The sequence below is a fragment of the Nomascus leucogenys genome, chromosome 4 (genome assembly GCF_006542625.1).
Source record: "Nomascus leucogenys isolate Asia chromosome 4, Asia_NLE_v1, whole genome shotgun sequence".
Classification (NCBI taxonomy): Eukaryota; Metazoa; Chordata; class Mammalia; order Primates; family Hylobatidae; genus Nomascus; species Nomascus leucogenys.
The window spans coordinates 112,964,362-113,107,949 of record NC_044384.1 but is presented as its reverse complement, the minus strand read 5'-3'; the positions used below and the strand labels follow the sequence as shown (position 1 = coordinate 113,107,949).

The following is a 143,588-nucleotide window of genomic DNA, read 5'->3' as shown; positions in this document are numbered from 1 at the left end:
CATATCTGATGAGGGCCTGCTTGCTAGTAGGGCTCTCTGCAGAGTCCTGAGGAGGTAGAGGGCATCACATGGTGAGGGAGCTGAATATGCTGGCTCAGTTCTCCCATCCTCTTCTCAGAAAGCCACCAGTCCTGTTCCCACGATAACCCGTTAATCCATTAACCTGTTAATCTGTTAACCAATGAATGGATTAATCCACTCATAAAGCCCTCATGACCCAATCTCCTTAAAGGTCCCATCTTTCAATATGTCATGTTGGAGATAAAGCTTCAACATGAGTTTTGGAGGGGACACGTATTCAAACCATAGCAATTGGCATGGAGAGGGCAGACCCAGGGCTGGGGGGAGGCAAAAGGAGGAGAAAGGGATTTCTGAGAACTTGAGTTGTAGAATAATCAGCTTTAGGGTGTCAGTGAGTTCCCCTTACAGGTGGCGTTTGAATGGTCTAAGGGTCTGTAAGGAGGTTGGACTGGCTGCCTATAGAGTCCAGGTTTCTAAGATTTATTTGTCCCTCTGGGCTATAGCTGTTGTCACTAGAGAAGATAGTGAAGCTGCTTTGCTTGAGGGCCTTCCTATGATACTTTATGGACAATCCAAGTTCTATGTAATATATATTTTATATCTTTGAATCAACAGAGTAAAAGGATTCTGTAAAAATACCCATTAGGGAAACCTCTTGGAAAACCTGTTAGACAGCATCTGCTAAAGCTGAATATACGCCTACCCAGCAATCTCATTTCTAAGTAAAGGCACAACAGGAATTTGTGCATGTGTTTACTAAAGATGTACGGGAGAACATTCATTGCAGCACTATGCTGAATAGCTCCACAGTGGAAGTGGCCCAGTGCCCATTAATAGTAGACAGGAAAAATGCATTGTGATGCATTTGTACAACAGGATACTACACACAAATGAAAATGAACCAGCCTCAGTGATACACAATGAAATGGGTGAATCTCACCAAATGTAACACTGAGCAAAAGATGCCAAACATGGACATACATATGGCAGGGTTCTCTGTACATCAAATTCAAAAGCAGATGGCACTACAGGCCAGGCACAGTGGCTCACACCTGTAATCTCAGCATTTTGGGAGGCCGAGGCAGGTGGTTGCTTGAGTCCAGGAGTTCGAGACCAGACTGGACAACATGGTGTGTTGCGGGAAGTCAGGGACCCCAAACGGAGGGACCGGCTGAAGCCATGGCAGAAGAATGTGGATTGTGAAGATTTCATGGACATTTATTAGTTCCCCAAATTAATACTTTTATAATTTCTTATGCCTGTCTTTAATGCAATCTCTAAACATAAATTGTAAAGATTTCATGGACACATCACTTCCCCAGTCAATACCCTTGTGATTTCTTATGCCTGTCTTTACTTTAATCTCTTGATCCTGTCAGCTGAGGAGGATGTATATCGCCTCAGGACCCTGTAATAATTGCATTAACTGCACAAATTGTACAGCATGTGTGTTTGAGCAATATGAAGTGTGGGCACCTTGAAAAAAGAACAGGATAACAGCAATTGTTCAGGGAATAAGAGAGATAACCTTAAACTCTGACTACTGGTGAGCCGGGCAGAATACAGCCATATTTCTCTTCTTTCAAAAGCAAGTGGGAGAAATATCGCTGAATTCTTTTTCTCAACATGGAACATCCCTGAGAAAGAAAATGTGCACTTGCGGGTAGGTCTCTGAACTGGCCCCCCTGGGGCATAGCCTGTCTCTTATGGTCGAGGCTGCAGAGATGAAATAAACTCGTCTCCCATAGCACTCCCAGGCTTATTAGGAAGAGGAAATTCCCGCCTAATAAATTTTGGTCAGACCAGTTGATCTCAAAACCCTGTCTCCTGATAAGATGTTATCAATGACAATGGTGCCCAAAACTTCATTAGCAATTTTAACTTCGCCTCGGTCCTGTGGTCCTGTGATCTCGTCCTGCCTCCACTTGCCTTGTGATATTCTATTACCCTGTTAAGTACTTGATGTCTGTCACCCACACCTATTCGCACACTCCCTCCCCTTTTGAAAATCCCTAATAAAAACTTGCTGGTTTTTGTGGCTTGTGGGGCATCATGGATACTACCAACGTGTGATGTCTCCCCCGGACTCCCAGCTTTAAAATTTCTCTCTTTTGTACTCTGTCCCTTTATTTCTCAAGCCGGCCGATGCTTAGGAAAAATGGAAAAGAACCTACGTGATTATCGGGGCAGGTTCCCCGATAATGGTGAAACCCCATCTCTACAAAAAATATGAAAATTAGCCAGGCGTGGTGGCACATGCCTGTAGTCCCAGCTACTCAGGAGACTGAGGTGGGAGGATCGCTTAAGTCTAGGAGGTTGAGGCTGCAGTGAGCCATGAGACCCTGTCTCAAAAAAAATAAAAAAAGCAGACGAAACTATTTACTATTGTTGGAAGTCGGGATAATTAGTAGTTACCTTTCAGAAGGGGCCTGTGGGGTGCTGTCAATGTTCTGTTTCATGTTCCATGGGTGTGTTTAGTTTGTAAAAATTTATGAAGATTGTAGGCTTATGATGTGTGCATTTTTCAGGATGTGTGTTCTAGGTCAATACAAGATTTTAAAATATGTAAAATGACTACCATGAGCATTCCAATTGCCCTCATCCCACCACCCTAAGTGTAAAAAGACGTTTCCCAAAGGTCTGCAAAGACTTCCAAGTTCCCTGAAAATGAGACTGGGTGAGCAGGGCAGGGATGGTGCTGGAGTTGGTGGAATGCCTGGCAGGGGTCCTTCCGCTATCAGAAGGGAACCCCAGGGAACGGAACAGCCCAGCATACAGGGAGAAGCAGTTAGGGCAGAAGGCCCCCATGGGCTCAGGATTAGCTGATGGGATTGTGGCATTATTCCCAGCCTCTAAGGCATTTCTTGTGCAAAACAGCATAGAGTTACTTATCCTCTTAGCAAGCTTGAATGCAGAATCAGACCTGTCTTGCCTCTCTGCTGAGTGATCACTTAAATAGACATACTTGGAACCAACAGAGGCTGCACGCACGTAAGGACTCCTTCTCCAGGCTGCTGTGTGGACTGGCCAGCTCTAGTTTTCGTTCTTGCCCAGTCATCCTCTCATTTGGCTTTAATAGTGTCTAAGAGGGAATAAAGAGGCACTTTGAATAAAAATGATTATTGTGATACTAACAGCTGCCAGCATTTTTTGGGCACTGAGTGTGTGCCCGGCCCATTTCCTTAGCAATTAATCTTTATTAACAACAGTACCTCTGAAGTAGGTACTGATATGATTCCCACTTCACAACCGAGGAAACCAAATTTGCAGTGGTTAAATAACTTGGTCAGGGCTGGCAGAGCTGGGATCTGAACCAAACCAGTCTGGCTCCAGACGCTGGATTCTCAACCACTGGCTGAACCTGCTTTTTTTAAGGAACAATCGCCCTCTTGATGTTTATAGACACCATCAGACATGATAGACACCAGCTGGGCAGGGCTAAGAAGCCATAGTTTTCAGCTTATATTTCATTGTGTTTCATGTTATTTAGGTTGATTGTAAAAACAGTCAAACCTTGTAATAGCAAGTTTGAAAAATAAAGAAAATGGGCCTGGTGCTCACACCTGTAATCCCAGCACTTTGGGAGGTGGAGGCGGGAGGATCACTTGAGCCCAGGAGTTAGAGACCAGCAATAGAGAGACCCTATCTTTACAAATAATAATAATTATAAATATCCCGGTGTAGTGGCATGTGCTTGTGGTCCCAGCTACTGGGGGTGGGGTGGCAGGGGGTGGCAGGAGGCCGGGGGGATCGCTGGAGCCTGGGAGGTCAAGGCTGCAATGAGCTGTGATTGCACCACTTCACTCTAGCCTGGGCGACAGAGCGAGACCATGTCTCAAAAAAATAAAGGAAAATGACTCATAATCCCATCCCCTCTCTCCAAACACTGGTACCATTTGGGGACATTTTCTCCCAGTCTCCTTTATGAGCTTATTTCCATATAGCCATAGTTTTGTCCCTTTGTACCTTATATGCAAAGGGTGTATACAAGAACCAAAGTTTGTCAGAAGTCATCTTTGTGGTGCTGCATATGATGGCCAGGTTACTTTTCCTGCATTTGGGCACTGAGGGTGTTCTCGTTTTTTTTGTTTGTTTGTTTTGTTTGTTTTGTTTTGTTTTGTTTTTTTGGAGACAGGGTTTCACTCCTGTTGCCCAGACTGGAGTGCAGTGGCGCAATCTCGGCTCACTACAACCTCTGCCTCCCGGGTTCAAGTGATCCTCCTGCCTCAGTCTCCCGAGTAACTGGGACTACAGGTGCACACCACCATGCCTAGCTAGTTTTGTATTTTTAGTAGAGATGGGGTTTCACCATGTTGGCCAGGCTGGTCTCAAACTCCTGAGCTCAAATGATCCACCTGCCTCGGCCTCCCAAAGTGCTGGGATTACAAGTGTGAGCCACCGTGCCTGGCCATTGTTCTTGGTTTTCCAACATGGAATCACACTAGAACATCTTCGATAGCTTGAATTATTTCCCCAGGAGGATGGCAGTCCTTCTCTCTTCCCAGACACTGTCTTCATGGCCAGCAATGAAGATGGGAGAAGCTGAGAGGTGGGGCTGAATGTCTTCTCCTGGACAGAGCCAAGGGGCTGGATGGAAAGCAGCAGGTCTTAAAAACAACTATTTGTTTTAAAATACATAACGAATGGATGTCTTTTTATCATAAAAGATTCATGCAAAACAGAAATATGGAATAAGAAGCAAATGCCCCCTTCATATGCCTCCCAGACTCCTTTCCTTCCTTCCAGACTGTGACTTCCTTCCTGTGAGTTTCTGTGTTAGATTGAATCATACAGAATTGCCAATATTGAAGAAGTTTTGATTTACAAAAATGGCAATTTCATATGGTTCAACCTGATACGTGTGTGTGTGTGTGTATATATTTAACAGAAATGCTATTTTATTCTATGTGTTACTCTGAGACTTGCTTTCTATAACAGTATGTACAGGTCTACCTTTTTGTTTTCTAATGACTGGCATGAGGTCTGCTAAATTATTTTATAGCCCTAGTTGAAGGACATTAAAATTATTTCTTGTTTTGTTTTGTTTTTGTTCTTGTTTTGAGACAGAGTCTCACTCTGTCGCCCAGGCTGGAGTGCAGTGGCACAATCTCAGCTCACTGCAACCTTCGCCTCCCGGGTTCAAGTGATTCTTGCGCCTCAGCCACCTGAGTAGCTGGGATTACAGGTGCGCGCCATACCACCTGGCTAATTTTTGTATTTTTGTAGAGATGGGGTTTCTCCATGTTGCCCAGGCTGGTCTCAAACTCTTGACCTCAAGTGATCCACTCATCTTGGGCTCCAAAGTGCTGGGATTGTAATCTCCACTTTCACATCTCATTCTATGCCCTATACTCTTGTCCCTAGTTCATTCTTGTTTGTGTATTTTTTTTCCCTTGAGCATGTTAGCTAAAGGTTTGTATATTTTATTAAGCAATGTTAAGATTTTGTTTTGTGCTCCCTTTTATTAATTTCTAATTTTATCTTTTTAAATGCCTTCCTTTTACTTTATGAATTTTTTTTTTTTTCTGTATTTTTAAGTTGAAATTTTAGCTCATTTATTCCATTCTATATTAACTTCTAATTTATGCATTTCAGAATGCTACATGTTAACTTTATTTACATAACGTATCTTTCATTTCTAAAAAGATAGTAATTTTCATCTTTTTCTGCATCAATGAGTGGTCCTTCAAACTGGCCCCTCGTCCTTTTGGCATATATTCCATCCTTCCTTGAGCGTTTCCATAGCTTCTAGTATAAAAAAAGTTTCAGGCTCATCTTGTTTTTTCCTTGGATCAGCCCTGTAATCTTCCATTTATCCAAGGGGCCCTGACTCCTTTGAGTGGGAAGAGATGTTTGGATGCTGTCTCTGGATGCTCATTGCTACTGGGATGATGCTGTTCCCAGCCCCTTTCAGTGGGCTGAGCTGGGAAATCTTAGGAGATATATATATGTATAAGTCTGTATCAATACACACATTACCTTTCTATTTGTCTGTCTGTCTACTTCTCCATGTGTTGAAAAACATGAGTTCAACCCTATACACTCCACTTCCAGTCCAACACCATGGGGTTCATTCTGGCTTTCTTCCTTCCCATATTTGTATCTTATCCTAACAGTGACAAAGTTGATTCTTCTGACCCCTCCAGATTGCTGCCTCCTTGACATGCAGGCCCCATTTTGGCTTCTCTGCTTACCCTTACCTGTGTTGTCTCTGTGTCCTCTTTCCAGCAGCCTCTTGGATCTGCCCCACTCTGGTTATGTACTTACATGTGGCCCTTGAGCCACTTCTGTTTGCCTATTTAATGGCTTTTTAGAGAAGGAAGAAGAAAAAAGAAAGGTAGGAAGGTAGGCAGGCAATAAATATTTTTAAAGGGAAGGGTCCATTTACATTTAATGTAATTATTGAAATGATTGGATTTAATCGAATCTATCCATTTATTTTTTATTTTTTTCAATCCATCCATTTACAAAATGGATTACGTATTGATTTTGCTTTTTCTTTTCTTTTGTTCTATATGTTCTTTTTTCTTTCTTATTCTTTTCCTATCTTATTTTTGGATTAACTGAGCAATGTCTAGTATTCCATTTTATCTCCTCTGTTGGCTTTTTAAGGTATACACTTTTTAATTGATTTTTAAATTGAAATCCTTAACTTGGAAAGTCTGGTTTGCGCTAATATTATACACTTGAATTTTTTACCAACATGCTTGCACTACAAGAACGACTAAAGAATGTCTTCTGGGCTAAAGAGAAAATCATACCAGATGGAAAGTCAGAGCTTCAGGAAGGAATGTAGAACATCTATAAGAAGTGGATTCTCTTAAGTTTTACTTTGTCTGAAAATGTATTTATTTTACTTATTAAAATAATGTTTTCTGTTGTGGAATTCTAGGTTGGCACTTTTTACTTTCAGCACTTTGAAAATGTCATTTCATTGTTTTCTTGACTTCTAATGTTTCAGATGAGAAATTAACTGTCATTCTTAGTGTTATTCTCCTGAATGTAATGGGGTTTTCTTCTCTGGCTGATTTAAAATTTTTCTATTAATCTTTGATTTTCAGCAGTTTGATTATGATATACCTAAGTAAGGGTTTTTTTTTTTTTTTTTTGAGACGGAGTCTTGCTCTGTTGCCCAGGCTGGAGTGCAGTGGTGCAATCTCGGCTCACTGCAAGCTCCGCCTCCCGGGTTCACGCCATTCTCCTGCCTCAGCCTCTCCTAGTAGCTGGGACTACAGGCGCCCGCCACCACGCCCGGCTAATTTTTTGTATTTTTTTTAGTAGAGACGGGGTTTCACCGTGGTCTCGATCTCCTGACCTCATGATCCACCCGCCTCGGCCTCCCAAAGTGCTGGGATTACAAGCGTGAGCCACCGCGCCTGGCAAGGGTTTTTTATTATTATTTTGTATGTATCCCCTTTGTGATTCACTGAGCTTCTTGGATCTGTGGGTTAATGTCTTCCATCAGTTTTGGAAAATTCTTAGCCATTATTTCTTCAAGTATTTATTTTTCCCTATTCTCTCTTTCCTTTCCTCTGGACTTCAGTTACACATCTGCTGTTGTCCCATAGGACTTGATTTTCTATTCTTTTTTTTTTTTTAATTTTTTCTCTCTCCCTGCTTCAGTTGGACAATTTCATTTTTTGTTTTGTTATGTTTTGTTTTTTTGAGACAGAATCTTGCTCTGTTGCCCAGGCTGGAGTGCAGTGGCATGATCTCGGCTCACTCCAACCTCCACCTGCCGGGCTCAAGAGCTTCTGCCTCAGCCTCCTGAGTTGCTGGGACTACAGGCGAGCGCCACCACATCTGGCTAATTTTTTGTATTTTTAGTAGAGATGGGGTTTCACCATGTTAGGCAGGCTGGTCTTGAACTCCTGACCTCAGGTGATCCACCTGCCTCGGCCTCCTAAAGTGCTGGGATTATAGGCATGAGCCACTGCACCTGGACTTCAGATGGACAATTTCTATCACACCTCTTTTTATTCATGTTTCTGCTGTATACAGTCTGCTATTAAGTCCATCTAACAAATTCATTTTGGATATTATATTTTTTTATTTCTAGAGTTTCCATTTCATTCTCTTATACTTTCTTATTTCTCTGCTGAAATTTTTCATATTTTAACCATTTTGTCCATCTTTTCCTCTGATAGAGGAAAGATGATAATTATATCATCTTTATAATTATTATAAAGCTCCTATCTGCTAATTCATCTCAGAGTCTGCTTTTATTTACTATTTTACTCCCATTTCCTGCTTCTTAAAATGCTATTTAATTTTGTTTGAATGCTGTACGTTGTGTTTAAAAGTACAGTGTTGACTAAAGTGGCTAACTTTTAAACCTTTTACTTTTGAGATAATTGTAGATTCACATGCAGTTGTTAAATAAATAGCTAATGTTTACCTGCAGAAAAGGCTTGCCCTTCTATCAGGAAGTGAGGGTGAGGTGGTGGTCTTTTTTATTTAATCAGGGGTTGGATCAGTACTAGTTAGTTTTAGTTCACCAGTAGTTGCAGTGTCTTGGGATCAGGATCAGCAGGATCAGCAGGATCAGGCCCCTCCCTCCATCAAGTCTTTGGGACCTAACCACTGAGATTACAGAGCTCTTTCTCTGTTTTCCAGCTCTTCCCCCACTTCCACATCACTGCTTCCATAGTAGTTCATTGGAGACAATTGGTGGGTAGGGAGGACTAGCTCTATATTGGAGACTCTTCCAGATTTCAGTCCTCCATACCAGCCTGGATGTAGTTGCTTTTCTTTTCTAGCAAAGTTTATCTGCCTGTAGAGTCTTACTTCTTCATGTCTCCCATGCTGCAGGTATGAATCAGTACTTAAGGGCTCATCTCATTCTGGAATTTATTTTATTTAGACTTCTTGAATTTATAATTTTTTGATAGCTTCAAATAAAAATATGATGCTCTGGTTGTTGTTGTTTATTCCATTCTGTCATTGTTACAGCACAAGTGTGTTCTTTCTTGACCATCATCATCTTAACTGGAAGTGGAACTATATGTCTTTTATTAGATTAAGGTTTATTATTATTTTACTATTTATTTTTATTTATTTATTTTAAAATGGAGTTTTGCTTGCTCTGTGGCCGAGGCTGCAGTGCAATGGTGCATTCTCGGCTCACTGCAACCCCTGCCTCCTGGGTTTAAGCGATTCTCCTGCCTCAGCCTCCTGAGTAGCTGGGATTACAGGCGCCCACCACCACATGTGGCTAATTTTTGTATTTTTAGTAGAGACAGGGTTTCACCATATTGGGCAGGCTGGTCTCGAACTCCTGACCTCAGGTGGTCTTCCTGCCTCGGCCTCCCAAAGTGCTGAGATTATAGGTATGAACCACTGTGCCCAGCCTATTATATTTTTTTAGAGACAAAGTCTGGCTTTGTCAGGCAGGAATACACCCAGGCTGGAGTACAGTGGTGTGATCACGGCTGAATTCCTGAGCTCAAGCAATCCTCCCACTTCAACCTCCCTAGTAGCTGGGACCACAGGCGTGCATCACCGTACCCAGCTAATTTTTGTATTTTTTGTAGGGACAGGGTCTTAGTTTGTTGCCCAGGTGGGTCTCAAATTCCTGAGCTCAAGCAATCCTCCTCCTGCCTTGGCCTACTGAAGTGCTAGGATTATAGGCATGAGCCACTACGCTCAGTCAGTATATTGTGAAAAATATCATGTATACAGTAGAGTATATGTATCTTACAGCAAGTTATAAAACATATTAATCAAACATCTGATGATCAGCACTCGGGTTAAGAAACAGAACATCAGCCAGGCACAGTCATTCACACCTGAAATCCCAGCACTTTGGGAGGCCGATGCAGGCGGATTGCTTGAGGTCAGGAGTTCAAGACCAGCTTGGCCAACATGGTGAAACCCCGTTTCTGCTGAAAACACAAAATTAGCCGGGCATGGTGGCAGACGCTTATAGCCTACTTGGGAGGCTGAGGCGGGAGAATCACTTGAACCCAGGAGGCGGAGGTTGCAGTGAGCCAAGATCACCCCATTGCACTCCAGCTTGGGTGACAGAGCAAGACTCAGTCTCAAAAAAAAAAAAAAAAATTGAACATCACTAGAACCTTAGAATCTTGCTATGCTCCTCTTCCACTGTATCCTCATCTTCCCCTCATCCCTGCAGAGATCGTTTCTATCCAGATTTTTGCATTATCATTTCCCTGGAATTCTTCATGGTTTTGCCAGTTGTGTATGCATTCCTTTAAATACACTGTGGTTTTTTGCCCTCTAAACTTCATAATACATGGAATTATACAACGTCATGTTTATGAATTCATCCATGTTAATGTGCATAGATAGCTATTAGCTGTTAATTTTCATTGTTCTGTGATATTCCATCACATGATTATACAACCATTTATCCATTTGCTATGGCCTGACTGTGTCTCCCCAAATTCACATGTTAAAAAACTTAATCCCCAATGTGACAGTGTTGGGAGATGGGCCTGATGGCAGGTGTTTATGTCATGAGGGCTCTTGTGTATTAATGCCACTATAAAAGTGCTTTCAGGAGTGAGTTCACCATTTTCTGCTTTTCAGCCATGTGAGGACATAGCATTCTGGGGATTCTGCTAAACATTCTACAATATACGGGATGATCCCTCACAAAAAGAATCATCCAACCCAAAATAAGCAGTGTTTTATTCTGGTTGGAAGAGGAATCAAGCTTTTTTCTGTGATGAGTGGAGCTACTTTCCATGTTTGTCTCCATGCCTGCTGTGGGAGCTCAGTGTCATTCCAAGTTACTCTTCACTCAGTCCCCCCATGCACCCTCCCTAGCTAGTAGCCCACTTTCACTAATGAGCAATTCTTTACTTTAGCTTGGGGACAAACGCTGCTGCTGCTTCTGCTGCTGAGTGTAAGGGAGTGGAGGGAAGGGGCTTGAGACCCCTGCTGTCATGAAGTCAGTCGTGTACTCTCAGCAGCAGTTTATGTGGTTCTTATTTTCCCATATCCCCACCAACACTTAACAGCAACAACCTTTAAATCTGTTGCTAGTCTGATGGGTGCAAACTGGTATCTCAGTGTCAGTTTAATTTGTGTTTTCTTAATTAATGATGATTTTGTTTTGTTTTGTTTTGAGATGGAGTTTTGCTCTTTTTGCCCAGGCTGGTGTGCAATGGCGTGATCTTGGCTCACTTTAATCTCCACCTCCCAGTTCAAGTGATTCTCCTGTCTCAGCCCCCCGAATAATTGGGATTACAGGCACAAGCCACCATGCCCAGCTAATTTTGTATTTTTAGTAGAGATGGGATTTCACCATGTTGGCCAGGCTGATCTCGAACTCCTGACCTCAGGTGATACACCCGCCTCGGCCTCCCAAAGTGCTGAGATTACAGGCAAGAGCCACTGTGCCTGGCCAATTAATAATGATTTTGAACAGCTCTTCGTAACTCTGGTTTCTTTCTCTGAATTGGCTATGTACATTCTTTCCCGTTTTTCTATTTGATTTCCTAGCCTTCTCTTATTGATTTGCAGGATTTTATTATATACTTTGAATATTAGGTTTTTGACAGTTTTTTGTGTTGCAGATATCTCATTTGTCTGTTGCTTATTTATAGTGTCAGCAATTTAACAGAATTTTGATGAAATTCATCAATTTTCCATCTTACATTTTATGCTTTTGAGGTATTGTTTAAGAGATTTTCCCCCTACTCCAGTATCACAGAAGTACTGTTTTATGTTTCTCCTGTTGATATTACAATTTTACCTTCCACATTTAGGACTTTGATCCATCTGGAGTCTTTGTGAATGGTGTAACTTGGGATCCAATTTATTTTTTTCCACATGTTGATCCAGTTTTCCAAACACTGTTTACTAAGTGGTCTGTTTTACCCCATTACTTGTAGTGCCCCCTTTATCATTTATCCAGTTCCTGTATATACATGGGTCTTTCTCTGTACTCCCTTTCATTTTTTTTTTTCTTTTCTTGGAGACAAGGTCTCACTTTGCTATGCAGGCTGGAGTGCAGTGGCGCGATCTCAGCTCACTGCAACCTCCACCTCCTGGGTTCCTCCCACCTCAGCATCCCGAGTAGCTAGGACTACAGACACGTGCTACCACGCCTGGCTAATTTTTAAATATTTTTTATAGAGACAGGGTCTTGCCGTGTTGCCCAGGCTGGTCTCAAAGTCCTGGGCTCAAGCGATCTGCCTGCCTTGGCCTCTCAAAGTGCTGGGATTACAGGCATGAGCCACAGCACCTGACCTGCACTCCTCTTTCTACTTCATGGGTTTATTGATCTTGTTCTTGGGGCAGAAAAACTGTTGTATTATTGTGGCTTTGTAGTATGTCTGTATTAGTTGGCTAGGGCTGCCATAATAATGTGCCACAGAATGGGTGGCTTAAGCAACAGAAATTTATTTTCTCACAGTTCTGGAGGCTAAAAGTCTGTGATCAAGGTGTCGGCAGGGTTAATTTCTTCTTAGGCCTCTTTCCTTAGCTTGTACGTGGTCCCCTTCTTCCTGTGTCTCCACATGGTCTCCTCCTCTGTGTCCCTGTGTCTTCATTTTCTCTTCTCATAAGGACATCAGTCATACTGGATTAGGGCCCACCCCTAATGACTTCATTTTTAACTTAATTACCTCTTTAAAGAGGTGATATCTGTCTTTATCTTTATCTTCAAATACACTCGCATTCTGAGATACTGGGGTTTAGGACTTCTACATATAAATTTAGGGTAGACACACTTCAGCCCATAATAATGTTTTAATATGTAGTATAGCAATTATCCCCTCCTTGCTTTTCTTTTTAAAATATTGTCTGAGCTGTTTATAGGTCTTCATTTTTCCATAGATATTTTATAAGAAATTGGTCTAGTTCCTTAAAAGAGTCCAGTTGGAATTTTTATTTAGGTTGAATAGGATGTATATATTAATTGGAAAAGATTGACATATTTATAATGTTAATTCATATTCATTCAAGACCATGGAATATCTTTTAATTTATTTAGATATTCTTTTTTGTCCTTTAACAACAATTTCAACTTTTTCTTAGTAGAGACTTTTGAATTCTTTGTTAAGGTATTCCCTTACATGTAAGTCTACCTTACATTTCTGGTTGCTGTTGTGAATGTTAATTTGTTTATTTTCTATCGTATTTGATAGTTGATTATTATTAGAAATGGCATTGATTATTATAAGTTGATTTTGTATCTAACTCTTATTTAACTGTTATTAAACTCTTGTTAGTTTTATTAGTTTGTTTATGCTTTATTTTTTCTAAGTAGATGGACTATTGTCTGCAAATGACAGTTTTCCTTTCTTTCAATACTTAAACATTTTAGTTGTTTTTGTTATCTTATGGCATTGACTGGTAGATCTAATACTGTGTTAAACAGTGGACTGGACACTGTGAATCTTTGTTTTGTTTGTAGTTGTATTAGTTATCTATTGCCATGTAACAAATTATCTCAGAATTTAGCAGCTTAAAACAGTAATAAATGTTTATTCTCTTACACAATTTCTTTGGGTCAAGAATTTGGTTTCAGCATAGTTGGGTGATTCTGATTGAGGATATCTCCTGAGGTTGCAGTCACAATGTCATCTGGGGCTGCAGTCATCTGAAGGCTTGACTGCGACTGGAGGATCTGCCTCCAGGCTGGCTCACTCATGTGGCTGTTGGCAAGAGGCCTCAGTCCCCTGCCATGTAGACCTCTCCCTAGGGCTGCTTGAGTGTCTTCAGGATGTGGCACTTAGCTTTCCCCAAAGTGAGTGATCCAAGAGAGCGTGATCTGTGTCAGAGCGAGATGGAAGCCTCAATGTCTTTTATCATCTAGTCTTGGACTTCATACTCCATCATTTACACAAGGTTCTGTTGGGTATACAAGTCGGCCCTATTGAATGTGAGAGGGGACTACTTGAAGGTGTGAATATCAGGAGGGAGGGATTATGTGGAGGCCATTTTGGAATCTGGCTGGCACACCAGTCTGCAAGAAAGTGCTTCTAAATCTCTGTTAAGAATGACATTTGTTATAAGTCGTAGATATATGACTTTTATCATTTAAGGAAGTTCCTTTCTCCTGTTTTGTTGAGATATTTAAAACAAAAAAAGTATTAAAGACAGTTAAGGTGGGTGGGGCAGCAACCTTACAAGCAAATGAATGTAACAGGCCTGTACGCACAGAGCCAGCTTTGGATCTCTCCTGTAGTCCTGTGTGATAAGTGGGAGGCGTTGGCCCATCATGAGCCCTCTGTAGCTGAAGAACTCTGCAAAAACAGCCCTTTCTGCCTTGGGAGAACTGGCATAGCTATTTCACTTTTTTCTTTTCCCTTGCAGTGTCCAAGACAAAGATTTTGGCCACAGGAGGAGCATCTCACAATAGAGACATCTTACAAGTAAGCGTTAGTAGTGGGCCCTACACCATGGCCTCTCCCATATCTGTTATGTCTAAGAGCCAGAGACTCGATAGGAAGGACAGCCTCCATTCCCACTCCTGCAGGAATGGGGAGCTCTTAGCTCACACTCCAGGAAGCAGCTCTGTTGCCTTACAGCTCACACTGTGAGTGGGATCTGTCTCACATGCAGGTGAATTCTACGGCTGTGTACAATCCACTCTCTGATCCCAGCACTGTCCTCTGGAGTCACATGGAAAGTGCCTGTTCTTCCACGTGGCAAACCTTCTCACATCTAATGCCAGTGTTCTTGTCTTCCTCAAGGCCTCTGCCTTCCAATTTAACCATCGCTGATTCTCCAACCAGTCCTCTTATAACACAGTTGCCAGACTGTTACTGTCCTTTTGGTCCTTCATTATGCCAGAAACATATGACCAAAAGTAGAATCAACCTGCAGATGTCTGACACTCAGACTGTCACCTGTGGGGCTGCCAGAGCCTGTTATGGGGACATTGTGCATTTTTGGGTGTAGCCTGGGGCTGCCTTAACTGTTAGAGTAACTGTATTAGCTGTTTGCTTGTGACTACCTATCTTAGGTAAGATTTTTCTAGAAACAGAGCCTGAAATGGGAATTCTTCTATAAGCAGTTTGTTGAGAGAGTACTCCCAGGAAGAAGGAAGTGAGGGACTCAGGGCAGTGCAGAGGAAGAAGGATAAGTGAGGATATGGTCTTGTCTGGAGTCTACTTCAGCTCCATCCTGGTGGGGAGGTGGGGCTCTGGAACATGAATTATACCACAGAGCTGATTTTACCTTGGGACAAGGGGGCCAACGGGCCACCCTGGGGAGGTTAAATTTCCTGTGAGCGGTGGCCTATGCTCAGCCAAGGTCAGCTTTCTTGAGGAAGTAGTGCTGCAAGCCATTAGTAGCCAGTACTCACAGCAGCTGGGGCGGGATGCACAATGGTCCAGTGAGGGGGATCTGGGTGGCATCAGGTGGCATCTACTACAATATCTCTGGTCAACTAAGACCTCCCCCAAGTTCTTCCCATGTGAACTCCTCTTAGTACAGGTCCTTCATTTGAAATGTATGCAATTTATTTTTGAACCTAAATGGGAAACTTCACCATTATCCCCATGAAACACGCCCTTGTTAGCTTGGGTTTGTCTGGGCTTGTTAATGTTAGTCTAATACCCAGCTGTCTCCAGCCCTAGGTCAGTGCCATTTGCTAAACATACTTCCTAAATCTTCTGCCTTGTCTTTGGTTAAATGGCTAAAAAGTACAGGGACAGTCTGGGGAGCTGTGGCCCTCCACTACGGACTTCCCCCAGCTCATCCTGACTCTATTATCACCAGGGTAGCATAATCAAGCATACTCCTCTTAAGGCAGTCAAGGTGGAATGGAAGGGGTCAGAAGACATATGAGGGAGAGAGCCTGGAAAGTGCATCCCACAATGTCTGTGTTCCCTCTGAGGAATGGCTCACCACAGTAGAACCTCTGTGTCCTTTTCAGGTGCTTGCAGATGTGTTTGGTGCCCCGGTGTATGTTATGGACACTGCCAACTCAGCCTGTGTGGGTTCTGCATACCGAGCTTTTCATGGTAGGTCGATGGAGGGAGACAGCTATCTCTGGAAGTGGCCAGGACATGGGGCGGGCTGAGGAGGGTGGAAAGGGGAGAGTGAGGTGTACCCAGTCTTTGGGGACATTGGAGTCTTGGGGACTTCAGCTTCATTTTTCTAGCTCCCAGCAGGTGAGAACCAACCCATACTCTCTGTTCCTTTATTCTTTGCTTAAAGTGGAGAAAAAGAGGCTGGGTCCTAACTGAATGAGGTCTGGTCAGAGTTAAGGTCAGCACAGGGACACGAGAAAAGAACACAGGGCATGGTTGAGAGCACGTGGTCATGGGTCTGGACAGCTAGAGGGCAGGAGAGGTGGACAAAGTCCAGAGCTGTCTTTTCAGCAAGAACAGAAGTTGAAACAAAGGGGAAGGCCTCAGGCCCAAGCAGTCCAGGACCCTGGACAGCGCCACGGAGCCCTGTTGCCCTGATGGAGGCCTCGCTGAAACTCTGGGTATTAAGGGAAGCTCCCCGATCTAGGCGAGTTCTGGCGGGAGCAGCACCTACCTACAAGGGCAGTGCTTCAAGTTGGATCAATTTGCTCTGTCTCCTGCCTGCTAAGAGAGCTCCTGTAGCAGCCCAGGTGGTTCTATTCTTTTCATATTCTTAACTTTTTGACACCTATTTCAGCTTATATTTTTCTTTTCTTTTTTTTTTTTTTTTTTTTGAGACAGAGTCTTGCTCTGTCACCCAGGCTGGAGTGCAATGGTGCAATCTTGGTTCACTGCAAGCTCCGCCTCCCGGGTTCACACCATTCTCCTGCCTCAGCCTTCCGAGTAGGTGGGACTACAGGTGCCCGCCACCATGCCCAGCTAATTTTTTGTATTTTTAGTAGAGGCGGGGTTTCACTGTGTTAGCCAGGATGGTCTCGATCTCCTGACTTTGTGATCTGCCCACCTCGGCCTCCCAAAGTACTGGGATTACAGGTGTGAGCCACCGCACCCGGCCTAAGCTTATGTTTTTCTATCAACGTTGAGAATTAATCAGGCAACATATCCTTCTCTTAATAATTAATCTTAGCCGGGTGTGGTGGCTCATGCCTGTAATCCCAGCATTTTGGGAGACCAAGGTGGGTGGATCACAAGGTCAGGAGTTCGAGACCAGCCTGGCCAATATGGTGAAACCCTGTCTCTACTAAAAATACAAAAATTAGCTGGGCATAGTGGCACACACCTGTAGTCCCAGCTACTCAGGAGGCTGAGGCAGGAGAATTGCTTGAACCCGGGAGGCAGAGGTTGCAGTGAGCCGAGATTGCGCCATTGCGCTCCAGCCTGGGTGACAAAGTAAGACTCCATCTCAAAAAATAATAATAATAATAATTAACCTCTTACTCTTTTATTCTCTCCCCACTCCATCCACCTCACCCCGCCTCATGCCATATCCTATATCAAGATCACTTGGGAATTTATTTCCAGATTCTTATATTAAGTACATTTAATATCATATTGGCTTTTATTCACACTTACCTATGAGTCTGCCTGCCTGCCTGCCTGCCTGCCTGCCTGCCTTCCTTCCTTCCTTCCTTCCTTCCTTCCTTCCTTCTTTCCTTCCTTCCTTCCTTCTTTCCTTCCTTCCTTTCTCCGTTTGTTACTTTGTCTTTTTTTTTAAACTTCCTGACATTTTGGCCAGGTGCGGTGGCTCATGCCTGTAATCCCAGCACTTTGGGAGGCCAAGGCAGGCAGATTATGAGATCAAGAGATCGAGATCATCCTGGCCAAGAGGGTGAAACCCTGTCTCTACTAAAATACAAAAAAAAATAATAATAATAGCTGGGCATGGTGGCGCGTGCCTGTAGTCCCAGCTACTTGGGAGGCTGAGGCAGGAGAATAGCTTGAACTTGGGAGGCGGAGGTTGCAGTGAGCTGTTGCAATGAGCCGAGATTGCACCACTGCACTCCAGCCTGGCAACAGAGCAAGACTCCATCTCAAAAAAAAAAAAAAAAAAAAAAAAATTTCTTCTTCTTCCTCCTTTATTTCTATGCTGAGGTTTTGTTTTGTTTTGTTTGAGACAAGGTCTCTGTTGTCCAGCCTGGAGTGCAGTGGCGTAGTCATGGCTCACTGCAGCCTCAACCTCCTAGGCTCAGGTGATCTTCCCACCCCCACCTCAGCCTCCTGGATAGCTGGGACTACAGGCACACACCACCACACCTGGCTAATTTTTGTAGATATAGGGTTTCGCCATGTTGCCCAGGCTGAACTCGAACTCCTGGGCTCAAGTGATCCACCCACTTCACCCTCCCAAAGTGCTAGGATTACAGGCACGAATCCTAGTGCTAGGATTACCGCACCCAGGCTGTATGGTAGTTTTGTTGGAATATACAACCTAAATAAATATTTTAAGAGAGAATTCAATAGGTGATGGTTTTGAGGCCTGACATGTCCAAGAAGGCCTTTGTTTCATCCTCCCAAATACTGGCTGGGTAAAAGACTCTATGTTCAAAATACTTTTCCTGAGAACTGTGAAGATACTCTTCCATAATCTTCTGGCCTTCAGGGTTGCTGATGAGAAGTATGGGGTCTGCTTCATAATTCTTTGGTAGAAGTGGGAAAGGAGTTACCCTTTAGGGACTTCACTGCTATCCTGTACTGTGTTTTGTTTTATTCTTTTTCCCTTTCTGTGCTTGCCAAAGGGTACCTGGGGCACTGTCCTGCTCTGCCCTCCAAAACCAAAGCCTGAGCCAAATCTTAGCTCACCAGTCCCTACCCAGAGGGATACTAACCACTTCATTTGGAGATCTCTTCTCCCCGTCTGGGTCTGGGGATGACTGTCTTGTGTAGCCAGTCTGTGAGTATGAGTAGAGATGGAACCAGAGTCTTTTGATTAGTTTCTCTGCTGTCCACCCCACCACCATCCCAGTCCCTCATCCATTCTGCTCTGAGCTGGGATTTTCTAGCATTTGGTTAGGAAAACTGGTCCTCACATCTTCAGAGGGTCCTTCTTCACTCCTGGTGGTGGTGTGTTTTTCTGTATATCTGACGCTACTACTTACCTTGCCTAGAAATTGCTCATTGTTTCTTGCCCACCAATGGCAACCTTCCCCCTGCTACTCATTTGCTTGGTGAGTAACTACTGAGTGCCTCCTGTATGCCAGATGGTGTGCTAGGCACCGTGGTTATAGTGGTGACCCAGAGAGACACAGTGTCTGGCCTCGTGGACTTTACAGCTCAGCAAAAGAGGGATCTTAAATCAATAATCACTGAAATATATGGGCACAAGTTGGGAAAAGTGCTCTGAGGAAATGCAGATGGTGCTGAGTGCTAAGGAGGGCCTCCTGAACAAGTGATGGTCCTAGGTGCTGCATCTTAGCTGAGGAGAAGGGAACGGGTGGAATGAAGGTATGAAGAGTGGAAAGAACATTCCATACAGTGAAAAGGCTCTGAGGCAGAATGAGTGGAGAGAAGACCAGGCTGTCCAGAATGTGGTGAACGAGGGGAGAGAGGAGGGTCAGGCAGACCCTTCCTCATCGTATGTCGAGGTTACCCGGCCCATTCCATGAAAGGCACAACCACAAAGAGCAAGACAAGCTGGGCCCTGCTGGAGACAAGCCTGCGCTTGGCATTTTTTTGTTTTGTTTTGTTTTGTAATTTTATTGAGGTACAATCTATATGACATAAAAATCATCCATTTTAAGTGTCCAATTCATTGGTTTTTCATAAATGTACTGAATTGTGCAGCCATCACCATAATCCAGTTTTAGAACAGTTTGCCACCCCAGTGAGATCCTTCGTGGTGTTTATGGTTAACGTCTTCATTTGCAACATGCACTAATGTGACCTTTCCCTTCTAGGTCTTGCAGGTGGAACAGATGTGCCCTTTTCAGAGGTTGTGAAGTTATCTCCAAATCCCAGACTAGCTGCTACCCCAAGCCTGGGAGCTTCTCAGGTGAGAGACCATCAGAATTTGTTTGTAGCATTTGCATTATGAAAGTCTGCTAGGGTTTTTTCCCCCACCAAAAGGTCACCTACATTGAACTTGATGTGCCCAACTAAAGGAGAAATTCTGCTTTATTGAAATTATCAAGAAAATGGAGCAAAAGAGCCAGGTTGTCAGCTGCAAGTCACAGATACTGCTGATTTTACAGCCAGGGTCAGATGGATTGCTGGGCATATTTGTATTGCTTCGTATGCCTCACAGTGGGCCCTTCCATGTCACTGTGCTATAAAAGCTACTGAAAGGATCCGTCACTGAAACTCAAGACATGCTGGGTTTCTGGCACTCATATCTCAAGTCTAGACCCAAGATAGCTGTGCAGTCACCCAGGCCAGGAAATCCTTGTGAAGGCAGACCTCACTTGTTGCAGGTTAGGTCCCTCAGAAAGCAGAGTCTGAGATGTCAACTAAGATATATGAGGTTTATGGAAGTGGGGGGGAGTTGCTCTTGGAATCCACAACTGCAGAAAGGAAAGGGAGTAGACAGGATTGGACAGAGGGAGAAGGTGAGCAGCAATACAATTTCTGGAGCCTAAGCTGTTCCTACAGAAAGCTCCGAAGCTGAGATGACCTTTAGAGTTTTACCCAGTTGGGCTAAGGGACTGGGCCTTTATACCCCATGTCAATCAGTCATCGCATGTGGGCCACCCCAGGATGGGGTGAGGCAGCTCTTTATAGCTAAAGCAATCTCCAAAACCGGCTGTCAGCTGAGGGCTATCTGCCAACAGCACTCCCATCAGTTGGGAGCATAAGCTCTTCATTCCCGAGGTGAATCTGGATGGCGCACCACAGCATCCGCCACACCACTGTACCTATTTGCAGAAGGGTCTGGCAGCCCAGCAGCAGGGGTGGGTGCATGTTGTAAGGAACTGTGATGGGTCTGAGATTTACCTGACTTGCAAGCTAACAAGTGAGCCTGCCACCGTTTTGTAGCGGCAGGCAGAAGACACGGGACTCCTGGATCAGAGACAAAGGGCTTTATTATGATGAACCGTGCTGAACTCATGGTTCATCAGGAAGCATGAGCTTCATGCTTGCATCAGTTTCCCTTGGCCCCCAAATTCCACAGGGTGATGCAAAGTGGGCCCAAGTGGATACTGTGCACATAACAGTCTGTGATACAACCAAATGATCCCGAGCATAGAAAACTCCCAACCTTGTAAAGGAACTGTGAGCAAACCTGCCTAAACTTTGCCACCAAAGGAGACATTATCCTTATTATTCTTGTCAGCAAACAGACAAACACTCTCTCCAGTGTCTCTGCCCTGGAGAGAGACACTATCTATATGTCTCTATACTTTACAGACATCCTTGAAAACATAGTCTGAAGCGAAAGCTGTCACAAGACATGTAGAAACACTGTGGAGAATTGTCTCCCAGCATATCTTGGAAGCAGGAGCTCATGCTGTCTAGGAGACCAGACAAACCACATACATAGGTGTGCCCAAGCATCTGCAATTTTTCTGTTGTGTGCGAGGCCATTTTTCTCTTATGTTTGAGAGGCCACTTGATACACTGGAAAGATTCAATGTCAAGATAAAGGGCATTTAAGTTCTGATTCTTATTCTGCTTCTCCTTCACCATGACACCTTAAGCAGCACTCCTTGTCTCCAGACCTCTGTTTGTTTATCTGTGAAGTGGGTACACCATCTGTCCTGCCTCCCTTTAACCTGCTACTTGTGAGGCTTAAAAAGAATCCTTGACCAAAATGGCTTTATAATCTAATAGGAAATCTGGAGGTAGAATTGGTTCAGTGGTTCAGCATGAGAACTCTGGTCATGTTCCCTGCAATTCCTCAGGTCAGCAGTGGACAATGGGAACATAATGTGAGCCACATAATGTCATTTGAAATATTCGGTTGCCTCATTTTTTAAAGTAAAAATAAAAATAAGTGATTAAAATTAATTTTAATACACTTTATTTAATCCACTATATCTGAAATATTGTCATGTCAACATGTAATAAATTTAAAAAGTTACTAATGTGGGGCTGGATGCAGTGGCTCACACCTGTAATCCCAGCACTTTGGGAGGCCAAAGTGGGCAGATTGCTTGAGCCCAGGAGTTCGAGACCAGCCTGGGCAGCATGGCAAAAACCCTGTCTCTACAAAAAATTAAAAAATGAGCTGGGTGTGGTGATGTGTGCCTGTAATCCCAGCTACTTGGGAGACTGAGGTGGGAGGATCACTTGAGCCCAGGAGGTGGAGGTTGCAGTAAGCCAAGATCACACCACTGCACTCCAGTCTGGGCAACAGAGACCCTGTCTCAAAAAAAAGAAAAAAAAAGTTACTAATATGATATTTTACATTTCCTTTTTTGCATGAAGCTTTTGAAATTTGGTGTGCATTTAATACTTATAGTTCTGGGCATGCTTCAAGTATGCAAAGGTATACATGGCTTGCAGCTACTGTATTGGATAGTGCAGCTCTGGATGTGCTCCACACAGTGACAGGACAGCTGTAGCTGCCCCAAACATCATGTCTTCACAGCTGTATTCAAAGGCAGGGATCAGAGGGTGACATTGGGCAGAGAGTCTCTCCTCACACACCTCTTGCTCATCAGGGAGAAAAATACTGGCCTATCCCTCCCCTACCCCACACATTCCCAACAGGCTACCACTTGGTCATATGGTCAATTCTGGTTGTAGGAAAGGCTAGGGTAGGGTCTGGCTCTTTCATTCTATCTAGAAGGAGGCCAGCAAGGAGGAAGGTAATTGGGGAAAGTTTTAGGGCAGCACAGCAGTGTCTGCCTCATGTAGAGTATGGAGTGGCCAATCCTCTGAGCTGTATGTGCCTCATCACTCTCCCTGGCCTGCCCATGGCCTAAATCACTGACAACTCATGGAACCCTTTACCATTGGATCCAAATGTAACCTCAAAAGCCCGCCCAACTGCAGGTTGCAAGCAGTGACAGTCTATATGATTGTCAGCATCTGTGACTTATATGCAGACTGAATTTGTGGACTAGAGTTAAACTTCTTGAGAGCAGGGCCACATTCTTCATTCTCTCTGTGGCACCTACAGCACTGCTTTTGCTCAAGGGGAAACTCAAAGCAGTAAGAATGTTTTCTCCCTTAGCTCAACTGAACGTTGCAGTTTCTCCATGGGGAGAAATCAAAGCCCCTTACCTTTGTTCTCTGACTCCTTAATGTCCAGTACAGGCTAGGACAACCTTAGGCCCCTTGCCTGTGGGACTCTTTATAAAGGGTCACCTGTTATCTTTTGTTTTATTTTACTCATGGAGTCTATTCCCAAGTACTTCACAAACACATAATTCACAGGGTAGAACCAGAACATCAGCTGTGTCACCCTCATTTGGAAGAGCAGAGGAATTTATCCCTCTAAGCCCTTCTAGGCAGCACAGACTCATCATGGACTCAGAAGCCAGCAGGCTCCTTTTCTCTGGCTCTGACACCCCGTGTAACTGTCCCTGAGCCTTCTCAGACAGAGCTGCTCCAGCTACACCAAGAGTAGGCCCCAGTTGCATAACCAGTTATTAAAATACTTGGCTTCCAGCCGGGCGTGGTGACTCACACCTGTAATCCCAGCATTTTCGGAGGCCGAGGTGGATGGATCACATGAGGTCAGAAGTTAGAGACCAGCCTGGCCAACATGGTGAAACCCCATCTCTACTAAAAAAGAAAAAAACACAAAAATTAGCTGGGTGTGGTGGTGCACACCTGTAGTCCCAGCTACTCGAGAGGTTGAGGCATGAGAATCACTTGAAACCAGGAGGTAGAAGCTTCAGTGAATCAAGATTGCACCACTGCACCTCCAGCCTGGGTAACAGAGTGAGACCCTGTCACAAAAAATTAAAAAACAAAACTTAACTTTGGAGCAAATTAAACCAAATTAAGAAGGAATGGGGTTGGCATGAGCTCCTACTTGTGTTTACTTGCGAGTCCCAGGAAAATCTGGGTCCTTGATCTTGTTGTTTGTAAGACAGCGTGTGCTTGCCTGAAGTGCACTGCATTTCTCAGGTAAGATGGACAGCCACAGGGAAAACTGCTTAGGGGGATAAAAGAAGAGTAAGAATGTGGGGTTGTGTTTCTTTTTGGTCTTTTTTCTCTGTTGGGCTTTTTGTTTATTTATTTTGGCTTATAATACAGCACATTGTATATATAATTTTGTAGCTTCTTTAAAATTTCTACATTATAACATAAATATTTCATTCTTAAAAATGTATGTGCATACCATTTTTAATGACTGTATAATATTCTATCTGGGTAGACCAGGCACAGTGGCTCATACCTATAATCCCAGCACTTTGGGAGGCTGAGGTGGGAGGATCACTTGAGGCCAGGACTTGGAGACCAGCCTGGGCAAACATGAGACCTCATCTCTACAAAAAAAAAAAAAAAAATCTGGCAAATTTTTTGCCAGAACCACAATTTACTCGAGCATTTTCCATGCCTTAGCACAGTTGCTTTTAGTTTTTCAATTATAATTAACTCTTCTTAGATAAGGATTTAAAAAAAAAAAACCCTTTCCTATTCTACATGAGAATTTGAACTTTGGTTAACTTTCTAGCTCTGTTTTCCTTGAGATCTCATAAAAGTGGACTATCAACAGTTTTACTAGGCAACGTTGCTTATATAAAAATGGCCTTTGCTTGGGAAACTGCATCTGAACTGAGAAAACCGTAACTACCCAATGAGAAGTCTTCCTCAGGGCCTCCTTGAGTGCAGTGACTCCTCCTGGACATGCTCCTACCTACTAAGTTGTTGCAGGAGATACTTTTGTAGGGCATATGAGGTTTTGAAGCCAGGGTCATTCTTTTGTCTGTATGATGTGGATCTCAGCTCTTTTTTTTTTTTTTTTGAGACAGAGTCTTACTCTGTCGCCCAGGCTGGAGTGCAGTGCGATCTTGGCTCACTGCAACCCCCGCCTCCCGGGTTTAAGTGATTCTCCTGCCTTAGCCTCTCGAGTAGTTGGGATTACAGGCACCCGCCACCACACCCGGCTGATTTTTGTATTTTTAGTAGAGACCAGGTTGGTCAGGCTGGTCTCGAATTCCTGGCTTCAGGTGATCCACCTGCCTTGGCCTCCCAAAGTGCTGGGATTACAGGCATGAGCCACCACACCCGGCCAGATCTCAACTCTTTGTGCCTGGGCTGTAACCTGGTTGGGAGGTAAAGAGACCCTCTCCTGGACAGCTGTGTGAACTGCTGTATGGACTGCTACAAGGTCTTCCGTTGAGAGGAGCACCTCCCGCCACTGTCTTCCCTTGGCTCATGGTGGTCTTATAAGTCTGAATGTTTAGTGGTATCAAAGAAGACCCTTGGTGGACTTGGCATCCTACATTTAGGATTATTTCCTTAGGAGAGCTTCACCAAAGTAGAATAACTGGGGCCCATACTATGGGCTCCTTAATACAGATATGAAGTCAAGTCTATTTCCCAAAGAGTTGTATCACCAGCTTTCACCAGCTGTGCAATGAGGCAGCCATTTCTAGGTACTCTCACCAGAAGTTTTCTAAAATTTTGTAGATTTGATCATAAAAATTGGTTTCTTGTCATAATTTACAGTTTTAAAAAATCTTAAACTATAGGTTTGAGAACTACTAGCATTTCCTCTTTTGTGAATTGATGCTTTCTTTTGCCCAGCAAAAAAGTTAAATTGCAAGTAAACGGGATTTAAAAATTTTAAATTGCAAAGTGCAACCAGATGTAAGAGGCATTTCCCCCACTCCCTGTTCTAAACTGCTTTTTCTGCTCTTCTAGGTCTACGAGGCCCTTCTCCCCCAGTACGCCAAACTCGAGCAGAGAATCTTGTCTCAGACCCAGGGGTCTCCGGAGTGAACAGGCATCCCTGTTGCCCCTGCCTACCCAGATTTACTGACCCCACTTGGAGACATGGCCCCAGATCCACTTCTCCGTTCTGAAGAGCTCTTCCTGCCCCTACTGAGTCCTTGGAGTGTCCAGGACCATCTTAAAGCCCCCCTCAGCACATCTGCCTGAAGATAGGCCTCGTGTCCTTGTGCCCGTGTGCCCCAGGGCAGGAAAGCATCCCTCTTTTCCTGTCTTTTATCCCAGGAGGCAGGACAACACTGAGACTGGGATACGTCCAATAAAAACTATGACTTCCCCTTGCAGAGGCAGAATTACAGCTAATCTAGGGACTCAAATCAGCAGAATGGGGGAAACAAAGCCCTGTCTCACCCCCTAACCTCATCCTATCTCTTTCTCCAACCCTGACTGTCTGCCCACTCCTCCCCAAACCATGACCCACAGCTGCCCCCACCCCATACCTTGATCTACCATCCATCCTCTCCCCCAATCCAAACCCCACAATCTCTTCTCTCCCACACCCTGCCCTCCTTGTTTCAGCTGTCTGAGGTGCCTCCCAGGGCCTCTCTTACTTGCTCCATGCTCACCCTCTCCATGCTGTCCCCATTCTCTCCTTTCACCATCTCTTCTCTCCCCCTCCTTCATCTCTCCTCTCTCCCCAGACTCACTTGGCATAATTCACAACCTCCCACCCAAACAATGGGCCTGGTGGACCTGCTTCCTGTGCCCTCCTTTTAGCTATGCCCACAGATCACTGAGAGGGACCATCTCCCAAGTGGCGCAGTTTAGAACTTCTCTCCCTTTTTCTCCCTCATTCCCTATCTCTTCTTGCAGTCTACTTGTTGAAGTTGTGTCATTTCTCTGGAAGAATTTCCAAAATTCTGGATTTCTTTTTTATTTTGGAGTATTTCATCAGCTGAAAAGTTGTGATTCTCACTTTGAGTTTTCTTCCTATATTTGTATAGTGAGTTCCTTTTTCCTTCCTCTTTATCCCTCCTGTTTTTCTTTATTCCTTGCTCAAATTATTGCAAAAGCCTCTGTAGAAAGTCCTCTGTGATCTGACTCCTGCAGACTCTTCCAGATTTTTCTTCTGCCCCAGGCCTTTACTGAGCTCAGGACTCCAGCTAAATCAAAATATTCATGTTCTCACCCAGAGTGACAAAATCCTGCAGATAGGTTTGAGACCTGGTGGATCAGAGCAGTAGCTAGTGGGAAGTTAAAAGGAAGGGGCTTAGAAAATGAATGGGACCAAAGGCATCACTTCTGATGGAGATGAAGCCATCTTGAAAGGGAGTGGTGTCCTTTGGAGGCATGGTGGATGAAAGGGAGCAAAGGAAGCAAGAGGTTAAAGATAACGGCCCATTAGATACAACAGCAAGCCCAAGATTCCAAAGAAGACAGACAACTCCCCCTAGTACCACCTAGACGTTACTTTTTAAAGACATTTTACATTATTGACCAGCAGAAAAAGGCTGTCTTCGACCATGAAACAGTAAACTGTAACAAAACACTTCAACATGAATTTGAAAATAAATAATTATGGATATAAAAGAACACCAGAGATCAGAAATTCAAAAACTCAGAATGAAAATGAAAAAGCTACAAGCATATATGAGAAGGGAACTGACTGAACTTGGGAAATAATTTGAACAAAAAGATAAATCTTCACAGATATGAATACTAAATTATATCTTAATGAAAACAGATATGGTCACAAGTACATTAAGGCATGTAGAAGGTAGGAGTAAGAAAAGCTAAGAGAAGCAAAACAAAGCAATATTAAAGGAAGAGCCAAAAAGACCCAGAAATAAAATGACAGATAAAGAAGACTGGCAAAGAAAAGATGATACAGGTAAAATTGGAACTCATGAAGACAAAAGATAAGACTGTGGAATAGAGTTAATATTTAAAATTCAAATATTGAAACTCAAATAAACCCCAAAGAACTTTTGGAAAACAAAAGAAAACCTGAAACTTTATCTTGAAAGGGTCTATCTTGTTACTTAGAATATTGACCCAGAATGATTAGCTCTGAGACATAGCCTACCAACTATACTTTGAAGCCAAAGAAAAAGAACTATGTAAGCCTCTAGGCCAAAAGACCTAGTCTCTTACAAAGGAAAGATGTGGTTGGCCTCAGACTTCTCAACAAAGCAAGATAGCAATGGGGCAACCTTTTCAAGAAACTCAAAGTATGAACTGAGGATTTCATATTTCACCAAGCTGTCCTTTAAGTATCAAGGATATAGGAAGAAGTTTTAATTACACAAGAGCCCAGGGACTATTATACTCACAACTTCTTCCTTAGAGTTCTACTAAAAGACAAGCTTTATCCAACTAGATGATTGGGAAAACTTGAGCAAAAGGACTGGACATGACCATTGAATATCTTTGATTGTAGACCTGAGGCCAAATGGAAGTGGGGAAAAGGGTGGAAGAACAGTATTAGTCCATTCTCACACTGCTGTAAAGATAGTACCCAACTGGGAATGGTGGCTCATGTCTGCAATCCCAGCACTTTGGGAGGCTGAGGCAGGAAGATCACCTGAGATCAGGAGCTCGAGACCGGACTGGCCAACATGGTGAAACCCTGTCTTTACTAAAAATACAAAAATTAGCTGGGTATGGTGGTGAACGCCTGTAATCCCAGCTACTTGGGAGGGTGAGGCACGAGAATTGCTTGAACCCAGGGGCAGAGATTGCAGTGAGCCGAGATTGTGCCACTTCACTCCAGCCTGGGCGACAGTGAGACTCCGTCTCAGAAAAATAATAAAGATAGTACCCAAGACTGGGTAATTTATAAAGAAAAGAGGTTTAATTGACTCACAGTTCCACATGGCTGGGGAGGCCTCAGGAAACCTACAATCATGGCAGAAGGTGAAGGCGAAGCAAAGACCTTCACATGGTGGCAAGAAAGAGAGCATGAACGCACAAGAGAGCAAGGAGGGAAAACTGTCTTATAAAACCATCAGATCTTGTGAGAACTCTCTATCATGAGAACAGCTTGGGGGAAACCACCCCAATGATCCAGTCACCTCCCACCAGGTCTCGCCCTCAACACCTGGGGATTACAGTTCAAGATGAGATTTGGGAGGGGACAGAAAGCCTAATCACATGAAGTAGTATCAAATTGTATATGCTTTGACAAGACAGAAGTAACAAAACAAAAAAGAAGGGAGAGAGGAAGAGGAAAATACAAAGAACTCTTTGTTGTTTAGGCAATATGTAGAAGTCAAAGAGTATTATTTAAAGTTGACAAACCAAGTATATGAAGTGTAAGTAAGGAAAAAGGGAGATTTAGAGCATTAAAGGTGTACTATACTATTAATAGTGTAGAATACATAGTATAATTACTAGAATAAAAATGTAAATCATCAATGCTCAAAGAAACAATAAAGGCAGTAGATTACAGTGAAAAACATGCAGTAAATGTACCATCATACAGTAAATATATTAAATCCAAGCATATAAGTTAAATCAGTACATGTGAAAGGACTTACCTATTAAAAGGAATATCAGATTGGCTTACAAACCAATGTCTTCTTATTGTCTGTTATTTATAAGAGACATCTAAAATAAGTGATTCAGGAGAGGCTAAAAGAAAAGAGGTGGGGAAAAATAGACCAGAGAAGTAGGACCACAAAAGGCAAAGATTACAGTATCCATATCTGAAAAGGTAGAATTCAGGAAAAAATAGACAAGACAATGAAGGATACATTAAAATGCTAAAAGCCACAATTCACAATGAGGATATACTACTTATGAGTGTTAGAGCTTCAGTTATCTGGTTTGTCAACTTTAAGTGATATTCTTTGGCTCCTACCTATTCCCTGTACAACAAAGAGCTCTGTACTTTCCTCTTTCTCCCTCCTTTTTCATTGTTTCCATTGTGTTACTTCTGCCTTGTCAAAGCACATAACATTTGCATAACAAATTATGCCAGGAAAAATGAATAGAAACCTAGAAATAACAGAAATTTAAAACACCTTTGTCTCATCCAAGACTGAAGTTAAGGAGACAAAAAATAAATATAACGATGTAAGTGATCTAAATAACACTATCTATAAAGTAGATCTAATGAATGTATGTTGAACTTTCTACCTTGATAATAGAGAATATTACTCTAGGGCAAGCGTGATGGCCCACACCTGTAATCCCAGCACTTCGGGAGGCTGAGGCAGGTGAATCGCTTGAGCTCAGGAGTTCGAGACCAGCTTGGGCAACATGGTGAAACCCCATCTCTACAAAAAAAAAAATACAAAAATTAGCCAGGCATGGTGGCAGGAGCCTGTAGTCCCTAGGAACTTATGACCCGTCTAGGAATCAAGATTGTTGTCCCACAGCAGCCTCACACACCTGGCATATCAGTGATTAAACCCATTGGGAGCTATCTCAAAAATAATTGTGAGTGAGGCTTTTGGTACATAGAGTAGATTCCAATCAGACACATAAAACCCACAGTACATTTTAGGAAGCTATACTAATGGCATTAACCTGGATTAAAAGGGACTAAATGTTAAAAGACCCTGGACCCCCAACTTTCTATGGGCAACAAAGAGGCATAGTTGCTCAAAAGACATTTTCTAGGCCAGGCATGGTAGAGCAGCACTTTGAGAGGCCAAGGCAGGTGGATCATGAGGTCAGGAGTTCAAGACCAGCCTGGCCAAAATAGTGAAACCCCATCTCTACTAAAAATACAAAAATTAGCTGGGCATGGTGGTGTGTGCCTGTAGTCCCAGCCACTTGGGAGGTTGAGGCAGGAGAATCGCTTGAACCTGGGAGGTGGAGGTTGCAGCAAGCCGAGATCTCGCCACTGCACTCCAGCTTGGGTGACAAAGTGAGACTTCATCTCAAAAAAAAAAAAAAAAAAAGTATATGTATCAGGCCGGGCGTGGTGTCTCATCCTGTAATCCTAGAACTTTGGGAGGCCTAGGCGGGTGGATCACCTGAGGTCAGGAGTTCAAGATCAGCCTGGCCAGCATGGTGAAACCCCATCTCTACTAATAATACAAAACAAATTAGGCGCGCGTGGTAGCAGACGCCTGTAATCCCAGCTCCTCAGGAGGCTGAGACAGGAGAATCACTTGAACCTGGGAGGTGGAAGTTGCAGTGAGCTGAGATGGCAGCACTGTACTCCAGCCTGGGTGACAGAGCAAGACTATGTCTCAAAAAAAAAAAAAAAAAAAAAAAATTATATATATATATATGTATGTATGTATGTATGTATGTATGTATGTATCAGAAAAAACGCAAATACACTTTAAGCATATTTTAAAATGCTTACTGACAAAAATCAAAGAGTTTGATAAAATTCTGTGTTACCATGGCTGTGGAGCAATAGGCGTTCATATACATTTCTGGTAGGAGTGCAACTTCATGAAACTCCTAAGGAGGGAAATTGGGCAACATCAACAAAACTAAATATGAGTATGACTTAACCATTCCAATAGGCATCTGCACAAAGACACAATTCCAACATACAAGACAACATATGTATAAGGTTATTGTGAAATTATTGATAACAGCAAAGTACTTGGGAAAAGGCACATATACATTAATATAGGACAGATTGAATAGATTATAATGCATCCACACAATAAAAAAGAATGAGGAAGATCTCTGTGTACCAATGATGGGTAATTTCCATAAACAAAGGACAGTTCTCTACTTAGTTCTTTTTATTCCCCTTAACAAAGTTTTATAGTTTTTAGTGTATGTCTTACACATATTTTGTTAAATTATTTGATATTTCAAAAATGTTTTGTGATAAAATGTATGACATCATTTTAACCATGTTTTGTGATAAAATGTATGACATCATTTTAACCATGGAAAAGTGTTCATTTTTTCAATTGTTTTTACTAGCATTTAGTAATATTCCATGGCATGTTGAATTACTCATTGCGAACATATAAAGACCAAATTCAGTAGCATTAGGTGTATTCACAATATTATGGTACCATCACCACCACACATTTCCAAAACCTTTTTATCATTCTAGACTGAAACTCTACCACTAAACAATAACTCCTATTTTTCTCTCCCCAGTAATTGATAATCTGTATCTTTTCTGTCTCTATGGATTTGCCTATTCTAGGTTTTTCATATAAGTGGTATCATACATGTGTCCTCTTGTTTTTGGCTTATTCCACTTCGTGTAAGATTTTATTAAATATTACATCTGTAAAATAGTTAATGTTTTAATGTTTTAAATTTAAAGGTTCATTCACATTGTAGCAAGGCTGAATAATATTCCACTGTGTTTATATACCACATCCTGTTTATCCATTCATCCATCAGTGGACATTTGAGTTGTTTTCACCTTTTGGTGATTGTAAATAATGCTGCTATGAACATTAATGTACAAATATCTGAGTCCATGCTTTCAATTTTTTGGGTATATACCTAGAAGTGGAATTGTTGAATCATATAGTAATTCCGTTTAACTTTTTGAGGACCCACCACAGTTTTCCACAGTAGCTGCACCATTTTACATTCCCAGCAGTAATGCACAGGGATCTAGTTTCTCTACATCCTTGTCAACACTTGTTATTTTTCTTTATATATATATAAAATAGCCATCCTTATGGATGTGAAGTGAAATTTCATTGTGGTTTTGATTTGTGTTTTCCTAATGACTAGTGATGTTAAGCACTTTTCATGTTCTTATTGGCCGTTTGTACACATTTAATTGTTTTGATGCTGTTGGAAAAGTGTTTCATTTTTTCAACTGTTTTTGCTAGCATATAGAGATAGTCTATGGTATATGGAATTATTTGTTGCTAACATATAAAAATCATTTTTTTTTGAGATGGAGTCTCACTCTGTCGCCAGGCTGGAATGCAGTGGCACAATCTTGGCTCACTGCAATCTCTGCCTCCTGAGTTCAAGCAATTCTCCTGCCTTAGCCTCCTGAGTAACTGGAATTACAGGCACCCCCCACCATGCCCAGTTAATTTTTGTATTTTTAGTAGAGACGGGATTTCACCATGTTGGCCAGGATGGTCTCAATCCCCCAACCTCGTGATCCACCCACCTTAGCCTCCCAAAGTGCTGGAATTACAGGCATGAGCCACCACGCCCAGCCATAAGAATCAATTTTTGTTTGATTTTGTGTCTTGCAACTTTATTAAATTCACTTACTAGTTATGGTAGTATTTTGTATTAGTAGGATATGTAGGGTTTCTATCCATCATGTTATGTCATCTATAAAAACAAAGACAGTTTTCTTCTTTTCAATCTGTAAGCATTTTATTTCATTTTCTTGCCTTACTGCAATGGCTAGAATGTCTAGTATAGTGTTGAATAGAAGCAGGGAGAGCAATAATCCTTGCCTTGTTCCTGATCTTAGGGGACAGCATTTTATCACTAAGAGTGTGTGTATGAATATGCCCTCCATCGGGCTAAGAAATTTCCCTTTCATTTCTTGCTGGAGGTGGGGAGGAATATTTAAAAAGAATGTGTAGGTTTGTCTTGAATTTTGGTAAATGTTTTACATGTATGTGTTATGGTTTTGGTATTATGTGTTCCTTAAATAGTTGATTGAATTCACCAGTGAAACCATCTTAGTTAGATGTTTTCTTTGTGGAACTTTTAAGTTAAAATTCAATTTACATACGGCCCTTCAGATTTTGTACTTCGTTTTGTGTCAATGTTAATAATATGTATCTTTCAAAGAATCTCCATTTTTTTTTTTTTTTTTGGTAGAGATAGGGTTTTGCCATGTTGTGGGTAGCAAGCCCTAACCCTGTCATAAACAGACCTTAAAGAAACTGGCCATAAACAGGATTTCTGCAGCAATGGGACATGCTCATGATGGCTGTCATGCACACTGCTAAAAGTTGTTGGTTTACTGGAGCAGGGCAAGGAACACCTGGCCCCACCTGGAGCAAAAAACTGCTCAAACCACAAACGATAGCAGGAGAGGCCTGTGCCTTGACAGCATGTTTTTGCTGCAGATAATCAGCCAGAGCCTGTTTCTCTGCTCCTCGCTGAGATTGCTTTGTTTCCCATGAGGAATGCTTTTAGCTGATCTACAATCTATCGAAGCCATGCTTATATCACTGGCTTTCTGTCAATAAATGTATGGGTCAAGCTCTGTTGGTGGCTCTCAGCTCTGAAGGCTGTCAGCCCCCTAATCCCCACTTTATACTGTATTCCTGTGTCTTTGTCTTAATTCCTCTAGCACCGCTGGGTTGGAGTCTCCAGGACCAAGCTGGTCTCGGCAAGTGGTGCCCAACACGGGGGCTCGAACCTGGGTCGAAGGGTCGCTGGAGCGATGGTTAGAAAACGTGCAACTACACTGGAGGACACCCGAGTACTGTTAAAGCAATCCTCATGGTGAGTAAGAAGGGGAGCTCAGAAGCATCAGGGTAACAATGGGACAAGGGTCGAGCAGGCATGAGGCTTATTTGAGTCGGCTTCGACATCTCCTCAGAAAAGGAGGAGTGAACGTTAGCACTAGCTGACTTATGCAGCTTTTTAGTGCAGTAGAGAAATATTGCCCCTGGTTTCCGGACCGAGGAACTATGAATGTAGAGGTCTGGGAAAAGGTAGGCAGCACACTGAAAAAGGCATATAAGGATGGTGCTGGGGATATTCCTATAACTGGTCAGTGTGGGCTCTGGTTCATTCCACCTTGGAGCCTTTCCACACAGATGATGAGGAGGAGGAATCAGAGGAAGAAGGAGAGTCTAACGAAGTAACAGAAGAGGTGACAGAGCAGGTTTGCTTGCCAGCTAAAGCAGCAAAGTAGGGTGAGGTTTGTCCCTACCCCTCTACACCCCCTCATTATTTTGAAGAAAAAGAGTGGCCTGACCTTCCGCATCTTTCTTTTCCAGAGGACACTGGGTGAAAAGTAGTTGCCCCAGTGACTGTTTGAGCAGCGCCTCAAGCAACTGCTCTCAGTTCTGATCAGGCAGGAATCCAGCAAGCTAGACAAGAGGGTGATATGGATGCTTGGCAGTTTCCTGTTAGAAGGCACCCACCTGATCAACAGGGAAATATTATATCTACATTTGAGTCTTTTCCTTTTAAAATACTTAAAGAATTTAAACAAGCTATTAATCAACATGGACCAGGTTTTCCTTTTGTAATGGGACTGTTAAAGAATGTTGCTGTCTCCAGTCAGATGATGCCAGTGGGACGGCAGGATCACTTCTAGGTAGGTCTGATTTACATTTAAAAGGAGTACAAGTACAAACAGGAGTCATTGATTCAGATTACAATGGGGAAATTCAAATTGTTATATCTACTTCTGTTCCCTGGAAAGCAGAGCCAGGAGAGTGTATAGCACAACGCCTGATTGTGCCATATGTGGAAATGGGGAGAAGTGAAACTAAACAGGAGGATCTGGAAGTACAAATAAGCAAGGGAAAGCAGCTTACTGGGTAAATCAAATTACTGATAAATGTCCTACCTGTGAAATAACTATTCAGGGAAAGAAATTCAAAGGGTTGGGAGATACAGGAGCGGACGTTTCAGTCGTTTCTCTACAGCACTGGCCATCTGTGTGGCCAATTCAATCCACTCAATTTAACATAGTTGGAGTTGGTAAAGCCCCTGAAGTATATCAAAGTATTTATATTTTGCATTGTGAAGGACCCAATGAACAATCTGGGACTATTCAGCCAATTATAACTTCTGTACCTATAAATTTATGGGGGAGAGATTTATTACAGCAATGGGGAGCACAAGTTCCTCATTACATAGAACAATTATATAGCCTTCAAAGTCAGCATATGATACAAGAGATGGGGTATGTGCCTGGCATGGGATTAGGAAAAAATTTACAAGGGTTAAAGAAACCACTTCAAGCGGAAGGAAAAAAATCTTGTCAGGGTTTAGGATATCATTTTTGATGGCGGCCATTGTTAAGCCTCTGGAACCTATACCTTTAAAATGGTTAACAAGTAAGCCAATTTGGATAGAACAATGGTTGCTGAGTAAAGAAAAATTGGAGACTTTAGAGGTCTTAGTTACTGAACAATTAGAAAAAGGACATATAGCTCTAACGTTTTCCCCCTGGAATTCTCTAGTCTTTGTTATTTATTTATTATTATTTTTAAGATGGAGTCTCACTCTGTTGCCCACACTGGAGTGCAGTGGTGCATTCTTGGCTCACTGCAAGCTCCATCTCCCGGGTTCATGCCATTCTCCTGCCTCAGCCTCCTGAGTAGCTGGGACTACAGGCGCCCACCACCACGCCTGGCTAATTTTTTGTATTTTTAGTAGAGACGGGGTTTCACCGCATTAGCCAGGATGGTCTCGATCTCCTGACCTTGTGATCTGCCCACCTTGGCCTCCCAAAGTGCTGGGATTACAGGCATGAGCCACCGCGCCGGCCCTCCAGTCTTTGTTATTAAGAAAAAATGTGATAAATGGAGAATGTTGACAGATCTTAGAGCCATTAATTCAGTTATACAACCTATAGGAGCATTGCAGCCTGGACTGCCTTCTGCTGCTATGATTCCAAAAAATTGGCCTTTAATAGTCATAGATTTAAAAGACTGTTTCTTTATTATCCCCTTAGCTGAGCAAGACTGTGAATGGTTTGCATTTACAATTCCTGCGGTAAACAACCTGCAGCCTGCTAAGCGTTTTCATTGGAAAGTGTTGCCACAAGGCATGTTAAACAGTCCAACAATTTGTCAGACTTACGTAAGACAAGCAATTGAACCTACTTGTAAAAAATTTTCACAGTGTTACATTATTCATTATATGGATGATATACTTTGTTCTGCCCCCACTCAGGAAATATTACTCCAATGTTATAATCACTTGCAAAACTTGATTTCTCGTACTGGTTTAATTATAGCTCCTGACAAAATTCAGACTACTACTCCTTACTCCTACTTGGGGACCTTATTAAATGACACTACCATTGTGCCACAGAAAGTAACCATACATAGGGATCAATTGAAAACATTGAATGACTTTCAAAAATTACTGGGAAACATTAATTGGATATGATCTGCTCTAGGCATTCCTACCTATGCCATGAGTAATCTCTTTTCTATCCTTAGAGGAGATCCCAGTCTCACAAGCCCTTGGCAATTAACAAAGGAGGCTGAGGCAGAGTTACAGCTGATTGAAAAGCAAGTGCATAAAGTTCAAATAAATAGAATAGATCCAGAAAAGATCCAGAAAAGATTGATTTTTCCAACTCAGCATTCACCTACTGGTGTTATTGTTCAAGAGCAAGATCTTGTAGAATGGCTTTTTCTTCCACATACTAATTCATGGACTCTAACTCCTTATTTGGATCAAATTGCTACTCTGATAGGAAATGGGAGAACTCAAATTGTTAAATTACAAGGATATGATCCTGGAAAAATTTTTATTCCCCTTGCAAAGGCACAAATACAAAAAGCCTTTATAAATAGTCTTAATTGCAAACCCATTTAGCTGATTTCATAGGTTTTCTTGATAATCACTTTCCAAAGACAAAATTATTTCAATTTTTGAAATTAACTAATTGGATTCTCCCTAGAATAACTAAATTTAAACGAATCAAAGGTGCTGAAAATGTTTTTACAGATGGGTCTAGTAATGGTAAAGATTCTAATCCTGGATCAAAAAGTAAAGTTTTCCAGATGCCCTATACTTCAGCTCAAAAAGCAGAGCTTGTAGTTGTAATTGAGGTGCTGACTGCTTTTGAAATGCCTGTCAATGTAATTTCTGATTCTTCATACGTGGTTCATTCCACACAATTAATTGAAAATGTTCAGTTACAATTTCATGCAGATAAACAACTGATGACTTTATTTACCCAATTGCAAACAGCAGTTAAGAGTAGAATGCACTCTTTTTACATTACTCATATTAGAGCTCATACACCTCTTCCAGGACCTTTGACTGCAGGAAATCAAATGGCTGATCGCCTAGTTGCTATGGCATTATCTAATGCTAGACACTTTCACAATTTAACCCATGTTAATGCCGCTGGTCTCAAACGCAGATACAGCATTACCTGGAAAGAAGCTAAAGCTATTATCCAGCAATGCCCAACTTGCCAAATGGTGCATTCTGCATCTTTTACAGGAGTAGTTAATACTTGAGGATTGGAACTTAATTCTGTTTGGCAAATGGATGTCACACATGTTCCCTCGTTTGGGAGACTAGCTTATGTACTTATATGTGTAGATACATTTTCTCACTTTGTTTGGGCTACATGCCAAACAGGGGAATCTTCTGCCTGTATTAAATGGCATCTTCTGCAATGCTTTGCAGTCATGGGCATTCCAGCTTCAGTTAAAATGGACAATGCTCCAGGCTATACTAGCCAAGCTCTAGCTATACTTTTCTCTATATGGAATATTAAACACATTACTGGCATCCCATATAATTCACAAGGACAAGCCATTGTGGAAAAACTGAATCACTCCCTAAAACAACAATTACAAAAGCAGAAGAGGGGGAACAATGATTATAGGAACAGTGATTATAGGACTCCACACATACAACTAAATCTAGCATTATTAAATTTAAATTTTTGAGCCTGCCTAAAGGCCGGATGCTACCAGCAGCTGCACAGCATCTACAGAAACCAGCTTCAAAGATAGAAGCAGAACAACTGGTTTGGTGGAGAGATCCGATAACAAAAAGTTGGGAAATAGGTAAAATAATAACATGGGGTAGAGGTTATGCTTGTGTTTCTCCAGGCCAAAACCAGCAGCCGAGTTGGATATCATCAAGACACCTGAAACCTTATCATGAGCCAGATGCTGAGGAAGAGATTTTGGGAGGAACCCAAGGACCCCCCACTTGCAGCCATGTTGAGACTGACAGTAAGTCCGCCTTTCCTGCTTGTAGTGGGTGATTTAAACTTGATCTCGGCCAGGCGCGGTGGCTCACGCCTGTAATCCCAGCACTTTGGGAGGCCGAGGCGGGTGGATCATGAGGTCAGCAGATTGAGACCATCCTGGCTAACACAGTGAAACCCCATCTCTACTAAAAATACAAAAAATTAGCCGGGCGAGGTGTCGGGCGCCTATAGTCCCAGCTACTCAGGAGGCTGATGCAGGAGAATGGCGTGAACCCCGGGGGGCAGAGCCTGCAGTGAGCCGAGATCGTGCCACTGCACTCCAGCCTGGGCGACAGTGAGACTCTGTCTCAAAAAAAAAACAAAAAAACTTGATCTCCCAAATCATCATGGGACTTGTCAAGAATGTAGATTGTTTTCTTGTGTGAATTCTTCCTTGTATAATACTGATCATTCTATTTTGGTGGTAAGAGCCCAAGAAGGAGTATGGATACCTGTAAAGCTTTCCGGTCCTTGGGAAGCCTCTCCTTCTGTGCATATTATTACTGAAATTCTTCAAAAGATTCTGAGATGCTCTCAGTGTTTCATTGCTACTTTAATTTTAGTCATTATGGGATTGATTGCTGTCACAGCTACTGCTGCGGCAGCTGGAGTTGCTTTGCATTCCACAGTACAAACAGCAGACTATGTAAATAATTGGCAGAAAAATTCTACTTTGCTGTGGAATTCCCAAACTAATATAGACCAGAAACTAGCTAATCAAATCAATTATCTCCAACAAACTGTAAGGTGGCTAGGAGATTGAGTAGTTAGTCTAGAATATAGAATGCAGTTACAATGTGATTGGAATACTTCTGATTTTTGCATTACTCTTCATCTGTATAATGAAAGAGAGCATGAGTGGGAAAGAGTTAAGAAACATTTGAAAGGTCATACTGGAAATTTACTTTAGATATTACAAAACTGAAGGAACAAATATTTCAAGCTTCTCAGGCACATCTGACACTAATGCCAGGAACTGAAGTGCTTGAAGGTGCTTCAGATGGATTAGCAGCTATTAACCCGTTAAAATGGATCAAGACACTTGGAGGCTCTGTGATTTCAATGATGACTGTTCTTTTAATTGGTGTTGTTTCTTTGTATATCAAATTGAAATACAAATGAAATTGGTCATTTGTACATCTGCAGATGTGGATCCCAAATCCTGTGAGAAGTAGCCTACTGTGACAAAGCTGCCTATGCCTTTATCACTTTGCAAAAACAGAAAGGGGGGACATGTTGGTAGCAATCCCTAACACTGTCATAAACAGATCTTAAAGAAACTGGCCATAAACAGGATTTCTGCAGCAATGGGACATGCTCATGATGGCTGTCATGCACACTGCTAAAAGTTGTTGGTTTACTGGAGCAGGGCAAGGAACACCTGGCCCCACCTGGAGCAAAAAACTGCTCAAACCACAAATGATAGCAGGAAAGGCCTGTGCCTTGACAGCGTGTTTTTGCTGCAGATAATCAGCCAGAGCCTGTTTCTCTGCTCCTCGCTGAGATTGCTTTGTTTCCCATAAAGAATGCTTTTAGCTATTCTACAATCTATAGAAGCAATGCTCATCACTGGCTTTCTGTCAATAAATGTGTGGGTCAAGCTCTGTTTGTGGCTCTCAGCTCTGAAGGCTGTCAGCCCCCGAATCCCCACTTTATACTGTATTCCTGTGTCTTTGTCTTAATTCCTCTAGTGCTGCTTCGTTAGGTCTCCATGATCGAAATGGTCTTGGCACCGTATTGCTCGGGCTAGTCTTGAACTCCTGCAATCCTCCCACAAAGTGCTGGGATTACAGGCGTGAGCCACCACACCTGGCCAGAATCTTCCATTTTAACTTGTCAAATTTATTAGCATAAACTTGTTTAAATATTCCTTTATTATCCTTGGTATGTCTGTAGTACTTGTAGTGAAAGAATTCCCTTTCATTTTTGAAATTGGTCATTTGTCTCTTTTCTGAATCAGACTAGCTAGAAGTTTATCAATTTTATTGATCATACTTTTTTCTATTTTATTGATTTCCATTCTTTGTTATTTACTTCAGGTTTAATTTGCTCTGCTTTTCCTAGCTTTTCTTTTCTTTTCTTTTTTTGAGACAGAATCTCGCTCTGTAGCCCAGGTTGGAGGGCAGTGGCATGATCTTGGCTTACTGCAACCTCTGCCTCCCAGTTCAAGCAATTCTCCTGCCTCAGCCTCTTGAGTAGCTGGGACTACAGGCACCAGCCACCACACCTGGCTAATTTTTGTATTTTTAGTAGAGACAGGTTTCATCATGTTGGGCAGGCTGGTCTAGAACTCCTGACTTCAAGTGATTCGTCCACCTTGGCCTCCCAAAGTTCTGGGATTACAGGTGTGAGCCACCATGCCTGGTCAATGTTTTTTAGCTTTTCAAGGTGGAAATCTACATAACTGATTTAAGACATTTCCTCTTTCCTAACATAAGCACTTAACATTATCGGTTTCATTGTATGCACTGCTTTAACTGCATCCCATACATTTTCATATGTTGTTTCCATTGTCATTCTGCTCAAAATGTTTTCTGATTTCCTTTGCTATTATTCGTTAATTCTTAGGTTAATTCCCAAATATTAGGGGATTTTCCAGATACCTTTTGGCTAGAATTTGGTTTTGTTATTTAATGTCATCTGTGTGGTCTAAGAATATGCTCTGTATAAATTCAAGATTTTAAAACTTACTGACATTTATTTTTTGGCCCAGCATATAGTTTAATTTTGGGGGATGTTATATGTGTATTTGAAAAAAAAATGTGTCTTCTCTCTTGTTGAGTGTTCTGTAAATGACAATAAGGTTGAATTAGATTGATGGTGTTGTTCAAGTCTTTTATGTCTTAACTGATTTTCTATATACTTGTTATACCAATTACTGAGAAAGCAGTAGTAAAATCTCCAACCATGATTGTGTATTTCTTCATTTTTCCTTTTAGTTTTTTCCATTTTTCTTCATATACTTTGAGGTTCTGTTACTTGGACATACATATTTGGGACTGTTATATCTTCATGATGATTTGACCCACTTATCATGAAATGTTCCTCTTTTTCCCTGTTAATATTCACTGTTCTGAATACTATTTCCTGAAATTACTATAGCCACTCCATCATTTGTTAGATCAGTATTTGCATGTTATATGTTTCTTTAAATCATTTAAATTTTAACCTTCTTGAACTGTAAACACTGTCTTTTGGTTGGAGTGTTTAGAGTCCATTTACATAATATAATTATTGATGTGGTTTCTTTAAATCCCACATCTTACTATTTGTTTTCTATTTGTTCCAGCTGTTCATTGTCCCCTCCCCTTTTACTGCCTTCTTTTGAGTTATTTGAGTATTTTTTGTTATCTCATTTTATCTCCACTCCATATATTGGTTAGATCTCTGTGATGGATAATGTTAAATGCTGCTCACATTCCTCTTCAAATCAAGAAATACTTCAAGAAGTCATTATTGTTTCCCCTGCTGGGAGACCTGTTGATAGATAGCTTTCTGCTGACAGACCCTTCAGGGATTGCCACGATTGCAGAGAGCTACCTTGCTCAAGGTCATTCGCCTTCCCAAGGTGGCTAACATCCAGTGCTGAATGCAAGAATATTAAAGTCTGACCATCTCAATCCAACTCAGCACAATTCTGAAGAGTCATTCTAGCTCTGTAGCTTCATGTGGGCTTGGCCAAGGCTATTATTGGACTAGCATAACAACCTGGCTTCTCATTCTGCCCACCCCTGCTTGTGTCGCCTTCCTTCTACAGGTATTTGTCCCAAGAGCACTCCTTAATAAACATACTTCACACTGAACTCCATCTCTGCTCAGGGGAACTCAACCTGCGACAGCTTCTTTGTTTTAGTTTTTAGTGGTTGCTGTAGGCATTGCCAATATGCATATTTTAACCTATTACAGTTGTGTTAGTTTGCTAGGGCTGCCATAACAAAATACTACAGACTGAGTGGCTTAAACAACAGACATTTATTTCCTCTTAATTCTGGAGGCCAGAAGTCCAAGATCGAGGTGTTCACAGATTTGGCTTCTCCAGAGGCCTCTCTCTTTTTTGAATTTTTTATTATTATACTTTAAGTTCTAGGGTACATGTGCACAATGTGCAGGTTTGTTACGTAAGTATACATGTATTTGGTTTGCTGCACCCATTAACTCGTCATTTACATTGGGTATTTCTCCTAATGCTATCCCTCCCCCAGCCCCCCACCCCATGACAGGCCCTTGTGTGTGATGTTCCCCTCCCTGTGTCCAAGTGTTCTCATTGTTCAATTCCCACCTATGAGTGAGAACATGCGGTGTTTGGTTTTCCTCCTTGCGATAGCTCGGAATGATGGTTTCCAGCTTCATCCATGTCCCTGCAAAGGACATGAACTCATCCTTTTATATGGCTGCATAGTATTCCATGGTGTATATGTGCCACATTTTCTTAATCCAGTCTATCATTGATGGACATGTGGGTTGGTTCCAAGTCTTTGCTATTGTGAATAGTGCTGCAGTAAACATATGTGTTCATGTGTCTTTATAGTAGCATGATTTATAATCCTTTGGGTATATACCCAGTAATGGGATTGCTGGGTCAAACAGTATTCCTAGCTCCAGATCTTTGAGGAATCACCACACTGTCTTCCACAATGGCTGAACTAATTTACACTCCCACCAACAGTGTAAAAGCATTCCTATTTCTCCAGATCCTCTCCAGCACCTGTTGTTTCCTGACTTTTTAATGATTGCCATTCTAACTGGTGTGAGACAGTATCTCATTGTGGTTTTGATTTGCATTTATCTGATGACCAGTGATGATGAGCATTTTTTCATGGGTCTGTTGGCTGCACAAATGTCTTCTTTTGAGAAGTGTCTGTTCATATCCTTTGCCCACTTTTTGATGGGGTCGTTTGATTTTTTCTTGTAAATTTGTTTAAGTTCTTTGTAGATTCTGGATATTAGCCCTTTGTCAGATGAGTAGATTGCAAGCATTTTCTTCCATTCTGTAGGTTGCCTGTTCACTCTGATGGTAATTTCTTTTGCTGTGCAGAAGCTCTTTAGTTTAATTAGATCCCAAATGTCTATTTTGGCTTTTGTTGCGATTGCTTTTGGTGTTTTAGACATGAAGTCCTTGCCCGTGCCTATGTCCTGAATGGTATTGCCTAGGTTTTATTCTAGGGTTTTTATGGTTTTAGGTCTAACATTTAAGTCTTTAATCCATCTTGAATTAATTTTTGTATAAGGTGTAAGGAAGGAATCCAGTTTCAGCTTTCTACACATGGCTAGCCAGTTTTCCCAGCACCATTTATTAAATAGGGAATCCTTTCCCCATTTCTTGTTTTTGTCAGGTTTGTCAAATATCAGATGGTTGTAGATATGTGGTGCTATTTCTGAGGTCTCTGTTCTGTTCCATTGGTGTATATCTCTGTTTTGGTACCAATACCATCCTGTTTTGGCTACTGTAGCCTTGTAGTATAGTTTGAAGTCAGGTAACGTGATGCCTCCAGCCTTGTTCTTTTTGCTTAGGATTGTCTTGGCAATGCGGGCTCTTTTTTTGGTTCCATATGAACTTTAAAGTAGTTTTTTCCAATTCTGTGAAGAAAGTCATTGGTAGCTTGATGGGGATGGCATTGAATCTATAAATTACCTTGGGCAGTATGGCCATTTTCTGATATTGATTCTTTCTACCCATGAGCATGGAATGTTCTTCCATTTGTTTTGTATCCTCTTTTATTTCATTGAGCAGTGGTTTGTAGTTCTCCTTAAAGAGGTCCTTCACATCCCTTGTAGGTTGGATTCCTAGGTATTTCTCTTCGTAGCAGTTGTGAATAGGAGTTCACTCATGATTTGGCTCTCTGTTTGTCTGTTCTTGGTGTATAGGAATGCTTGTGATTTTTGCACATTGACTTTGTATCCCGAGACTTTGCTGAAGTTGCTTATCAGCTTAAGGAGATTTGGGGCTGAGACGATGGGGTTTTCTAAATATATAATCATGTCACCTGCAAAGAGGGACAATTTGACTTCCTCTTTTCCTAGCTGAATATGCTTTATTTCTTTCTCTTGCCTGATTGTCCTGGCCAGAACTGGCAACATTATGTTGAATAGGAGTGGTGAGAGAGGGCATGCCTGTCTTGTGCCAGTTTTCAAAGGGTATGCTTCCAGTTTTTGCCCATTCAGTATGATATTGGCTGTGGGTTTGTCATAAAGAAAAGAGGTTTAATTGACTCACGTTTCCCCTAAGGCCAGGGAGGCCTTAGGAAACTTACAATCATGACAGAAGGCACCTCTTCACTGGGCAGCAGGAGAGAGAATCAGCACTGAGTGAAGGGGAAGCCTCCTATAATACCATCAGACCTCATGAGAACTCACTGTCATTAGAACAGCATGGGGAAACTGCCCCCATGATTTAATTATCTCCACCTGGTCTTGCCCTTGACACATGGGGATTGTTATAATTCAAGATTGAAAAAAAAGATAGTTACTTCCTAGATACAATGGAGGTACAGGCATTGGGTAAATATAACTGTTCCAAAGGGAAGACATTGGCCAAAACAAAGGGGCCACAGCCCCCATGCAAGATTTGGGTGGCAACCCAGCCAAGCCACATCATTCCACCCCTGGCACCTCCCAAATCTCTTGTCCTCACATTTCAAAACACAATCATTCTCTTCCAGCAGTCCCCCAAAGTCTGAACTTAATTTCAGCATTAACTCAGAAGTCCAGGTCCAAAGTCTCATCTGAGACAAGGCAAGTCCCTTCCACCTAGCCCGTGAAATAAAAAGCAAGATAGTTACTTCTGGCCAGATGCAGTGGCTCACGGCTGCAATCCCAAGACTTTTGGAGGCCAAGGTGGGTGGATCTCGAGGTCAGGAGATTGAGACCCTCCTGGTCAACATGGTGAAACCCCATCTCTACTAAAAATACAAAAATTAGCTGGGACTAGCGGTGTGTGCCTGTAATCCCAGCTACTCGGGAGGCTGAGGCAGGAGAATCGCTTGAACCCAGGAGACAGAGGTTGCAGTGAGCTGAGATCGTGACACTGCACTCCAGCCTGGCGACAGAGCTAGACTCCACCAAAAAAAAAAGTTACTTCCTAGATACAATAGAGGTACAGGCATTGGGTAAATATACCTGTTCTAAAGGGGAGAGATTGGCCAAAACAAAGGGGCTACAGGCCCCGTGCAAGTCCCAAATCCAACAAGGCAGTAATTAAATCCTAAAGCTCTGAAATAATCTCCTTTGACTCTATTTCTCACATCCAGGTCATGCTGCTGCAAGAGGTGGGCCCCCATGGCTTTGGCCAGCTCCACCTCTGTGGCTTTGCAGGGTACAGCCCCCCTCTTGGCTTTCACGGGCTGGCGTTGAGTGTCTGCGTTTTTTCCAGGCACATGGTGCAAGCTGTCAGTGAATCTACAACTCTGGGGTCTGGAGGATGATGGCCCTTTTCTCACAGCTCCAGTAGGCAGTGCCCCAGTGGGAACTCTCTGTGGGGGCTCCAACCCCATATTTCCCTTCTGTGCTGCCCTAGCAGAGGTTCATCCATGAGGGCTCCATCCCCCAGCAAGCTTCTGCCTGGACATCCATGCATTTCATCTGAAATCTAGGTGGAGGTTCCCAAACTTCAATTCTTGACTTCTCTGCACCTGCAGGCTCAACACCATGTGGAAGCTGCCAAGGCTCAGGGCTTGCACCCTCTGAAGCCACAGCCCAAGCTGTACCATGGCTGAAGCAGCTGGGATGTAAGGCACCAAGTGTCTAGGCTGCACACAACAGAGAGGGCCTGGGCCTGGCCCACAGAACCATTTTTTCCTCCTAGGCCTCCAGGCCTGTGATGGGGAGGGCTGCCCTGAAGTTCTCTGACATGCCCTGGAAACATTTTCCCCATTGTCTTGGTGATTAACATTTGGATCCTCATTACTTATGTAAATTTCTGCAGCAGGCTTGAATTTCTCCTCAGAAAATGGGTTTTTCTTTTCTATTGCATCATCAGGCTGCAAATTTTCCAAACTTTTATGCTCTGCTTCCTTTGAACGCTTTGTCAATTAGAAATTTCTTCCACCAGATACCTTAAATTATCTCTCTCAAGTTCAAAGTTCCACAGATCTCTAGGGCAGGGGCAAAATGCTGCCAGTCTCTTTGCTAAAGCATAGCAAGAATCAAGTTTATTCCAGTTCCCCAAAATTTCCTCATCTCCATCTGAAACCACCTCAGCCTGGACTCCATTGTCCATATCACTATCAGCATTTTGGTCAAAGCCATTCAACAAGTCTCTAGGAAGTTCCACACTTTCCCACATTTTTGTGTCTCCAAACCATTCCGACCTCTGCCTCTTACCCAGTTCCAAAGTCGCTTCCACATTTTTAAGTATCCTTATAGCAGCACTCCCTTCCTGGTACCAATTTACTGTATTAGTCTGTTCTCAAGCTCCTATGAATAAATACCCAAGACTAGGTAATTTATAAAGAAAAGAAGTTTCATTGACTCACAGTTCCACATGGCTGGAGAGGCCTCAGGAAACTTACAATCATGATAGAAGACACCTCTTTACAGGGCAGCAGGAGAGAGCCTGAGCACTGAGTGAAGGTGGGGAAGCCCCTCATAAAACCATCAGATCTTGTGAGAACTCACTTACTATCATGAGAACGGCATAGGGAAAACCACCTCCATGTTTCAATAATCTCCACCTAGTCCTGCCTTTGACATGTGGGGATTATTACAATTCAAGATGAGATTTGGGTGGGGACACAGCCAAACCATATCAGGTCTCTTTCACAGTACATTATAGTAAGGTTATCTAAAGTCCAAGATAATGAGTGATTCCTAAAAACAGCAGGAGAAAAGCATCTATTACCTATAAAGGAAAGCCTATGAGACTAACAGTGGATTTCTCAGCAGAAACCTTACAGGCCAGAAGAGAATTGGATGATATATTCAAAGTGCTGAAAGAAAAATATCAGCAGCCAAAAATATTTTATTCAACAAAGTTACCCTTCATAAATGAAGGAGAAATGTCTTTCCCAAATAAGCAAATGCTGAGGGAATTTGTTACCACTACACTGGTCCTGCAAGAAGTGCTCAAGGGAGCCCTAAACTTAGAAACAAAAGGACAACATTTACCATCATGAAAACACATGAAACAAAATTCACTGGTAAAGCAATCACACAAAGGAAGAAGAGAAAGAACTCAAATAGTACCACTACAGAAATCCACCAAGCCACAATGACAATAAGAGAAAAAGAAACATAGAATATTCATAACAACCAGGAAACAACAATAAGATAGGAACAAAGCCTCATATATCAATAATAACCTTGAATGAAAATGGTTTAAATTCTTCACTAAAAAGATACAGACTGATTGGAGCTAGGTGTGGTGGCTCATGCCTATAATCCCAACACTTTGGGAGGCAGAGGCAGGTGGATTGCTTGAGGCCAGGAGTTCAAGACCAGCCTGGCTAACTTAGCAAAACCCCATCGCCATATCATAGCGAAACAAAAATTAGCTAGGTGTGGTGGTATGTGCCTGTAATCCCAGCTACTCGGGTGGCTGAGGCTGAGAATCACTTGAACCCAGGAGGCAGAGATTGCAGTGAGCTGAGATCACACCACTTCACTCCAGCCTGGGCGACAGAGTGAGACTCCGTCTCAAAAAAAAAAAAAAAAAAGATGATCAAACTGTATGTTGCTTACAGGAAATTCACCTTATCAGTAAAGGTACATATAGACTGAAAGTAAAGAAATGGAAAAAGATATTCCCTACAAACAGAAACCAAAAGTGAGCAGGAGTATCTATGCTTATTATATTACATAAAACAGGCTTTAAGTCAAGACCAGTAACACACACACACACACACACACACACACACACACACACACACACACACACAGTCATTTTATAATGATAAAGGAATCAATCTAGCAAGAGGATATAACAGTTGGAAACATATATGCACCCAACACTGGAGCACCCATATTCATAAAGCAAATATTATTAGATCTAAATAGAGAGAGAGCCTGCAATACAATCATATGGGGGACTTCAACACTCCACTTTCAGCACTAGACAGATCATCTAGACAGAAAATCAACAAATAAACATTGGACTTAAGCTGGACTTCAGACCAAATGAATCTTACAGGGATTTACAGAACTTTCTATCCAACAATTGCAGAATATAGATTCTTTTCATCAGCATACAACACATTCTCCAGGATAGACCATATGTTAGGCCACAAAACAAGCCCCAACAATTTTTTAGAAATCAAATTCATATCAAGTATCTCCTCTGACCACAATGGAATAAAACTAGAGATCAATACCAAGAGGAACTTTGGAAACTATACAAATATATGGAAATTAAAAAACATGCTCCTGAACGAAAATTGAGTAAATGAAGAAATTGAGATGGAAATAAAAAAAATTCTTCAAGGAAATGAAATATACCAAAGTCTGTGGGATACAGAAAAAGTAGTGCAAAAAGGGAAGTTATAGCAGTAACTGCCTACATCAAAAAATAGAAAGATCACAAGTTAACAATCTAACAATGTACCTCAAAGGACTAAAAAAGCAAGAACAAACCAAACCCCAAATTAGCAGAAAAAAGGAATAAAGATCAGAGCAGAAGTAAATGAAAAACAGACTAAGAAAATACAAAGGATAAACAAAACAAAAAGTTTGCTCTTCAAACAGATAAACAACATTGATAAATCACTAGCCAGACTAACCAAGAAAAAAAGAGAGAAGACCCAAATAAACAAAATCAGAAATGAAAAAGTAGACATTACAACTGGTAACATGAAAATACAAGAGATCATCAGGGACTATTATGAACAATTATACATAGACAAACTGGTAAAACCAGAAGAAATGGAAAAATTTCTGGACACATACAACCTACCAAGTTTGAACCAAGAAGAAATAGAAAATGCAAACAGACCAATAACAAGTAATGAGATTGAAACAGTAATAAAAAGCTTCTTAACAAAGAAAAACCCTTTACTGGATAGAGTTACAGCTGAATTCTACCAAATGTAAAAGAACTAATACCAATCCTCCTAAAAACTATTCTGAAAAATCAAAGAAGAGAGAATTCTCCCTAACTCATTCTATGAGGCCAGCATCACCCTGATACCAAAACCAGAAAAGGCCACAGCAAAAAAGAAAACTACCGGGCAGTATATCTGGTGAACATTAATACAACATTCCTCAACAAAATACTAGCAAACCAAATCCAACAGCACATCAAAAAGATAACACACCTGGCCTGGGTGTGGTGGCTCACATCTGTAATCCCAGCACTTTGGGAGGCCAAGGTGGGCAGATCACCTGAGGTCAGGAGTTCAAGACCAGCGTGGCCAACATGGTGAAAACCCATCTCTACTAAAAATACAAAAATCAGCCAGGTGTGATGGTGGGTACCTGTAATCCCAGCTACTCGGGAGGCTGAGGCAGAAGAATTGCATGAAATCAGGAGATGGAGGTTGCAGTGAGCCGAGATCACACCACTGCACTCCAGCCTGGGTGACAGAGTGAGATTGCTTCTAAAAATAATAATAATAATAACAAAAACCAAAAAAACCTCACCATAATCAAGTGGGATTTATAAAAAGGGTGCAAGGATGGCTCAATATATGTAAATCAGTAAACATGATACACCATATCAACAGAATGAAGGACAAAAACTATATGATGAACTCAATAGAAGTAGAAAAAGCATTTGATAAAATTCAACATCCCTTCATGATACTCAAGAAATTAGGCAATAAAGGAACATGCCTCAAATTAACAAAGGGCATATACAACAAATCCACAGCTAACATCATACTGCATGGAGAAAAGTGGAAAGCCTTTACTCTAAGAACTGGAACAAGACAAGTCACTTTTACCACTCCTATTCAACATAGTACTGGAAGTCCTAGCCAGAGCAATCAGGCAAGAGAAAGAAAGAAAAGGCATCCATATTGAAAAAGAGAAACTCAAATTATTGCTGTTTGTTGATGATATGATATATGATCCTATATCCAGAGAAACCTAAAGACTCTACCAAAAAACTCTTAGATTTGATGAATGAATTCACTATAGTTACAGGATATAAAAAATCGATGTACAAAAACCAGTCGTGTTGCTATACACCAATAATGATCCAGCTGAGAAATCAAGAAGGCAATCCCAGCCAGGTGTAGTGGCTAATGCCTGTAATCCCAGCACTTTAGGAGGCTTTGGCAGTAGGATCACTTAAGGCCAGGAGTTCAAGACCAGCCTGGGCAACATAGTGAGACCCTGTATAAAAATTAAAATAGGTCAGGCGCAGTGGCTCATGCCTATAATCCCAGCACTTCGGGAGGCTGAGGTGGGTGGATCACGAGGTCAGGAGAGCGAGACCAGCCTGCCAACATGGTGAAACCCCATCTCTACTAAAAATACAAAAATTAGCTGGGTGTGGTGGTGTGTGCCTGTAGTCCCAGCTACTGAGGAGGCTGAGGCAGGGGAATCGCTTGAACCCAGGAGGCAGAGGTTGCAGTGAGCCAAGATCCAGCCTGGTGACAGAGCAAGATTCTGTCTCAAAAAAATAAAAAATAAAATAAAACATTAGCCAAGTGTGGTGGCATGCACCTGTAGTCCCAGCTACTCAGAGGCTGAGGCAGGAGGATTGCTTGAACACAGGAATTCAAGGCTATAGTGAGTTGATTGCACCACTGCACTTTGGCCTAGGTGACAGAGCAAGACCCTGTCTCCATTTTTTTTTTTAAAGGCAATCCCATTCACAAAAGCTACAAAAAATAAAATAAAATACCTAGGAACCCATTTAACCAAGGAAGTGAAAGACCTGTACATGGAAAATTAAAAGAAACCAATGAAAGAAATTGGAGAAGACACAAACAAAGGAAAAACATCCCATGCTCTTGGAACAGAAGAATTAATATTACTGAAATTACCATATTGCCCAAAGCAATCTACAGGTTCAACATAATATCTATCAAAATACTAACATCATTGTTCACAGAATTAGAAAAAACAATCTTAAAATTCATAAGGAACCAAAAAGAGCCTGAATAGCTGTAGTGTGTCTGGAGTTGGTTCCTTCTGGTGGGTTCTTGGTCTTGCTGACTTCAAGAAGGGAGCTGCGGACCTTCATGGTGAGTGTTACAGCTCATAAAGCTGGCATGGACCCAAAGAGTGAGCAGCAGCAAGATTTATTGTGAAGAGCAAAAGAACAAAGCTTCCACAGCATGGAAGGAGACCCAAGTGGGTTGCTGCTGCTGTCTGGGGTGGCCAGCTTTTATTCCTTTATTTGTCCCTGCCCATGTCCTGCTGATTGGTCCATTTTACAGAGCACCGATTGGTCCATTTTACAGTGTGCTGATTGGTCCAATTTACAGAGCACTGATTGGTCCATTTTACAAACCTCTACCTAGCCACAGAGAGCTGATTGGTGCGTTTTTACAGAGTGCTGGTTGGTGCATTTTACAAACTTCTAGGTAGCCACAGAGCACTGATTGGTGCGTTTTACAATCTACAGAGCACTGCTTGGTACATTTTACAATCCTCTTGTAAGACAGAAAAGTTCTTCAAGTCACCACCCAACCCAGAAGTCCAACTGGCTTCACTTCTCAATCCCCCCTCTAAACAGGACACCCCAGCTGCTGTTGGGAATTGGGCGATGACCACTCTAGCTAGTTCCTGCTGGATAGGGGCGAAGAAGGGCCCTGCAGTGGTAGTGTCCTCCAGAGCAGAACTCTAGGCCAGCCAAAGGGTCAGTCGGTCGGTCCAGGGGCCCTCAGTAAAAGTTGTTAACTGAGCTCATTTGGGGTTCCATTTGTAAGACCATCTGTAGCTTGACAGCCTCAATCCTACAGGAAACAAATTTGACAAGGAGGTTAAAAATACAGGGCCCGATGGCTGTCACAGGACCTAGAAAGGGGAGAAGCCATGTCACCCAACTCCAGAGGTTGGTATAAGAGTTTGAAAGGCGGCCGGGCGCGGTGGCTCATGCCTGTAATCCCAGCACTTTGGGAGGCTGAGGCAGGCAGATCACAAGGTCAGGAGATCAAGACCAACCTGGCTAACGTGGTGAAACCCTGTCTCTACTAAAAATACAAAAAATTAGCCAGGCGCGGTGGCGGGTGCCTGTAGTCCCAGCTACTTGGGAGGCTGAGGCAGGAGAATGGCATGAACCCAGGAGGCGGAGCTTGCAGTGAGCCGAGATAGCACCACTGCACTCTGGCCTGGGTGAAAGAGCAAGACTCCGTCTCAAAAAAAAAAAAAAGAGTTTGAAAGGCATTGTCTGATTTCAGAAACCTTTTCCTGTAAACGCTGGGCGGCATCTCGTACTATCGCTGACTGGTTAGTGTAAAAGCAATACTCTTCCCCTAAGAAGGTGCAGAGTCCTCCTTTCTCAGCAGTGAGGAGGTCTAGGCCCTGGAGGTTTTTGGAGAGTCACTGCTGCCAAAGAGTCTATTTGGGATTGTAGAGTAAGGATAGATTTTGTTATTTCTTGTAAACTGTCTGAGAAATCCTTTGAGAGTGTGTGGTAGTAAGATAGTGAAGTAGATAAACTGGCAATTCTGGTTCCTGTAGCAGTGGCCATTCCTAACCCTATAAGTAGGGTTATTAGTTGTATGGCCCTGCACTGACAGACTTCAGCTTTGAGGGGCACTAATAGGGTCTGATTTCCTCAAGATTAGAAGTTAGGATAATACATGTTACACTGTTAACTTTTAGCAAACTTTACTTTTGTCAAAAACCTGGTAAGTTTGGGATTTCAATTATTCTTTGCTATTAATAAGACTGCGTTCAGTCCATATTAACTTAGAATTGGTATAGATGGCTCCCTTCTGATTCTGTAAGTACTTTAAGGTTTGGCTGAGTGCAAACAGCTCGCATGTTTGAGCAGACCAATTATTAAGCAACTTTCCTAACTCTGCTTCTACAATAGTTTCCTTATCACTTACTGAATACCCATTGTGTATTTTTCCCTTAATCACCTGGGAGGCACCATCTATCATCCTGTCCCAAAGGGATTTCCTCCTAGGTCTGTTCGGATCTTTGTGTGGTAATTAAGATTTAGATCTCCTGTCATGAAACCTGCTGGGTTAAGGATTTTTAATAGGAAGACTATAGATTATCAGTGGCCTCAGTGCTTTTGGGCTACGCTCTTGGTTACACTGACAACAAGGTTGTATTGGAGTGTTACAGGGTTATGGAGAAGACCTTCAATTATCAATTATAGGTTTTTAATTTACCCTGGTTTTTAAGGGAACAGGGTACACACTTTTTTCTTTACTACTTCTATCTCTCTCTTTCTCTCTTTCCTTTTCTGACTCTCTTTCTCTTTGACTTTCTGTCTCTGTCTCTTCCTCTCTCTCTCTCTGACTCCCTTTTTGTCTCTCTGTCTCTTCCTCTCCCTCTTTCCTTCTCTCTTTGACTTTGTCTTTCCCATCTCTGTTTCCTTCTCTGACTTTCCGTCTTTCCCCCTCTCTCTTTTTCTTTCTCTCTTTGACTTTCTGCTGGTCTTTCCCTGCCTTTGCCAGCCGCTTATGCTGCTATTCTCCCCTATCCTTCCCCATGGCTTTGGCAGTGTAAGACTGCCACCTCCTTGGGTTTTTGCACTGCAATAATTCCATGATTTCCTTGTGATATTTAATGGGGGTTCCCCCAGAGGTTAGGAACTCCCTTTCTTTCCATATTGCAGCATGGCCATATAGGATTAGATAAGCATACTTGCTATCTGTATACACATTTATTCTTTTTCCCTTTCCCAGTTCTAAGGCTCGGGTAAGTTCCACTAGTTCTGCTAACTGATTGCTGGTCCCTGGGGGAAGAGGCTTACTTTCAAGTACTGTTACATGACTAACTATGGCATAACCTGCCCTTTGTATCCTATTATCCACAAATGAGCTTCCAGCAGTATATAAGTTAAGGTCAGGATTAGCTAAGGGGACTTCTAAGAGATCCTCTCAGGCAACATAAATCTGGACTATAATTTGTTGGCAGTCATGCTTGATTGGTTCTCCATCCTCTGGGAGAAAAGTAGCAGGGTTGAGGGCTGCACACGTGCATATTTGAAGCACCAGTCCCTCAAGGAGTAGCTCCAGATATCTAAGCCAGTGGTTGTCTGATGGCCATAACTTCCTTTGGAACCTAGTATGCCATTTACACCATGAGTAGTCCAGACAGTGAGATTCTTTCCTTGTATTATTTTGATAGCCTCTGATACTAAGATGGCCACTGCCGCAACTACCCATAAACAGTGAGGCCAGCTTTTTGCTACTACATCAATTTCCTTACTTAGGTATTCCACTGGTTGTAGGGTTGTCCCACGAGTCTGAGTAAGGACTCCAAGGGCTAATCCTGCTCTCTCTGTGATGTATAAAGAGAAGTTTTGTCCTGTGGGAAGGCTTAAGGCTGGAGCTTGTACTAGGGCCTGCTTTAAGGTTTTGAAGGCTGTTTCTGCCTCTGGTTCCCATTCTACTAGATGAGTATTTGCCCTCTGGGTCTCCTTGATTAGAGTATAGAGTGGTCTGGCCATCTCGCTGTATCTGGGGATCCATAGTCAGCAAAAGCCAGTGATTCCAAGGAACCCCTGCAATTGTTTTAATGTCTTAGGGCAAGGATAAGCCAGTATAGGCTGTATTTATTCCTTGCTGAGGGCCCTGGTTCCTCTGGCTAAGACTAGGCCTAGCTATTTGACTTATTGTAGGCAGAGTTGGGCCTTCGATTTAGATGCTTTGTACCCTAGGTTAGTTAGAAAGTTTAAGAGACCTAGAGTAGCCTGCTGGCATGAGGCTTCTGAACTGGTAGCCAAAAGTAAATCATCCACATGCTAAAGGACCAGAGTGCCTGGACTTGAGAAGTGGCCTAGATCTTGGGCCAGTGCTTGACCAAACAGATGAGGGCTATTCCTAAACCCTTGGGGCAAGACCGTCCACATAAGTTGGGACGTGTGGTCTGTGGCATCCTCAAAGGCAAAGAGAAACTGGGAGTCAGAGTGCAGGGGAATACAGAAGAAGGCATCCTTGAGGTCCAGAACCATGAACCATTCTGCTTCCTCTGCTATTTGAGAGAGCAGGATATAGGGGTTGGGTACAACTGGATATAGAGGAATTACTCCTCATTAATGCATCTAAGATCTTGCACTAGTCTCCACTGACCATTCTGTTTTTGTACTCCTAGAATTGGGGTGTTGCAGGGACTGCTGCATTTTTTTTTTTTTTTTTTTTTTTTTTTTTACTAAGACTTGAGCTTTTAAATGTCTAACAATATCCTGTAATCCTTTATGAGCTTCAGGCCTTAAGGGATATTGCTTTTGGTAGGGAAAAGTGGTGGGGTCTTTTAGCCTGATTTGGACTGGGTGGGTATTTTTGCCTTTCTGAATTGTCCTTCCAATGCCCAGACTTCAGTGTTGATTCCCTCCTCAAGCAGGGGACAACAAAAGGGTAACTTGTTCCCCATATTCAGGTAGATAATAGCTCCAGCTTTGGCTAATATGTCCCTCCTTAATAAGGATATGGGACTTTCAGGCATAACAAGAAAGGCATGTGAAAAGAGCAAAGTCTCCCAATTACAATTGAGGAGGTGGGAGAAATACCTGGTTACAGGCTGTCCCAGGATTCCTCGGGTGGTAATGGGCTTCGAGGACAGCCAACCAGGGCAGGAGATTAACACTGAGAAGGCCGCGTCAGTGTCCAGGAGGAAGTCAATTTCCTGTCCCTTAATGGTTAAATGTACCTGGGGCTCAGTGACGGTGATGACATAAGCTGGTGCTTGTTCCAGGCACCCTCAGTCCTGTTGTTGGATCGTCTGGTTGGGAGATTCTGGCCTAGAGAACACTTGTCCTCTGGGGCAGTGTGCCTTCCAGTGATTGCCTCGGCATAGTGGACATGGGCGAGGGGGAAGCTTGTTTCTCACTGGACAATCTTTTTAAAAGTGTCCTTGCAAACCACACTGATAACAAGCCCTACCAGCTGTTTGGCCTGCTCCATTTTCTGTCCTCTCTGAACCACCAAGGTTTGTTTGTCTGAGGGCCATGACTAAGGCTGTGGCCTTTCTCTGATTTCACTTTTCCTTCTCGGCCTGTTCCTCTTGGTCCCTATTATAGAACACTGAGGTTGCCATGTTTAATAATGCCTCCAGATTTTGTTCAGGGCCTAGGGCTTGCTGGAGCTTTCTCCTAATATCTGTGACTGTTTGGGAAATAAACTTATCTTTTAGGATCAATTGACCCTCGAGGGAGTCGGGTGACAGGGGAGTATGTTTTCTTAAGGCCTCCTGTAGATGCTTAAGGAAGACAGAAGGATTTTCTTCCTTTCCCTGAGTTATGGTGGACATCATTGAATAATTCATGGGCTTTTTCCTAATTCTCCTTAGTCCTTCTAGAACACAGGTCAACAGATGTTTGCAACACCAGTCCCCATGATCTGAGTCTAGGTCCCAGTGGGGATCTATACTGGGGATGGCTTGCTGACCAGTAGGGAATTTGTCCCTTTCTTCAGCTGTCATTCTATCATTTACTTGACTAAAATACCAGGTATCTCCAAACTCTCAGGCTGCAGCTAAAGCCACATTCTTTTCATTAAAGGCCAGGGTTTGATCTCATAGCATGACATCTCTCCAAGTGGGGGTCAAAGGTTTGCCCTAGACCCTGTAGGACATCTATATACCTATCAAGATCATCTGAAAACTTCCCCAGGTCTACCTTAATCTGCTTTAAATCAGAGAGGGAGAAGGGCACATGTACCCAGATTGGGCCAAATTCCTCGCCCTACAGTTTGAAGGGGACATAACTGATAGCCTGGGTTTTTTTTGGTCCTTTGGAGATTTCTTTGCTTGTTTCCTTCTGGGCAGGGGAGATTACAGGAGGCTTATCATAAATAGGAAGGGGAGCTATAGGGAGGCTAGGATAATGGGTGTAAGCTGAGAGGTCCTCCTGTGGAATGTAAATTGCAAGCTTTGCATAGTTGTGGATTCTCCTTCAATGAAAAGAAAGCTTGGACATAAGGTATTTCACTCCATTTGCCTTCCCTCTTACAGAAAAGGTCAAGCTGCAGGATAGTATTGTAATTTACACTCCCCTCAGGTGGCCATTTTTCCCCATCAGAGAGAGAATATTGGGGCCAGGCCATAGTATAGAAAAAAATGAGTCACCTTTTTATCAGGGTTTGTGGGTCAAATTGGTCCCAATGGCTTAGGATGCATTTCAAGGATGAGCCTGTTGATGCCTGAGTGTTTCCCATCTGGAAGAAAAAACCACCCACAGTTTTGGTTTGTTTCTGCCCACGCCCCCCGACCCCCGGCCTGCCCAAGAATCTGCAATGGTCCCTGGACCCTGCTGATCAGAATAGTTGTACTCACCGATGCAGCAGCAGAAACACCAGTTTTCCTCCTAAACCACAAGGAGGACTGAGGAAGGTCGGATTTAGTGGCCCTTACCAACACATTCTTGAAAACCTGCACCCTTGCCTTCCCTCTTAGACCACAAAGAGGACCAAGAAAAATCGAATTTAGTGGCCCTTACTAACACATTCTTGAAAACCTGTTAGAGTCCTAAGCATTTTCTCCTGTTAGTATTGGGACCTTACCCCTTTCCTATAAAGATGATGTTCCCCAAAAATGGAGTGGAGGGCCATACCCTGAGGGAGGGAAGGGATCTCCAGGGTTGGAAGAGTAACGCCTTTTGTCCTCACTTCTCATCGTATGGATAGGAAGGATATCATTTTTGAAGCTCCCATATAGCCTTTGTTAGGCCTGCTTGTCTGAGGAGGGATCCTAAAAGGATAGTTGATCTTCCCCCTGCGACGGGGCTTTGGGCAAAAATTATGTCTAATTGGTGAGCCTGGGTGCCTAACGAAGGGAACAGAGTCATGACATTTATACTAGAAATCATTCTTATAGGAGAAACTAGAAAAGCACCAGAAACAGGGAGTGCTTTCTAAAAGCGGGACTAGTCTTGGAGAAGAGAGGCAGGAGGAAGTTTGTCTGACAGGTATTAGGACCCAGGAGGCAAGGGTCAGGACAGATAGGATAGATGGGCAAGTCTTGCTTGGGCGATGTAACTTTGAGAGTTCCGCTCATGGCTACATGGTCAACCAACATTTTCTTGGGACCTTGGAGCTGAATGGCTTTCCTCTCTGTCAACCCTTGGGTCAGCCCAGAAGTACAGGAAAAGTGGAAGCTGGTTCCAGGCAAACCAATGCTCCCAACTCAGAAGAGTCAGAGTTTGTTAGAGAGCCCTTCCCCAGAAAGCCTGACACCCATGTCTTTAGTCCGGCGGCCACTCTAGTCACTTTTAACTGGCCAACAGGTGCCTGGTGTTTAGTCCCCAAATCCTAAGGAAAAATAGGACAGAATAGCTAGTGAAAGGGGTCCAGTGGTATTCACTGCTTGGCGATAATCCCTTCTTGGTCACCAAGAAGTGTCTGGAATTGGTTCCTTCTGGTGGATTCTTGGTCTTGCTGACTTCAAGAATGAAGTCGCAGACCTTCATGGTGAGTGTTACAGCTCATAAAGCTGGCACAGACCCAAAGAGTGAGCAGCAGCAAGATTTCTTGTGAAGAGCGAAAGAACAAAGCTTCCACAGCATGGAAGGAGACCCAAGTGGGTTGCTGCTGCTGGCTGGGGTGGCCAGCTTTTATTCCCTTATTGGTCCCCACCCATGTCCTGCTGATTGGTCCATTTTACAGAGCACTGATTGGTCCATTTTACAGTGTGCTGATTGCCAGATTAGAGTGCTGATTGGTCCATTTTACAAACTTCTAGCTAGCCACAGAGAGCTGACTGGTGCATTTTTACAGAGTGCTGATTGGCACACTTTACAAACTTCTAGGTAACCACAGAATGCTGATTGGTGCATTTTAAAATCCTAGCTGTAGAGCGCTGATTGTTGCATTTTACAATCCTCTTGTAAGACAGAAAAGTTCTCCAAGTCCCCACCCCATCCAGAAGTCCAGCTCTGGATGCACTAGCAACCCTGAGTGAAAAGAACAAAGCTGGAGGCATCACATTACCTTACTTCAAAATATATTACAAGGGTGTATGAACAAAAATAGCATGGTACTGGTATAAAAATAGACACATAGACCAATGGAACAGAATAGAGAACCCAGAAATAAAGCCACATATTTATAGCCAACGAATCTTTAACAAAGCTGACAAGAACTTATATTGGGGAATGGAAACCCTCTTCAATAAATAGTGCTGGGAAAATTGGGTAGTCACATGCAGAAGAATGAAACCAGACCCCTATCTCTCACCATATACAAAAACCAACTCAATATGGATTAAAGACTTAAATTCAAGATTTGAGACTATGAAAATACTAGAAGAAAACCTAGGGAAAACTCTCCTGGACATTGGTCTAGGCAAAGAATTTATGACTAAGACCTCAAAAGCACAGGCCATAAACACAAAAATAGACAAATGGGACTCTATTAAACTAAAAGGCTTCTGCGAAGCAAAAGAAACAATCAACAGAATAAAGAAACAACCTGTTGAATGGGAGAAAATATTTGCTAAGTATTAGTCCAACAGGGGACTAATATACAGAATATACAAGGAACTCAAACAACTGAACAGGAACAAAATCCCAAATAATCCCATTAAAAAGTAGACAAAGGACATGCATAGACATTTTTGAAAAGAAGACATATAAATGGATAACAGCATATGAAAAAATGCTCAATGTCACTTATCATCAGAGAAATACAAATCAAAGCCACAATGATATAATTATCTTATCCCAGCTGGAATGGCTACTATTATAAAGACAAAAAATAACAATGTTGACAAGGATGCAGAGAAAACAGAACTCTTTTTTATTTTATTTTATTTTTTATTTTTGGAGACAAGGTCTCACTCTGTTGCCGAGGTTGGAGTGCAGTGTCACGATCATGGCTCAGTGGAGCCTTCACCTCCTGGGCTCAAATGATCCTCCCACTTCAGCCTCCTGAAGAGCTGAGACCACAGGCATGCACCACCATGTCTGGCTAATTTTTTGATTTTTTTTTTTTTTTTTTTGTAGATACAAGCGGGGTCTCCCTATGTTGGTCCAGGATGGTCTCAAACTCCTGAACTCCAGTAGTCCTCCCTCCTTGGCCTCCCATAATGCTGGGATTACAGGCATGCGCCACCACATCTGGCCAAAAAGGGAACTCTTATACACCGTTGGTGGGAATGTAAACTAGCACAGTTATTATGGAAAACAACAGTATAGAGATTTCTCTAAAACCTAAAAACAGAATTACTATGCGATCCTGCAATCCAGTACTGGATAGCTACCCAAAGGAAAAGGAATCAATATATTAAAGGAATACCTCCATTCTTGTTTATTACTGCACTATTCTTAAAAGAGAAGATACAGAATCAATCTAAGCATTCATCAATGGATGAATAGATAAAGAAAATGTAGTATATATACACAATGAAATACTATTCGGCCATTAAAAAGAATGAAATTGGCCAGGCATGGTGGCTCATGACTGTAATCCTAACACTTGGAGAAACTGAGGAGGGAGGATTGCTTGAGCCCACGAGTTTGAGACCAGCCTGGGCAACATAGTGAGACCTTGTCTCATAAATTTTAATTAAAAAAAAAAAAGAAATCCTGTCATTGGCAGCATTGTGGATGGATCTGGATATAGCTTGAGTGAACTAAGCCAGGCACAACAAGACAAACATATATTCTCGGCCGGGCGCGGTGGCTCACGTTTGTAATCCCAGCACTTTGGGAGGCCGAGGCGGGTGGATCATGAGGTCAGGAGATTGAGACCACGGTGAAACCCCGTCTCTACTAAAAATACAAAAAGTTAGCCGGGCGTGGTGGCGGGCGCCTGTAGTCCCAGCTACTCGGAGAGGCTGAGGCAGGAGAATGGCGTGAACCCGGTAGGCGGAGCTTGCAGTGAGCCAAGACTGCGCCACTGCACTCCAGCCTGGGTGACAGAGCGAGACTCTGTCTCAAAAAAAAAAAAAAAAAAAGACAAACATATATTCTCACTTATATGTGGAAACTAAAATATTTGATTTTATGGCAGTAGAGAGATAGATAACAGAGACTGGGAAGGGTGAGTAGGGAGCTGGGGTGGGTGGGTGAAGAGAACTGGGTTAAAGGGTACAAACATACAGATAGAATAAACTCAATGTCTGATAGGTGAGTAGGGTGACTATATTTAAGAATAATGTATTGATCTTGGGTGATGGATACCTAAATGCCATTACTTGAACAATACACATTATATACATGCAACAAAATTTCTCATGTCCTCCATGAATTTGTACAAAAATACCTGTAAAAATCAAATTAAACTAAAATCCTTGACTGATAATTCCATTATCTCTGTCACTTCTGTATCTGTTCCTATTGAATGATTTTCCTGCTTCTTTTGGGTCACATTTTCCTGCTTCTTCCTATGCTTAGTAATTCTTTTATTAGATGTTGGGCATTTAAAATATTTTTTTATTGAGTGCCAGATTGATAGAATTTCTTTAAAAAGTGATGGTTCCTCTGGTGGGTAGTTAAATTAACTTATGGATCAGGTTGATCATGTCAAGGCTTGTTCCTTTAGCTTAGTATTGTGGTTTACAATAGCCTTTATTATCTAAGGCTGGTTTAGCTCCACTACTATGGAGTGACTCTCTGGGTCTCTACTGAATGTTCTGAGTTTTCCATGAAGACTCCAATTTTGCTGGGTGGAGCTAAACATTTCCCCATCCTGTGTGAATTCTTGGAGGTTCTCAGGTATGTCATATACTTTGTTGTATCCTGCTCCCTCTTGCGCAGAGGCTGGCCCACACAGCTTTTGTTGCTGTTAGTAGTTTGTCTCTATTTGCTTGTATTTTGATGTTTTGAGGGAAATCTTGTCACCTAGTTTTTCAGTGAGTGCACTTGGATGGTCTGGTTTTTTCCATACTGTTGCTCTGTGTTTTTAATTTTTATTTATTTATTTTAATTAATTAATTATTTTTTTTTTGAGACATTCAAGTCTTGCTTTGTCACCAGGCTGGAGTGCAGTGGCATGATTTCGGCTCACTGCAACCTCCACCTCCTGGGTTCAAGTGATTCTCCCACCTCAGCCTCCTGAGTAGCTGGGACTACAGGTACGTGCCACCATGCCCAGCTAATTTTTGTATTTTTAGTAGAGACGGGGTTTCACCATGTTGGCCAGAATGGTCTCGATCTCTTGACCTCGTGATCCACCCGCCTTGGCCTCCCAAAGTGCTCAGATAACAGGCGTGAGCCACCGTGCCCTGCCTCATTTTTATTTATTTTTAACAAATGGGGGTCTCACTATGTTGTCCAGGCTAGTCTTGAACTCCTGGGCTCAAGTGATGCTCCTGCCTCAGCCTCCCGATGTGCTGGGATTACAGGCATAAGCCACCACGCCCAGCTTACTCTGTGTTTTCATGTGAAGATTTTGAAAGATTCAAAAACAATGCAGCCAACAACCTAACCATCATCTTCCTAGTCTGGTAGAAGTTTTAAGGGCCAGCATTTACCATGCTCTCTTTCCCTTGTCTCTCCAATAGTAGAAACATGTATCAAAAGGTAGCCCTCTTAGTCTGCGTCCCTGAGTTATTACAATGAGTAGAGCTTGTTTGTTGACCTCCAATGGACATGTATCACGAGAAAGACATAAATTTTGTTATTTTAAGCCATTAAGGTTTTGGGATTTTTCCATTAGCACAGCAGAATCTAATCTCCCTTGAGAGATAGAGAGTGTTAGCTTTCTACCCAAGCCAATTCATTTTTTTGACCTCAAGTAACCACCATTAAGTTAAGAGAAGGGGGCAGGGAGAAGTACCAGGTCTAGGAAGAAAATAAATAAGGCAAAGAAATAAAGCACTTTGAGAACTATGTCTAGGAAATAACAGCTTATTAAGTCTTGGGGGAATTGTATTACCAAAGAAAGCATACACTGCCCACCCCTCCCCTCACAATTATACACTGTGAATGGTACTCTCATAAAATTGTTTAATTTCGTATTGCTATGCCTAAATTACCCACTACAGTGTATGTCTAACCAGGGCCTCTCAGAAACTGAGAGAGGATGAGGCCACTTACATTTTCTCAAATGAAGAAATCCCCAAATAACATTATAAAAATTGTGGTTGCTTGCAAAGTTTATCTTGCTAAATGAATGTATTTAATCCCTTAATAGAATTCATTATATAGATGCCAAGTCTTATTACAATGCTATAGTTTTCCATCTTCTTCCATAGCTTGATACTAAAGAATGTCACGTTCAACTGATTCTTCCCAATTTCTTGGTTTCTGGTCTTGATTGTTGAAGAGTGGGGAAGCCAGGGAATAGTGGTCCTAACACACTGAATGCCTTAATGGCAGAACTCACTGCCATAAATTCTACAGCAGACATTTGGTGTTTGGGATTTTTTTTGCCTTTCAGTTTTTGGTCACCCCATGTCTGGTATCAAATGTGATATTTAGCGATCTTGTAGTCATTCAAAAGAACAGAAAACCCAAATAGAACTCGTTTTTCAAATATCCATTATCACCTTCCTCAACCAGCCTAGTATTTGCTTGATGAGCTCATGATCAAAATGGTGGCAGGGAATTCACTTCGGTTACTATATGGAAGATTTATTTAAGGCAAGAATGAATTCAGAGGACCAGTTAAGCTCCCTTCTGGTTCACTGCTATTGCAACAGTCCAGATATAAGACAATGTTGCAGTAGTATACATGGAAAAAAGTAGTCAGATGGTGGATACGCTTTTGAGGACACTTTGCTGATGGGAGGAATCAAGTATTGTTACCGAAACACCAGGGGTTTGGTCTAGGTCCTGCTGCTTGGTGCACAGAAAGCCAATCACTGAGATGACAAGTATTGCCAAGGAAGAAGGCTTTAATCAGGTGCTGCAGCCAAGGAGATGGGAGTGCAGTCTCAAATCCATCTCCTTGACTGACCAAAACCAAGGGTTTATATAGCAGGAAAGAAATGTAACAATATGTAAGAAAACAGGAACATGGGAGGGGCAAGGAAGCAATCATGGTGACTGAGGGGCCCAGCATCTAATGCAGTGATCTGGTTTCAGTTCTTTTGATACTTTTTATGGCTTCAGTTCTTTGATACTTTTTGTGAGAGGCCTGAAGGAAGGAACTCGGATAAAATAAATAAGTTTCAAGCTTTAACTGCAAAAGGGTCAACTTCTATAATCCCAGCACTTTGCGAGGCTGAGGCAGGCAGGTCACCTTAAGTTGGGAGTTCAAGACCAGCCTGGCCAACATGATGAAACCCTGTCTCTACTAAAAATACAAAACTTAGCTGGGCATGGTGGCGTGCCTGTAATCCCAGCTACTTGGGAGGCTGAGGAAGGAGAATCACTTGAACCCAGGAGGTGGAGGTTGCAGTGAGCCGAGATCGTGCCACTGCACTCCAGTGAGGGCAATAAGAGCGAAACTCTGTCTCCAAAACAAAAACAACTGTCTATGAAACTCTTTGGCTGGTTTCAGTAGGACTCATAAGGTTCTGATTTGAGCAATGGTGTAGTTGCTTATGCCATTGATTCTGACAGGGAAAACTGGGGAGGAGATTTATGGGGAAAATGAGGACTTCTGCTTTGGCTAGGTCAAATTTGAGATGCCTGGTAGGCTACTAACTATAGTTGTCAAGTAAGCAGTTGGATATAAATTTGGAGTTCCCAGACAGGTCAGAGTGGAAGACACAGATACTTGGGCAGCTTGGACCACTCTGAGCTCTTATTATGATACCTGACCTGGTATGGAGTAGAAGAGAGGAACCAGCCAATCTAATTTTTGGCACATGGATAAAAGTCGATACCTTTCAGTCCATATTGGAATGGAGATAACGATTCATACTCCGTAGAAAAGACACTTAAACTGGATATGGAATTACTTCCGTTATCACAGTCTATCACTGTGGCCTCCTGTGGTATTACCAGATACCTTATACACAGCTAGGGTGTTCCATACAACACTGCTTCTTGCTTGGCACACAGTCGCATAGTATTCAATCCTGTGTTAAATGGCTTAGATAATAAGTCACCTGTAGGGATTCTAGCAAGCAGGGACCATCATTTTTCACATAGGATTTCCCAGAACTGGAAGGGACTTTTAAAGACCCAGAAATCTTTCTGGGCAGTGACTCCAAAGTGTGGTCCCTGAGGTGTTCCTGCTGCTCTGGTGACCAGGGGTAGTTGACCCTATTTCAGTGTCAATCAGAACAATATACATTCCTTTGTAAACTTTTTTTTTTTTTTTGAGAGAGAGTCTCACTCTGTCGCCCAGGATGGAGTGCAGTGGTGCAATCTCAGCTCACTGCAACCTCCACCTCCCTCCTGGGTTCAAGCAATTCTCCTGCCTCAGCCTCCTATCGAGTAGTTGGAATTACAGGTGTGTGTCACCATGCCCAGCTAATTTTTGTATTATTTAGTAGAGATAGGTTTTCGCCATGTTGGTCAGGCTGGTCTCGAACTCCTGACCTCAAGAGCCTCCAGGGCCTCTAAAAGTGCTGGAATTACAGGTGTGAGCCACCTCGCCCCGCCTATAGTGAACATTTACGTAAGATTTTGTTTGAATAGGTTTCTGCCATTAAGAAGATGCAAAATCCTGAGGGAGTCTTACCTCTTCACTTTGCATATGGGAAAACTGAGGCTCAGAGAAGTGAAATGACTGAGACCTCCAGGTGCCACCTCCCTTTCAGGTGCTCCTGCCCTGCTCCAAGCAAGGATGTGCCAAGTCAAGAGAAGACAGAGGACAATTAATGTTATCTGAGGATCTCAGAGCCTCATCCCTGAGCTATGATGGTCTTTCCCTCTTTAGTTGGGAGCCCCATCACGGTCCTCTGAAGCTCTAGTTGTGTGATAAGGAGGGTGGAATCTGAGACAGAGAACGATGGCCCTCCAAGGAGGGAGTTCGGGGTGAGGACAACAGCAAAACCACGTGCTAGACAAGATCTTCAACTGCAGGGCTCTGGAGGCAACTGGGAAGTTTTGAAAGTGCAGATTGAAGCTCAGGGCCGCTGCGGGCGGCGCAGGAACTGCAGAAGACAAGATGGGATTAAGGAGGGCAAGCAGGTTGCCAGAGGCCCTTTTCCACCTGCTGGGCTTGGAGGGGCGGGACTCTGCCCGCTCCCTCACTTGGTTGGGTTTAAATCACCACTCCCCGCCCTAGCTGTGCCTTTGAGTGTGTGGCAAGGGATTGCAGACGGGGGACTGCTTGTCAATTCAGGGAAGTCAGCCTCTTTCTGCCACTTAATTCGCCCATCAGTAGAGATCCAACTTTCCCACGGTTCACTGTCACCCCGTTGCACAGGTGGGGAATCCAAGGCGCGGAGGGGTCTGGGCCAGAGTCCCGGGGCTATCCACTCATTTCGGGGTTGTAGGGTAGCATGTGTCAGGAGTGTGGGCTCGAGCGTGCGGGGCACTAACTGCGAGTGCAGTGGCCACAGGCTCCCAGGCAAAGTGGTCAGAAGTCCATTCCTGCCACCTCCGTCCGCGCGCCCTGCCCTGTCCTCCAGCAGGGTGGTGCACGCGCGTCCTCCCACAAGGCGCGGGAGGGGGGCGGGGCCTCCGTGTTGTTGTTTCTCAGGGGCCCCGCCCCTCAGGGGGGCGCGGACCACGCGGCTGGAGGGCCCGCCTCCCCTCCCCCTCCCCGCCCAGCCCGCCCGCCTCTTTGTATCCAACATCCGGGTTTCCCCGCTGGCTCGGCTCCGTGGCCGCCGCTCAGGAGCCATTTTGGACTCGGTTCAGCTCCCCTCCCCCCCACCCCTCCCCCGTTCATGGCCCCTCCGGACTCGGCCCCTGCGCCCGGGGCCCGGGCCCAGCCCCGCCGCGCTATGCCTGAGTCGGGCGTGCCCCGGCCCGTGCCCCGCCGCCGCCCCCCGGCCCCCGCGTCGCCCCGGAGCCCGGGCCGCAGCCTGCGCCGCCCGCAGCGGCCCTGAGCTCGGCCCCGCTGACCGGCCCTTGGAGCCCGAACGCTGCTTGGGTACGAAGGCGCAGGAAGCGCGCAGGGAACGAGACCGAAGGAAGGAGCGGGAAGGAGAGCGCAGCCGCCGCCTGGCCCTGCGCGCCCCGGGAGCGCCGTGCGGCCCTGCCCGCGGGCTCCGGGTGTGCGCGGGGCGGCGCCGCGGAACATGACGGCGCCCTGGGCGGCCCTCGCCCTCCTCTGGGGATCGCTGTGCGCCGGTAAGAACTGGGCGCGGCGCGGGGACGCCGAGAGGGCGCGCGGGGCTGGCCTCTGGCGCCGCGCGGTGTTTACCAACAAAGGGCGGGCCCGCGGCCTCGTCGCCGCGCCACCTGTATTCAGCTCGCACCTCCCAGGGCGGGGGCTGGGGGCGCGGTGGGCGCCCGGCTCGCCGATCTTGGGGGCACGATCTTGTCTGTGCAGTAATCTGCGGGGTTCTGGTTCCTAGAGGCGCCCCTGCGATGGGGGCCAGGGCGCGGAGCCTCAGGGTCGGAGTTCGGGCTACGCGGGCGCGTGGATCTCAGGGAAAGAGTGAGGAAAACCTGAGCGTGGGGAAGACGGCCAAGAGGGGTGGGCAGATCTCATTGGGGGTGGCAAGATTGTAGGTGCAGCAGCAGCAGCATGCAGGGAGGGTTGCACGTCCCTCAGAGTCACTAAGTGTAGCGAAGCGAAGGGGACGGCTTCACGCAGCCCAAAGTCCCCTGCATCTCTCGCCACCAGTCTGCGTCACGTTACCGGCCCGGCGGGCTGTTGGTGCTGGCTCCCACCTGCTCCCTCTTTTCCTGCCGTTGGCCCCGGGATGCGGAGTGTGGTCGCTTCGCGGGACCGCTTTGTTTGGGCACTTGGGAGGGGAGGGGGTGGGTAATATGGAAAACCAACAGGTCCCGGTTCGTTCGGGCCTCCGGGAGGCACGTGGCGGGGTGGGTGACCAGCGCTCAGCTCGCCGGCGGCTCCGGGCGTGTGGTTGGAGGTGTTCGGCCAGCGCATGTGTGTTTGGGGGTATGTGGGCGCGGGCGTAAACAAGCGGAGTTCCGCTTGGAAAGCTTGTTTCTCCTACGGCCCAAGCACCGATTTCCCTCTCCCAGTGGTGCCAGGGTACGCCTAACCCCGGTGGGCGCGCCGGGACGTCCCCTGGCCAGTCCTGGGAAACGTGGGGAGCCGGGCATTGAAGCTCTGGCGAGAAGGTCGGGGCGGCTGGTACCCGGCCGCTGGGTCCTGCGCGTCTTTGTTCCCAGCCCCCATTACACATGCAGCGCGGGTCCCCCGCCGCCCACGGTGGCAGCAGCCTGGAGTCTGGGAAACCCTCGAGGGGCGGGGCCGGGAGTGCAGGGGCGGGGCCGGAGTCCCCACGCTGCTGCGGGGGTTGGGATTTGGGATCTCTGTCCCTTTCCCACCCTAGTTCTACCTCCTCCTGTGCGTCGCCGTGAGGCTTAGTTTACACCGAAAGCGAGTGAGTTCTGTAGGGTAGTAGCGTGCGCGCAGCCTGAGTGCGGAAACCGAAGGGCAAAGACCAACTGGCACCTGAGTACCGTATGGAAGAGGGCGTTGCAGCTCTCCTGGAGCGGCTTCTTGTGTGCTGGAAGCAAAGTGGTGGTCTTGTTGGACTTTCTGCTCCTCTTTTTTTGCCCCGCTCCCTTGGGATGCCTTTTCCCCAAGAAGGAGGGCTCGAAAGTGAAAGGGGAGTCATTGGTCTGCTAGAGGGAGGGCGGCAGCAAGCTGACTTGATAGGCAGACAGCAGCCCACCTGACTGCCTCCAGACCCGATGGGTGCGTGATTCCTGGAAGTGCTGGGGCTCTTCCAAGCCCAGGCCTTTAGGAGAGCTTTCTCCCAAGACAGGACAGCTTCAGACCTGGGATCTGGGGATCACACCAGTCTCACACCTCCCTCAGGCAGGGCAGGGTGGCATCAGACCCCTGGAAGGACTGTATGTCCTTTCTGAATTTCCTCTGCTTCAGTCACCTAGGTTGGGCAGTGCTGAGCAGTGTACCCTGCCAGGGGGCAGTCAGAGTCACACTATAAGGACCTGTATTCCTGCCCTGGGAGGAAGGTGGGGGTCACTGGGTATTTCTTGTAGTCACATCAGCCAGTCCCTGACCTGTGGGGAACTGTGAAAAGAGCTGCCCCAGGCCCAGTTTGGAGCAGACCTGACCGTCCTGTTGCTTTGGCTTCAGGGATGCCCTTTTATTTCATGCTTCTGGCTTGCTGTTTGGAATAACCCCCACCCTGTGCAGCACACAATGGCCTGCTAGAAGGAACATCTAGAAGAGTGCTGTCTGGGCGACAGAAATAGTATATGAACTATGGATAGATACAAAACAACGTTTTCTAGTAGTCATGTTAATAAAAGGAAGAAGAAACAGTTGTGTCTTAGCTGGGGCTGCCATAACAAAATACTGTAGACTGGTGGCTTAAACAGCAGGAATTTATATTTATATTGTCAAAGTTCTGGAAGCTCTAAATCTGAGCCCAGGGTGCAGGGTGCTGGCATGGTTGAGTTCTGGTGAGGACCCTCTTCCTGGCTTGCAGACATCTGCCTTCTTTTTTTTTTTTGAGGTGGAGTCTCGCTCAGTTGCCCAGGCTAGAGTGCAATGGCGTGATCTCAGCTCACTGCAAGCTCGCCTCCCGGGTTCACGCCATTCTCCAGCCTCAGCCTCCCGAGTAGCTGGGACTACAGGCGCCCGCCAACACGCCCGGCTAATTTTTTTTGTATTTTTAGTAGAGATGGGGTTTCACTGTGTTGGCTAGGATGGTCTCGATCTCCTGACCTCGTGATCCGCCCATCTCGGCCTCCCAAAGTGCTGGGATTACAGGCGTGGGCCACTGCGCCCGGCCGACATCTGCCTTCTTACTGCATTCTCACATGACGGGGTGGGGTGGGGCAACGGGGTGTTTTCCTATTTTTGTAAGACTGTGAATCCTGTCCTCATTACCTGATGGCCCCACCCTCATGACTTAATCTAACCCTCACTACCTCCCAAAGGTCCCATCTCCAAATACCATTACACTGGGGGTCAGAACTTCATTGTATGAATTTTGGGGGGACACATTCTTTCCATGAGATGGAATGAACTTCAATAGTGTATTTTACTGGCCTGGCGCAGTGGCTCATGCCTGTAATCCCAGCACTTTGGGAGGCTGAGGTGGGAGGATCACGAGGTCAAGAGATCGAGACCATCCTGGCCAACATGGTGAAACCCTTCTCTACTAAAAATACGAAAATTAGCTGGGTGTGGTGGCACATGCCTGTAGTCCCAGCTGCTCCAGAGGCTGAGGCAGGGGAATCTCGTGAACCCTGGAGGTGGAGGTTGCAGTGAGCCGAGATCATGTCGCTGCCCTGCAGCCTGGTGACAGAGTGAGGCTCCGTCTCAAAAGAAAAAGTGTATTTCACTGAATTTGATATATACAGAGTAATTTCAGCCTGAAATCAGTATTAAAATGAGACATTTTGCATTCCATTTTTGTACTGTCATCAAAATCCAGTGTATGCCTTACAGAACATCCTCAACTCTAACTTTCCACATTTCCAGTGCTCTGCAGAACATTTGGTTAGTGGCTACCATATTGGACAATGGAATCTCAGAAGGGAAGGTAGAATTTATGGTGTAATAAATGTCACATGGTGCTTGTCACAATATCAGTCAGTGGTTAGTTGGTTCTTTAATAATTCTTTAAGTCTTTTGTAGTCTGTGCATGGCCGAGTGTCCTTGGGAAACAAGCCATTTGGCTCTTGCATTTCAGTGGACATCCTGGACACTCAATGCTGTATCCTACAGGAACTCCTGACACCTGTCTCTGTACTCTGTACCTGGGGTTCAGATCAAAGGGCCTATGGGGGTGGGGTAAACAGTGTTCTAAGTGAAGTGTCCAAAGCTCTTGGAGAGGGAACTGCCTCCTGTCCGTCCCATCAGGAAGTGCAGGCCCTGATTACTCTTGATAGGCTGACCCGAAGAAGTTTGACCCAAAGAAGTTTCTTGGCCACTTCCTTGGGGGAGGGCGGAGGGAGTGTGCTCGTGAAGTGAAGTGACCTTCATCCCTCAGGCCTAGTGTAGTGGTAGCTGCCAAGGACATGGGCTACAGAACCATGGGCCGTGGGTGCCCCTCCCAGAGAAGAGTGTTTTCTGCTACCTGTCCTTGTATCTGCTGGGCACTCGAGGCTCTGCCTTGTCTGGGTGGGCTGCCCTTTGGGAAGAATGGGTATCCTCCCTAGCTCTTAGGGGCCCTTTCAAGACAGATGATGTGAGAAACCTGCCCATCTTTCCAGGCCCTATAGCTGGGTAAAAAACATAAGATCTAAACCCCATGGCCTCTCATCACTTGGGTGGGCCTCTATTGTGTACTACTCTGTGGGTCTTTCTGGGCATCAAGAATCTCCAAAAGCATCTGGACCTCCGCTGGCACTTCACCTAAGGAACTCCCGTTATAAGGAGCCAATGAAGAGCCCACATTCTATACAGTGGTTTTTGATGTCATAGACCCCTCTGAGAATCTGATGAAAGCTGTGAACCCTTCCCCCAGGAAAATGTAAATCGGTATATGTGTGCATGTGTGTGTACATTGTATGCACCCACTCTGTTTTGTACAGATACTGGGAACCTGCTGCCCCCTGATTAGACTCCTTGAAGTCCTGGCTGCCCTGCACATATCCACTGTAGTAGTCCTAAGGGGCAGCTTGTTCTGCGGGGGAGGGGTGCTTTTTCTTGGTACCTCACTTACTTTGCCTTTTGTGATCCTGCCGGATGTTCAGATTCTAGCCCTGGTCTCTCTTTCCAGAAAGCTGTCCTCTTGAGTGCCAGCCTATGCGTTCAGCCCGTCTGCTTGGGAGCTCAGGGTAGTGCAAATGAGAACCAAGGAGTATCGGTTCAGGAGTTTAGATCCACTCACAGATACTGACCTATCACCACGGATTGGGATCTGGAGGGTTGAGGACTGGGTCTGGATAATATTTTTGCAGGTGACTCTAGATAGACTCTAGATAGTCCTGAGGCAGGGTCCTGGTTGCATGGGCCTCACTTTAGAACAGGGTTTCTCAGCCTTGACACTATTTACATTTTGGGCCTGATGATACTCCGTTATGTATGGGTAGTGGTGGATTGAGCTGTTCTGTGCATTGTAGGATATTTAGCAGTATCCCTGCCTATACCCACAATTCCAGTAGATCCTCTTTAGTCATATCAACCAAAAATATTTCCAGATCTTGCTAAATGTCCCTGGCAGAGGTGAGAGCAAAATCATCTTAGATTGGGAACCACTGATCTAGAATGTTCTCATGCTTTCAAAGAGGCACACAGTTGTAAGAAGTAGGGGTAACGGCTTTTGAGTGCATATCCATCCCCCCACTCTGGATGCAGGGTTGGAGGTGAGGTTCTCCTCAAAGCCTGGGAGATTCCTGCTTAGTGAAATCTGCTCAGCACATGAGAGTTTGGTTCAAAATTAGTGGTTCTGGTGTACAGCTTACCACCGAGGAGAATCCTGGCGTCCTTGAGTTTTCCCAGAAGTGGCTCGGGTTTCAGGGAGGCGGAGGCTGTGGGTGGCTGGGCAGCCTGCCTGCTCACACCCGCCTACTCGCCTCTGACCGTTGCCTTAAGGCTGGCACTCAGCCTCTTCCTCCCGTACACGCAGAATGTCAGGAAGTGCCTGTTGCTGGGGACTCTCTGCCTACCTGTCACCCCCTCTCTGCTCACCTGGGGGCCTCAGGAGCTGAGGCTAGCCCTGTCTGCCAAGTGGAGCACTGGGGTTGTAGCAGGCCGTGGGCATGCCCCTTCCCCTGAGCGGACCTGCCGTGTGGCGCTCCGGGGAGCCACAGAGGCTGTGGGCCTGGAGCCCCCAGGCTGGGGACACCAGGGCAGGTGGGCAGCCTCTCCCCAAAGGTATGGGTGCAAGTCTCTCCCCTCTCCTCAGGGTTTGGTGGCCAGATGGGAATCTGAGGGCAGGGCCAGGCTTCCTGCTGTGGACCTGGGGAGGTGTGGGCAGCGCTGCCTTAGACAGGCAGCCAGCACTGGAGGCCCTGGTGGAGCGGTTGGTATCTGTGGAGGCTTGTCTGTTGGGCTTGGCAGGCTAGCAGCCCCCTGTGACTGCCCCCATGTTTATTTTCTATTCCTCCCCTGGCCTGCTTCAAGCTTGGCTAGGGAATGCTTCTGTGGGACTCTGTCTCTCTCATCTTGAACTCAGTGAGACACAGTTTGCCACACTGGGAAGTGATTACAAACTGGACTCAGGGTGGAGGAAGCATTTTTCAAAGACCCAGTTTCCAAGTGCTCCACATCACTGGTATGTGAAGTGCTTGCTGGGGTTCAGACTTCCTAGTTCCATCTGTTTTTGGGGTCTTTATGAAGGGGACTTTATTTCCTTCTCAGAATTCTTTCTCTTCCTTCCCTCCGGTTCTATCACTAATTCTGTGTTCCAAAACAGACACCCACCCCCTTGTTGTGGGTTTTCTTTTTTGGTCTCTCATTCTCCACCAGACTTACGGGTCCATCCTAGCCCTAGAGGTGCCTATTCCTTGTGGTCCTGGGGGTACTGCTCCTGAATGCCCAGGTTTTCCGGTGGTGGAAATGCTGCTGCCTTCTTCTGACTCTTTATTACATTGGTCAGTGATGTCTCTGACTAAGACAATGGTAGGTACTGGAAATCAATGGATAAAGCAGGCTGGGATTGTTCAAGGGTCAGCCATGTCTCTTCCCGGCCCAGGACCAATAATGGCTTCCCGCCTTCGGACAGCCCCATGCTTTCCCCTGGTTATTCTAGGCTTGCTGTACACATGCATGTGCCTTTTTCAGATCCTTTCTGGGACTGGCAGCTCCAACGGGGTGTTTTCATTCATGGACACATGACCTCTGGAAGCGGGTATGGAAAGGAAGCCTGTCCCACTGGGCAAATGTGAGGCCGTCTTCCCAGGGGAATGTTGTCTGGATGGGTCTGACCTGCTGGACAATGGGCCTTCTCCCTGGCCAGTTTCTGGGCTGGAGCTGAGGTGTTTTGTGAGGCGAGCTCATGCTCTTTGCATGTGTTCCTCTGCCGACTATTTCAGTTCCACTCTGACAACCAAGGAGGCTAAAATTAGTTCTGGAGAAGGAAAAGGAAGGCTGGTTGGAAACCCAAGCCCTTGGCTGGAGAATGGAGGAGGCTGCTTCCCAGGTTTGTGCCTGAGCATTTCGGAGGATGGGACCAGACCAGCTGTTATCTGTCCATCTGAGGAGAGGGAGGGGTCCCTGTGGCCTCCCAGACTTGAACCAATTAAAACAGGAGACTAACTTGGAAGCTGACTCTCTCGAGTGTTGATGCCAGGATGTTTTTTCCTTCTGGCTTGTGCAGTGGTGCACAGTGTTTTCAGGTATGAGGACAATGCCTTTTAATGAATGTCCAGTGCCAATGACAACCGTCCTCCCCCGCCCCTCCAACTGGATTATGTGACCATTGATTTAGAAAGCACCCATGAGTTTTCCCAGCCTGGGCTGGCAACCATGGTTTAAGAACTCTTATTTTATGCACTTTTTGGGAATTTCCTTCTCACTGAGGTTTGATATTGGATTAGAGGGGAGTCCTGTGGCCCAGGGCTCACACAAGAGGTCCAGCTTCTCTGTGTAGTGAGGGCATAGTGAATCAAGGCTCATCTGCTCTGGGGCTTAGAAACCAGAGGAGCAGAAGGGTTAGAGAGATGAATTCTGGTTTCTTTTCCCACCTGGCTGGCTCCTTCTGTGAACCTTCCGGCTGAGGGTGAGACCTACAAGGCTGTGTGGGAGTAGAAGGAGGGCCAGGGCAATGTAGTCCTATCTCCCCTGCCCTGAAACCTCCCATCCAAACCTCCCATCACTGAGAGGTTAGCCACCCTGGGATATAGTTGGGGGAGTACTTCAGCCATAACTAATTTTCCCATTAAAAAAAATTTATTACTTTTTAAACAAGTAATATACCTACATTATATTGCAGAAATTTAGATGTTACAGATAAAACTAGGGTCTCCTTTTATCACTTCTGTTCCCCATCTGAGGCCCCCTCCAAAGGTAATCCTTTAAGATTGAGGTGTATTCTTCCAGACATTTTTACTTGTGCATCTATAGAAATACTTACAGAAATAGAGAGACTTTTGGCCGGGCGCGGTGGCTCACGCCTGTAATCCCAGCACTTTGGGCGGATCACGAGGTCAGGAGATCGAGACCATCCTGGCTAACACAGTGAAACCCCGTCTCTACTAAAAATACAAAAAATTAGCCTGGCGTGGTGGTGGGCGCCTGTAGTCCCAGCTACTCGGGAGGCTGAGGCAGGAGAATGGCATGAACCCGGGAGGTGGAGCTTGCAGTGAGCCAAGATAGCACCACTGTACTCCAGCCTGGGCAACAGAGCAAGACTCCATCTCAAAATAAGTAAATAAATAAATAAATAAATAGGCTTTTTTTCCACCTAAAATGGTATTCAAGCATTTAATTGAAGTATAAAACATATACAGAAGAATGTACAAGTAATTACCATAAGTAACAGCTAAGAAGCATTTTCACAAACTGAATACCCTGGTGTAGTCAGCATCCAAGTCAAGAATCAGAAATTTTCCAGCTCCCCATCCCCAGCAAGCCCTGTTTTGTTCCATTTCAGTCTCTGCCCACACCCACTAAGGTTAACTACTATTCTGACTTTTAATATCCTAGTTTCTTATTGATGGACTTTGTGATTGTATAGAATGTATGCAGACTGTTTCTCAAGGGTAGATGAGAAAATAACTTCCGGATCATAAGACATGTATACTATCGGTTTTAATAGATATTGAAAAATGATTATACTATTTTATTTATTTATTTAATTTTTGAGGCTACCCAAGTGATGGCAGTGGGGGTAGAAGCTGGGTGATACGGCAGTTGGCTCTCTGTGGTAATCTGTGAGCATCCTTCCCACCTCCACACCCCAACCCCTGCTGAAATGCTAGGTTACAGAGGTTAAAATAGCCTGGTTTCATGAAGGGTGCCCGGACATGGGAAGGGCTCACTTCCACTGGCTAAATGTATGAGGAGACCCGGAGATGACTTCTCATGCCTGCATCTCCTACCATGTGCGCGAGTCTCCTGGGTACTGTGCTGATGAGGGAGGTAGCACTGGACTAGCCAGGATGTGCTGGTCTGGGTTTGGGATGGAAGTGCATATGTATGTTCACTTACCAGGCTCCATGCTGCCTGCAGACTCTGAAGAGACTAAGGCACTTGTTGAAGGTTGCTGAAGAGCTCTGGGTAACTGTACTACTGGCGAGCCCACTGCATTTGACAAAATCTGAGTGTGACAAATTCTGATTTCATATGTGGTGATAATGATGTTGGGGATATTGGAGAAACTTGTAGAAAAACTATTTTAGAGTCTGGTGAGAAGCTTTTCATGACAGAAGGGGCTCTGGTGAGTTTCTGTTCCTGGCTGAGTGTATGCCTTGTTCCCTGTATAACCCTCTGCCACAGTTGGCAGAAGACTTAGGGAGGATAGTTTGGGATGACTTGTTCACCAAAGCTCTTGCTTCCCAGTCTTGTTCTTCAGCTTGCTGCCTGCTCTTTACTGTTGTGTTGGGATTCTTTATGTAAGTCCACTTGTCAGGCACTGCTAATGGATTTAGATGACACTCAAGTTTGTGGAACTGTTTCTAGTACGAATGACACTCCAATCAGCTTTCCCACATTCTACGTATGATGTACACTGTTTGTGTCTTACTCTGCTCAGGCTGCCATAATGGAATACCATAGACTGGGTGGCTTAAACAACAGAAATTTCTTTTCTTACAATTCTGGGGGCTGGAAGTTAAAGATGAAGGTGCTGTCAGGATTGGTTTCCAGTGATTCCTCTCTCCTGGGCTGGCATATGGTAGCCTTCTTGCTGTGTCCTTTTTGCTGTGTGTATCCACTCCAGGTGTCTCTTCTTATAAGGCTACCAGTCCTGTTGGACTGGAGGCCCACCTTTATCACCTCATTTAGCCTTAATTACCTCCTTAAAGGCCTTATCTGTAAATATATTAATGGCAAAACCTGCAATTACTTTTGCAGCAACCCAATAGTCACATTTGGAGGTTAGGGCCTCAACCTATGAATTTTGGTGGGACTCAGTTCAGTCTATGACTGTCTGAAACAATAAAGTTTGGTTGAAAGTGAATTCTGTTTTCCTCTTGAGTGACATTTTGGAATGGAAGTTAATTTTTTCAGGGCTTTGCCCTGGTGTCTCTGTTGTTCTTGCTTAGTACTGTCCATGGACAATCTTGTCTACACTGGTGGGCTTAATTTCTGTGGATGTGTGCAGGTTCCCTTGCCTTTGGGCATGTTATGATCCTGAAAATATGTCTAAAAGCTGGGTGAAAAGTAGATATGGAGATGTCCTTTTCTGATAATGGGGACCAAATCTCTTTCTAAAGGTCCAACTGGAGAAACTGGAAAAAATAAAACTTCTCTGGTTGAAGGCATTGTATATCTAAGAAGATACTGAAGACCTACCAGGCCAGTATCTGCATGAGAACAAAGGCCTAGGGTGATGATTTTGGTATTTGAGTCTGTTTTTAGTCATAGGGGCAACTGAGAGGCTGCATTTGATAGCTCTGTGGGGCTAGGAAGACAGGAATTGGAGTTCTAAGCAAAGGGTGGGCAGAGTCAATCACTTATTTGGGATTGAGATCCCAGAGATATAGAAGTTAGGGGGACCAAAATGTAGACAAACCCTAAAGTTAGATTGAAATATTCTGGGCTGCTGGGTGTGGTGGTGCACACCTGTAATCCCATCTACTTAGGAGACTGAGGCAGGGAGGATCAGTTGAGCCCAGGAGTTCAAGACCAGCCTGGACAATATAGGAAGACCCCATCTCCAAAACAGAAAATATATTCTGGGATTAATGGTACCTTTAGACATGTTAATTCTTTCTAGAGGATTTGTGTCATCCTAGGCCTCGAATTATCTCTATAATTTTGCAAATACAATGACTGGCTGGTAATTTTAAGTAAATAGCTAGCAGAAACATCACAGTTGAAGCTGACCTGGATAACCTCCAGGTTGGAGTTGCCATATACATATTTAATAATAGAAGTGTTCGGGCCAGGTGCAGTGGCTCATGCCTGTAATCCCAGCACTTTGCGAGGCCGAGGTGGGTGGATCACAAGGACAGGAGTTCAAGACCAACCTGGCCAACATGGTGAAACCCTGTCTCTACTAAAAATACAAAAAAATTAGCTGGGTGTGGTGACAGGCACCTGTAATCGCAGCTACTCGGGGGGCTGAGGCAGGGAATTGCTTGAACCTGGGAGGCAGAGGTTGCAGTGAGCTGAAATCGCACCACTGCTCTCCAGCCTGGGTGACAGAATGAGAGTCCATCTCAAAAAAAAAACAAAAAAAACCAAAAAAAAAACAGTGTTCACTGTGGTCAAGGAAATGAGAGTGGGAATTTCAGCAGATAGCTGAAAACTATAAACCAAAGGAAAAATCTCTTAAAGACTTGTTCTGCATAATAACAGAAATTAATAAATCAGTGAATGCTTTTATCAGGGGATTAGGTGAAACTGTATAGAGCATTAGTGAATTGGATGATAGATCAGAAGAAAATATAAACTGAAGCATGGACAGGCAGAAAGATGGATAATAACAGAATAAAGAGAAACACATACAGGATGAAATGAGAAGGTCTAAGATTCATGAAATCACAGCCACAGAAGTAAAGGAGAGAGAATGAGGCAGAAAAGATAATAGCTGAGAACTTTCTAAAATTAATTAAAGACATCAAGCCACAAATTCAAGAAGTCCTGTGAATCCCAGGTAAGACAATAAAATTTTAAAAATCCACATCTAGTTCCATCACAGTAAAAATTCCGGAAAACAAAGACAGAGAATGTTAAAAGCAGAAAAAAGGCATTACTATCAAAAGAGCTGTAGTTATACTGACAGCTAACTTCTCAATAGAAACAGTGGAAGCCAGAAGACAATAGAATGATAGCTTTAAGTGCCGAAAGAAATAGTTGTCATCCTAAAATTCTGTATCAAGTGAAACTTGTTCCAGAATGAAGGCATCATCATGTTAAGTGAAATAAGCCAGACATGGAAAGACAAATAACACATTATCTCACTTATATGTGGAATCTAAAAAGGTTGATCTCATAGAAATAGAGCATAGAATAGTGGTTACCAGAGGCTAAGGAGGTAGGTAGGAGGTCAGATGGGGAGAGGGTGGTCAAAGGGTACAAAATTACATTTAAAGGAATAAGTTCTCGTCTGTTGCACCGTAGGGTGATTGTAGTTAGCAAGAATGTATGGTATATTTCAAAATAGCCAGAAGAGAGGATTCTGAATGTTGCTACCACAAAGAAATGATAAATGGTAATGGATTTGCTAATTACCCTGATTTGATAATTACGCAGTGTATATATGTATCAAAACATATTCTACCTCATAAATATGTACCGTTATTACGTGTCAATTTTTAAAGCAAAACTACCTTTTTTTTTTTTTTTTTTTTTTTGAGTTGGAGTCTTGCTCTATCGCCCAGGCTAGAGTGCAGTGGGGCGATCTTGGCTCCCTGCAACCTCCGCCTCCCGGGTTCAAGCGATTCTCCTGCCTCAGCCTCCCGAGTAGCTGGGACTACAGGCACACGCCACCAAGCCTGGCTAATTTTTGTATTTTTTAGTAGAGACAGGGTTTCCCCATGTTGGTCAGGCTGGTCTTGAACTCCTGACTTTGTGATCCACCCCCCTCAGCCTCCCAAAGTGCTGGGATTATAGCCGTGAGCCACCATGCCTGGCCTACAAAACTTCTTAAAAAAAATGAACATGTCATGGAATGTGTTCTTCAGGCAGAAGGAAAATAAATCCAGATGGAATGTCAGAGATGAAGAGAGGAATGAAGAGCAATGAAAATAATAAATATTCAGGCATTTATTGTGAGAATGTGTTACTGAGTTTGAAATACCACAAAAGAAAATGCTTGGCAACAATGCTATCTGTGAGAGTGGAGTGAAAATGAATTTAAATTATTCTAAAGATTCTTACAATATCCAGGAAGAGAGTGGAACTACCAAGTAATACTAAATTTTGATAAGGCACGCTGTCATCTCTAGGGTAACCAAAGGATAGATGATAATTTTCAAGCTAAAAAAGAGACAAATGGGCTGGGGTGTGGTGGCTCACGCCAGTAATCCGAACACTTTGGGAGGCCGAGGTGGGTGGATCACCTGAGGTGGGTTGTTCGAGACCAGCCTGACCGACATGGAGAAACCCCATCTCTACTAAAAATACAAAATTAGCCAGGCGTGGTGGCGCGTGCCTGTAATCCCAGCTACTCAGGAGGCTGAGGCAGGAGAATCACTTGAATATGGGAGGCGGAAGTTTCGGTGAGCTGAGATTGCGCCATTGCACTCCTGCCTGGGCAACAAGAGTGAAACTCCGTCTCAAAAAAAAAAAAAAAGAAAAAAAAAGGCAGACAAATGGGTCGAGTGCAGTGGCTCATGCCTGTAATCCCAGCACTTTGGGAGTTCAAGTGGGATCACTGGAGCCCAGAGTTTGAGACCATCTTAGGCAATGTAGTGAGACCCCATCTCTACAAAAAATTCAAAAAATCAGCCGAGTGTGGTGGCATTGCACCTGTAAGTCTGAGCTACTTGGGAGGCTGAGGTGGGAGGATCGTTTGAGCTCAGGAGTTTGAGGCTGCAGTGAGCTGTGATTGAGTCACTGTACTCCAGCCTAGGTCACAGAGCAAGACACTGTGTCCAAAAAAAAAAAGGAGATATGGAATAATAGGGAATTCTTCAGTTGAGAAGAAAGCAATAAGAGACAAGGGAACATAGACCAGATGAGATAAATATAGCTAATATTTCTAATAAATATATGATGCAAAAATTATTATTATTTTTAAGACAGGGTCTTGCTCTGTCACCCAGGCTGGAGTGCAGCGGCACAATCTCAGCTCACTGCAACCACTGCCCCTCCAGGCTTAAGCGATCTTCCCACCTCAGCCTTTCAAGTAGCTGGGACCACAGGTGCAAACCACCACGCCTGGCTAATTTTTTGTATTTTTGGAAGAGATGGGGTCTCACCATGTTGCCCAGGCTTGTCTCGAACTCCTGAGTTCAAGCAGTCTGCCCGCCTCAGCCTCCCAAAGTGCTGGGATTATGGGCATGAGCCACCATGCCAGGCCTGATGTAAGAATTCTTAATAAATATTTAAGGATGAACCTGAATACTTATTAAAAGCTCTGAGTCCATGGGTGGAGTTGGCTTAATCTAGGGTGATCTGATTGGGCTGTTTTGGGAATTAGTTGGATTCCCCTGAGAAATATCTTCTGTTTTCTGTCTGGAGGGGGCAGGCTTGGATATCAACATCCTGGAAATCAAGGGGGTGAGAACTAGGGGTTCCTGTATTTGGTATATTGTTCTGTATTCCTCCTGTTTCAGTGTGATACCTGTGTCCTCAGATTTGCCTGCTCCTCTTTGTCGAAGAGGCTCTCTGTTCATTTTCTTTAGAAAATAAACATAATCTCCGCTGGGTTGGAGAGGGGCAACCATGATGAGTGGTGGTGGGATCTGAGGATCTGACTGTATCTTACTAACCAACTCTTCTGTCTTTAGACTCATCTTTACCCCATTCTTTCAAAGACATCTGGTGCCACAAATTCCTGAGTTTTGAAGGGTTCTGTGGGGGAAGTCACATTGCTTTTCTACTTTATCCAGAGCCAACTTAGGAGTCTGCGTGATCAGTTACCATGTGTGTAAGTGCTTTCCAGCCTTGAAATGTCATTTCTGTAGTTCTCTCCTGTTCTCTTTGTTCTTACAGGTTTATGCCTTAAAATACTTCACTGTGGTTTTTTAGTGGGACTACAAGAGGGAGCAAAAGGAAATGTTTGTGTATAATCCTTGGCCTTTACCTGGAAGCTCTCCTTCCAGTGTTGTCCAGGAATGATGGGGCCTGGAAAAAGACATGTATTTCAGAGCTGTAGGAGGATGGTGCCAGGGTCTTGTTTACAAAGTCCAAGTTGAAAGTGACTTGAGGTCACCTGGCTTGGTTCCTTGTTCCTAGGCGGGACTTCTGAAGGCAGATGGAGCTCCTCCTGTCACCTTGGAAGGTGCTTCTGTATTTACATTTCTGGCATTTGTAGTGAACAAAACAGTGGAAAATCCTCATGCAAAATACAAAGAAATGCTGGAAAAAGTATAATAAACACCCTTTTAAAATGCATATACATTGCTGCATGTATAAGAAGTAAGGGAAAAGCAAGAAGGAGCTGGAAACTAGAGCTGTATGCCTTCACTGACTGAAACTGCTGATTCCTTGGGGACTTTGCCTGTCTTTATAATTTAGAGATGTGGGTTTAGTAGCAGTGTGGACAATAGGAGACAACATGTGGAATTGAAAGAGACTGAGGCCTTTGCATGGCCTCAGACTTCTGTTGTGTTATACCTTCAGTAAAAATGTGGGCTAGAAGAAACATGTCTTTGTTGACAAAGAGACTAAATAATGAAATTGTCTGAGACTAGGTAGGGTTGGGGTTGGGGTAGTTTCCCCGAGAATTTATAACCATAGGCCTATGCTCATGTAAGCTTGGCATTTATACCATCCTGTTCTCTGGTAAACTAAGTTGAGAAATTAAAGTGGTTCCAAATAGTTAATGTCCTAGGGAGACTGGCAGAAGGCAGAAATGTAAGTTACCTTTGAAAGGTTGTCCCTTCAAACTTGGCCTCAAAGTAGTCCAACAGAAAAGGCCCCACTGAACATAAGCTCAGTATTCAAAATTCTAAAGCCACATGAGGAAACAGTGCCATGAGTAAAGTCAGAAATAACAAATGTCAGAAGCAGACTTTCAAGAAGTTAAATTATAGAATTCTAAGAGAGATTTGGAAGTAGGCCAAAGTACAGAAGTATCAAAATTGACCAGGAAGTTTTTTTTTTAATAGAACTTCTAGAAATGAAAAAATAGAATAATTGAATTTATAAATTGAGTAGAACTAAACAACAGATTAGACATAGCTAAAGAGAGAATTCGTGAATTGAAAGTTGATCTTCAGGAATTACTTGTAATGGTGTTTAGACACAGAATTAGAAATTAAGAAAGGAGGGTTAAGAGACTGGACAGAATGAGAAGGTCTAATATGCTTATAATAAGAATTTCAGAATCATAGAATATAGAGATGGAATATTCAAGTTGATAATAGCCAAGAATTTGTCAGAATTGACAAAAAACACAAATCATTAGACTCTAAAGGCATAGTGAACCCCAAGTAGTATAAATTTAAATATATACTTAGACACATACCTTGTAGTGAAACTGCAAAGAGAGAAAGCAGCCAGAGAGAAAAAAACAGAATATCTGCAAAGTTAAATTAATAGCAGACTTTTCAGCAACAGTAGTGGAAGCTAGAAAATAGTGGAATAATATTTTCAGAGAGCTGAGATAGAATAACAGTCTAAAATTTTATGTTCATCTAAATTGCCATTCAGGAAGAAAGAAAAAACATTTTGAGAAAAGCAACAAAGGCTCCTCTGCCAAGAGATCTCTACTGAAATTTTTTTTTCAGTAAGGACAGTGGTCTCAGAAAGAAAGGCAGAGATGCAGGGAGAGATGACTGTATGGACGCTTACAAAATATAGACACAAATAATGTCTGATTTGGGAGCTGGGTAGTAAGAACAGTGACACTAAATACTGAACACAAGTAATATGTTAAATTAGATGTACATTGGAAGAGTCATTAGAGTTTAAAATATTTAAGTTCCAATGAGGGATGGTAGAGATGTTGATTTAGGCTTTTAGTGTAAGTGTACCCATTAAAGTTTATAGGCCTAGCTTACAACGGAATAGGAATGAGATGTATAACTTCAAAAGTGACTAAAATAGGAAATTTTAAAAGATAACCCAAATAGAGGTAACAGTAGAAAAGAAACAAATTTAAACATACCCAGTAATCATATATGTAAACATACCCAGAAATCATAAATGTAATGAGACCAAACTCTAATTAAAAGATGGTGTTAGATTGAATTGGGGGGAGGGAAGAGAGAAAGATTTTTTGTTTCAGTTAGAAAAGATAATTTTCTCTAATACTAACACACGAAATGTCATATAGCTATGTTAACATCAGATAAAATGGACTTTTTGGCAAAGAGCATTCATTACAAATGAAGAGGGTTACTATATAGTAAGAAAAATTTTATTACCAAGAATATATAAAATAATTTCTGTAACTCAAAGGAAAAGCAATCCAGTAGAAAAATGAGAAAAGATACAAACAAACAGTTCTCAGAAGGAAATGTTAATAATCACAAGAAGATGATCAGTCTCACAAGTAATCAGGGAAATGCAGATCCAAATTGTGTACCATTTCACATTCATCAGGTGAACCCCAGGTGGGAGCTGTCATCTGTTGGGAACTTAGATTGGCACATCCACTTTGGAGAACAGTTTAACAGTGTTTAGTCAGTTGATGATGTTTAGACCCTATGACTTAGCCAAGAAACGCCCACACATGAGCGCGCACACACACAAAAACGTGAAAAAGAATTCATGATGGCATTGCTGAGATCAACTAACATAAATAACCTAAGAGTCCAGTAGGTGAGTAGATACTTAAAGTTATGTGAGGTTATAAGCTTCTGAAATAAATGCACTTCAGAGCTGCAGGAGAGGCAGTATATAAAGAACATGCACTCTAAAGACAGGCTGCCTGGGGTTTGAAGCCTGATTTTGACACTTAATAAATAACTTGGGTAGGTTACTTAGCCTCAGTTTTTATAAAATGAGGACCTGTACAGGTTTATCATGAGGATTAAATAAGTTACTCTTTGCAGAATGCTTAGAATAGGACCTGGGATGTAGTGTGAGCTGTATAAGTGTTAAATAAATGTGTATCAACCCGGATGGCTTATAAATATATGGATGAAGGAGAAAAAGCATATGTATTAGAGATTGTATTTGGTTGCTAGAAACAGTCAAGAGTTATTCTCTTGGGTAAAAGAAATGCAAAGACACAATGCTGGAATATTTTGGGTTTTTTTCTCCCTATTGTACATGCCATTCCACAATGTGCATACACGTGTGTGCGTGTCAGTGTCTTTGTCTGTTACACACTCCAGCCTTCCTTCCTGGCCCCATCTGTCTCTTCAGGTTCCCTCCATCTCTACACCCCGGCTGCCCTTACTCCGGTCCTGGGGAGGTGGTGGAGGTGCTGCTTTGTGCAGCTGGGGGGTGTGGAATCATAACATGGATAAGTCACTGCTCTTGGCCCTCCTTGGCTCTTATGGAGGGACCTGCTAGGGCAATAAAGGCAGCTGAGCAGACTCAGGGCTGCCTTTCGAGGGGTGCTGTCTGTGGGGAGAGCTGCCTCTCCTCTCTGGGCAGATGTGAAGGCTGGACACCAGAGGGAGAACACTGGCCCTCCTGAGACGTTCTTACTTGTCTTCCTCTTGGGCATGGAGGCTTCTGGGAGGGTGTGCCTCAGTGTGCTGGCAGAATCAGATCTAGATAGATGTAGTGGTGAGTGACACTCCTTCTCACCACTACAGTGCCCACAAGGGTGGGCCTGGGCACCTGCTCCCTGGGGTAGGTGGCTGCCAAGGGGCCTCCAGGAGCCAACTGAGCAGTGGTTCTGCGGGCTGCTGGGGTCACAGTTCCTCTAGGAGACACTGGCTGGACTGGGGACACCCAAGTGCAGAGCTCAGGGACTCCAGGGGAGGTGGGCATGGACGCTCCACCTCTGAACCATCTCCTCTTCTTTCTCTCCCCATTGCACTTTGAGCCCCTCACAGATGGGACCCTGGTGAGATTTCTCCCTTTTCTCCTCAGGGCATAGTGGGTATGTCTAAGGCCTACTGGACTGAGCTGCTTCATAGGAGAAACGAACCTCCCAGTATTTGACCTCCTACTGCGTGTCTTCGAGCATCAAAACTAGCCAGCTTAGGTTCTGCTACCAGGAATGTTGGTTCAGAGTGCAGTCTGCATGTACTGTGTGTGTGTGCATGTACTGCGTGTTTGTGTGAGGGTCGGGGGTGGTGTATCTGGGAGTGGTCCTGCCAGGAGGGAAGGTTTGGGGAGCACTGGGTACTTTCTTTCTACTGGCATTAGGCCCCTTGGAGCATAGGGACTGCCCCTTGGGGACACTGCCACTTTTATTTCAGCTTCCTTTGGAGGCCAGCAGTTGGTTTGGCTGTGACTCAGGGATGCAGCAAGCCCCTTGTCCTGGTGTCTGGGGGCCATGCTCACTTACCTCAGGGCTATGAGGCAGCAGGCCTAAGGGGGTACCATGCCTAAGGGGGTACCATAAGCACCCCCATCTTGGGAGCATGTCTTCTCCTCCTGCCAGGTTAGGCGAGTGGGCTGGGGGTCAAGGGGAGCCTCCTGTGCATGGATGCCCTGGCTTCCTGGGTGTGGGTGGGAATCTGTATCTATTAAAAGGCAGAGGTGGCCTGTGGTTGGAGTATTGCCAGAGGCTATAAATAGCTGAGTGTGTGAAGGAGAGGAATGGGGTAGGCCCCTGGGTCTCCAGCTGGCAGCAGAGCCCTGTGGTCAGGGAGGGGCATGGAATGTTACATAGGGCTCTGAACATAAAGTTCTTGTAGGCATGGTGTGACTTGATGGGCTGGGAGTCATACAGGGGACTTGTGTTATGAGGGATTGTCATAGGCAGTAGGGGGTGGTTGTGGCTGTAATATAGCCAACATGCCAGGCAGTGTTCTAACCACTCTTAAAGTGCATTAACTCAATTAGTTCCTACAGCTACCCTAGCTGTGAAGTATTGGAGTAGGACTTGAAGTCTGGCCCGCTCACGGCTGCCATTTTTCGCTGGGTTGCCTGTAGGAGGATCTGGTCAGATGGGGGTCAGGTGACATCTTTTTGAAATGGAGTCTCGCTCTTGTTGCCCAGGCTGGAGTGCAATGGCACAACCTCAGCTCACTGCAACCTCCGCCTCCTGGGTTCAAGCGATTCTCCTGCCTCAGCCTCCTGAGTAGCTGGGATTACAGGTGTTCGCTGCCATGCCTGGCTCATGTTTGTATTTTTAGTAGAGACCAGGTTTCACCACATTGGCCAGGCTGGTCTCGAACTCCTGACCTCAGGTGATCTGCCCGTTTCGGCCTCCCAAAGTGCTGGGATTACAGGCGTGAGCCACCGTGCCTGGCCCAGCTGACATCTTGAACCCTTGGGTCCTCTGAGATTTGGAACTCCCAGCCTCTTCACTTGGGTGCTGCCCATGGTAGTGGCAAGAGGGTGGTCCCTGACTTATCAGTGGCCTGGAGAGAGGAGGTTACTCTGTTGGCTTCCCTTGTTTGGACTCCTGCCTCAGCACAGAGGCTTGCTGCTTGTCTGAATGGAGATGGAGACTCTTTGAGGACCTAGGGCTTGGGCTGCAGGCTGAGGCCATCCTTTCTTGTTGTCCCCTCCTTTCAAAATCTTGCTCTAGCCATGATACCTACACCCTTCTGTCCATCTGTCTGTCCACCCATCCATCTATGATGTGTTTGGAATCATTCTGCCACTCAGGATGGCAAGGGTCCTGCCTTTGTCGGCTTTCCAGTCTTGTGGGGAAAGCCTGACGTTTAGAAAATAGTCGTCGAGTACATGTGTAATGTTTTATTTCTCATACAAGTGTTCATTGTGTTATTTCCTCTTGAGATTATTTTTGGTTATATTATTGGTACTCTTTTTGGATGTCTGAAATAATTCTTTAAGCAACAACAGGCCATTAGTCAAGGGTGGTTAAGTTAGGTGGCAGGGGAAGCACAAGGGCCAGTGGAAGTAGAGAGTTTGCCTGGTCTCAGGGGAGAGGGAAGAGCTGAAATCAGAGGAAGGTGGGGAACCTTACGGCCAGAGGTGGTAACTTCCGACTTATGCTAAGCCTAGGAGCCGAGCACATTCAAGGGTATGACATTATGGTGTGGCTGCAGTGAGGGGAGTTCCCAGCTTCCCTGTCTGCAGTGCAGCTTCGTGGCTGGCCCCACAAGTCTCAGGTCTCCACGGACCCCCATTAGAACTGCTGCCGTGGATGCAGTGGGGCCCAGCCTGGGGAGAGGAGGCCCTGTGGCCTCTGGGCAGGGTGCTTCGAATAACCCAGTCATTGAGTGCTGCTGCAGGCAGACAGGGGCAGTGTAGGTGCAAGCCTCAGTCCTGGCCCTAGTGTGCTTCTTCAGCCTTTGGTCTACTACCCCCACCCCACCCTCTCAGGTTCTCCCTCTAAACCTTAAAGCCACATTCTTGATGAAGGGCCTGGCTGGGGAAGCCAGTGTGTACCCTTGTAAGCCTCTCTGTGGACCCTGAGGCCCTTCCTTTAGAAGAGGCTGAGTCCCAGCTGACTGGCTGGTCAGGAGGCCATGCATTTTCCTTTCACAAGTGTCAGAGCCTAGGCCACCTGGTGCAGGATGACCAGAGCTGTGGCTGGGCACTGCCATTCTGATTGGGTGACATTTCGGACCCTTAGGTGCTACCTGGATCCTTGAGATTCGTTGCTTGCTCCTGCCCCTGGAAGAAGCATCCTATCACTTCAGGGAGATGCAGAAAGGGGTTGGGTTTGACAGGAGAATGGCTGCTCCACTGGTGGGGGGCTTCTTTCACCTGACAGCCAGTCAGTATCTTTCTCTCTGGGGTATACCCTGGGAAATCAAGCTCTTTCCTCATGAAGGCCAACAGTGGGGGTGGAGATGAGAGTGAGGATGTCCTTAGGCTACGCTAGTGTTCAGGGTACTTTGCCCTCCCCCAGGGTCAGGGCAGGGTTCGTGTTCCTTGCTACCCCAGTCAGCCTTTCAGGCTGATGGCGAAGTAGGGCTCTTGGCTGCTGGTGGGCTGGCTGTCTGGTGAGATTGACTCTGACCCCTCCCTCCTTCTGGGACGGGAATAGTGGTAGGAGAAGACCAGCCAGGAGTGGTGCCAGGTCACTGGCCTACGTGGGCCCAAGAAGTGTGGACAGGATGGCTGGATGGTTGGTGCAACTATCCTCTTGGGTGTCTGCGTGGGGTTCTGGCAGTGAGGTTGTAAATGCCACCACCTGCCTCCATTGTGGGCGGCCTATAATGGGGTGCTGGCAGAGCTCTCAGACAGAACTGAACCTCCTTTGGCATCTCCATACTCTTTCCCATTTCAGGGCTATGTGGTTCCTGGGGGTAGTGGGAGTAGACTGGGGCAGGGACTGGAGGTTGTTTTGTAGGGGATGGTGAGGAAGATGGATTTGGGGAATGTTTGAAATCAAGTTTGAAGGAAAGTGTTTGAATGGGCAGGTGGGGGTTGAAGTGGTTGTCCACCTGGACGACACTTCCTGCAGCAGGTGGAAGGGGGTTCAGAAGTGATGGGGATTGCCCTGGGGTCATCAGGAGCCTAGCCAGGAGAATGATCTGTGATTGCAGGTTAAGCCACCAGCTAGCCCTCCTCTGCCTGAGGCACGTATTCCCCTTGGTGACTCTGGGAGGCTTACCCTGTACACACAGGCCTCATTCCTTATGTTCTCCAGCCCTGCCGAGCACCAGGTGTGGTTGCTGGGTGTAGAAAGGACGCTTACAGGGTCCTTTCCATTCTGTATGGGCAGGGAGTTGTGGAGGACCCACTGGCATGGTCTCCCTGGGGAACTATCATGAGAAGGGGGCTTGGGGGCAGAGACAGGAGCAGCAGGAAGCCACGCCCCTTTGCAGTTTTCCCAAGTGGGCCTTGAGATCTTTATCACAATCACCTGAGACAGGGGTGATTAAAAGCAGGTATTCTGCCCCCATTCCCATTGGGATGGGTCTGGATTGGGCCTGGAAATATATATTTGAATGAACACTGCCCCCCTTTCCCACACCTCTAACATACAGTGATTCTGATGTGCACTGGTGTTTTAAGGGGGCCTCTCCATCGGTTTCTGCTGCGGCAGGGAAGTAGCCCCCACCCTCACCCAGGAGCCTCAGGTGTTGGTGCCCTTTCTGTGCATCTGGACTCTGTCTGTCTGGCTGTTTATCCATCCTTCTGTGGCATTAGTTTTCCTGCCTCCTCCCTTTTGCTTAGGCCTAGGGGCAGCTGTGATGGGCTGCAGAATGAGGTGGGGGCTGGTGCCAGCTGGCACATGTAAATTAAGAGGTGTTGGACGGATGGGTGGCCTACATCCAGGAGTGAGTGCAGGAGGTTGGTGACCCCAACCCACCACCCGGCCTCCCTCCCTCAGGGTGGCCTGGCACCTAGGACTGGGAGTAGGGGTTTGGGTGGTGGTCCCAGGGGCATGCTCAGTGGTTCTCTTTTCTCTGGGGCACAGGCTCTGGGCGTGGGGAGGCTGAGACACGGGAGTGCATCTACTACAACGCCAACTGGGAGCTGGAGCGCACCAACCAGAGCGGCCTGGAGCGCTGCGAAGGCGAGCAGGACAAGCGGCTGCACTGCTACGCCTCCTGGCGCAACAGCTCTGGCACCATCGAGCTCGTGAAGAAGGGCTGCTGGCTAGATGACTTCAACTGCTACGATAGGTACCCCAAGACTCGCCTTCCTTTCCTCTTGAACCCATCTGCACTTATACTGCCCACTGGGCCATTTGTGTCTCAGGATGTCTGAGCGGGAGGTAAAGGACCAAGAAGGGGCTCTTGAGATGGTAGCCAGGGCCCCACGCCCTTACACACCCTATTTGTCCTACCTCAGCCCTGAGGAGGGGTCTCAGTGTCAACCCCTGGCTGTTCTTCCTTGGCTTTGGGTCTCCTATAGGGGAGGTGAGTTCACACCGTCCCCCTGGTGTTGCCCATGAGGTGCTCTGTCTGTGGGGAGGGGTTGGCAGGTCAGGCCTGGGGGAGTCTTGCATCCCCCAGGTGAGGGGTATATGGAAAATTCTGTGCCTCCAGGCAGGAGTGCGTGGCCACTGAGGAGAACCCCCAGGTGTACTTCTGCTGCTGTGAAGGCAACTTCTGCAACGAGCGCTTCACTCATTTGCCAGAGGCTGGGGGCCCAGAAGGTAAGGGGGCAGTGTGGAAGTGGGGCCTTGAGTCAGCTGACCTGGGCCTCTTTGGCTTGGAGCTCTTGGCTCCTCAGTTGGGTGGGGTGTGGCTACAGGGCCCTGTAGTCTGGCTCTGGAGGTGTGAGGGTGGGCAGACTGTTTGACACAGGGCTCTGTGTGTCCCGCAGTCACGTACGAGCCACCCCCGACAGCCCCCACCCTGCTCACGGTGCTGGCCTACTCACTGTTGCCCATCGGGGGTCTTTCCCTCATCGTCCTGCTGGCCTTTTGGATGTACCGGCATCGCAAGCCCCCCTACGGTCATGTGGACATCCATGAGGTGAGACAGTGCTGGCTTGGGGCAGGGTAGGGTAGAGGTGGGGAGGACAGGCCAGACCTTATTAAGCTTTGCTCTCCCCCAGGACCCTGGGCCTCCACCCCCATCCCCTCTGGTGGGCCTGAAGCCACTGCAGCTGCTGGAGATCAAGGCTCGGGGGCGCTTTGGCTGTGTCTGGAAGGCCCAGCTCATGAATGACTTTGTAGCTGTCAAGATCTTCCCACTCCAGGTGAGTGTTTGAGGGCTTCCATCCAGGTCCTCTGCCTCCACTGTAGCTTGAACTGGAGGCTCTCCTGCCCTGGGGCAATCCAAACCCCAAATATATTGTGGTATGAGAGAAAAGTGAGCCTTATTGGGCCTAGTTACTCCACTTGGCTGGTCTGTAGATTTCATGCAACTATGGAATTTTATCATAGGACTAGGGTAGGACTTTGCAAAAACTTGATTTGCCCCGGTTTCCAGGGTTTTGTTTTTGACATTGGGTTCTTTCCAGCGGCCCTGGACACCAGATCTGGCTCTGCCTCATTTGTTGGGTGATACGGGGTCACTCACTCCCCATCCGTGGACCTTAGTGGCCCCATTTGTAAATCGAAGTGCTAGCCTTAAGTGATCTCAGGGATCACTGTTGGCCTCATGCTCCGGGGCCTAGCTTAATACAGGTCTTCTCCTGGTCCCCTTACAAATGCTGAAGCTGGGAGGCTGGGGGGTGGGGAATGGGCTGGGAGGCTCAGGGGTGGGGAATGGGGAATGGTTGTTCTGCTGTAGGGCAGTGTGACTGCAGCAGGGCTAAGCCAGCCACTTGTCCCCCCCAACCCTTCGCCCTCGGCCTCAGGACAAGCAGTCGTGGCAGAGTGAACGGGAGATCTTCAGCACACCTGGCATGAAGCACGAGAACCTGCTACAGTTCATTGCTGCCGAGAAGCGAGGCTCCAACCTCGAAGTAGAGCTGTGGCTCATCACGGCCTTCCACGACAAGGTGAGTCACACCCATCAGAATGGACTCTGAGAGGAGATGGAATGTCCCCTAGGTGGCTTTCCATAATATGATGACCCCTTCCCTGTGGAGATGTCCACCATGAGGTACTCTGCCCCGGTAGCACTATCCACGATGGGGTTACCCCTGCCATAGGTGTGGACATAAGTTCCCCTATGATAGGAACCTCTCACCCTGGGATAAGTTTTTATGATAAGAGTAGTGACTCCATGATTCCCACCCCTAGCCCTCCCTGCCTCCTGGCTTCATCCATCTTCCATCTTGATTGTAGTAGCCTCCCAGGAGGGCAGCCTAGCCATTGGCCCACTGAAACTTCTCTGCCAGGGCTGGGCTGGGTCGTGTCCTGTACCCAGAATCTGTGCTCAGGTTCTGTGCTGTCTTCTCTCAGGGCTCCCTCACGGATTACCTCAAGGGGAACATCATCACGTGGAACGAACTGTGTCATGTAGCAGAGACGATGTCACGAGGCCTCTCATACCTGCATGAGGATGTGCCCTGGTGCCGTGGCGAGGGCCACAAGCCGTCTATTGCCCACAGGTACCTGGGTCAGCAGGTGCCTTTCCTGCACTTGGCCTGGAGCTGTGGGAAGGGTTGGTGGGCGAGAGCAGTGTCTGGAGATGTCTCAACTTCCTAAACATACTTACTCTGCTTGCTGTGTGTCCGAGGCAGCTGGGCACAAAACCTGGCCTTCCCACTGTGTCCTGGGGATGGCATGGCCTCCCAAGCTGGTTTTTGGTGCCCTCTAATGGCCACATGAAGTGCTGACTCCATTACTTTGGTTGGAGAGTTGGCTCAGTAGTTCTCAAATTTTCTAGTTTAGGACCCCTTTATACTCTTAAAAGGACTTTTGTGTAAGTGGATTATGACTATTGATATTTGCTGTATTTGAGCACACCCACACATCCCATTCGCTGTCAGAGTGAGGACATCACATCTCATGTAGCCTCTGGAAAACTATGCTCCTAAGAGAATGAGCCTTAAGAAAGCAAATAAATGAAAATAATTTTGACTTTATAGATTCCCTTGGAACAGTCTTAGAGATCTTCTGGGGTCCTCGAACCACACTTTTAAGAAACTCTGGATGAGCTCATCACTGTCATGCTTACTAAATGGCAGGCAGTGCTCTAAACACTTGAGAAGTAGCAATTCATTTAACCTTCATTACCGCCCATTGAGACAAGTACTGTATTTCTCAGCTCTGTCTTGCAGATGGAGGAACAGTAGTACAGAGAAGTTGAATGACTTAGCCACGGTCTTGTAGCTAGTTGAGTCTGGTTCTGTGACTGTGAGGGAGGGGAATGAACCTCAAATTCCAGCGTTCAAAGCTGAAGGGTCCCTGATGGTAATAACAGTAATGACATAGAAGGTAGACTGTATGAAATTGCCGTTTTTGTAGGTCAAAAGATTGAATGTTGTCTACGCTATATGGCTCAACTTAATAGGAATACCTAGTAAGTATGCCAGGTGTGGCCCTAAGCATTTGCACTTACCACTCAGTCGAATCCTCACAAGGCTGAGACAGGCATTGGGGAAATTGAGTACCACAAGTAGCTTTGCTTAGTTAGAGGTGGAGCTGGGTGCATGCAATAGCACCCTTGCTCCACCCAGCCTTCATGGTGAGCTTGAGGCCCTAAGGGGTCTCTGCAGGATCCTAGGAAAGCTAATATTAAAATCCTATTCTCATTCACATTCCAAATGCTGTAAATTCTTCTCAGAAAACTTGCATCCCAGGCCAGTGTGCCTGTCCACAACCTCTCTGAGAATATATGGCTGCCCTTTGATAGTGTGGGGACTGGGACAGGGTCTGCCCAGCCATTAGGGTAGGTGTTGCTTTGCCAACCCTGGGGGAAGCCTTCCATCTGAAGTGCACTGAGGGATTCTCACACCCATGTCGGCGCCTGCAGCTCCCTGCCTGTGCTGCTTCACCTCTGCACCCCAGGTAGGGTGGGATGGCCTGGTCTGGGGGCTGACTCTAGGGCACAGACTGTAATATCTTGGGAACCAAGGTGGGAGTTGGATCATGATGTTAAGCTTTATCTCTGCCCACTTGTTTCCACAGGGACTTTAAAAGTAAGAATGTATTGCTGAAGAGCGACCTCACAGCCGTGCTGGCTGACTTTGGCTTGGCTGTTCGATTTGAGCCAGGGAAACCTCCAGGGGACACCCACGGACAGGTAACAAGCCTCACAGGGCAGGAAGAGAGGGACAGGCCCGGGGTAGATACTTTGCCCTTTTCGTGCTCAGCTGGCGAGGTACAGGGATGAGGGTGACTGCATGCGTTCAGAGGGAGAACTCAGAACAATGCTCTTGTTTGACCAGTGGAGAAACCAAGGCCAGGAAGGCAGTGTAGCTTAGCTTCCATAGGACAGTCAGCTGGGAAACGTAGAGATTCCCCATTGGGGTTTTGACCACTAGTCCTTGCAGTCTCAGTCTTTCTCTCCCTTTTTTAGTTTTAATTCCTAAGATAAAACAGAAAGAAATGTACTAAGGATCCAAACAAAGAACCTGGAAAAAGTAACTAAGAATTAAACTTAGGAAATCATTCCTAAAACAATCACTGTTATTATTTTTAAGTGTTCTCCTTCCCTTTTTGTTTTTGGTCTTAATCTCAGTAACATACACATCATCTGTAGTTCCTTGTATTAATTTGGTAACAATTCCATTTTAGATTACTATTATTTCCAGGATATAGTATTTAAAAATTATTATCCAAGTATAATTGATGCTTGTGACCTCTTGTAACTGCTGTGAATGTGGTGAATCGAGGTTTGCCATCATTGATAACCTGTCTGAACTGCTGTGTCTTGCCTGCATCTGGTGCACAGAGGCTGTAACTCCCATGTCCCAGCTGTGTGTGTATGGCCAGTCACTGTAAATCCTGCCCTCCTCTGTCCTCACATAGGTAGGCACGAGACGGTACATGGCTCCTGAGGTGCTTGAGGGAGCCATCAACTTCCAGAGAGATGCCTTCCTGCGCATTGACATGTATGCCATGGGGTTGGTGCTGTGGGAGCTTGTGTCTCGCTGCAAGGCTGCAGACGGTAAGTAGGATGGCAGCCCTGGGCATCCTAGGTTGAGGGATAGGGAGCAGTGGGACCTTAGAGTGATCCTGCTGGGCTCTCTCTTACTCCTAGGACCCGTGGATGAGTACATGCTGCCCTTTGAGGAAGAGATTGGCCAGCACCCTTCGTTGGAGGAGCTGCAGGAGGTGGTGGTGCACAAGAAGATGAGGCCCACCATTAAAGATCACTGGTTGAAACACCCGGTAAGGGGCCTGGTGCAGGCAACTTTGCAGGGGGGTGGAGAAGGTGTAGCAGGTAAGCTGAAATCAAGGGGGAATGGGCAAATAGAAAGTCTGCTACGTTCCCTGGACTCTAGGGATGTGTTCCAGGGGTTATGGGAGTAAGGTAGGATGATGTCCTTCTCCTGACCCCCACTTTGACTGAACTGCTACATTTTGGGCCCTTGTATGGTTTGGGCTTCGAATAAGATTTTGTTTGAATATCAGCGCTTCAAGGCAAGTAGTCGTGTCTGCCCTAGTAGGGGCCTGGGCGTCTCCTTCTCCCTCCTGTGTATTTTGAGGTTCAGTGAGCCTTTCCTAGGGCTGTGGAGTGAGGCCAGTAAGCTCAGAAAGATGACTGCCATGAAGGCAGGCATGCTGATTCCTGAAGTTTTCCCCAGGCCTCTGCTGGTGGACCTGCTGCCGTGGTTGGGGCTGGTGGGCTCTGCCTGGTCCTTGGGAACATCAAGTTTACTGTCCCCCAAAGCTTTTCCTCACTGAAGGGCCCTAACAGAGGTGTCTTTCCCATCTGCCCTATGCTGCTTAGGGTCTGGCCCAGCTTTGTGTGACCATCGAGGAGTGCTGGGACCATGATGCAGAGGCTCGCTTGTCTGCGGGCTGTGTGGAGGAGCGGGTGTCCCTGATTCGGAGGTCGGTCAACGGCACTACCTCGGACTGTCTGGTTTCCCTGGTAACCTCTGTCACCAATGTGGACCTGCCCCCTAAAGAGTCAAGCATCTAAGCCCAGGACATGAGTGTCTGTCCAGACTCAGTGGATCTGAAGAAAAAAGGAAAAAAAGTTGTGTTTTGTTTTGGAAATCCCATAAAACCAACAAACACATAAAATGCAGCTGCTATTTTACCTTGACTTTTTATTATTATTATTATAATTATTATAATTATTATTATTAATATTATTTTTTGGATTGGATCAGTTTTTACCAGCATATTGCTCTACTGTATCACAAACAGCGGACACGTCAGCAGGCGTTGAGGTGCTGAGCTGTGAATGCAGAACCAGCGCCATGCTGAAGAGCCTCAGCCACCTCCTGTCCTTTGGGATTCGTTTTTCCCACTTTCTCTTTGTTCGTCGTCTCAGAATCTGTGACACAAAGAAACCCATCTCCTGTCTTAGGAAACCTAATGCTGCAAACTCTACCTAGAGGAACCTTTGAAGACTGTTACATAAGAACATACCTTCCTCAGAAGAGGAGTTTCCTCTGTCCTCTGCCCTTCTCCCCTCCCTCTCTCCCCTCCTTTTATTTTGTTTTAGTGAGCTTAAGAAACAGCAGATGCGTCTTTCACGGATCTAACGGGTGTTGTCCTGACCGAGAAAAAAACTGGGATGAGAATGGTTTGGACTGGAATTGGAAGGGGAGGACGGTACTGGGGGTAGGGTTTGGAACAGAGCTACACTGGACTCGGGCACATTCGGAGCAGCATCCTTTAGTATGGAGGCTACTTCTCAGGTAACCAGGAATCGAGGGGAAGGACCTTGTGGAGGCCGAGCATTAACAGCAAGAGCGGGGTTTGGAGAAAGTCTGAGACTGGGTGCAGCCCTGACTTACCTGCTGGCCCTGACCAGTTTCTTTTCACTAACTTGGCCTTGGGCATAGGATGAAACATTTTTTCTGCCCTAATTTTAAAATTAGGTGAGGGTAGAATCATCACAGGTTAGGAATACATTCTTCATAAGACACGATGCTGTAAATACCCTTAATGGACGAAAAGTTGAAGTACTTTTGTTTCCTCTTGGAGCAGTTCAGGGAAATGCCCACAGGGGGTTGTCCTGCACAGATAGGGCAAGAGGATTTCCTGGGTGGAGTCTGCCAAGGCCTGCCTCGCTGGGGACCCCAGAGTCCTGCAGCTCTGGTTCCACCCCAGGTGGTGACATTACTATCCCCTTTCTGTGGCTCGTGGACAAGACTTTCTCCAGGCCCCTTAAAGTGGTACATATTCTAAAAAACTGTTTTTCTATTATGCCATAACCTTGCTCTAGTCAGTGAATGTTCCTAATGCTGCTGTTTCAACATTTGAATTCTTTTTAATTTATGAAACATGCTAAATTTTTTTTTCAAACAAAACACACACATCCACATATACACATGCTTTGCTATGTGGCTTCCAAGGTTTAAATTTTGAAAAGTAAAAGAATTAAAACTTCACGACCACAGATCACCTCAAACCAGAAATACCTCAGAATTTTCTACTTGTGTAAGGGTTTATTATATATTTTGTTAGTTGTGTTGTCTTGTAGTAAGTATATTTTAATGTAAGTTGGCTTTTATGACAAGGAAGTTTAAAAGAAATAGAGAAAGAGAAAAAAGTTTGCATCTTCTAGGGAGTGCTACCATTTTTGTTTGATAACGCCCCCTTGTAAATAATTGTCATCAACTGTAGGTTGGCTGTCTGGGCCAAGTCTGGGCATTCATCAGTCTTGTTTGTGACGGCTTTTCCTTCTGATTTCTTTAGATCATTTTATTTAAAAACAGTGCATCTCTTCGTCATGAGGGTAGGCAAGGCGGGGGCCGTGGGGAGAGGTTGACCTGGGTGAGAACTGAAGAGGCCGCCTCCTCTTGGGTTGTTTGGAGCTTCACATGTAATTCACATGTAACATGTAACTTGATCGGCCAGTGTTCAGAATGACAAGTAACCCCACTTAAACTTGGTAGAAGGATGGCCCTTAGACCTGAATGGGGTGATTTTACTTGAGATTTAACTTCTTCAGCAAATGAACAGCAACACTGGAAGAGATCTGTGGTGCCTCTGTGAAGCACACCATGACTCAGGCCAGTCTTTTAGTGCAGCATGTCTGGGAGTGAAGGGTTTTGCCCTTGCTGGTCTTGGAGTCCACAGTGTGAGGGGCACTGCATACGCCTGGGCATCTACCTGGCGTGCTATGTTCAGTGTCTGGGGCTTGCTGCCCGGGGGTCCTTTCCTTTGGTTGTTGGGGCACGGGGTGTTATGGGAGGCCCGTTTGCTTCTCTCTCAGAGCTCAGTTTTTGCTTCATGGGTCAAAATGTGGGCTGGCCAAGTGGTTACAGGAACAGCATTTTGGTAAGCTATGTTTTTTTTTTTTTTTTTTTTTTAATGGTTTGATTTTGTGCTGTGGTATTTTTCTTCCCTTGGAATAATTTTTAATGGCAAAACAGGCCTTACAGCAGTTGCTTTTCTTTACCATTTATTTCTTTAAGAAGCTTTAAAATATTTATTGAAAAGTGCCATATCTAATTTCTTTAGCCTTCTCCTCAGGCAGTGCAGGCATCTTTACTTTTCATCCTCAGAAGAAACAAACCACTATCAAATGTAGCAAATTTACTGCAGGAATAGTTAGGTCATGATACTACCTGAACACTAAACCCCAGCCTCTTTGTTTGGTTTTAGTTCCTCTGGGTGGTTTTTCTTTTGTGTGCTGGCTTGATTCTTGTGAGAAGTTTTGACCTGGCCAAGAGAGGGTTGAGCCATGGTTCTGGTGCGGGACTTTGCGGTCAGGACACAGTACAGACAGGTCAGGCCTGCATGCCTTTTCCCTGGGTGGCCTCCCCCTTAGGCCCACCGTGCGCTCAGCCACTATAGTGTCCCTGTGGGGCCTTGCCATTAGATGGTGTGTCAGGAGATGGTACCTTTTTGGTGTGGCTGGGGAGGAGGGTGATCTATGTCAGTTCTTCGGGATTCAGGCCGCTCTTCCCCTCATGCTATGGTGTAAAGTGCACCCATCAGGTGGTATATCTGGTTCTGATGGCAAGAAGAAGGTGGGGGATCTCCTTATAGGGCATGGGTCTAGGAGCACAGGTGGGCCTTTTGCCCTGGGTAAAATGTTTGTCTGTTTGCTGTCATGTGTTCTTTGAGGAGTGAGCCATCCAGGGCCCTATTTTGAATTTACTGGGTCGTAGAGTCTCTACCTGTGCTCTTTTCCATAATGACTTCATGTGACATGCACTTTTGGTGGGCTCAGATAATTGGTTTATTTTTGTTTTTGATCTCAGGCTCTGTGACAGACTGGGGAAAATGGGGCCTGGCATCATTTTCCCTGTCAATGGGAGGGGCTGTTCCATGCAGGGTAGGAGGGGACCAAGTTAGCAGAGAGTAGCCAAGGATCCTTACTTCTTGCTTTCTAGTGTGCTGTCATCCAAGCAGGCTCCTGGCTGTAGGGATGGGCCTTGGGGAAGAATCTTCTTTGAAAGCATCTATGATAACTGAGAAGTCATCCCTAGCTGGAGAAATCCAGTAATGAGCAGAAGGAGGAAGCAGGTGAGGACAGAGGCCATTGCATTACAGTGTCATGCAGAGGGCCCTCAATGATGGGGCATTGGGAAAGGCCATGGACATAGTCATCAGAACATCCTGGCCTGGCATAAGCTGGGTTTTCTCCTGGGACCATTGGTCCTCAGCAGGAGTTCTTTGCATGAGTTGCTCAGAGGCAAGGGCTGCAAATGGGCTGTTCTTAGGAGAAAGTGACACCTGGCTGTGAGGGAAGATGGTGAGCATTATTAGCCTTTTGTTATCCAGCGTGGCCTTCTTGTCCTGTCTGCTCTGGAGAGGAGCCGGTGGGACCAGTCCTGCCTGGGGAGGGCATACTCACACGTGCTAGCTGATTCTGACTCTGAATACATCCTGTCGGGACTTGGGGGTGTTTCTGCAGAACAAGGAGGTTATTTTCCAGCCTCGAACATCTTCAGGAGGATAGAGACTCTTGCTCACATATTCTTAGCAAAGGGAAGGGTCTCTCACCTCCAGGCCACAGAGATAGTTCTTCCTTTGCCCTAAGAGGCCAGGCTAACCCTCTTGACATAACTTAGACAGCAAAGCACTTCATCCTGTAGTTGGGCTCTGTCACCTTTCTCTTCAGTTGGCCACATTCTCGTTTCCTCCATCCTGCTATGCCCTGTGTGCTTGGGCTATGTGTGGGGTTTTTCCCTGGTGGAAGGAAGCCCAGCTATGTATTGAATGTCCTTCATGTGTTGTGTGTGGCTCAGAAAGCCTGTCACTTGGCCCCTGTGCTCTGAGCCGTGAGGGTGGGGAGGTGGCTGTTCCATTAAAGTGGGAGTATTGGATGGCCCTCTTGAAACTAGAATTTTGCCTTTTTTAGTATGCAGTATAAAGTTTCCAGCACCTATTGGTAACACAAAGATTTGCTGGTTTTTAAAATAATATAGTAAGCATAAGTATTTAAGTTTTTAGAATTGGTACTAGAAGTTGGACAGCTAGTTATTATTCTCGAGAACTTTATTTCACTAGAAAAATATACTAATTGGAAAGCAGTTTCCAGGAGTTAACTCAGTTTGATTTTCAGTCTCAGTTATTTTAGCCTGTTGAGTTTTTGATGGCACACCTTTGGAGAGATGGCCAGGCCTGATTCCCATTTCAGGGACATCAGACCATACCTTTTTAAGAAGCTCTGTGAATCTAGTCATCTACCCTCCATCCTGGGCGAACAGCCAGAAAGAGAAGGGGACAAGGTGTCTTTTTCTCCTTCTCACTGGGGTGACATGAATTCTTTTAGTTAATGGCTGTTTGCAAATTCTAAACTAATGAAATACTCAGCGGCTAACGTGTTCAATCTAGTAATGATGAATTTAAATCTCAATTGACAGTAATGTTTTAGATAAACAGGCCCAGTAATTCAGTTGATGAACTGTATATCTTCTCAGTCTAGATTTGTAAATGTTTAATGAATTCAGGGTTATACGCATAGTTCTTTAAGTAAGATTCCGGGTAGTTGATTTGTAACCAGCAGTCTACCTATGAATGTATCCCAAACCTTTAGAAGGTTGGAAAAGACTTTTGAAATAATGATTTAGTTTTGTAGGAAAAACATGCCCTTGAAAATTAATTCGGTTGACCCAATAACATTTTTTAAAACAATTGGTGGCTCCAAAAGGCCTGCCAACAAAGAAAAGTCCGAATTATCTAGTGGGACATTTTGAATGTTTTATGTTTATTTTGGGTCCACTGTAAACTTTGGTTCGAACAAGAATTTGAATTTAAAGAATTTACCATTATTTAAATTATTACCAAGTTTTTACATTTTCATGATGGTATCTTCCAGGTATGAATGAAACAAGACTTTTTGATTGTGGTACTTCCCGTATCCCCTGTAGTGCCAAAACCAGTGATACTTTATTTGCTCCTATGGCAGCTCATAGAGATAACCGAAGTGATTTTTCCTCAGTAATTGAAACACATATTCTCTAAATGCCAATGTGTGGTGATGGGCCCTGCACTGCCTTCATTTCTCTAGGGCAGTGTCTTTGGGTTGTCTAGGGCCTAGGTAATTCTGAGAACTACTGTAAACCAACCACAGGACACTAAAGCAATGTACATACCGCTCTTTGTGTGTATGGAATGGGTTATATAAACCTGGGCTATGCTGGACATCTACAGAAGAGTATTACATTCACTTGCAAAGTTTACATTTTTGAGCTCACAGTTACGAAAAATATGACCCACGAGTTTTTCAGGCAGGTGAGGATGGGTCTTCTTGCAAATGCATGAGTTCTGTCTTGAGTCCTGGGAACTTCTCTGTTGGTTGGGTGTGGGCTCATTCCCTGACTCCTAATCATGTTTGCGTCAGAATGTTAGCATTGTAAATAAAAGAATAGGTTGTATAATAGATACACAACACTTGAAACTTTACTTTAAAAGAATTGATAGTTCTACATATATATTTAGTTATATCACTTGACAGATTTCTTCTACACAGTGTGGAGATTGTTTTATACCATAGATTATTTTTATAAAGTTAGTGAATTTGAATGATTTTGTAATCAGAGCTAATGAGCTTTACCTTTCAAGAGAAACACATACACTGGAGCATGAGTGGTGTGGAACTTTTACTTAGCATTTATATGGATTCTTGTGATACACTGGCAGACTGGAGTCAATTTGCGGGTCTTTTTTGGCCAAAACTCCACTTGCGGTTGTGTAGGACAGTGATACTTCAGCTCAGCTTCTTGTGGATTGGGAAGAGAGAGGGCCTGCAATGTGTTTTACATTGGTGCTTCCTCCTGAGATTTCTGTTGAACAAAGGGTTCTGAGGTCAAAAATTAGTTTGTAAGCCTTTGCCATAGGACATAGTCATGTGAGAGTGTTTGGGGGAACAGAAATTGTATAGGGGTGCAGATTGGGGTGGGATGGGACTCGAATAAGATTCAGGTACAAAAACTTTGAAATGAGAATCTGGTGGTTTGAGTAATCCACCAGACTGAATTATCTAAGATCACATTATCCAGGTTGGGGGGCAGAATTACCCATTTAAGTAATTGTTCAGAAAAGCGGGGAGGGTGGCATGTGGATGCAGTGATCCAATTAAATGGAGAGCTGCCAGGCACATTTTGTCCTCTCTGGTCAGTGCTCTTTTGGAGGTGAGAATGGTTGGGTTGGCTCGCTGCTTCAATCTGTGGAATAAGCCAGGAGCCCAGTGAGGAAGCTCAGAACCCCAGTAACAGCAGAGCATCTTTCAAATAGCTCCAGAGTTTTCCTGCTTTTCTTAGGAAGCTCAGCATCACTGCCACAATATGGAAAGTGGTCTTCATTTTAGCCTATTTATTTTTAGGCAGAGAGTGGATGGTTATTTGTGTGGGACTTTTGGTGGCGATATATAATGAATAATTAAGTTAATTTCTGGTATGCATAATGGCCAGTCCTGAGGCCCAGCTGAAGACCTGTCCCCCAGACCCTGCCCGCTGGCTTCAGGCTGCTGCTTCCAGACAGAGGTGCACTGGATGGGATAGTTTAATCAAGAGAATCCCTAATGTGTCATTTTAAACCAGCTGTGCTTTTTATTCATTCTGGTTAAGCGTATAGGTTTACACTTTACCCTTTTTATACTTGGAATAAATTTAGTTCCAGCAGATCTAGTAGCACTCCAGAAACCAACCCCATCTGTTCCCCATAAAAAGAACATTTCTCTGCTCTCCAGCCACGTGTCTTGGAATGTAATTCTGTTGTGCCTTTGTTTTTGTCACTCTCTTCCCCCTGAAAGCAACTGCTGTAAGCTTTTTTTCTACTTGTCTTTTCTAGTCCCCAACCTCTACCTTTTTCCTTTTTCCCAGCTCTAATTTCTGGATGCACTTCCGTGATCCAGGTATTTTAAGAACCAGTTACCTCAGACCTCATGTTGAACAGTGTCGCCATCTGGGTCCTCTTGATACTGCAGACTTTTTAACGTACACATGCAGGAACCCTGTTGAGCGTGGGCACTTGTTTTAAAGCAAAACTCTTCCCAAGGACTGAAGAAAGGGCTTCTGGCAAGCTCGTCATGGCATTGTGGTGGGATGGGTCTAGAGTGTCATCTGAATGGTGCTTCCTGTGTTCCTCTTTGAATTCTGCCATTTTCAGTATTCTCGTGTGTCTGAATAGGCAAAGCGATTTAATTGGCTGGTCTTGCACGCAAATTAGTTCCAAAGATAAGCTCTTTGTAACACATTTCCAGTAGCTAATGCTCAAATGTAGAACATTCCTTTAAATGGCAGGATAAAAAACCCACTATCCACCATAGTGCATTTTGGGAAGATGTCTGTAGCATATGTTGCTGTGAAATTAGGCCTTGTGGGATATGGCTGTTTGTCATTTTGATGTATTTTAAATAAATATATATATTTTTTAAAGAGCCTTTTTTACCAGTTCAAAAAGTTTAATTAACCAGCAGTCACCACATCTGAATTTTTGTCTCTGGGGCATAGATGGCAGACCAAGATTAAAAGTGGTAACTCAGCTATACGAGAGCATGGGCTACCTTCCTGGGCTGTCTTGCTGTCCTGCAGACCTGCTGTTCCGCAGACCATGGGACACAAGGTCAGTGTGTTCCCAGTGAGGGTCCCAAGTCAGTCATCTTAAGTGTTTGGTCTCTGCCCCATTCAGTGGACTGTTGATTTCAGTCCCTGCAAGTGCTTTAGCCCGAGTGGGGTTTTCTCAGAGCACTGCCACAAGTTAAGTGTGTGTTTAGCCAAATAATTTCTCCATAAGGGAAAAATGCAGTCACCCAAATTTTACCAACAATGACAGAGATGAGAGTAGGAAAGATTAGGCAACATCTGAGTTTTAATTTGAAAAGTGTCCAAGTCATCATGAAAGGCCGACTGGGAGCAAGTGATTATTAGAGATTCTTCAAGAGACCTCATCTGAAAATGTTAAGACTGCCAGTGAGGGAAGGAATTGTTAAAATGCCAGCGGCTTTTTTTTCCTCTTTTTTTCTATAATTCTGTAAAAATGCAGAGAAAGTTGAGTGGTACTTCAGAATTGAGGGAGAGGGTTACCGCAGAGTAGAAATATATTTCTAGATTTCAGTTCCACACCACAAATCCACAACAATGCCATTTTTCAACTGTACAAAAATCTGCTTATGAACTTGACACGATCTTAATGGTAGTGTCAAAGGCCAAGTTTTTCACCTGTTAATATTTTTCCACATTTGTCCTTGAATCTGAATAACTTTATACAGTACTGTAAATTTAGCTTACATCGAGTTTGATGTCAATTCTTATGAAAAGAGCTTTCTGCATGTAACACATACGGTTAAAGAACACAGCAAAGGACAAAATTTGCAGGAACAGTTTTGGAACCGACAGAAAATGTTACCTTTTATTTGCCATCTTATATCTATTAGTTTTACCAGCTACTTCTAAATTTGTACATTATTTGTAAGGGAAAGAAGGAAAACCCTAAGACTTGTCTAACTTAGTGGAGAATGTGTGTGTTGGGCTTAGGATGGATAGCTAAGTCTTACTGAGCTGTGTTACCTAACTTGTATATAAAAATTGTAATTAAAAGTTTGGGTTCACCTGTTTCTCACAGTTCAAAATAATGAGTAATTGCAAACTCTGGAAATGTGACTAGTATATGATTTAAGGCTGTAGAAGCAAGGAAGCTCTTTCAAGTGCTAAAACTAAAGACTTCTAGTTTTTGGCTCAAATAAGTACTGTTTGTTTACCAGGATATGTGAGATGTAAATGTAGTAGGTCACTTTTCACCCTTGTAGCTATAAAATAAAAATTTTGTAGAACAGAAATAGCTTGTACTACTGAATTAACAAAAGTTATACTAAAGTATCATGTTTTAAAAATATATATATATATACAGAGTTAAGCTTGTTGCTGTTACCCTGTCTGGATTTGAGAAGTGTGCTGATTTATATATATATATTACACACACACACACACACACACGTGCACACACATATATACCTAAAATGGCCTAAAGCAGACATCCATGTAATTACAGTTGCAAAATGAAAACATTTTGGAAAGAACATTGTATCATAGTTCATTCATTTGCAGTGGATCTTTGTTCCTTTTTACTGTGGTAATTTTAGAAATGAGTGTCAAGTTTGAAATTAGATCTGCTAAGTTGGGGTTTTGCTGCTTGAACTCTGCACTGGGTCCTCAAATAAACCGATGTGAATGTAGTTTTTTCCCCCTGTGTGAAGAAGCAGTTACACCCCAACAATAGGAGGAAAAATCTAGAACTATTTCAAGTTTTATCTTTTTGTATATGAAAATAAAATAATAATAAAACAATCTTGTCTCTCTTAATTACGTGGCAGGGGATTGGAGTTTCCTTTCATGAGGATTAGAAGTAAAATGGTGTTCCGCTGCTTAGAGGGCTGACTCAAGACAGTTCCTGTTTGGTATGTGTAACATTAACAGATGTTAATGGCCGAATGCCTAGTCTGCCATGGTCCTGTGGGGCTGGAGCTAAGCACAGGTCTCTATTTCTGCCATTCAGAAGTTCAGGGTCTAGTTGGGGACATTATGAATGGGGACCATTCTCCTGAACAAACTGTTCTGGGATTTTGAGTAAGTTTCTGCAGGGTAGCATACTTTCCAAATGTCCAAGACACTCCCCCGTTCCCCCATCCTCTGTCACCAGTCCTGTACTTTGCAGACAACCCTGAACAATATTATTGTAAGTGGAGCAGAGAAGCCTTGAAAATAGTTGTATTCAGGACTATTGCAGATGACAAACTCTGCCATTCCCAAACGTTGCTGAGTACTGGAGTCATTTGCTGAGCTATCAAAAAATACAATTATGGGTCCTTATCCCCAACCTGGAATTAGCAAAGCAGGTCTCCAGTTTCAGAGGTCTGGACTTAATCTCACTAAAGGAACTCATGGTTCCCCAATAATAAAATAATGATAGTCTTTAATACCTAACAAAACAGGAAGGCCCCAGAAATCACCTCACTGCTTTCTGCAGTAACAAGTTTTTTGGTCCATGACTCTTACTTGCCTAAGTGGAGAAAACACCCTTTTAATTCACCCTTCATTACGAGAATTAAGCAACTGTTTGAAACTTTTGGAGAAAGTTTTTGATGAAAGGACCCTTTATTCAGGGACCAGTTGCCCAACATTTGGCTGTTTTTGCTCTTTCACATTTAGAAAGTTCACCTTTTATTAGTGAGTGCCCCTAATGAAGGAAGGAGGGCAAAGGGCTGATATTTTTGACACAGGATCTTGGAGCTGGAAAAGCTGAAAGGTTGGACCTTAGGAGTCATCTGGTTTCTTTGACCAAAAGAAATTTGACACAGAAGTTGGTTTATAAAACCAGGCTTGTCTGAATGAGCAAGTAGAAGAGGGCCAAGGGACCATTTCCCTTACCCTCCCATCCCTTCGTCATCCCTCAGGCAACCCTGTGGAACACCTAGGAACCTTGATTAAAGTTTACAAATCACTGGCCCAATTCCAATTTTACAGGTGGGCAAACGGCCCAGAGGGAGTTTTCCTACTCAGAGGCAGGCAGCCCTTCCAGTTCTTGACCTCTTGGGACCAAATGTGGGGTTACACTGTTCAGAAGTAGAGGATCTGGATTAGGAAAAGCCATCTAATATTTCTCTCTCTAGTATTTAGCACAGTGTCTGGCACTTACAAGGGCCTTAAGAAATACAGTATCTCAGTGATTGTGTATTTAGTAAATTCTGGGGAAAGCTGCTGAAGTAGCCTTGAAGCCTACAGATACCAGTGTTGTCTGGTTGTATTTGTTAGGATTCTTGGTTGCAGGTGACAGAAACCATTAGACAAAAAAGGGGGTTTCACTGAAAGGATTCTGGGGGAAATGACTAGCCAAGCCTTCAGAAAGGCAGGATACATATGGGCTTCAGGAGCCTTGGGAGTTGGGGTCACAACATTGCAGGCCTTCTCCACCTGTGTCCCGGTATTTCTTCCATTATTGCTCAGAGCAAGACCAGATGCATCTGCTCCTTTGACTTCTTAGCAGGAAACAAGGCTGTATACAGTGCCAGAGCTTTTTTTTTTTTTTTTTGGAGACAGAGTCTTGCTCTGTTGCCCAGATGGGAGTGCAGTGGCATGATCTCAGCTCACTGCCACCTCCGTCTCCCGGGTTCAAGCAGTTCTGCCTCAGCCTTTCGAGTAGCTGGGATTACAGGCGCGCGTCACCATGCCCGGTTAATTTTGTATTGTTAGTAGGGACGGGTTTCACCATGTTGGCCAGGCTGGTCTCAAATTCCTGACCTCAGGTGATCCTCCAGTCTTGGCCTCCCCAAGTGCTGGGATTACAGGCATGAGCCACTGTGCCTGTGAGTTTCATGTCACAGCTTTGCTACCCAGAGAGAGTACTAGATCGAAAATCCCTAGGAAGGACTCTGGTTGATGTAGCTTAACCAGTCAGGGTCCTTCACAAGAGGTATTCCTGGCAAGGGAGTAGCCTCCCATTTGAGGCTGTTAAAATAATGTGTACACTTCAGTAGCTTGTTAGAAGTGGCCTCCTGGTCAGTGAATCATCAGTGGGATCAGATGAAAGTTATTCCTACCGGTTATCTAAGAAATAGGAAACTTGAAGTTTCTGCTAAGAACTTAAGTCCACACGGAATGGTGGAGATCGTGCTGCAAAATGAAGACTCATTTATTTGTGAGTGGTAGTCCATGAAATCTATCCTTTCTTTGCCAGCAGGCGTTCAGCAATCTGGATTTTATATTCTATCAAGACAGAGTAGAGATGACTCAAACATTTCTAACATTTATAGAGCACTTAGTGACATGCCCCTGGTACTTCCCTAAACATTTTACATGTGTCATCTCCTTTAATCTTCACAAGAACACTATGGTCTAAGTATTATTATTCCAATTTAAAAGAGAAGGTTGGGGACAGTGACACACACCTGGACTTACAGCACTTTGGGAGGCCTTGGCAGGAAGATTGCTTGAGGCCAGAAGTTGGATACCAGCCTGGGCAACATAAGGAGACCCCCTTCTCTACCGCTCCCCCACTCCCACCAAAAAAAATTAGCCGGGCAGTGTGGCACCTGCCTGTAGTCCCAGCTACTCAGGAGGCTGAGGCAGGAGGATCGCTTGAGCCCAGGAATTCGAGATCGCAGTGAGCTATGATCATTCCACTGTACTGCAGCCTGGGTAACAGACCCTGTCGCTAAATAAATAAATAGACCTGAGTTGGAATATCGGCTCTGGAGACCTTAGTGTAACCATGTGCGAGTGTTTACTCACCTATTAAATGGGACTAAAGGCATTTTCTTCTCAAGACTATATATAGCACACCACTAAGCCCTCTAGACATCATATTCCCCATCCATCGCCCCGTCCAGTGGACCAGGGATGAAGCGGGGATGCGCTAGGCATCCCGGTTTGTCACCAGGGGGCGTGCGAGGCCCTCAGCTTGGCGGGCGGCGAGGCGCCGTGGCGGGGGAGGCGGGGGGCCGGCCTGCGCGCGCATGCGCCGTGGTAAAAGACCGGTACCTCGGGCAAGATGGCTACCAGGAGTGTCGCTTCCCGCCTCCGGGGCTCCCGGCGTTTTCTGAGCGGCTTCGTGGCTGGGGCTGTAGTGGGCGCTGCGGGAGCTGGGCTCACGGCCCTGCAGTTCTTCCAGAGTCAGGGCGCTGAGGGAACGTTGACAGGGAAGCAGGCGGATGGTAAGTCTGTGGGCCCGTCCTTCCTTCCCTGGACCAGGTTTCGGGCTCCGACTCCTACCTGGGGTGTGAATGGCAATCCTTGACGGACAGCCTTCACCGTTTGCTGGGCCCCGAGCCCGGCCCTTGGTTTCTGACCTTTATTCTCCCGGCTCGGCCTGCCCTCCCCACCTCGCGTCTCGCCAACTTCCCTCATGTCCTTACTTCCCCCGGACATCTTCGTTTTCTGCACAGAACCACCCCCCCCGCCCGACTTTCTTCCCCCCAGTTACTCATCGCGATATCTATGTTTTAATGTCTGTGTCCTCCACTAAGATTTTTAGCTCCGTAAGACTTGAGACTATGTCTGTTTTGGTCTCCATCATCTAACCAGCACAGTACCTGGTACATAATTGGCATTCAGTAAGCATGAATGAAGGAATAAATTAATACATAGTTTGAGTAGGTTAGTTAACTGCCCTTCTTTCGTCATTGTTCAGTTGAAGAATACCTGCTATCCGTCCAAAGTGTATAAAAACTCAATGTTGCAATGGGTACCTTATATTTGACCAAAAAAAAAAAAAAAATTAACACGTGCTCATTTCTTGCACTTTGCGGACGTGCTAATTTAACTTGCTCCTTTGGATACTTGGCATCTAGCAAGAGAACTGCCCCCTTGGTGGGTTGAGGATTTGAGAAGGCATCAGGGGAGGATTGTCTCGAAACTGACTCACTGTTGAATGTGTGCTTGGTTTCTCCCACTAGGAAAAACAGTACCAGTTTTACTGTCATCTTGCAACAGCACACATATCAGTGCTTCAGAGATGATTTGGAAATGTGATGTGAAAGAGTAATAAGATCAAGTCTTTATTCAAAAGTTAATGCAGTAGCTGCATTTTATTCACTGATTATAGGCAAATCAGTACTTTGCCTACTGTCTATTTTCTTCATCTCTTAAGTAATTGCAAAAATGAGATTTTCTGGTTGATTCGACTTCTGAGCCAGTCCTTTGTAAATCACACCGCTCTCCTTTTCCTTATAATCTTTCATTATTAAGAGCGACTAATTGTGTGTGTGTGTGTTTTTTTTTTTGTCTCTGCCCCCCCACTTTTTTTTTTCATTTTTAGGATCTGCAGAAAAGGCTGTCTTGGAACAATTTGGATTCCCTTTAACTGGAACAGATACAAGGTGTTACACTAATCACGCTTTGTCTTATGATCAGGCAAAGCGGGTGCCTAGATGGGTTCTTGAACATATTTCCAAAAGCAAGATAATGGGTAGGTGGTTGAATAAAAAAAAATTGAAGTAACAGTATTTATGAAAGATGTCTCCAAATTTAAAACAGGGATGATTATTAATATTCTCAACTTTTTTCATATCATAGCACATGTAGAAAATTATATTTATATAGCTTACTGGTTAAATCAACCCTACCTGGCAGCCAGAAAGCCAGACCCTTTCCAGCTGTCTCAGGGCTGAAAATACCCATATCTTGACACACTAGTTGGGAGGCTCTGTCATAAATATTACAGCAATGAGCACCATTCAGTTTTACCTTAACAAATATTTATGTGCCTGCTATGTGTCTGGCACTGTGATAACCCTTGGGGACCTATGTGTGACCAGAGTAGAGGATCTCTACCCCAATGACACTTTGAGTTGGGAGAGTGGGTTGACCTATCAAACAAATAATTTTGGGTGTATAATTACAATAATTTTTCCAAAGGAAGTGATTGCAAGTTAGTGTAGTATAATTAAGGAACAGTAAAAAGTTTGATGAGAGGCTGGGCGTGGTAGCTCACACATGTAATCCCAGTACTTTGGGAGGCTGAGGCGTTTGAGCTCAGGAGTTTCAGATGAGCCTGGCCAATATGACAAAACCCTGTTTCTACAAAAAATACAAAAATTAGCTGGGTGTGGTGGTGCACCTCTGTGGTTCCAGCTACTTGGGGGACTGAGATAGGAGGATCTCTTGAGCCCGGGAGGTGGGGGTTGCAGTGAGCCAAGATTGCAGCACCACACTCCAGCCTAGGCAACAGAGGGAAACTGTGTCTCAAAAAAAAAAAAAAAAAAAAAAAAAGTGTGATGAGAGATTATAACAGAAGAACCTGATTTTGATTAGTAAGGCTTCTCTGAAAAAATGGACTGAAGAGTGAATGGAAATTACTTAGGCAGAGGGTTGAATGTGCCATGGGATGTGGAGAAGAGCATTCTAGGAAGAAAGGAACACTTGTATCTTTGGAGGCCCCCAATATGGAGAGGAGTTTTGTTCTTTTAGGGAACTAAAAGAGTGCCAGTAGGTGAATGAGGGAGAAGGTGATGTGAAATGAGACTGGAGAAGTAGGCAGGTGTGTCAATTTATTCATGTGTCGTTATGTCTTGATAGGGTCCTGTAGAATTACCAGATCTTGATAATTAATGTCAAATTGGTTTCTAGGTAGATTCTTCAAGTTTACACTCCTACCGTTGTTGTTTGTTCTCTCTCTCAACCTTCATCCATGGTGAACATTACTGAGCTTTACCAATTTAATGCTCATTTTACTTGTGTTTATTGATTATCAGTGAGAGTTAACATGTTATGCATTAGTCTTTTTTGGTAAGTTATTCTTTACCTATTTCAGTTGGGGTATTCTCTTTTGAATTTATTTGTAAAAGTTCTTTTATTTGTTAAGGATATTACCTTTTGTCACAATTGTTTTGTTCCCTTTTGTTATTTGCTTTTTAATTTGCTGTGTGTTCCACATATTCTCCTTTGCTTTAAAATGTGTGCTATGGCTATGCATATTAAAATGCTGATATTAAAGCTAGTGTGTGCCATTCTAGAGTGCACAGCAACCAGCAGAATAACAGGATGCTTGGAATGTACTTGCTGTTAGAGAGAAACTGATGTAAGTGAAAACTTTATCGAGCATATAAGAAAACCTGGGCATTTTATATTGTATAATAAGTCTTGTGAGCTGTGTACTTTTGAGGCAATAAAATAGAGCCAATTAATATTATTTGAAAATAGGGAGCAATGTACCCGTGTTTTACTTGATTTTAATGTAAAAGGTCTTCTGTTTTCAGTAATGAGGGACTGAGTTATTCAGATAGAATCTTCCTGCTGAAAACAGAAAATGTTAATATATAAAAAGTGTATATCTGTATATTTTTTTACTTTTTTTTTTTGAGATGGGTTTTTGCTATGTTGCCTAGGCTAGTCTTGAATTTCTGGGTTCAAGTGACCCTCCTGCCTCAGCCTCCTGAGTAGCTGGGATTACAGGTATGTGCCACTATGTCCAACTAAAAGTATATCTTTTAAAAAATGACTTAAGAAAAATGAAGAGACAGCAGCATAGTGGAGAGTTGCCAGGCTAGTGTTTGTGGGAGAAAGCCAGAATCCAAAGAGGTAAGCGCAGTCTTTGCAAACCAAAACCACATTTGCCTTTGAATTCACAGCATTATGGGGTGAGGAGGATTGAAGGAAAGACCTAAGGCTCACCCAAGGTAGGTTGTCCTGTAGGTCCTGCAGTGTAGGAGACCCTTCCTGTGTTACCCAGGAACTCCAAAGGGCTACATCCTCTGGGAAGAGTGAACTAGAACTAACTTGCCTGCCCACTCTCAGGGACTACATGGAAGGTTGTCTTGGCACTGACCAAAGGCCAAAAGGAAGATAAAAAGTTTGTTCCAGGGAAGGTAAAGTTAAAAACTGGCTATCATGCAGACTTACAGCCCAAATCTGTGCATCGAGAGGAGGTCAGGGAACCTTAATCCCTGAGCATGGTTTAATATGGTTCTCCACTGGAAATACTGCTAGACACCTTACAGCAGTAAATTTACATCTTTTCTCAAGGAAGGTATCTTTTTAGGTCTTTGGAAATTCCTACAAATTGCTTTTCCAGGGCAGTAAGCACCAGCCAAAGATAACTAGGTGTAGAAGGAAGTGATTCCAATGGTAATGACACTTAGAAATTTACTAATGATAATTTTTCTGTATTATTCTTTATAAAGTGATTCTAAAAAGCTACATATATGATACTTTACTGTAAACTTTGGGATCTGATACTAAATTTTTCTTGGCTGAATGAAATCACCTTGGAATCAGTGACTTCATTGTTCTCCATTTTACACTTCTTTGAATAACAGTCTGAATATGTTTCATTTGTTGTCATAACTTTTGTAGTTTAAGAAAGTCTCACCTCACAATAGTGCAATAGATAGTGTTAGGGTTTGCTAATATTCTCTGTGACAAACCATTCTGGAGGTGTCAGAAAATAAATAAAATCTGAGATTTCTTCTCTCCTATGTGGTACCCAGATATTCTGTTTTAGAAATTTCTGGGTGGAGCTCATAACTTAAATGTTTATTTTGTCATGGTTCAAGAGGCAGTAAGCAAGACACTCCTCTCCCCAAGGCTGTGCCTGCCTAGAACGAATTGTTTTGTGTCTATATATATCCATTATTTCAGTACACATAAACTTGTCAAATACAACCGTACAAAATATAATACATGGGTGTCTTTTTTAAAAAACAAGAGTTTATTTAGTAGCCAAGCTTTTTATATAGTTTAGTGTTTTGATTGGTGATTGTTTTTACTTAAATACTATTCAGAGGAGTTTTTCTTTAACTGGAAAGGCCAGAGTCAAAATTATATGAGATAGCTACACTGTATGAAAAGCATTCTTTCCTAGACTAGTACTTTCTAAATTCAGATGAAGTATCTGAACTATCCCAGGAACTTGAGACATGCATGCAGTCCCTAATACTAGCTGCTTGGAGAGACACCAGCCAGTAGCAACCAGCTTGCCTTGCTTAGAGAATCTTGAGGGACATTTGTCTACTGATAAATGTAACCATTTTGTGTGTTTTTCTTCAGGTGATGCAGACAGAAAGCATTGTAAATTTAAGCCTGATCCCAATATCCCTCCAACCTTCAGTGCCTTCAATGAAGATTATGTTGGAAGTGGGTGGTCACGAGGACACATGGCTCCAGCAGGAAATAACAAATTTTCAAGTGTAGGCATACTTTGGGGGAGAGATGGGAATATGGGGCTGATGTTATGCAAACAACAGGAATTAGAGATTTAAAAACCAGGAGCCAAACCTTAAAACTTGAGAATTTCCACACTCTTATTTTTCTTCCTGACTTTATTTCTCTTCTTTCAATCACATACCGAGACATTTTTAAACAGATCGAATGAGGAAAACTAAGTGCTATATGAAGGGAACTGGAAAGCCACTGAGAGCTGAAGCTACTCACTTTTATTTATTTATTTTTTTGAGATGGAGTCTCACTCACTCTGTTGCCCAGGTCGGAACACAGTGGCTTGATCTCGGCGCACTGCAACCTCTGCCTCCCAGGTTCAAGCAATTCTTGTGCCTCAGCCTCCTGAGTAGCTGGGATTACAGGGGTGCGTCACCATGCTCAGCTAATTTTTGTTTGTTTGTTTGTTTGTTTGTTTTTTGAGATGGAGTCTCTCTCTGTCGCCTAGGCTGGAGTACAATGGCATGATCTCGGCTCACTGTAACCTCCGCCTCCCAGGTTCAAGTGATTCTCCTGCCTCAGCCTCCCAAGTAGCTGGGATTACAGGTGCCCGCCACCACACCCAGCTGTTTTGTATTTTTAGTAGAGACGGGGTTTCACCACGTTGGCCAGGCTGGTCTCATTAACTCCTGACCTCAGGTGACCCACCTGCCTCGGCCTCCCAAAGTGCTGGGATTACAGGCGTGAGCCACTGTGCTCAGCCACTCACTTGTTTTTAATTAGTTAATTAGAGACAGAGTCTCGCTTTGATGCCCAGGCTGGAGTACAGTGGTGGAATCACAGCTTACTGTAGTCTTGAACTCTTAGGGCTTATACGGTCCTCTTTCCTCAGCTTCCCGAGTAACTAGGACTACGGTCATGTTCCATCATGCCTGGCTAATTTATTTTTAAAAAATTTTTTAATTTGTAGAAATTTATAGAAAAGATGAAAAAATAGTACAACAAACATTGATACATTTACTTTACATACACATATGTAAATTCTGCAACCATTGACAAAGTTGCAGACATGTTTTATTTCTAAATAGATTGCTCAGGAGTATGCATCATCTAAGAATGAGGATGTTTATATATATGAATATAATATATATAAATACAAGTATCATACCAAGAAGTATATACTAATACATTTTTATATGTTTGTGCAGTAATACTATCTAAAATACAATGTATAGTCAGCTTTCCCACATGGTCCTAATTATGACCTTTATCGCTTTTTTGATTCAGTATTCAATCATGAATCACACATTACATTTAGTTATCATATTTCTTTAGTCTTCTTTAATCTAGAATGATTTCCCTGCCAAAAAGTGGGAGGAATGTCTTTCATGATACTGACATTTGTTACGTGAACTATTGGTGATTATGTCATTAAGATAGTAATTCTTAACCTTGGACACTCATTATAATCACTTGGAGAAGTTCTCACAATCCTGATGCCCAGACCTGAAGCTCATACTTATAAAATTGGAAACTCTCAGGGATGAGACCCAGGCATCAATATCAATATTTTTAAAGCTCCCTAGATTATTCCAGTGTGCACTCAAGATTGAGAGCGACTGCTTGAAGAGAAGGTACTTGTAGCATTGGCAGTTAGTATAGATCAGTGAGGAAATTACAGTGAGGTGTAGAGCCTTGTATATTTGGGTCAGAAATGTGAAGTGAATGAACACATAGTGGCCAGATATTCAGAAGAACAAGGACGTTTTCTCTGCCACTTTTGAACTAGTATGTTTGTACTGTACTAAAATAACTTTTGTGAAAATTGATCTCTATTGAGAAACTCTTTGCCAGAGGCTTAAAACCAGAATTTTCCCTTAAGCTTTGTGTTGGAAATACGTAGTTCTTAGAATTCATGTTATAGGTTTGGATTTTATAATTGATAAGCCTACCTGACTACTTACTTTATAGTCCTCATTTTGAATAATTATTATAAGAGCTTTCTGTTCTGGAATAATTATGGCTTTCATTTATTGAAACAAGTAGTCAATAATTGCCTGGCACTAATGTATAAATAAAATGTTTTTCTGTGTCTTTTTAATAAAATATCTTTTAAAGGGGAAAGCATTTCAGTGCAAGTTACTATGTTTCTTTCTTTACAGAAAGCCATGGCTGAAACCTTTTACCTTTCTAACATTGTGCCTCAGGATTTTGATAATAATTCTGGATATTGGAACAGGTGAGGGATGAGTTTTAAAAACATGACTCTATGGAAGATAAATGAAGTGACAGGAGAATGTACTGATGTGCCTATTAACTGTTTCTGTCCTTGTTTTTCAAAAGCTAAGCCTCTGAAGGTAAGTACTTTGGGCCAGTTTTCTTTGCTGTGTTTTGGGGGTACAGTCTTCTACAGAAGATCAGACTTCAAAACATAGCCTGCCTTTTTGAACATGCTTGCCACTGTTCAAAAGTCAAGTTTTCAAAGAAATGACTCAAAATAATAATCTTGATAATTGAGGCAGCATCTTGAGTGTGTTCAGTGAACACTATTATTTTCTCTTGTATTCCAATATTTCTTAGCTTTTTTAAAAAAACAGTTTTGTATTTCAAGAGCTCCTGAGCTTTAGGCCAGGGTCAGTGGTTCATGTCTATAGTCTCAGCACTTTGAGAGGCCGAGGCAGGAGAATTGCTTGAAGCCAGGAGTTTGAGACTGGCCTGGGACATAGTGAAGCCTTGTCTCTACTAAGAATTTTAAAAATTAACCAAGTGTGGTGGTCCATGCCTGTAATCCCAGCTACTCAGGCGGCTGAGGTGGGAGAATCACTTGAGCCCAGGAGTCTGAGGCTATAGTGAGTGGTGATTGTGCCATTGCACTCCAGTCTAGACAACAGAGCAAGACCCTGTCTCAAAAAAAAAAAAAAAAGTTCCTGAACTTAAAAAAAGTTGGGGTATAGTTTAATGTAACTATTAACCAGTTTTTTTGTTTGTTTGTTTTTTGTTTTTTTGAGAGAAAGTCTCACATTGTCGCCCGGGCTGGTGTGCAGTGGCATGATCTTGGCTCACTACACCCTCCGCCTCCCGGGTTCAAGCGATTCTCCTGCCTCAGCCTCCTGAGTAGCTGGGATTATAGGCACACACCACCACACACAGCTAATTTTTGTATTTTTAGTAGACATGGGGTTTCACTATGTTGGCCAGGCTAGTCTTGAACTCCTGACCTCGTGATTTGCCCACCTTGGCCTCCCAAAGTGCTGGGATTACAGGCATGAGCCACCACGCACAGCCACTATAAACTAGTTTTTGATAGAACCTAACTATAAAATAATCTGGGCCTTCTACATTTTTCTGATACTGTCAGGTGGTTTCTTTATGCATCTAAAACTAACAGTTTGAGGTTCTTTCAGGCTATTGTGTTTTTCCCCATATAGTAGTTTGTGGTTTAAAATAATGAAGAGAGCACCCTGCACCAACGAGAGACTTCAGCAGTTATCAGTCATGGTGACATTTGTTTCATCTACATACCCTCACTTTGCCCCACTCAGGTTATTTTTAGCAGATTGCAGATATTTCATTTATAAATGTTTCGTTATATATATTTAGAAGATAAGGATTCTTTTAAAATATAACCACAGTATTATTAATGCCCTTAAAGAATTTAACAATAATTCTTTATTACCAATTTTATAGTCAGTGTTCAAATTTTCCTGGTTGTCTTTAATTTTTTGTTGTTGTTGGTTGGTTTGAACCAGGATTCAAACAAGATAGACACAAAAATTTGGTTGATATATCTCTTTAGTTCATATTAATCTGTAGGTTTTCCTTTCTTCTTTTTTCCTCCATTCAAATTATCTGTTGAAGATCTAGGATGTTTGTCCTAGAGTTTCCTTTCCATATTCTGGATTTGCTGATCGCATATCTGTGGAAGCATTTAACATTTTCTTTTCCCAAGAGATAAATTTCCGGGAGGAAAACTTTACCTTGTAATTAGACATATATATATACATGCTATTAAAAATAATTAAAAAAAAATTTTTAAGGCCAGTCAAGTGAAGCAGTGGGAGTAGAGAAGGAACAAAAAAGTTATGTAACTGGTTATGAACAATTAGTTGTAAACACCACTACACTTATACCAGCCTATAAAAATAATTGGATTTTACTTTTTAGTTAAGAAACTGAGGAATGAGGACATGCATTGTTATCTCTCATTTAGAAATCTCTTCCAACTGGGCCGGGCGCAGTGGCTCATGCCTGTAATGCCAGCACTTTGGGAAGCCGAGGTGGGCAGATTGCTTGAGGTCAGGAGTTGGAGACCAGTCTGGGCAACGTGGCGAAACTGTGTGTCTACTAAAAATAAAAAAAAATTAGCTGGGTATGGTGGCACACACCTAAAATCCCAGCCACTTGGGAGGCTGAGGCAGGAGAATTGCTTAAACCGAGGAGACGGAGGTTGCAGTGAGCTGAGCCTGGGTGACAGAGTGAGTGAGACTCTGTCTCAAAAAAAAAAAAAAAAATCTTCCAACTGCAGTGTAAGAAAGTACATATTACAACTACTTGCCATTTGGGCACCTGTAATCCCAGCTACTCGGGAGGTTGAGGCAGGAGAATCACTTGAACCTGGGAGGCGGAGGTTGCAGTGAGCTGAGACTGCACCATTGCACTCCAGCCTGGGTGATAGAGTGAGACTCTGTCTAAAAAAAAGAAAAAAAAAAAACTTGCCATTTTTATCTGGTAGATTGACGAAAACAGATTTTAAATGATAAATCCCAGCATTATAAAGATTGTTGTGAAACTGCTGTGTTGTATTTTGGAGCTTATAGAGTAAATTGATACAACCCTATTAAAAATGTTAGTTTTACATATGATGTCTTTAAAAGAAATTCATTCAATAATTCTGGTCCTTGAAATTTATCCTAAGGAATTGATACAATGTTGCATTATATAAGAAATGTTAACATAAGCCCAATTGTCCTGCAAGAGAAATGGTTAAATAAAGCATATCATCTTGTTGGAATGATATATAATTCTTGAAAGCTGGTTGGGAACTATGACATAAAAAAAGTTTTAAGTTCATGAAATTTGAATTCCAGAATGTACTCTGAGTGCACATAAAGAAAAATGTAGATAGTTTTGTTAGTGTATGTGATTTTTAAGTTTTTTCTGTGCAGTAAGCAAACTGGGAAAATAATTGTTTGTATGCTTATAATCTTTTGGCCATGTTCTTGTTTAAGTTAATTTCTCAAATGCAGTTTTTCTTGGTATCTTTCATAGGGATTGATATGATTAGCTGCTATCTTACATGTATATATGTGAGAATATCATACATTTTTTGATTTGTTTTTCAGAATAGAAATGTACTGTCGAGAGCTGACAGAAAGGTTTGAAGATGTTTGGGTGGTATCTGGGCCTTTGACCTTACCTCAGACTAGAAGCGATGGAAAGAAAATAGTTAGTTACCAGGTAAGGATGTTTAATAGTCAGGTTTATGTTATCTGTTTGAGATTATAATCTCACTTTGCATTCTGCTTTTTATTTTTATTTTTATCATTTTAAAATAATTTTGCATTCTACTTTTTAATTTCACTTATTCAACAATATTTATTGAACACCTATTAGGAATGATAGGCATAGAGAATATAGTGATGCATAAAAGCAACTATTGACTTCAAGGAACTCACAGTTTAGAGTGGAAAACAGTTGTTAACAATTAATTACATTAAAGTGTGACATGCTGTAATAGAGGTAAACACACATACTGTGATCTTGTGAAAGGACTGATGGGCTCTACCCATATGGGTCAGGAACGCTTAAAAGAGGAAGTGATATTGAGCTATACCTTGACAGATAAGAGTCAGGAGTGGACCCTGAGGATTCCAGAGGTTGGAGCAAGATGAGCACAGGACATTTGTGGTCAACATCAGGGTTTTGGGATTTATATATCATTCATAAAAATTGGAGCGTGTGGTACAAAACAGTGTGGGTGGCTCAAGGGGGATGAAGAGTTCCATAACAGCAGGTGGACGGGTGAGATAATATGCGACTTTCTATTCTATGATGAAGACTTGGGTTTTAATTTTTAGGCACTAAGAAGTCATAGATTTGTTTTAAGCATGGGAGAAATGTGATATTTGCGTTTTATAAAGAGTATTTTGGCAGTAGCATGTAAGGAGATAGGTGGGAAAAGGGAGCATTTGAAGGAGAGATTAGAGGCAAGGAGATGAGTTAGGACATACAAGCAGTTGGAGTGAGGAATAATAGAGGAACACAGAAAAGAGTAACCATGAATAAATAACTTGTTTGAGTGAGGAAGAGAGAGAAGTTCCAGGATAACAACTAGATTGCAGACCAGGCACAGTGGCTCACGCCTGTAATCCCAGCACTTTGGGAGGCCGAGGTGGGTGATCACGAGGTCAGGAGTTTGAGACCAGCCTGGCCAATATGGTGAAACCCCGTCTCTACTAAAAATACAAAAATTATCTAGGTGTGGTGGTGTGTGCCAGTAGTCCCAGCTACTTGGGAGTCTGAGGCAGAATTGCTTGAACCTAGGAGGCGGAGGTTGCGTTGAGCCGAGATCGCACCACTGCACTCTAGCCTGGGCAACAGAGCAAGACTCCGTCTCAAAAAAAATAAAAATAAAAATAAAATAAAAACAACCAGATTACAGTGTTACAGTGAGTTGAATAAATGGGAAGAAAAGCTTTTCTTCTAGAAGCTTCTTTTTTTAATATGCAAGATATGTGAGCACTTTTATAAACTGAAAGAAAGAGAGATTAAAGATAGGAGAGTGTAATTAGTGGTGTGAGAGCTTCAGACATCTAATGTTGCTGGGAAATTCTTAGCTAGCCTTCCATATTGGCAGTTTACAAAGTGGTATACCTGAAGAGCAGGTGTTCTTAGAAAAAGCGTAACATTTAATCTTATCATGCAGAAATATCCTGAGGATTCTGCCAAGAGGGTGGCTGAAGTGTTATACTGTGAGGCCTACAGAGGGTAGGGAACAGGTGGAGTGAAGCAGAAGAGGTGGTAGAGTGAGTAAAAAGAAGCACTGAAGGACTTGCTAGTGAGGCCAAAGAGGAGGGGAGGGAACACCTAGCTCAGCTCTGGAAATAAAGTAGATATTTAATAAATGCTGGTTAGGTAAATGATTACTTAAGTCTGTGATAAAATTTAATAACCCGAGGAACAGATTGAGGAACCACCGCCCCTCCAAAAAAAAACAAAACTTTTAGAGTATATTCTGTCCATTTGACATGCTTATTATCAGCCTATCTAGATCAGATGTGCAGTAATGTCCAAGCATCCAAGGATTTGTATAGGTCCATATGAATAGCCCACTTTCTCTTTTTCCACACAAAATTATGACCCAGCTACTTCTGTTTGTTAAGTGGAAATGATAGAGTAGTTGTTTTCAAGGATTCGTACACCCTTGGAAAATTCCAGTAGATATGGGAGTGAAGGAAGTCAAAGGAATTAGTATTTTAAAATTAATTCATTTAATTTCTCTCCTCTCAGATTAATTTCTCTCCTCTGATTAACTTGCTAATTTAATTTTAGTATATTTTATAGTCTTAGGAGAAAAAAAGGCTTAAAGCCCTCTGTATTGTTTTTCAAATATTAATTATTCTTGGTCTTTGTTAAATCCCGTTTATTTTATATCAGAAAAGAGGCTTTTCTAGCTTTGACTTGTATATCTTAAGTGGTTAAATTACAGTTTAATTTGTGCTTTGTTTTTATAAAATTGAAAAATTTATATCACTAGCCTACTGTGTAGTAGAACAAAAATTTGTACAATGTTTAAAAGGAAAAATTAACCAATAATTACAAGCATTTCACTATATAGATTTTTGTGTGGCTATTTCTGTAAAGTATGTGTTGCCCAAATGCTGTAGTGGAAAATGTATTGTCTTTCTTAAGTTGGATATAATTTTTAAAAATAGAACTGATAAAAATGTATCTTCTAGTTCTTTCTGCTGAAAAGGCCCAGAAGAATTGGTATGTCATTAGCAATGAGCATATCTTGAGACCCAGATACTGGTTTCTAAAAAGCATCTCCTTCTGAAAAGACTCAGCACTTAGAGAAATGACTGATTTAAGGGATGGTACAGAGAGAGTACAAAATGGAACATCATATGCCAGAAAGCCAAGGAAGTGCTCAGACAAATGGTGGGGATATGTCAGAAGGACATGTGAATCAGCTTGAAGGAGCTCCCACTTACTGTATCTGGTGCTATTGAATATCAAAATAAAATGGATTATAAACCTATTGAATTAAATAAGAATCCATACTCAATAAATATGTAAATACATAGGGTGTAAAGAAAAGCTTCTGCATACCATGGAATGTCAGTTAATAAATTTGCAAGAATGAAAGAGTTATACAAATCATTTTGCACACATCACCATAATTGATTGAGGCAAGAATCATCACTAGCTAAAACTAGTGAGTGAATGTTTTATGAGGAATAGGGTATTTACATAGTCTAAAAGTATCTCATCATACGTTATTTATTAATCACAAAGTAAGAAATAACTTTACAGTGAAGAAACATCCCCTTACCCAAGTGATCAAGCTTAGTATTGCTAGTAATGGGACTTAGTGATATGTCGTACTTCCTGATGTGATGCGCTGAGCAGGATAAAATATCAGGCATACCCCAATTGAGGGACATTGTGTGAAACAGCTGACTTCTACTTTACAAAAGTGTTAGTGTCATAAAAGACAAAGGCTGAGAAACTATCTGTTCTAGATTAATGGATTAAAGATTCATGCAAACAAAATGTGTAATATGATCTTAGATTAGATCCTAGACTAGAAGAAAGTTGCTAAAAAGGATGTTATTGGGAGAATTGGCAACATTCGAGGTCTGTAAATTAGATAATTGTATATTTTCAGTATTACATTTCATGACTTTTAAAATTGTTCTGTGATTATGTAAGTAAATATCTTTGCTCTTAGGAAATTATATCCTAAAGTGTTTAGGAGTAAAAGGGTGCGTCTGTGACTTTTAAAAAGTTTAGGGAAAATAGAAGAGAGTGATAAAGCAAATAGAACAAAATGTTAACAATTGGTAAATCTGAGTGAAGGATATAAAGGAAGGAGTTCTTTGTGCTGTTCTTACAAATCCTAAGCTTAGAAATTTTTAAATTATATATTAAATATTGTAGATATTTAAAATATTAAAAGATATATTAAAATAGTTTATCAGTGAAATGATACTCAAGCATGTTCAAGCTAGCCTTGAAGAGTTTCAAAAGAGACCTATCAGCTCTCCTCACCTTATTTAGTGTCGTAATGATCAGTCGTGTGAGGTCAGTCAAGATCAGCTTCCTGAAGAGTATACTTTGAGTAATAGTCTTGTTTCTTGTTTTTATTTTAAAGACTTGCTGGTCTTAGGTATTCTCTTTCAGATTCTGGGCTTCTAAGCTCATATCATTAGTTTTCCATGTCTCTATTAATTTATAGGACCTATCCATGCTCACACAGGCAAATCTTTAATTCAGTAAATCATCCGTTCAGCAAATTTTCAAGTACCTGTCATGTGGGAGGAAGGTATACAGAATTGTAAATGGCATGCCCCAAACTTATATTCTTGATTACTTTCTTCCTCTCCTGTATTTCACATTCTGGCAGTCATCTCTTACTCTTAATTACTTTGAACCAACAACTTCTATTAATTCTCTTTTTTTAAAATAACTTTTACTTAGACATACCGAAGCTCTGAACACCTACAGTATTGCAGAGGCTTCTAATGAGTTTCTCTGCCTCCAATTGCGTTGGCTACCAGTCTATCTGGAGTACAGAAACCATGACAGAGAAAGTATACGTTGTTACTTTCCTAAGCCTCGGAACCATAAAAAAAGGAGTGACATTAAAAGAACAGAAAAGGAAACTTCATTTATACTGAAATTAGGGAATGTTCACAGTCCTGTATCAAGGAATTTTTCAAATAATATCTGCAAGATAAAGTGAAATTTGGACCAAATTATAAAGGATGTTAATTTGACATGTCTCCTCTTATCAAAGCATAGGACGGGGTACTAGAATTAGTAAGGAAGTTCAGACCTACCGGTAGTAGACCACAGGAGAAATTTCTGGTGTTTAACTTGGAGCTTATCCCTTTACCTTGCAATAGCAGGAAAGGCAGGGTGGTTATAGTTGTTAAAAGCACATATTTCATGTCAGATCTGGCCTTGTATCTTTGCTTTGATACTTGCTTGCATGTGGTCCTGGGAAAATGACCTAACTTCTTTAAAGTTCAATTTTATCTGTGATATTTGGATAGTAGTAGTGTTTACCTCACCGAGTTGCTGGTATCATTGTTAGCTTGGTAGTTAGCACACAGGAAATGTTCAGTAAATGTTAGCTACTATTACTCCTTTGGAGGCTAACGTAAGAATGAAGACTGGTGTTTTTTGTATTCTTTGGTGCATGTACTCATAAACCTATGATTTCTAAGATTCTTTTTTATTTCTCCTTTCTTATCTACAGAAGCCCAAAAGTCAGGTGCCTCTTTATTAATTTTAAAGCACAATTTTTGTAGTCTTCTAAGTCGATGCTTTTGAGTTCATGAGTTCATGTTATGAGTTGTGAAATTAGATACTTATATTAAACACGGTTTAGTCTTGATGCTTTTTTTTCGCTCATGGCATTAAAGTCACAATTGGCAAACTATCTTTCCTTGAATTTAAACTTAAAAAATTTTTAAATTATGCAGTTATATGTGCATAATGATAAAAATGCTAAATCTTAAAACATGATTGTGGCAGTATATGACATTGTAATGAAATTCAGACAGTACAAAGCAGGATAAAAAGGTAAAGTCTCACTTATACTCCTTATCCCACTGTCCGGTTTTTATTTGTTCTGGCGCTTATTTCTTTATCTCAGAATAATGAGCACTAAAATATATTTTTAACTTGTGACCTGTCACTTATTAACAGTTAATTTATCTCTCTAAAATTAGGAAATTTATTGTGTACTTCTTGCACTGCACCATACTCTGCTAGTCATATATACTTAATTTTAGTTCTTCTGTTGGTAAAATTTGCATCATATACTTTACATAATATACTTGAACCTTTAATCTTGATCTATCATTTATACTTGTCAAGGTTTGTAGCATTTACATTTATGTTTGCTAACGATAATGTAGTCTGAGTTTTGCCTGTAGCAGAGTTTGTAAACTGAGGCCTCTTATGGCAAGTCCAGCCCATAGAGGTATTTTATTTGGCTCACGTGGTGTATATATATATATATTTTAAAGTTTTTCATAGAGATAGGGTCTTGCTCTGTCTGCTAGGCTGGAGTGCAGTGACAAGATCATAGCTCACTGTAACCTTTATCTTCTGGGCTTAAGAGATCTTCCCACTTCAGCCTACCAAGTAGCTACGACTACAGGCATGCACCACCACGCCCAGCTAATTTTTAAGTTTCTTTTTTGTAGAGGTGGGGGTCTCACTATGTTGCCCTGGCTGGCCTTAAATTCCTGGCCTCAAGTAATCCTCCCACCTGCACCCCTCAAAGGGCTGGAATTAAAGGCTTGAGCCATTAGTTGATAATATTTAATAATTGGGAGATTTCACATAAATCCAGATTTTAGCTTCTCTTAAATCAGATGACTCCGTAACAATTGGCATATACTCCCATAGGCAGCCAGTTTACTAGATAAGAGTATCAACCTTCTCCTTAGATTGAACACACATCTTCAATTCACTGTAGCCTTTACCTGCCCCATTTTACTCATTTACATTTCCTGTCTAGCCCTTGTTGGTCTTTGAGTTTGTAATCCAAGATCTATTGGAAAATATTTAACCAGCATTTATATTATTATAAGTGTATATGTAGTATGTTTGGACCTATAAGGAAGTAGATATAATTCTATATCATTAAATCTGTGCCACTTGAAAGAGAAGTATTACCACAAAAACTGAGAAGTGGAAGGTAAGGGTGGCGGTGTATTATAATTGCTCTTTTTAAAAATGGAATATGTTTTTACTTTCTAATTCAGATAATTTAGGTCATTTAAGCATATCATCATATGATTTTTTAAAAAGGTAAATTAGTTTTTTCGTGAAAATATATTCTAGAGCCCTCTGACTTTCTGTTTTAATTTGGATTACTTGTTTCCTCCCTCCTTCCCTTTCTTCTTCATTCCCTTTCTTCTTTCCTTCCTTTTATTCAACAGAGACTTAACTAAGCTTTTACTAGGTACCTGGTGCTGTTCTGGGTGCTTCTGATACAGCAGTAAACAAGGCAGAAAAGAGTACCCTCATGGAGCATGCATTATAGTGGAGGAGATACATAGTAAGTAAAATGCCTTGTAGAAATATAAAGCACGGTAAAGGATTGTATTAGGGTGGGAAAGAGAGACAAGGGGAAGTGAAGATAGGGCAGAAGCCTAAGCGAAGTGAGGGAGCAAGCCATATGAAGAGTTTTTCAGCTAGAGTGAGTGCAGAGACACGGGTGAAACTGAGGTTGGCCCATTCAAGGAGCAGTGCTCTGCTCAGTGTGACTAGAGCAGCGTAAGCATGAGGAGGAGAAGAAGGTAAATTATAGAGGGAGGCAATGGCAGGAAATGTGGATTGTATTAAGTGAAATGGGACACTTACAGTGTTTTGATCAGGTTAGTAGCATAATCTGGTTTACATTTTTAAAGCACACACTGGCTTCTTGTGAAGAACAGAAAAAAGTGTGGAACCTGGAAGGCCAGTTAAGAGACTAATGGAATTGTCTACATGAGAAATAATAACTAGAATAGGATGGTGGTGTTAGAAATGGTGAGAAGTGGTCTGATTTAGGATGTGCTTGGAAGTGGTCAGCACACCGATGATGTTGAAAGCTATGATGAGATTATATAAGTGAATATAGACAGGAGAGAACAATCAATTGACTTCTGAACCCTGGAGCACTCAGACATTTAGAGGTCAAGAAGAGGAAGATCCAGCGAAAGAGTCAGAGGAGCAGCATTTAAGGTAGGAGAAATCTAGGGGAGAGTGATGTTCCAGAAGCTAAGTGAAGAAAGCATTTCAAGGAGGGAATGATGAGTTGAGAACTGACTGTTTGCAATCCCAGTAAGCTTTTTTAGTTTTAAGTCATCTGTGTATCTGTCCTTCTGTTTCTTATTATTATACTCCTAGCTTGGGTCCTTAAATTCCTCTTTCCCCTTAAATATTATCTTAAATCCCTCTTTTCCACCCTCCCCACCTGCCCCCCCCCCCTTTTTTTTTTTGAGACGGAGTTTTACTCTGTCCCCCAGGCTGGAGTGCAGTGGTTCGATCTTGGCTCACTGCAGCCTCCACCTCCCAGGTTCAAGCAATTCTTCTGCCTCAGCCTCCTGAATAGCTGGGACTACAGGCACCTGCCACCACATTTGGCTAATTTTTTATATTTTTAGTAGAGATGGGGTTTCACCACGTTGGCCAGGCTGGTCTTGAACTCCTGACTGCAAGTGATCCGTCCGCCTTAGCCTCCCAAAGTGCTGGGATTACAGGCATGAGTCACTGCACCTGGCTACCCTTTTTTATAGATAACTTTTTTTTGCTTTGGTAGAGTATATCCTCAATTTTTTTCTGGAAGAGTCAATGGATGATAACCTTTCTGAGTCCTTGCATGTCTGAAAATGTCCTAAAACTCTGAAGATGGGCTCAGGAATCTTTATGTATGACAAGTTCTCTAGGGTAGTTTTATGTATACCACCATTCTTTTATTTTTATTTTAATGAGGATGATCCCTTTATTTAACTTGAGGATGGAGAAGAAGAGTATTATGAGGTCACAGGAATGTCTCATGAGGAATTACCCAAAGCTGGTAACACCAGGTGCTCTGCCAGGAAGACTCGCTGGAAGGGGCAGCCAGCTCACAGATGCCCTGGATCCCTCGAGGCCGGTCATTAAAAAGTTATGACCATCCCTTTCTTGCCAGTCTGCCAGGGCTCCAGGGGGTAAAAGTGGAAAATTATCTGGTCCTGGCCCAGGGCCAGCTCCTTGGTGAGGAACTCGAAGAAGTGGGTGCTGCGGCTGCGGTTCTCCTCAGTAGTGTCCATCATGCTGGTGGAGGAGATGAACAGCTGCGCCCAGGGCGCAGTGGGCCTACTCAGCACCATGGTCAGGCCTGCCACACCCGTCATGTTCACATGCTGCCCTTGTCCTGTGCTCCCTGGCCCATGCTCCCATCCTTGGGTTTGCCCAGGATGGAGGCCGTGGCGCAGAGCCATTTCTCCGGCCCTGCAGGCACTTGGTTGGCAGGCAAGTTTGTGTCTAGCTCTAGGAAGGGCATGGGCTGCAGAAAAAGAGACCCATTCTTTTAGAGAATATTTTTCTAGCCTCATATGAAGGCAAAACAAAGGCCTGCTATTTTTGTGAATTGTACGATAATTCTGCAGATGAATTTTTTTCAGTCACACACTTTGATTTTGATACCCTTTATTTGCTGGAGTACCGCTTAAGGGGTGGTAAAAATATTAATATCAACTTTTGGCTTTTTCCTGTTTATTTTATCTTAACAATGTCATCACATCCATCTTTCATCTTCCAGAAGTTCATGGTACTTCTTAGTCCACTAATGCACTACTCTGTCATTTTTTCAGCACTTTTGTACCTTTTTACTGCCATTCCATATATTTATGTGGAATATATATATGGATATCCATATGTGTGTGTGTGTGTGTGTGTGTATTTTCCTTTTAATTTGCAGAGGAGAGGACCAAAAACCCGTGTTCAGTTTGCCTTTTTTTAACTGGAAACTCTACTTTAATCTATATTTATTAGTTTCTTGCAAAGCAGGTTAATTTTTTTGTCTTTGCTTTTAGCAGGTTAATATTTCTTAATGTTTTATTTGGAAATAATTTCAAATTTATAGAAAGGTTATAAGAACAATAAAAAGAACTCCCCTGTGTCTTTCACCTAGATGTACCAGTAGTTAACATTTTGCCACATTTGTGCTCCTCCATATAGATAGGCATAAACCTGTTTTTATTTTCTGAACCATTTGAGTTAGTTGCAGATATCTTGTTCCTTTCCTCCTAAGCATTCTGTCATGTAACCACAGAATAATTATCAAATTCTTGAAACAACATATAGAAATATTACCTAATATTTAGTCCATATTCAAATTTTACAAATTACCCAGTAATATCCTTTATACTGTGTTTTTTTTTTTTTTTTTTTTCTGATTCAGTATCCAACCAGGATTGAGCATTGCGTTTAGTTGTCATGTCTCTGTAGTCTCCTTTAATCTGAACTAGCTTCTGACTCAGCCTTTTGTCTTGAATGGTTTTGATGTTTTTGAAGAGTATGGGCCAGTTGTTCTACAGTGTGTCCCTCGTTTGGGTTTGTCTGTTGTTTGCTCATGATTCATTATGTTTTTGGCAGAATGTAGGAGCAGTGATCTTGTGTCCTTCTCAGTGCATCGCAGCAGGAGGTGCATAATACCAGTTTGTCTGATTATTGATGATTTTAACTTTACTTGGTTTAGGTGGTGTCTACCAGGTTTTTTCACCATTTCCCCCTTTGGAATTTATAGGTAATCTGAGGAAATACTTTGAGGCGTTGTAAGCATCTTTTTCCTCTTCAAACTTTCACTCCATAGTTTTAGCATCCATTGATATTTCTTGCCTGAATTAGTTATTACTGTGATAGTTGCTAAATGATGACTTTCTAATTCTTACTCCATTTATTAGTTGACATTGCACTGTTAGAGCTTTTCCTTATCAATGTAGACTCACAGATTTATTTTTATTCAAAGAGTTTTAATGTTTACTGTGATTGTTCATTTTGATGCTCAAATTGCCCCAGATTTAGCCAGTGGAAGCTCCTTCAAGGGTCTTCTGTGTCCTTTTGATGCATCATCATTTTTTAGCATTTCCTACTTTCTGGCATAAGGCTATGTTCCATGTTCATCTTGGCCATCAGCCATTTCTCCAAGGAGCACTGGATCCTTTTAGTGGGGATTGATGTTTAGAAACCAAGATCTGGACAGCAATTCAGATTGATTCTTGAGTGCTTGCTCTGCTGTTTGGTTTGTCAGGTATGTTCACCACATTTATTTTTAGCCTTTTGTAGTGGATGGAGAGAGCCCCAAAGCTCATAGTACATGGATTCCATTGCCTTTAGTGGCTCACTGTTGAAAAGGCCTTTCTCCTCTGCTTTCTGTGTTCTTGTATTTCAAAACAGGGATTGACAGACACTGGTCATTAGGAAAGCAGTTCACTGTGTTTGTACGTTGTGTATGTATATGTAAAGTTGAATATTGACTCCAGGAATCCATATTTCTGGAGAAGCGTATGGTTTTTCAGTTTTCTCAGAAGCATATCAAACTATGTTTTTCACTAACAAATATCTCCATAATAATACTGCTTTTATTAGATTTGGCATTATATTTCAAATCAAACTTTATTTCAGGTAGAATTTTAAACCTAAAAATCTTTAGTGTATCTATTAGATGAAAGCAAAATATAGTTTGTTAGTAAAATAAATTGGAAAAATTATCTTGAAATTCTTGCCAAGAATTTAGTTGGGTCCAAATTTTTATATATATGCACACACACATGTATCTATGAACTTGGGAGAATTTGGTTAAGAAATACAGATGTGTGAGGTCTACCTAGGCAAGGTGAAGAGATGAGAAGAGATAGGATATATGCTGAGAAAACAGTTAAGTTAGAGCGTTCATGTAGGGAAGGAGACAAAAATAAAAGGAAAGTTTGGGGCCTGGTGGCAGAAACTTCAAATGACCAGCTAAAAAGTTCAGGCAAGAATTTCAAGATACTTTTGTAGCAAGCAGGGCCTTTGAAAAGTAGGCAATTAATTATAAAACAAATATGGATAAAATGATGTCCTTTAATTATTCTGGGAAAGGGGACACAGCATTGCCCATTGCTGGAGACTGGTCTGTTTCTCTCAAGCAACGAATAATTTGAATCATGAATTCCTGCTTTCAAGGCAATGTTTTGCAATTACGTACTGCAATTCAGAGTGCTTGGAAAGTGTTTTGTTTTCTCAGATCTAGCCATTTAATATTTACTGCTTGCTTACAACTATACTCTGAACCTTATTTTAGGAAGTTGTACCCAGTAAAATGGTTTATTTAGCTTTCTATGCAGGCAATGAAGCATATATGTGTTTTTACTTTGGGGGAAGTAAAGCAAATGAACTGGCATTTCTTGAGGGCCAGGTATACCAGGCAGTATATAAGTAGCTTTATATATGCCTCTTATTCAATCTTCACTACACCCTTACAAAAAAAGTAGTGACCATTTTCTTTTATAGACAAGGAAATCAAGGCTTTGAGGATCGAGTCTCAGGCATATAGCTTATAATTGTCAAAGAGGGTATCCAAACATGGGTCTGTCTGACAATTGCCAGTCATTCACAGTGTTACTCTTTGAAGCGCTCAAGTTTATGGTAAATGAATTGCTGTGCTGTTCATATACAAAAGCTTAAGGTTAGCAGATAATAAAAGATGGTGTGGATGGAGAGAGGAGTTACAAGTGATACTTGCTGGCATGCAAAAATAACAGAAAATGGGCCAAGAGGAGGATTCCTTATAGCCAGGCAGAAATGTCTGTTAGAATATGTAGGAAAGGATCACATCATCACAGAACTTGAGTGAATATGAGCCTAAGGGAAGATTTGTAGCAGTGATTTTATCAGAAGTGAGTCATCTGACAGTTCTAATCAGAATCACCCCCTTTATTATATAGCTGAGGTCATCCCTGTGCTTTCTCTGATGTTCCTGTTTCAAGAAGAGGTTGATTCCAGACAAGTGAAACATACCTGAAGATTCTGGTTTGGACATTATAAATGGTCTGACAAGAAAGTGAGCTTCAGATTTTAGAACTCAGTGATGGTGGTAATGTTAGAAATATTTAACGATCTGTGTTCTTTTATAACAGCACTTTGCAAACTTCCATTATACTAACCCTAAAGGGGAGGAAATTGAAAATGCCCTCAGGAGTCTTGAGACATCACTTGAAGTGTTATGGGAGTAATATTTTTTTTTAAGTCTCTTGCTTTATATTTAGGGAAAGCTTTTGCTCATTTCCATGTCTATTTGTTTTAATGAAAGTTAAATTATTTTACTGGTTGTCTCCCTACCCTCACCCTAAATTTTCAAGTCCCATTGACAGCCTAGAAAGAGGGTGCTTGTTTTACTGTGACTTAGTAGGCTCCTACCCTTTGGCCTGGAACAGATACCCCAGTGTGAGAAGTACCGTCTTCCAGGGTTTGTGCTGCCACACAGGCATCTGCTGAGGCTTTATAGATAACACAGGGGGCGACCGCATTCTTGTTGACTTTACCACACTTTGTGACTCCCTCACTTTTCATGTTCCTTCTCCCCATCAGGTTCGGATTTGCTGTTTATCAAACTCCCATGGTTTCTTTCTTTCACTTGACCGGCATGACTTTTTAAGGGCTTGGTCTCTTGATCTGTCCCTCTAGTTTTATTTTTGGAGTTTCTTTTTTTGTCTTACCAGGGGAATGTAACCAAATATATCTATCTAATTCTAGCAGGTACATATTTTTTCCTCTTGATGCTTCTTAATATTTTATTGGAGGCACAGTTACAGTATGTATGACCTTACAAATGGCAGGTTTAATGTGGGCATTGTTTGTTTTGGGTCTCTTCTGGGTCTGGGTGGCACAGGTGGTGGTGGCAAATTGTCATTTCTTTCTCTTGGATGGAAGGAAACAAGCTCAGGCCAACATATAAGAAAACTAGCTTCAGGTTGCGAATGAGTGCCAGCTTATGTATTGTATTTTCTAGTTAACTCCCAGTTGGCTTCCAATTTATGCTACAGTCTTGAGTAGAGTTCAGTGCTTTTTGGGAATTTAACAGCAGCAAGGGTTTCCTTTGCAAAATATTTTTATACCTAAATATTACATGAAAAGGGTTGTTTGCTGACTCACTGATTAACTAGACTTGGTTTATGTTAAGCCTTTGAGTCCTTTGTTACGGACATCATTTGTGCTCAGGTTGCTTTCTCCTCCTGAAACCCCATTGCTGACCTGTAAGTAGTCTAATCTTGCTTGATTATATGTTTCCCCTGCCCCTATCCCTCTGTAAAACCATCTTTTGTACCAAATGCCATTGTATCTTTTGAATGATGTCCACTACAAAACAGCTTTTTACATAGATCTTGTAGATTTTGAAAAATTTTTAACTAACGTGTCATTGTATCTTCATAACAATTCTATGAGAGAGGCATTTATAAAATACAAAATAGCAATCCACCCGTGGGGATGGCTGTTACGTATTTTATAAATGAAGAAACAAGAAATGGGTGGACGCGACTTGCAGCTTAGTGGCAAAGCCACGTTTGACCAGGTCTCTGGGCTTCCAGTCCACCGAACCTCTAGTAGTGTTTAGAAACATTTCTGGAAGTCTTCCAATTTTTCCAAAAGTAGAAAAAATTTATTATGTAGGTTGAGTTGTCTTTAAAGAGACAGCTCTAAAATATTTTACGATTGATTGTTTTAAAAAATTGTCTTAAATTCAAGGAAGAAATAGTGGGTTTTTCTGAATATCCAACTAGGACCTGTCCCTATATTAGACAGATTAAAGATGTTTGCTTCCTAAGAACAAAGCAGACTGAATCAGAAAAGAGATTAGTGAGTGGCTGTTTTTATTTTTCTCCTTAGTTCTAGGGATAGTTTTTTACCCCCTTGAAATATTGTGAGAAGGTCATGGGTAGAAGGATCACACCTGTGATTCCTAATAGGAATTTCTGTTTCCATGAAGTTTCTCAAAAGTAGAATCGAGGTCCTCTAGCAATTATAAGAGTTTTTAAACACCTATAGAAATGGTACATTTGCATAAAGTAAAGCTGTAGAACTTAAAATGTCCAATGTCTTTACTTTTGGCTGGAATTTTACGAGCCTAATTAGCTCTGCATGGCAGCAATGGGTGTGTTAATTATATTTGAAAATTGCCGTTTGTTTGTAGACAAGGAGTCCATGAGGAGAGAAAATGAAGTGAATGTTCTTGAACTGTACTGCAGTGATGGGAAATGTCCACGAGGTGGCACCAAGACTTTGTTTAACTGTTGGATTCCTAGCTAGCACCTGGAATACTTGAAGCCCCTTTCACCTTCTCCCTCTTTGCAAACTATGGCTCAGCTGCATCTGTACCCTCAGTTCTGGTCCCCAGCTTCCCCTGAATCCCCTTCGTGCTGTTATTTGGGCTTTGTATTGGCACCTAACCACATTCTACCTGTAGTGAAAGCTGTAGGTCTTGGTTCCCACTCTAGGTGGTAAGTTTCTTGAGTGGAGGCACCAGCTGCATACACTTTAAAGCGTATTCTTTTCTGTATTTCCAGCAATGCCAGGCACAGAACCTCTGAGTTGCATTGTTGAATTAACATCTTTTGGTGATTCATGAGTTAATTGTGGACTTCCATAGGGTTCTCCCTCAGTGTATTTTTTGCTTTGAAGAGTATGTTTATCTTCCCAGCTGCATAAATGAATTTTTGGGGTGAAATGGGGATCTTATGTTTGTAGCACATAGTTTCATAGACTTTACACCACACCCTGACCAACCACTTTCAGTAACTTCGAAGCCATTTGGTTATGGAAATCATTCCCGTGCATGGGTCTTCCCTGAAGCTCTGCAGTTGGTCTTGGCATGGGACCTTCATGTGTGACAGACAGCAGATGGCCTTGGAGTTCCCAGGCCGTGTGCCATGTAGGTAGGAGCTTGAAAAAAGCAGAAAAGAAACCTCCTTTGTAGCTGTCGTGTCTCTGCCTTATTTGGGCTCACAAGAAGGAATCTTGCTGCAGGCAGAGCTGTCTGATCAGGAAAGAAAACTGACTCTTACCAGGGAAGAGCCCAGGAGGGGCAGTAATACCCATGAGCATATTTTAGTTGGATTATGTCAGTTATTGGGGATCATTAAGTAAATAGATGTTGAGTATTTTCTTTTTCAAAAAAGCCTCTTTGTTTTGTTTTGTTTTGAGATGGAGTTTCGCTCTTGTTGCCCAGACTGGAGTGCAGTGTCACAATCTCAGCTAATTGCAACCTGCACCTCCTGGGTTCAAGCGATTCTCTTGCCTCAGCCTCCCGAGTAGCAGGGATTACGGGCATGCGCCACCACGCCCAGCTAATTTTGTATTTTTAGTAGAGATGGGGTTTCTCCATGTTGGTCAGGCTGGTCTCAAACTCCCGACCTCAGGGGATCTGCCTGCCTTGGCCTCCCAAAGTGCTGGGATTACAGGTGTGAGCCCCCGCACCCGGCCCGGATGCCAATTGAAAGGAAATTTGAAAAGGTTTAGTAATAATGTTATTTCATTAATTTCAGCCAAACCACACAACTAATTTATGTTTTCTAGGCCTGACCCTGGCTCTGGCTTCTTCATTGTGTGGATACCTTTCCAAAATGTTTGATATGACAACATATTTAGAAGTTCTTTGATCACAAGCCCAAGGATGTGCAAAACTCAGAGCAAACAGTATTTACATTTATGTAATTTAATTTTAAAAATTAGCCCTAATTGAAGTGATCCTGGAGATGGTAATGTTGACTTGACACCTGGCTGCTTCTCTAAGGGCTATCTGTTTAGTTCCCTAGTGAATTTCATAAACTAAGGCCATGTTTTTATTTCTAGAGCTGGGAGTACACAAGCCTGCAATTTGACCTTTGAATGTTTGGAGCACCAGAAGGTCTGATTATGAGATGAAGAGAAAATGACAGCTTTTCTTGTCTATTAAAAAACCAGGACTCACTCATGGCATTCCTTTGTCCTTTGTCCTACAAACAGAACAGAGACTGTGACCCCTGATCTTTGGGTTGGCATTATTTTATTTTTATTTTTTGAGATAGAGTCTTGCTCCATTGGCCAGGCTGGAGTGCAGTGGTGCAATCTCGGCTCACTGCACCCTCCACCTCCTGGGTTCAAGCGATTCTCCTGCTTCGGCCTCCCAAGTAGCTGGGATTACAGGTGCCTGCCACCACCCCCAGCTAATTTTTGTATTTTTTTTTTAGTAGAGATGGGGTTTCACCATGTTGGCCAGGCTGGTCTTGAACTCCTGACCTCAAGTGATCCGCCCGCCTTGGCCTCCCAAAGTGCTGGGATTACGGGTATGAGCCACCGTGCCTCACCTGGGGTTATATTATTTTAAAGAATGTGATCAGAATTGACCTATTAGATACTCATCTTGTATGTGAATCTCTGAGTCAGTTTATTATTTTTGGCAGTTGAATTTAAATTCATTAGAACAGAGTGGGATGGCTTATAAGTACATTTCAGCAATGTGTTAAATAAGTTTTTTTCAGAAAAAATTTGCGAACTGTTAGCACAAATTGGCATCACTAATATGGCTGCTTTGTTTTTAGGTGATTGGGGAGGACAACGTGGCAGTCCCCTCACACCTTTATAAGGTAATCCTAGCCCGCAGAAGCTCAGTATCTACCGAACCACTGGCGCTAGGGGCCTTTGTGGTACCCAATGAAGCCATAGGCTTCCAGCCCCAGTTAACTGAATTCCAAGTGAGCCTCCAGGACCTAGAGAAGTTGTCAGGACTGGTGTTTTTTCCTCATTTGGATAGAACTAGTGATATCCGGAATATCTGCTCTGTGGACACCTGTAAGCTCCTGGATTTCCAGGAGTTCACCTTGTACTTGAGCACAAGAAAGATTGAAGGAGCCCGATCAGTGCTCAGACTGGAAAAGATCATGGAAAACTTGAAGAATGCAGAGATTGAACCAGATGATTACTTCATGAGTTGCTATGAGAAGAAGCTAGAAGAACTCAAAGCTAAGGAGCAGTCAGGAACCCAGACAAGAAAGCCATCCTAGTTTTTATCTCAAGATGTGTCATATCGTCTGTAATGAAGCAGGTATGCCCTCTTTAGGCTAACATATTTTAGTGGCTTTGCTTTTTGCTTTTTAAAAAATGTTTCTCTTTAAGAGATGTGGTCTCGCTGTGTCATCCAGGCTGGAGTGCAGTGGTAGAATCATAGCTCACTATAGCCTCAAACTTCTGGGCTTAAGCAGTCCTCCTGCCTCTGCCTCCTGAGCAGCTGGGACTACAGGCACACACCATCACCCTCAGCTACTAGTGGCTTTGCTTTAAAGAAACAATGGAATCCTAAATTTATGACTAAAAATTCCCCCAAAAGATGAAAGATCTACAATGTTTTTGTCAGTATTATATTTGACTCAGGAACTAATTATTAAGGGAGCTTTGACACCTGCAGATGGAGGGCTGATCTTGTGTCAAGTTAACAGGAAGACTGCCCACAGATGACACTGCATTTGTGTCCCTCTGGATGTAGAGTATTGGGAAGGCATTTGTTTAGTTTCATGCCTCCAAACCATGCATTGTCTTTGATGTATCTGCCCAGCCTTCTCAGAACTCAGTGTTGTACGTTTTTTCCCCTAGGATCTGAACTGGTCTAGGAGGCAGCTTTTAGAAATCCTCTATGTAGTTTCTGTCCACATGCACTGTATATTTGTTTCTTCTTTCTCCTTTCATGAATCTGCTCTTTCTTCTACTTCTGTCTACGTAGAAGCACTCAGCAACTAGTTTCTGCTCACTAAATGTGTTCTGTATACTAGGCCCAGTGCTTTACATGTGTTGTCTCACAATGACTCTCTGAGGTAAATACCACTATCCCCATTTTACCTGCGAGAAAATTGAGGCTTAGAGAGCTTAGTGTCTTACCCGAGTTTCACTTTTCCAAAGTAGTCATCCACAAAGTATGAGGCAGACAGATCTAAGAGAAGAAAGACAGCTGAGGTAGATTCAAATCTTTTCTGACACGGATGGTGGCTTTTTACTCAGAAATATATACCTATTTCCATGGGTATTTGTGGGCCCGAGGCATGCTTGGTAAGAAGAGTCTGGTTTCTTGTCTGCTATGCAAGCCAAAGGGACTTGAATGTTCTTTGAATTGAACCCTCCTTAGCTCTGTGGAAAGAGACAGTCAGGAGTATTTGGGAATTAGACGGCAATACTTTGTGGGGTTTGTTAGAGCCCATGCTTGCCTCCAGAGATACAATTATTTTAGTGACCAGATACTGCCAAATTGATGTGTTCTTGCTTTCCAGGTGAGCTTTTTGTTCTTAAGATTAAGAAACCTATGAAGGGTCTGTGGCCAGGCATGGTGGCTTAGGCCTATAATCTTAGCACTTTGGGAAATCAAGGTGGGTGGATCGCTTGAGCCCAGGAGTTTGAGACCAGCCTGGGCAACATAATGAAACCCTGTATTTACAAAAAAATACAAAAATTAGCTGGGCGTGGTGGTGCACACCTGTAGTCCCAGCTACTCAGGAGACTGAGATGGGAGGATCACTTGAGCCTGGCAGGTTGAGGCTGCGATGGGACATGGTCATGCCACTGGACTCCAGCCTGGGCCACAGAGGGAGACCCTGTCTCAAAAAAAAAAAAAAAAAAAGAAAAGAAAAAGGTCTGCCCACAAAATCACCATCTTATTATTTGCTTCCTCTGTGCCTGCTTGTCTACCTAGCACAGTGGGCCAAAGGTCCAAAGGCATTTAGCATTCCTGGGGGAAATTGTGGCTGTTTTTCTGAGCCAGATCTCCTAATTTGGGTTTACACAGAGTCCTTTCATGGACTATTGTCAGTAAAACGTCTTGGGGCATAAGAACTTGTCTGAATCTGTCATACATACCACTGCTGTCTTTTCCGAGTGGCATTACAAGAAAGATTTTTGTGGTGTGTTTGTTCTAAGAGAAATGCCAAGGCTTTAAGATAAAGATAAGATGATAATGACTGACCTTGTTCTGCTCTTTTATTTGGGTAAAAAAGAAAAGTTGAGGGGTCAGAACGCAATAGCCTGATTAGTATCATTCTGTTTTATCACACTGTTCCCCATTAGCTTGTGCCGGTTCTCTTCTTCTCGGGGATGTAGAGCCAAAATGTCACTGTGACCAAACAGTCTGTTATTTTTTCTCCTCAATGGAGTCGTGATGGTGTGGCCTGGGTGTTTCTCCAGGAGTGTGAGTGGGCAGCTCTGTGGGATAAGTCCTAGGTACCTACTGCACATCTCTAGAGGCGGGCCCCCAACTCCCTTCCCCTGTTGATCTGTTCTGCCGACCTGCATTGCCAGCAGCCTTAGAGTTACTTCTTATGCTCTTCTTGCTTGTTCCTCTCCACCTAGATGGTAAAATCTCTATTTTTAGATCAATAAAGTTTTTTTTTTTTTTCCACTGGGGCGTTCCTGAGTTTATTTGGGGCACCCCGGGTGAGGGCCCTGCCCCTAGAAGAAGGTGTTGGGCCTCTTGGTGGTGAAGTGTGGCTTGTGCTGATAGTGCTGGACCCAGTGGGGCAGCAGGAACTTGATCTTGGAGTCATGGAACTGCTTGACGGCTGGCCGGTGGCACTTGCTGGCTGTGGTCTCCTCCACTTTCATGATCTGGATGGAGTGGGCCTGGGCGCGGTGCCAGGCACCCATGTCTTGGTAGCACTGGGTGACAGCACCCGCAGTGGTCAGGTCCCCATATTCCCGGCACATGTTGTGGGTGCTGCTCTGGGTGTCACAGTGCAGCCAGATGCCAAAGTTCTTCACCTGCAGGGGGCACTTCTCTAACACCTGCCCACAGTAACAGTCTCCCCTGAAGACTTATCTTCTTTAACTGAGATACCAAGTACCAGAAGCAGGACTTGGCGACGACATGATTAGGTGCAAATACTCGCATGTGGTAGAGGGGTAGTGTATGGCATTTGGGGGTGGGCAGGCAGCGACCCACCACCTTGTACTCTCATAGCGTGCCTGAGGCCTTCACGGCGTCCTATCCACCCTCGCCGCCACCTGCAAAAGGACAGATCAATAAAGTTTCTTAGGTTTTTATTTCTTTTGAAAGATGCTGCCTGGTCATTGTGGAAAATGGAGGTAAGAGCATGTAATACAAAGTTGCAGTCTGCCAGTCCTCATTTTTATTTATATTTATTTATATGATTTGTGCATCAGACAACCTTTGAAAAAGTTTGTTAGTGTGTAACAGTGGTGTTTGGATTGTCTCAACACTTTCATCAAGAGTTCCCCCAAACAAACTTGAAATGTAAATAATTGGTTAGAGGTTAGAATTTTCCTCCTGTCATACCACTTCAGCCTTCAATGTGGCTGTTGATCATCCTGGACTCAGATGCAGCATAGGCTGAGCCTGAGATTCTGCCCTTCTGTTCTCTTTACCCTCAGACAGTCCCTGGTCTGAGGGAAAGGCAGCCGTCGAGGAAGTGCCAGTCTGGACAGGCTCTTCTGCTGGAAACCCACATCCCAAGTTTCTCCCTACCCTCAGTGATATCTTTATTGTGAAATTCCAAACTCTGGTCTCTGAACTGAGGCTGTTGCACCAATATTGTTGTGTGTAGCAATACAACAAATTGCAAAGGTTAGGAGAATGGATGTCAGCCCTTAATTAAATACCTGCAAATATTTCTGCCCCTTGCACCTTGACCTTCAAGCGATGGAAAACTTCTGTCTTTCCTTCAGACCTTTGATTAGAACTCTAGGCTGAGTTCTATACTTGGAATGACTCTGAATGTTAGTTACCATGGCACCTACCTGTGTCCCCTGGCCTCATCCTTGTGAGTACATAAGTGTCATTGATTTCACTTCCGTGAATCGCAAACTTCCCATTAGCAGTCCATCCCTGAATCTAACCCTGCACCCAGGGTGGTGTTTGTTCCCTGCCCACCCCTATACCTTCACCCCGTGTGGCCTTCCGTGTCCTGCCACACTTGCAAGTGCCTCCTGTGTCCTCACTGTAGTTCATTCTGGTGAATTTGGTCAGGGCTGGGCTCACATCAGGCATGAAACTCCTGCTCCTGCCTGTCTCCATGCCTAGCCTCCATCTGGGATGCTTTCCTGGATGTCATCCTTCTTGGAGATTGTCTATCAGGGATCCAGTGTTCCTTTTTCTAGTCTAGCCCCACCTTCATGGAGCAAACCTCAGGTCATTAGGGCCAAGCAAGATGGACTGCATTGACATAGGCCCCATGCAATTCAGGACAGTGGGGATGCCGATGGGCTTCTCTTTCCTACTCCTGAACATGCCAATTGTGGTCAAGGGGTGGACTGCCGCTGAGCGTGCCAAGTACCTCTAGGGGTCACTGTGGCCTAGTGTCACTGCAAGACTTAGTTTCAGCTGTGGCACCACCCCAGTATGGAACTTGCAGCTCTGTAAGCCACAAAGAACTCAGTCAGCCTCAGACATCAGGCACCAGGCACTCAGGCTGGATGGAATAGCAGAGGTTATCTTGTCCAGTGGTTCTCATGTTTGGCTCACATCAGAATAGCCTAACAGCTTAATAATGTTCCCCTAAACTTCGTTTTGAGAAATTTCAAGCCTGCAGAAAAGTTGAAAGAAGAGTGCAATGATTGCCCCTCCCCCCAAATTTTGTCTTGTTTGCTTTCTCTTTTTTCCAAATCATTAAAAGCAATTTGCTGTTTTTTTAAAAGTAAATTATAGGCATGACACTTCACCTTTTTAATACTTTAGCTTATATTACCTAAGAATAAGAACATTCCACTATAATTTTAAAATATCACATCTAAGAAAATTACCAGAATTCGATATCATCTAATAAACAATTCCTATTAAAATTGGCCCAGGTGTTCCAAAATGTTGTTTATGCATTTTTTTCCCTAAATATAGGTTTCACTCAAAGTTCATGTTGTTATAACTAGTCTCAATCTAGAATAATCTGCCTCAAAAAATAGATTCTCTAACTCTTCTTGAGGTTTTGATTCTGTAGATTTGATGTGAGGTTAGAATCAGTATTTTTTTTTTTTTTTGAGAGAGAGTCTTGCTCTGTCACCCAGGCTGGAGTGCAGTGGCGTGATCTCAGCATACTGCCACCTGTGCCACCTGGGCTCAAGCGATTCTCCTGTCTCAGCCTCCTGAGTAGGTGGGACTACAGGCGTGTGCCACCACACCTGGCTAATTTATATATTTTTAGTAGAGATGGGGTTTCACCACGTTGGCCAGGCTGGTCTTGAACTGGCCTCAAGTGATCCGCCTACCTTGGCCTCCCAAAGTGCTGGGATTACAGGCGTGAGCCACCACGCCAGCCTGGAATTTGTATTTTCTAAACAAGTAACACTGGTGATTCTGCTGATAAACCAGGGTTTCAAGCCAGACTGGCCCTCTACTATACCTCCACCCTCTCCCAATACATACAGCCACTAGACAGGAGTCCTTTGTCAGATAAGTGGTCTGTGAGCTTCTGAATATCTCTAAGGGAGTATGTTCTCCTATCCCTTTGGGCCCCCAGCTAGGCAATTTTCTTTATAGTAGATCTTCATAAGATGAAGTTGAAACCTTCCCTTGTAATTCCTACCCATCAATGACAGGCCCAAACTGCCATTCCAGGCCACACAGAACTGGCTGGCACCTCCTTTCACCTGATAGTCCTTTTGAGATACGCAGCTTATAAAGACATGTGGCATCTCATGTCATGCTCAGGTGCTCATGAATTTCAGGCCCTTCACCATCATGATTTTATATGCCTTCATGATGTGGCAGCCACATCTGAGCAAAGCATTCAGGACGCAGTGATAGCAGTGCTGAACTGAGTCCAGGGGATTGACCGCTCTTCTCAGGGACGCTCCACTTTTCACACTATATACCATTGCTTCCTGTGGAACTCGGTCCAACTGACTGCCTCAGGTCTTTTTCACATGATCGATCTGCTGTCAAATCACTTTCCCATTATGCACTTACACAGCCAATTTTTGGAGCACAAATGTGAGATTTTATGTATGCCCAACTGTTAGGATTTCATCTTGTTACAGTTTCTACCCATCTTCAAGTGAGTTCACATCTTGATGATCCTGATTTGGCCATCTGACATGTTAGCTATGCATCCGAGCTTTGAGATAGCAGATTGAATAAACAAGCCTTCAATGTGTTTGTTAAAAACATTGAACAAGACA

At 43.5% G+C, this 143,588-nt stretch overlaps 3 protein-coding genes, 1 long non-coding RNA gene and 1 pseudogene across 7 annotated transcripts in view; 3 read left to right on the top strand and 2 right to left on the bottom strand.

Annotated features, from left to right (window-relative positions):
• The window catches only part of XYLB (xylulokinase), a 72,491-nt gene extending 34,011 nt beyond the window's left edge, over positions 1–38,480 (top strand). The window contains exons 16-20 of one of the 3 annotated variants that reach the window (XM_030812111.1): positions 14,311–14,369; positions 15,878–15,965; positions 19,769–19,863; positions 33,883–34,037; positions 38,360–38,480. In XM_030812111.1, coding sequence (XP_030667971.1) covers positions 14,311–14,369; positions 15,878–15,965; positions 19,769–19,863; positions 33,883–34,037; positions 38,360–38,414 — 452 coding nt within the window. In that variant the 3' untranslated portion in view covers positions 38,415–38,480. Of the gene's footprint in view, positions 1–4,526; positions 5,068–14,310; positions 14,370–15,877; positions 15,966–19,768; positions 19,864–25,631; positions 27,249–33,882; positions 34,038–38,359 lie in introns of those variants that run through there. The other 2 variants (XM_030812112.1, XM_030812113.1) reach the window with 2 other exon arrangements.
• A 25,846-nt stretch (positions 38,481–64,326) lies between these two features.
• On the bottom strand, positions 64,327–68,082 carry LOC105740644. Its single transcript, XR_001116719.2, has 2 exons — positions 67,768–68,082; positions 64,327–66,492 (listed from the first exon to the last, which is right to left on the bottom strand). It is a non-coding gene; the product is annotated as an uncharacterized LOC105740644 (long non-coding RNA).
• On the top strand, positions 67,094–106,397 carry ACVR2B (activin A receptor type 2B). Its single transcript, XM_003256865.3, has 11 exons — positions 67,094–67,639; positions 90,604–90,811; positions 91,178–91,287; positions 91,458–91,609; positions 91,692–91,835; positions 92,439–92,582; positions 92,989–93,137; positions 94,660–94,774; positions 95,503–95,641; positions 95,735–95,865; positions 96,428–106,397. The coding sequence occupies exons 1-11, from the start codon at positions 67,588–67,590 to the stop codon at positions 96,620–96,622; spliced, it is 1,539 nt and encodes a 512-aa protein (XP_003256913.3). The 5' UTR covers positions 67,094–67,587; the 3' UTR covers positions 96,623–106,397.
• A 3,106-nt stretch (positions 106,398–109,503) lies between these two features.
• On the top strand, positions 109,504–138,260 carry EXOG (exo/endonuclease G). Of its 2 annotated transcripts, XM_003256866.4 has the most exons (6): positions 109,504–109,759; positions 110,863–111,012; positions 114,591–114,730; positions 116,861–116,937; positions 120,041–120,155; positions 137,024–138,260. In XM_003256866.4, exons 1-6 carry the CDS (start codon positions 109,597–109,599, stop codon positions 137,483–137,485), a joined length of 1,107 nt encoding a protein of 368 aa, XP_003256914.2. In that variant the 5' UTR covers positions 109,504–109,596; the 3' UTR covers positions 137,486–138,260. The 2 variants fall into 2 exon arrangements, with proteins under 2 accessions (XP_003256914.2, XP_003256915.1); XM_003256867.4 differs by lacking the exon at positions 110,863–111,012.
• Positions 138,261–139,858: 1,598 nt separating this feature from the next.
• On the bottom strand, positions 139,859–143,285 carry LOC100598053 (annotated as a pseudogene).
• Positions 143,286–143,588: the final 303 nt, after the last annotated feature.

Excerpts from the sequence above, each read along its gene's own strand:
- ACVR2B (XM_003256865.3), top strand. The coding sequence starts at position 67,588 with ATGACGGCGCCCTGGGCGGCCCTCGCCCTCCTCTGGGGATCGCTGTGC. Across the intron at positions 91,836-92,438 it reads TCAAGATCTTCCCACTCCAG|GACAAGCAGTCGTGGCAGAG; the intron begins GTGAGTGTTTGA and ends CCTCGGCCTCAG. Across the intron at positions 93,138-94,659 it reads AAGCCGTCTATTGCCCACAG|GGACTTTAAAAGTAAGAATG; the intron begins GTACCTGGGTCA and ends TTGTTTCCACAG.
- EXOG (XM_003256866.4), top strand. The coding sequence starts at position 109,597 with ATGGCTACCAGGAGTGTCGCTTCCCGCCTCCGGGGCTCCCGGCGTTTT. Across the intron at positions 111,013-114,590 it reads TTCCAAAAGCAAGATAATGG|GTGATGCAGACAGAAAGCAT; the intron begins GTAGGTGGTTGA and ends GTTTTTCTTCAG. Across the intron at positions 114,731-116,860 it reads GAAATAACAAATTTTCAAGT|AAAGCCATGGCTGAAACCTT; the intron begins GTAGGCATACTT and ends CTTTCTTTACAG.